The sequence below is a fragment of the Entelurus aequoreus genome, linkage group LG13 (assembly GCF_033978785.1).
Source record: "Entelurus aequoreus isolate RoL-2023_Sb linkage group LG13, RoL_Eaeq_v1.1, whole genome shotgun sequence".
In the NCBI taxonomy this organism is placed as follows: domain Eukaryota; kingdom Metazoa; phylum Chordata; class Actinopteri; order Syngnathiformes; family Syngnathidae; genus Entelurus; species Entelurus aequoreus.
This window is the reverse complement of record NC_084743.1, coordinates 29,944,034-30,088,212: the sequence shown is the minus strand read 5'-3', so window position 1 is coordinate 30,088,212 and position 144,179 is coordinate 29,944,034. Positions and strand designations below refer to the sequence as shown.

Here is a 144,179-nt window from a genome sequence, read left to right as displayed (position 1 = left end):
CAAGTCCATGGTGCTGACAAAGCGGGCAGGTCCGAGGCGGTCAATCAGCTCATCGGCTCTAGGCATGGGATATGCATCGAAGGTGGAGATTTCGTTTAGTTTTCGGAAGTCGTTGCAAAACCTCAAGGAGCCATCTGGTTTAGGGACGATGACAATTGGACTGGACCAAGGGCTGTAGGACTCTTCAATGACGCCTTGGTCAAGCATCTTTTTTACCTCTTCTTTTATCGCTTCCCTCCGCGCTTCTGGGACCCTGTATGGTCGTTGCCTGATCACCTTCCCAGGCGGGGTCTCTATGTCATGTTCTATGACATGGGTGCGCCCGGGCATCTCTGCAAAAATGTCCCGGTAGCGGCCCAAGAGCTCTTGGACATCTTGGACTTGTGTTGGGCCAAGGTCTACGCCTACATTGACGGCGGGTTTCTGGGAAGAGAGGTCCGTTAGAAGGGCAGGGCTAGGCAAAGGTGCAGCAGTGTGCCATCTTTTCAATACATTTACATGATACAGCTGCAAACCTTTCCTCCGGCCGGGTTGCTGCACACGGTAGTTGACGGCCCCCACTCGCTCAGTGATCTCGTACGGGCCGTGCCATTTAGCCAAGAATTTGCACTCTGCCGTCGGGACCAATACTAAGACAAGGTCACCCACCTTAAACTCACGGAGACGGGCGCCCTTGTTGTATGTTCGTGCCTGGGCAGCTTGAGCCTTTTCCATATGGTTCCGGACCAGTGGCCATACCCTTCTGGCTCTCTCCTGTAGGTGTTCCACGTGGTCTATAACGTTCCGGTGGGGGGAGGGCTGACTTTCCCAGGCTTGCTTGGCGAGGTCCAGCAGACCCCGTGGATTCCGCCCGTAGAGCAGCTCAAAAGGGGAAAAACCTGTAGAGGCTTGTGGCACTTCACGAATAGCAAACAGTACATAAGGAATTAATTGGTCCCAGTCTTTCCCGTCAATTTCAACCAGTTTCCTTAACATTGTCTTCAAGGTTGAATTAAAGCGTTCCACTAGTCCGTTAGTTTGTGGGTGATAGACGGAGGTTCTTATCTGTTTTATCTTAAGCCATTTATACAACGCTGTCATTACACGGGCCATAAAACAGGTACCCTGGTCCGTCAAAACCTCGTCTGCTATTCCAACCCGGCTAAAAAGCATGAGTAGTTCATGGGCAACATTCTTGGCTGTAGCAACACGCAAGGGAATGGCCTCGGGGTATCGGGTTGCATAATCGACAATGACAAGTATATAGCGGTGTCCACGAGACGATTTTTGGCAACGGCCCCACAATGTCCATAGCTATCCGTGAAAATGGCGTCTCAATAATAGGAAGGGGTATGAGGGGATTCCGGAGAAAGGGCCGCGGTGCCGCTTTTTGACATTCCGGACATGTGCGACAAAAGTCCTCGACGGCTCGTTTCACCCCAGGCCAATAAAAACGTGCAACCACTCGGTCGTAAGTCTTCTGGGCTCCCAGATGAGCCCCTAATTGGTGGGAGTGAGCGAGGTACAACACCCGGGTGACAAAACTTTTCGGCACTAATAGTTGTTCGACAACTTCCCCCCCCTTAGTTTTTTCACTTCGGTACAACAGACCCGCTTTTACCAAAAAATGAGGATAAGACACCCCACTCACCCCAGCGACCAGTTGACCGTCTATGGTGGCGATGCTTTGGCGGGCCATTTCCAGGTTCGGGTCAGCCCATTGGGCTGTGGCGTACTCGCCTTGAGGTGGATTCCCCTCGACCGGCATGAGCGGGAACTCAGAGAAGGGGTCTTCACTGGCTGGAGGGGTCTCTCCCCCACTGGCGTCTCTCTCAGATGCTCCACTTCCTGGTGAGGTTCCTCTAAGTGCTCGGAAGGTGGGGAATGCGGTCCGCGGGGTCGAGGCTGCGGGGCGCCGGTCCCGGCGTCTTGTTTGTCGGGGAAGATGTGGGCGGCGGCGGCCTGGGTTCCAATACCGCTGGAAGAGGACACAATCCGTGCCTATCAGCAGAGGGACAGGTAGGTTGGGGACCACCCCAGCAGCCACAACGGCGTCTCCACGGGGGGTCTGGACCCGGATATGACTGACCGGATAATGGCGGACATCACCATGGACGCAGGTGACCGGGACGGTGTCTGAGCCGACAGGACCAGCGTAGTCAGCCCTCACCAAGGTGACGACGCTGCCAGAATCAATCAGGGCATGGGCGTCGGTACCTCCCACCCGCACCGGCAGGGAGGCATGGGGTCGGCCGGTGTCCCCGGTGTGCAAGCAAGGTCGGTGGGCACCCGAGCTGGCGGAAGACGGCATTGAGACGTCTCGGTCCCGCTCCGGACAGGCCCAGGAGATGTGGCCTTCTCGCCCGCAGACATAGCACCTTCTGGGCGGCCGGGCCCACCTTTCCGGTGGGTTACTATCCCTTGGGGAATTACGTGGAGGAGTATGGGGCGGAGATCGCCGGCGCTCACGACCCATCCTTTCAGCAGGGGTGGGGCGGCTTGGCTCAGCTCTGGTGGTTCGGAGCATCTCGTTGCTAACTTGGTAGTTCTCCAACAGAGCTACCAGAGAATCCAGGGAGGTGGGGCTCACCTGCGCAGCATACTTTCTGGCATCGGGCGGCAAAGCTCGAATACACCGATCAATCACCAAGCTTTGGATCCAGGGTGTCTCCCCGCCACTCATCAGCCAGCCCTTGGTAAGACGTAGCAGCTCTGCGAGCTGGGCCCTGGGCGGCTGGCTGGCACAGTAGGCCCAGGCGTGGTATCGCTGAGCCCTAGCTGGTAGGCTGTACCCATGGCTTGCTAATATGGCAGCCTTGAGCTTGGGGTAGTCTCGTGCGTCCTCTGCTGGCAGGTCACGGCAGGCGTGCTGGGCCTCCCCAATGAGGAACGGGGCAATTATTCCTGCCCACTCACCGGGTGGCCATCGCTCCCTTGTAGCAGTGCGCTCAAAGAGCTCCAAATAGGCTTCAACGTCGTCCTCGGGGCCTTGTTTGGTGAGGACTCCCCCCGGGGCTCGAACCACTGCTTCGTCTTTGTCGACCATCTTGAGCAGTTCCTTCATCGCATTCTGCAACTCCGCCTGGCTTTGCAAAAGCGCCATTACTGCTTGCTCCATACTGTGGTTGGGGAGGGTCTTCTATACCCGCATTCTCCACCAATTTGTGATGTGCGGTCACAAACCAACCTCCCAGAGACAGTTTTGTTTAAAGTTCAAACGCCGCAGCGTTGTTTTATTCAGTCAGTTTTTCTGAATAAAGGTTAACTTAAAGTTCTTCCCGATTGGGGCTTCCATTGAAACAAACAAATTGTCACTTTTTCCAAGTCTTGATCATGTCTCCTAAATTGCCTGGAACATATAGCAAAGAAACTGATCAGTGCAAAGTTAAATAAATCCCAGCATTCAATGAATCAAACATCTTACACATTTAGCAGACTAATTTACAAACTATATTTCAGTGGAGCAACACACTTACCGCCCGATGGAAGCAGACCTTTCCCAGCAGGGAGCCAGCCACACAATGAGTCAAACACCGAGGTGCTATTTAACTCCAACACAGTGATTGCCAACCTGCCACAGCTGCCTTGGGGCAGGTGGCCACACCTCAGCCTGATTGAGGATAAAATTAGGGATGTACTTGCCTTCAATGACCACACCTAAAGAGTGGCGTAGTTTGACCTCCTGGTGCATGCTTTCACTGTGATGGCTGGCCCTCTGCCCAGTCTCACCTGTTCGGAGGCATTGTGATGCTCCACAATATATATATATATATATATATATATATAGGGATAATGTTTGATAAGGAATTATCGAGTTTGAGCCTATTATCGAATCCTCTTATCGAACCGATTCCTTATCGATTCTCTTATCGAGTCCAGATAGGTTGTTGTATATGGAAAAAAAAACACAATATTTGGTTTAACAAAAGCTCACTTTTATTATATAATAAAAAAATAAAATCTAATAAATAAATAAATATTGACTGTTACCCACCTAAAAAAATAAAATAAAATAAATAAATATTGACTGTTGTTACCCAAAGTATATTAAGTGGGATTTTTCAGAGAAACAAATATATACAGTAACACAAAAACAACCTGTCTCTGTGATCACTATAGGTGTATAAATAATAATATAGTGTTAAATAAAATCAGTCCCTTGGGCACAAAACTGAAAATAATACAGCTCTCTAAAAAGTGCACTTCTGCTGCTATTTGACATAACTGTTTGTTATGTTGCTTTGACATTTTTGCACTTTATTTCTTTATTGAAAGAAAATTCTATGAAGAGAAAAGTTGTTTGCAAATGTGGTTACAATGCTAAAAAATGAAAAGTTAAAGCTAAAAAAAGAAATACACTTTATTGAGTTAACATTATTTCTTTATAGGGGGAAAAATGTTATGAGCGAGAGAATATAACAACTACACTACCCAGCATGCAACGGGAGTTATGAGCATGCGCGGTAGCCCCGAAAAGTGTTGCATGTTGCCACGCTGTGAAAGTAAACGTCAAGAACTCAGCCAACACGCCTCGTCTGCATTATTTATAATTAGACAGACAACACATCTACAGTGTGATTTTGTTTTGTTTACAAGGAAAGAAAAACTAAAGTTAAAAAAGGGAGATATGTTCTATATATATGTATGTGCTGCGGTTGTTTTAAGAACGTTGCGACAGCTGCCGTAAAGGAGGTGCGTTGCTAGCCTGGTTGCTATGTTTCCGGTTGGTCGTAAAAGTGTTCGTCATGTGTTTTACCCTGCTAAAATCTCTCAGTAAAGTTATTCGATGGATGATAGCTTTTTTTTTTAAACTTTATTACACCTTGGAGCGCTTTTTCCCATCCATCGTTTTCCTGCTTTCGCTATCTGCGCCTAATGACTGAGCTACGTGACGTCAATTCTTGTGGATATATATATATATATATATATATATATATATATATATATATATATATATATATATATATATATATATATATATATATATATATATATATAAAAATAAAAATAGAGTTTAAACGATGTCCATCCTAACTGTGCCGTTTCCTCCTCCTGTACACGTAACACAGAATTAGCTTTTGTGCCTGTGGCCATCTTGATTTCCGACATAGTAACTGGAACCCTAACAACTTGGCCGTGACGTCGTTCGCAGCTCCGACTTTCAACTTCTGAGGTAACTGGAACGCAGCATTAAACACGAGGCTGTTGAGCGGACTGGAACTGCGTCACCCTCTTGATCACAGAGTCGATGTTGCAACCTCTGGGATTACTAGCAATGGTTCAAAGTGACAAACTGTTCCACACTTAATAACACCAGTGACATGCAGTGAGCTATTGATATTACTTGAATATTATTATTATAATTGTTTTTTTACTTAAAGGGGACCTATTTTGCAAAACCAATTTTTTTTTTAACCGACTGGTACCTTTTCTGTGCATTTGCACAAATTCCAAAAATTTGAACTCAAACCATGGAAGCATTGCGGATTTATTTATAAAACAATATTGCCTTCCTTCCAACTTCCTCCAAACGAGTCATTTGGAATGTTCCCCAATAGTGACATTTTTCTCAATTGTGATGTCAATGGGAATTCACCCAAAGTGCTATGCACGAGTTCACAATTGGTTGTGGGGAAGGCTGGCTCGTACATCCACGTGCATCCTCCGCTGTTTGCCATTTCTAATACAAAGTAGAGTATAGTTCTTGCTTATATCTGCCAGCAGACTCCATATGGAAGCGCTAAAAACTACAACATGGCTGTTGAAGTAGAGGCACATAAATAAGAAATAAAATCGTCTGTCAAACATAATCTATGCAAAATGTTGACCAAAGAATCTCAATTACATTTATGCAGACCACAAGGAAGTGTTTTAAATGTAGAAAAAAATAATAATGACCCCTTTAAATTCAAATGCTCCAATCACTGTAAATGCAGCCTGCGCTTTAAAATAACAAGAATAGATTTTATTATTTATTTATTCTTATTTTTTAATATATTTTATTAATATTATTATTATTATTATTATTATTATTATTATTTATTTATTTTATTTATTTATTTTCCCCTACCTCAGCGGGGGGACTCGGCGGGGCGGTTGCTGGTTGTTCCATCTCCATCGTTGGGGTCTCTGCGGGTGGGGTGGGTGGTTCCCGTGGCCCCGTGCTGGGTGGTCCTGTGGCGGCCGGCTTGGGTGGGGTGGCCGCGGGCTGGCCTCGCCGCGCTCTCCGGGGGTGGGGGTGGGCTCTTGGGGGCCCGGTTGCCGGTGGGGCGGGGGCGGTCTTCCCGTCCGGTTGCGGGGGGTCTCCGGGCCCCTCAGGCGGGGCGTCCCGCCTTTCTGTCCGTGTGGGGTGTGGTCTCTCGCTGGCTTGGGGTATGGCTGCCCCCTGCTTTTCTCGTGCCTTGTCCTCTGCCGGGTGCGTCTGTCTGCGGCCTGCTGCTGGCCCTTGTGGGCGGCGCGGTGGGCCAGGCTCTGGGGTTCCTGTCGCTGTCCGGCTTGGCTGCGTGGGGGCGGTGGTCCCTGGTTCCCTGGGCACCACACCTACTGTTTGTGGGATGGGCTCTCGGGGAGGCTGGGGCTGTACTCTGGCTCCCGCACACAATGGGAGTCAAATGTATTGTACATGCAAATTCACATATACTCACATACATACATACACACATACATAGGTACCTACGCTCCCACATACATATACAAATACAGTACATATTTACACACTCAAAGTTCGTACATCCACACGCACGCTCATTATACAAACATACTGTATACACATACTGTACATATACATTCACTGTAAAAACATACATATACATATACTGTACATATACCGCCACTGTACAAACACACACATACACATACTGTACATATACATTCACTGTACAAACACACATACATATACTGTACATATACATTCACTGTACAAACACACATATACACATACTGTACATAAACATTCACTGTACAAACACACATACTGTATACACATACTGTACATATACATTCACTGTACAAGCACACATATACACATACTGTACATATACAAGTACATATGCACACATACACTTATGCACATAATCACGTTTCATCAAACATATATTAACGTTGTTGCCCTAGGGTAAACTGGGTATAACACATGGCACACTGACAAAGCTTAACCTATTGTTACTATAACAATCTACAAGGTAAATGTAGGTTGCTTCTCTTTCTTCCCCTCCATTATTCTGCATTCTTTCGTATCTCAAGTTATCATTACGTATATGTATTGTTGCACTTGAACAATTGTATTGTTGATAATAAAGGAAAAGTATTGGTATTGTTTATTATCAATAGCACTATTTCTATTGGTATTCATATTGCTCCATTTTTAGTGTAATAATGCTCATTGTCATTTCTGTATTATTTTTTATTTTCGCTAACTGCTTATTTGCTATTACTTTTACCATCATATTTGTACATGTCGTATTTGCTGATGTTGCTCTGTTGTTGTTGTTGTTGTTGTGTTTGCTGTTGTTGTTTTTGTCTCTCTGTCTAATCCCCCTCTTGTCCCCACAATTTCCCCCTCTGTCTTCCTTTTTTTCTCTTTCTACCCCCTCCTGCTCCGGCCCGGCTGCACCAAATGATAATATAAATACATTTAATAAAGTCAAAATACAAATAAGGCAACAAGAGAAGTATCCTACACTTCTCTTTTGTAAAGTAAATCTGAACAGCCGATATGGGCATCTACATCTACTATATGATTTGCCTGAGAAGCTGGGCAGGACAACAAAAAAATAAAAAAAAATAATAATAATAATAATAAAAAAATTAACAAAAATAAAAAATAAAAACAAAAACAAGAAAGTAGCAATTCCCGTTCATAAAAATGTTATTAATTACTTCTTGGTCTCATTTATTTACTTTCTTAAAATAAATTTAAAAAAATCGTTGCCTTTCTTACCTCACTGCAATTGTTTCTGAAGCAGCACTATCTATCCTCCTGAAAAAGTCCTTTGTATAACCACATCTGTTTTGTCTTAAAGCCCAGTTTAGAGACGTATTTGATCTTAGATGTATAAATCCTCCATATTGGCAGACACATTAATTCATTCTGCGGAGCATTAAAACATAGTTCTTGCAAAAAACAACAACACACAAACATTGGCTTCCTCGCCGGTAGCAACATGTGTCTGCCCGCTCACGATCGTCTCACAGCGTGACGAGTCAGAGTACTGCACTTTAGTGCCTTTGCAGTACGTCTCTTTTCTTTATATCAAGAATAATGATGTCACACTTGCATTAAAAAGGCTGTAGATTCGTCTGTGGCTTTGTGTCAATGTTTACTTGTATCCATTTGACCGATGTATTTGTTGTTGTAACTTCGTTTTGTTTATTTTGATTTAATTGTATTTTATTTGTATTTACCAGAGGTGTGGACTCGAGTCACATGACTTGGACTCGAGTCAGACTCGAGTCATGAATTTGATGACTTTAGACTCGACTTGACAAAATGTAAAGAGACTTGCAACTCGTCTTAGACTTTAACATCAATGACTTGTGACTTCACTTGGACTTGAGCCTTTTGACTTGACATGACTTGCTACTTTCCCCAAAACCCAAAGCTTAAAAAGTTATTTGGGAGCGCTCCGTATCTTTCATTTTCTACGTCTGTGTCTATCAGCGTGTGTGCTGCTTGTCAGCTGGTGTGCTCTCAGTACAACAGCCAATCAAATTAGATCTACGTTGTTTTCATCACACAACATTCATCCAATCAAATTGCAGGAGAACCAATGAAGAAGAGTTGTCAAACAACGCGGCAGTGAGAAACAATTATGCCAAAGTTGGTTTCGTTCGGGTATAAAAACTACGACTTGGTCAACAAAAAACGAATTGCCATATGCAAATCACGCAGTTCGAATATTACAGACGGAGACGCAACAACTTCCAACTTTGTTCGACATTTAAAGTTGCACAAAGAAGGGTAAGTTCTGAATGTAAGATAACGTTTATTGGCTAAGTAACGTGACTTTTATTTGCTGTGTAGTTAAATCAGTGAGGCTGCAAACTCACTGCTAACATTATAACCATAGACATCTTATAAGGGTACACAGCATCGAGCGCTACTGCCTACTAGCGCAGACGAGACGTGGGGCCGCCATCTTGGAGTGGTGATCCGCTCCACTCAGTGCAATTCATTTGGCAGGAGCAATGAACTGTCAGCGCATTTAATTCATTTTACCTTACTGAATACCACTCATTTTCACGCGCTTTTTTGTCATACGTGTAGCTATGATAACGGACACATGTTTTGGCGTGTTTTATTATTCATAGTTTGCTTAACAGTAATATAATATTCTTATACGCTATAAGTGACCAGACGTCCGAGATCAAAACTGGGAATATAATCCCAGACAAGGGGGGAAAAAAATGGTCAGCTATTTTTAAGTTGAAGAAACAATATCAATCAATCAATCAGCTTTATTGTCCATTCTTACATGTACAAGACACATAAGAACTGAAATTACATTTTCGGCACAATCCCGCTAAGAGCAGACATACGTTACAGGGAGACAAGACGGGACCGCCAACGGATCAGCCTCACTTAGGCGCTCCTTAAAAAGGTGGGAAAAAGGTGACATTGGGGAAGGGGGAAGTAAAAAAAAATATCAGTCTGAGGCTGGACCCTCAGGAATGGTCCAGACTGAGTCCGAGGAAAAAAACCTCACATAGCATGGCACACATAAACATGGTACATTTAATCACAACAACTCGCAACAGAGTCATCCAACAGGACTTTGGAGGCCGGCAGCTGCTGTTGAGCGCTGCTCAGCCCCCACAACCCCGGAGGAATAAAGCAGTGGTGAAGGCGTTGATTTGGGGAGGGGTGTGTGCGTGCATGTATGCCCAATTAACTTGGGTGAGATGTTGGATTGTCTTTATGGGCCGAGGCCGGCCCCAAGAGTTCAAGAGTTCAAGAGTCCGACCCAGGTGCTTTTGAAAAAAAGGGAAAGGTCAAAAGCGTCCATCTTTGAGGAGTCCTCAGGGGAGTGTTTTCAAACAGCCTGTTCCTCAAGGCCATTCGAGGGAGTCAAATCGTAGATTAAGATGTTGTTTTTTCTTCGAGCAGTCAAAACAATGACATTCCTGCTCTGTATGCTGGCTCTGACAATTCCAATTTATTCTTTCTGTAACATCATCAAGATGGAATCTACCTTGCGATTCAAATCAGCAATCGCTCCAGTCTGTGATCCCACAGCACGACCCAATCCTTCCATTGCGTTGAACAGCCTGTTGGCCCCTTGAGTGGCTGCCATCGTCTTCCGAATTTGACGATACACCAGAGCAATGCCCAGCCCAATCAGCAAATGCCCTGCGATCACAGCTCCAAATAGGTAGATGTCTTCCACGTCCTCGATGGAAAGGACTGAGAGGCACATGATTCTCCAAGTATTCCAGGAATCTCTCACGTACCCCGCAGCAATGGTTCCATCAGGGCAGCCAGGCTCCCCCGAGCCTCTTTTCCTTGTCGAAAAGACTGTCAATTGCGTCGAGAGTCCAGTTGATCAAATTCATTTTGATGTTTAGATTTGAGGACAGCTCAAGAAAAGAGGCTTCAAAATAGTTCAGACAAGACAAAAACAAAGAGAGCAAGCAGGGAAGGAGGGAGCGGAGAAAAATGCGACCGCCCTCACCAGAGGCAAGACATATTACTATATGATTAGATTATATATACATGTGTATATCCTACATAAACAATGTATGAATAAATTACATATCTATATATCTTAGGGACCTATAGACTGTATCTCTGTTGCTGCAGCAGCAGAGCGTTTATTCTGTCTTGACACTTTGTATTGATATTTTGTATTACATTCTTCCCTTAAATGATCATGTTTACAGTGATTGTTATATATGTATTTTTTATGTATGTCGCTTTGGATAAAAGCGTCTGCCAAATACTTAAACATATATAATCACCTGAAAGTCTTTATATCAGCTAAAACCACCAATCTGTTTCACTGGATTCAGAATAAAACCAAATGCTGTCTTACCCAACAATGTTAGTATTTGAATATTGTTACTTGAAGACTTATTCCTGGTTACAATTATACTGTTAAAGGCCTACTGAAATGAGATTTTCTTATTTAAACGGGGATAGCAGATCCATTCTATGTGTCGTACTTCATCATTTTGCGATATTGCCATATTTTTGCTGAAAGGATTTAGTAGAGAACACCGACGATAAAGTTCGCAACTTTTGGTCGCTGATAAAAAAGCCTTGCCTGTACCGGAAGTAGCGTGACATCACAAGTTGTGGAGCTCCTCACATCTGCACATTGTTTACAATCATGGCCACCAGCAGCGAGAGCGATTCGGACAGAGAAAGCGACGATTTCCCCATTAATTTGAGCGAGGATGAAAGATTTGTGGATGAGGAAAGTGAGAGTGAAGGACTAGAGGGCAGTGGAAGCGATTCAGATAGGGAAGATGCTGTGAGAGGTGGGTGGGACCTGATATTCATCTGGGAATGACTAAAACAGTAAATAAACACAAGACACATATATACTCTATTAGCCACAACACAACCAGGCTTATATTTAATATGCCACAAATTAATCCCGCATAATAAACACCTCCCCCCTCCCGTCCATATAACCCGCCAATACAACTCAAACACCCGCACAACACACTCAATCCCACAGCCCAAAGTACCGTTCACCTCCCCAAAGTTCATACAGCACATATATTTCCCCAAAGTTACGTACGTGACATGCACAAAGCGGCACGCACGTACGGGCAAGCGATCAAATGTTTGGAAGCCGCAGCTGCGTACTCACGGTAGCGCGTATCCAACTCAAAGTCCTCCTGGTAAGAGTCTCTGTTGTCCCATCTCCACAAGCATGAGTATCAAACTCAAAGTCTTCCTGGTAAGAGTCTCTGTTGTCCCAGTTCTCCACAGGCCAATGGTAAAGCTTGACTGTCATCGTTTGGGAATGTAAGCAATGAAACACCGGCTACAACGTAGCCGCTACGTGTTTGTGTTGCTGCAGCCGTCCGCTAATACACCGTTTCCCACCTACAGCTTTCTTCTTTGCTATCTCCATTGTTCATTAAACAAATTGCAAAAGATTCACCAACACAGATGTCCAGAATACTGTGGAATTTTGCGATGAAAACAGACGACTTAATAGCTGGCCACAATGGTGTCCCAAAATGTCCGCTACAATCCGTGACATCACAAACGTCATCATACCGAGACGTTTTCAGCAGGATATTTCACGGGAAATTTAAAATTGCACTTTACTAATCTAACCCGGCCGTATTGGCATGTGTTGCAATGTTAAGATTTCATCATTGATATATAAACTATCAGACTGCATGGTCGGTAGTAGTGGGTTTCAGTAGGCCTTTAAGTAAGTATTGTCTTGTATTTTGCCTAAAATGAGAATGCATCATAATCAGTGGCGGCTGGTGAATTTTTTTTGAGGTGGGGCTGAAAGTTTGTAAACCAAAACCCTGTAGGGGCGTCATCCTCCTCTAGAAGATTTATTTGTGATTTTCACATACATATATTGAAGATCTTTGCTCCTTCTCAACTCTGGGGGAATATTATTTTCATAAAATACAACCAATAGTACGTTAATGTTAAATCTTACTTGTGAAAAGTAATCCCCCGATTCCTATTTTCAACAGTCCGCTCATTTGAGCAGGAAAACGCTGAACACCAGCCCAAAATCTTTGGTTTCTACCTGTCAACTGTCAGTTTAGGCTGCTCGCCGGCTCCTCATCACCACTTCAAGATGGCGGCCAAATTGCTCGCATCACAGCAGCCAATGCTGCGTCTACTTATAAGATGTCTGTTGTTATAAGGTCATTGCAAACACGGCAATATGTTGCGTCCACTGCAGTTCGCTACCTTTTTTATACTTTTTGTCAAGTGATTTTTTTTAAGCAGGGTTGCATGAGGTACCTAAACATAACGTTACGTTAGTCATTGTATCACACACAGTAACATAACGTTAGACGGCGGTCAGCAGCACCGCATATTTTAGCCATCTACAAAAAGACAAACATAGTCAAATAAAGATCAGTTAAAATGTATACTATATTAAGAATATGTGTACATATTGCATAGGGCCCTGATATCTAAAAAGTACAACTCTGTTCATTGTTATGTTCATGTTTTTGTTATGTTTTCATGTGTACGCACACATAAACACACATACAGTATGAGATGAGATCAATGAGATAAGGTAAGAACAGGATAGAAACTGCTGTGGAACTAGTTACAATGCAATATGCCATGGAAATACAATGTTAACACTTTTATACAAATAAGTACAGTTGCACTTGTTTTTTCAAATGTGTTTATTCTGTAAAGGAATGAGTTAAATGTTTAAAATTGTTTAAACTATTAAAATGACTGGTTAATAGTGCTATTATGAAGTGCAATGTCAGCACTATTTTTTTTCCTGCAATTTCAAATTCACTTGTTTTAATAAATAAATACAGCGTTTTAAAAGCATACACAATCTGTGTAAAAAATATTAGTCTGTGGTTAAAAAGACTTGAAAGGACTCGAAACTCAAAATGCAGGACTTGGGATTTGACTTGAGACTTTCCAGTCTTGACTTTGGACTTGACTCTGGACTTGCCTGTCTTGAATCGGGACTTGATTCGAGACTTGAGGGCAAAGACTTGAGACTTACTTGTGACTTGCAAAGCAATGACTTGGTCCCACTTCTGGTATTTACAAATTCTTAGTTATTTATTTCCCCTTTTTTATTTTATGTTAATTGTATTGTTTTATTATTATTATTATTATTATTATTATTATTATTGTTTTTGGTGTATTTTGTGGGTGTTCTGTTTTGGGGGGCAAAAAGGAAAACATTTGATATTTAAACGCATTCTTGTAGAATGTTATTGCCATGGAAATTCAATAAACATGTTTAAAAAAAAAAAAAGGCTTTAGATTTCACAGTGTGCAAACTCAAAATGCATGGCGTAAAAATGTCTCTGCAAACATTATTTCGGAGACATAGTCACAATCAGACGAGCTAGTAAGCCACGTCTTTATCCTTCCTCTGCCTTCCACATACTCAGGCAAGAATGAGATCACACCCAAAAGTCTCTTGTCAGGCTTGTCTGGAAGTTTAGTGTTTTTTACTTAAGAACATGTTAAAAATGATTATAATCATACAGAAAATACATTTATAACTGTTCAATGGACGTACAGTCGCGATCAAAAGTTTACACACACTTGTAAAGAACATAATGTCATGGCTGTCTTGAGTTTCCAATCATTTCTACAACTCTTGTTTTTTTGTGATAGAGTGATTGGAGCACATACTTGTTGGTCACAAACAACATTCATGAAGTTTGGTTCTTTTATGAATTTATTATGGGTCTACTGAAAATGTGACCAAATCTGCTGGGTCAAAAGTATACATACAGCAATGTTACTATTTTGTTATTTGTCCCTTGGCAAGTTTCACTGCAATAAGGCGCTTTTGGTAGCCATCCACAAGCTTCTGGTTGAATTGTTGACACTCCTCTTGACAAAATTGGTGCAGTTCAGCTACATTTGTTGGTTTCTTTCTTTCTTCGGCATTGTCCACACGTTTAAGTCAGGACTTTGGGAAGGCCTTTCTAAAACCTTAATTCTAGCCTGATTTAGCCATTCTTTTACCACTTTTGATGTGTGTTTGGGGTCATTGTCCTGTTGGAACACCCAACTGCGCCCAAGACCCAACCTCCGGGCTGATGATTTTAGGTTTTCCTGAAGAATTTGAAGGTAATCCTCCTTTTTCATTGTCACATTTAAAGCACCAGTTTCATTGGCAGCAAAACAGGCCTAGAGCATAATACTACACCACCATGACGGTGGAAATGGTGTTCCTGGGATTAAATGCCTCACCTTATCTCCTCCAAATATATTGCTGGGTATTGTGGCCAAACAGCTCAATTTTTGTTTCATCTGACATCACATGGACAAAGATAAGACCTTCTGGAGGAAAGTTCTGTGGTCAGATGAAACAAAAATTTAGCTGTTTGTTGTAGAAAGTATTGGAAACTCAAGACAGCCACGACTGTATGTTGATATTTGTTTTATGATCTGCCTCACCTGCCTACCTTGACTAACATTAGCATCCAGATTCTGTTTTCTGAATATATTACAGGCTATAATTTGACACGTAGTATTAAGTCACCATCAAAATGTGACTTAATATGTGTCAAAGTTGTTTAAAGTTGTACGTTTCCAAGCATTAGCAGACAGTGCTAATGCTGCAGTTATTGCTTTGTCTGTCTGTTTGTTTAGCTCTCTTTTCTGTCCTTATACATCCTCAGGTTATCTAACCAGGTTTCATGACCTGATAGCAGCTATTCCTGCATCAGATGCATATTTGGCCACAAAAATGGGCTCTCCAACAAGGTACCACAATTAGATCCCTGCTACTTCTGCACATGGGACTTATCGGGACCGTGCAGAACTACGCAGACAGGTGATGAAATGGACTGTCATCATCTGATGCTATGTTTATCTCCCCCTTCTCTCCCTACCCCCACCCAATCCCAGTGAATGTTCATGTTACCATTTGCTATTCCTTCCAATTGTTTTCTTGTTTTCCTCTTTGTCTGCTACCTATTACTAAACCAGATGCTGTTCGGTCACTTCAAAGTAAAAATAAAACAATTGAATGAGCATATACAAAACCCTAAACCAGTGAAGTTGGCATGTTGAGTAAATCGTAAATAAAAACAAAATACAATGATTTTCAAATCCTTTTAAACTTATATTCAATTGAATAGACTGAAAAAAACAAGTTACTTAACTAGAAAACGTTGTTATTTTTTACAAATATTAGCTCATTTGGAATTTGATGCCTGCAACATTTTATCAAAAAAGCTGGCACGAGTGGCAAAAAAGACTGAGAAAGTTGAGGAATACTCATCAAACACTTATTTGGAACATCCCACAGGTGAACAGGCTAATTGGGAACAAGTGGGTGGATATAAAAGCAGCTTCCATGAAATGCTCAGTCATTCACAAACAAGGATGGGGCGAGGGTCTTTGCGTGAGAAAATTGTCGAACAGTTTAAGAACAACATTTCTCAATGAGCTATTCCAACAAATTTAGGGGATTTCACCATCTGCGGTCCGTAATACCATCAAAAGGTTCAGAGAATCTGGAGAAATCCCTACATGTAAGCGATGATATTACGGACTTTGGAATCCTCAGGCGGTACTGCATCAAAAAGCGCCATCAGTGTGTAAAGGATATCACCACATGGGCTCAGGAACACTTCAGAAAACCACTGTCAGTAACTACAATTGGTCGTTACAGCTGTAAGTGCAAGTTAAAACTCTACTATGCAAAGCCAAAGCCATTTATCAACAACACCCAGAAATGCTGTCGGCTTTGCTGGGCCTAAGCTCATCTAGGATGGACTGATACAAAGTGGAAAAGTGTTCTGTGGTCTGACGAGTCCACATTTCAAATTGTTTTTGTAATCTGTGGACGTCGTATCCTCTGGACCAAAGAGGAAAAGAACCATCCGGATTGTTATAGGCGCAAAGTTGAAAAGCCAGCATCTGTGATGGTATGGGGGTGTATTAGTGCCCAAGACATGGGTAACTTACACATCTGTGAAGGCACCATTAATGCTGAAAGGTACATACACGTTTTGGTTTTAGGTTATGAGTGTTAGCGTTAGTGTTAGGCTCCAGTCGCCCCCGCGACCCTTAGAGGGAAGAGCTGTAGAAAATGGATGGATATATAAGTGTTTATATAGGAATGTATATAATATTTCAGACTCACCTGTCAATACTTCAGTACATCAGAGGTGTGAAAAACAGAGACAGCAAAATATGGGAGTAATCCAATTAATGGGTCTATGTCAGGGGTCGGCAACCCAAAATGTAGAAAGAGCCATATTAGACCAAAAAATAAAAAATAAATCTTAAGTCTGGAGCCACAAAAATTAAAAGCCTTATTTAAGTATTATAATGAAGGCAACACATGATGTAAGTGTCTATATTAGCTATATTAGCCTACTATCAAAGGCTGACGCAAATCTTTGTTGGCAGAAATGTTGTATTTTATTTTTTATTCTACTAATTTTTGCAACATTGGAAATCATTAGTAAAATGTAGGCTTCTCACAGAATGGCCAAAGGTACAGATGTGTGTGTCCAAGTTAAAGGAAACTTTAACCAAGTTTAATTTATTACAATCTTTGCAAGCTGGGCAACGTTTGCTGTAGTCTGGAACAACATGGCACACAAACAACTATCAGAAACGCAGCCGATATTACATACAGATAATGTGTCATGAGACATGCAAATATAAACTAAATACACAGAGGACATACGTAAAGGAGATTAAATTAGCTCAAATATACCTACAAACGAGGCATAATGATGCAATATTTACATACAGCTAGCCTAAATAGCATGTTAACATCGATTAGCTTGCAGTCATGGATTGACCAAATATGCCTGATAAGCACTCCAGCATATCAATGAAATCAACAAAGCTCACCTTTGTGCATTCACGCACAGCATAAAATGTTTGGTGGACAAAATGAGACAAAGAAGGAGTTGCATAAAACACGTCTTTCCGTGGCAGCATCGGAGAAAGTTGTATATGCAAACAAACTACGATAAGTTCAAGGATCGCTGAAATTAGTAGGACAAAACGGTGTTTGCCAAATACTCTCATCAGTGAAGCATGTATAACATAAACAGTGGGATTTTTTTTTATAATTAGGAAGGTTTGTGTCATGTTTGTTCTCCTACAGAAAATATATTAAAACAAAAAAAAAATTGTTTTCCTTTTTCCATTTTCACACATCTCAAAGAGGTCCAGGGAGCCACTAGGGCGGCGGTTGCTGACCCACGGTCTATGTCAAAGTAATGACTCAGCAGACATTTCAAGTGAAGTTCTAAGAAGATTTCACAAACTGAGCCTTTTTCCACTGTCTTTGTCCAAACAAAGTGTTTAACAGGCCGTATAGTATGTCATGACCTGTCTCCCGAACCTTGTTTTGGTTTTGTGTTGTATTTTTGATGTTTTAGTTCCTATTTAGCTCTCTCATTTCCAGTTTTTAATACCTGGTTTGTGTGTTGCCTGGCAGTGACTTTATTCCCTGCCTCGGGCGCTGTTTTCCTCACTTGCTTTTGATTGGCGATTAGTGGATGATCCTGTCCCCGATTGCTAATCAAGAGGGTTTATATGGCTTAACCTGCCTCTCATTGTTTCTTGTCGGTGTGCTTTGTATTTGCTATAGTTTGCTCACAGCTTACCTCTGTTTTGGTGTTTTTGGACGTTAAATACTCTTCTTACCTGTCACAACTACCGCAGCAATGCACAATCGTAACACTGTATAAAACAACGATCAGTGGTGCTGTGTGTGCGTAATATGTATACACTATCTGTGCAGCTAATGTTAAAACACATATTTTTTATTTTAAAAAAGCATTTACAGCAACCTGGAAGTTTTAGTTGAACACTGAACCAAAATGTGTGTGATTAGTTGGTCAGTTGTTGGCTTGTACTTCATATTTACTGTACGGTAGATCTACTTGACCACTGTATAGTCGCAATTTAGAATAATAACGTTTAAAAACCCTGCAAGGTCTGCCCGTGGGTTTTATTTAATTGTGTGTACGCGGGTGTAAGGCTGTGCTATTATCATTACTTAAAGGCCTACTGAAACCCACTACTACCGACCACGCAGTCTGATAGTTTATATATCAATGATGAAATCTTAACATTGCAACACATGCCAATACGGCCGGGTTAACTTATAAAGTGCAATTTTAAATTTCCCGCTAAACTTCCGGTTGAAAACGTCTATGTATGATGACTTTTGCGCGTGGCGTCAATCGTTGAAACAGAAGTATTCGGACACATTGTATCCAATACAAAAAGCTTGGTTTTCATCTCAAAATTCCACAGTATTCTGGACATCTGTGTTGGTGAATCTTTTGCAATTTGTTTAATGAACAATGAAGACTGCAAAGAAGAAAGCTGTAGGTGGGATCGGTGTATTAGCGGCTGGCTGCAGCAACACAACCAGGAGGACTTTGACTTGGATAGCAGAGGCGCTATCCGACGCTAGCCGCCGACCGCATTGATGATCGGGTGAAGTCCTTCATCACTCCGTCGATCGCTGGAACGCAGGTGAGCACGGGTGTTGATGAGCAGATGAGGGCTGGCGGGCGTAGGTGGATAGCTAATGTTTTTAGCATAGCCCTGTGAGGTCCCGTTGCTAAGTTAGCTTCAATGGCGTCGTTAGCAACAGCATTGTTAAGCTTCGCCAGGCTGGAAAGCATTAACCGTGTAGTTACAGGTCCATGGTTTAATAGTATTGTTGATTTTCTGTCTATCCTTCCAGTCAGGGGTTTATTTATTTTGTTTCTATCTGCAGTTAAGCCCGATGCTATCACGTTAGCTCCGTAGCTAAAGTGCTTCGCCGATGTATTGTCGTGGAGATAAAAGTCACTATGAATGTCCATTTCGCGTTCTCGACTCTCATTTTCAAGAGGATATAGTATCAGAGGTGGTTTAAAATACAAATCCGTGATCCACAATAAAAAAAGGAGAGAGTGTGAAATCCAATGAGCCAGCTTGTACCTAAGTTACGGTCAGAGCGAAAAAAGATGCGTCCTGTACTGCACTCTAGTCCTTCACTCTCACGTTCCTCATCCACAAATCTTTCATCCTGGGTCAAATTAATGGGGTAATCGTCACTTTCTCAGTCCGAATCGCTCTCGCTGCTGGTGTAAACAATGGGGAAATGTGAGGAGCCTTTCAACCTGTGACGTCACGCTACTTCCGGTACAGGCAAGGCTTTTTTTATCAGCGACCAAAAGTTGTGAACTTTATCGTCGATGTTCTCTACTAAATCCTTTCAGCAAAAATATGGCAATATCGCAAAATGATCAAGTATGACACATAGAATGGATCTGCTATGCCCGTTTAAATAAAAACAATTCATTTCAGTAGGCCTTTAATATGTACTTCTGTTTTTTTGGGGTACAGCAAAAGAAGAAAATGCTTAACATAAAACAGCTTAGGTTAACATAAAAAACTGATATTCTACCAGCAGGTAAATTCTACAATAAATGAAATGTATCAAATGAAACAAATGAAACAAAATGTATAGTGTTTAGTGGTGCAAGGACAAATTGTGAAGCAAAATTTTAATTAAATCAAGTGGAAATTGATAGAGTATATGAAACTAAATTCTTGGGAATAATAATTGATCATAAATTATGTTGGAAACCTCATATTGAATATATAAAGGGAAAAAAAGCTAAATCCATTTATATTCTTTATAAAGTAAGACACATGTTGAATAAGAAATGTATGCATATGTTATATTATTATTTTATTTTTCCATATTTAACATATTGTGTTGAAGTTTGGTGAAATGTTTATAAAACAAGCATAGACCCAATAGTTAAACTTAAAAAAAGGGTAATTAGAATAATACACAGCGTGCCACGCTGGTTTAAATGTAACTTAGATATTGGGTTTCACTATGTAAAAGTGGTTTGAGTCACGAGAAAAAAGCGCTATATAAATATAATTCACTTCACTTCACTACTATGAACATACTAATCCATTATTTATAAGTTCTAATATGTTAAAATGTTCAGATATTGTGTTTGTAAAAACAATGGAAATTATGTTTCGAGTAAAGAACAACAGCTTTCCAGCTTGTATTCTTAGGTTATTTAATTAAGAGGAGAAAACTATAATTTACGGGGGATATAGGTTGTTGAAGAACGAATATAAAATGCAAATGTATTTCAGTTTTAGGAGTTAAATGGTGGAACAAGCTCAGTGATGAGTTGAAGACATGTAGTTCTTTGTTAAGGTTTAAGAAAGCCTTGAAAGGTGAAATAATAGAAAATTATAAAATATAGTAACAATTACTTTCATCCCATTGATTTTTGTTAACGTTGATGTTCCAGGTACTCTTATTTTCAGTGAATGTATAGGATAGGCAAATATAAGCTTTTATTCAGCCTATTCCTTTTCGGTCATTGTTTTTATTTTATTTTTGTGTGTAAATGTGTATTATTGTTAAATATGTATAATCTGTACTGTTAAACTGATCACACAAAATGGCTGATTATATAACCGAAATAAACTAATTTCATTCAAACCATAAAAAAAGCTTGTTACAAATTTTAATAACACATTTTGTTTTTAAAGGGAAGAGCAGCTATGCAGGAAAGTGAACCAGTAACATGTTTTGAACCTTTTTTTTTTCCCAATAATATTATATCAACTTGTGAGTTTATGAACGTTTTAATTTTTTCATTTTTTTTTTTCATTTTTTTTTCCATCTTTTTTTTATTGACATCCAGCTTCAGACATTCCTATCCATTACATCATATTCACATACTTATGAACGTTTTTTAAGTATTTTTGTAACCTTTACCTCAAAAGTACAAAATGTAGGCAAATATTGAAAATCAAATGCTGCGTTGATGTTTTTTATTTAATGTGTTTATTTATCCGTCCGACCGGTAGGAGGCCACGGGGAAGACCCAGGACACGTTGGGAAGACTATCTCTCCCGGCTGGCCTGGGAACGCCTCGGGATCCCCCGGGAGGAGCTGAGCGAAGTGGCTGGGGAGAGGGAAGCCAGACTTCCCTGCTTAGGCTGCTGCCCCCGCGACCCGACCGCGGCTAAGCGGAAGAAGATGGATGGATGGATGGATGTTTATTTATATTCCAACACATTTACGCCCACTTGTTAAGAGCATGTGTGATCTGTTGAGAGTTATCCATGGCTGTGGTTTTTGTTGGTAAATTTGGGACGCTGAGAGAACATCATCACATGTCAACATCTCTAACATGTATATGTTGCCATTTTTCAAATTAAAATATATTTTTCAATTTATTGTTAAATATATATAAGTTGATTGGCAACACTAAATTGACTCTAGTGTGTGAATGTGAGAGTGAATGTTGTCTGTCTGTCTGTGTTGGCCCTGCGATGAGGTGGCGATTTGTCCAGGGTGTACCATGCCTTCCGCCTGTGTGCAGCTAAGAATTGGCTCCAGCAGCCTCCGCAATGGTAGAAAATGGATGGATGGATATAAATACTTGTAAACTGAAAAAATTAAGATGCTGATGTGTTGGTAAATGTTTATACACTACCATTGATGCGGCTCAAGCTCCTGCCGCCACACAGCCTGCTGTGCGCTCCTCTGAGCGCGCCTCTGGACACGCCCACGGGCGTTCCTCTGCACACAATCAGCAATCAACACACCTGCCGCTGATGAGAGCTCCACGTCCTTCATAAGCCAGCGTGTCCTGCGTTCCAATGCCAGAACGTAGCTCCTTGTCTCCGTACACGTTCCTAGCTCTCCTCGCCTATTTGCTTTCTTGTTCTCAGGGTTTCCCTTCCTCTGTGCTCATTGTGTCCTGTCCTGTGTCGTCACCCTGCAGTTCCTCTACGTTCCCTGGATTCGTGCTGTGTGTCTCATCTCCTTGTCTTCTTGCTGCCTCCCTGGATCTCGACCTCTCGCCTGGACACTGACTCTGACACCTCGCTCTTGCTCCTTACCCTGCTTGCCCACGGACCTCCGAGCTTGCCTTGCCCCTTCTGGACTTCCGCACCTCTCACAACACGCACCTTCAACATTTTACGGTAAAACTCACCAGCTAGACGCACCATATAGTCACACCATACACATTTGGATTTATTACACATTTCATTTTATTATATTAATAAATACGGCTCAGGCTAAAGGACGCCCCTGCCTCAGTGCCATCTTCTTCTCCACCGTACATAACAACCATATGGATAAGGTTATATTTGTGCATCTTTTCTGTGAGAATCTTGCCTGTGACAGAAGCATTACAGAGTGGGACTATTAATGATAGCTGCAGTGTGATCAAACAACCATTAGGTGGCATCTGTAAGCAGATAACACTGTATCATCTTTCTGACTTATCAGGTCGGTAGTGCATTCTTCACCAATGTTTAAAGAGAAGGATGAGGCAAAAATACTACCCTACCTACTGTATATTACCCAGAAGGCTTAGGCGCTGCAGACAGAAACAAGAGTAGGGCTGAGCTACTTGGGATGAGGACAATTGTGTCGTTTGTGTTACGGTTCATACACCTGCCGTCTCTCACTCTGCTGTGCGTTCCTCTCCTGCTACAGCCGCGCCTCCACAATCAATCTACAATCAACACACCTAACGCTGATGAGTCTCCTGCCTTCATAAGCCAGCGCATCTTGCGTTCCAGTGCCAGAATGTAGCTACTTGTACTTGCACAGTAAGCCTCTCACATCTCTCGCTTCTTTGCTCATGTGCTTCCTCGCTCTTTGTGTTTCCCCTCTGTCGTGCTCATTGTGTCTTGTCTTGTGTCATCATCCAGCAACCCTTCGTGATCCCCTGGTTTCGAGATGTGTGTCTCGTCTCCCTGGATCCCCTCTGGACTCTCTGCTGCCTTCCTGGATCTCGACCTCACTCCTGCCTTTGGACCACGATGCCTCGCTCCAGCCCCTGACATCCCTGCCTGTCTCTGGACCTCCGAGCCTGCCTTGCCCTTTCTTGACTTCCGCACCGATCTCAACACGCACCTTCAACACCACCTGGTAACACTCCTCATTAACCTGCTACACATAGTCACACCGTGTACATTTGGTTTAATCACACACTCCATATATATTTGTATATTTCAATAAACACGCTGCAAGCTAACGACGTCCCTGCCTCCGTGTCGTCTCCTTCTCCCACTGTACCGTAACAGTTTGAGCGAGTTGATTTATTATTACACGTTGCTGTTCCTGCTTTGTCTAGTAAGTAAGTAAGTAAGTAAGTAAGTAAGTAAATATTATTTATAAAGCGCTTTTCGCAGATAAAATCACAAAGCGCTGTACAAAATATAGGTAAAGTAAAACAACAATTCAATTTAAAACAACAGATGCAACATCATAAAAAGGATACAAAGTGGATTAAAAATTATAGTTAGAGGGTGCATTAACTAAAAGCTTTACTAAAAAGAGAAGTTTTCAAATGTTTCTTAAAAGTTTCAACACAGTCAAGGTTATGGAGGGACTAGTGCAAATTGTTCCAGAGTCTGGGAGCTATAGCCTGGAATGCCAGGTCTCCACGGGTTTTAAAACGAGTTTTCGGGATCTTTAGAAGACCCTGGCCTGAAGACCGGAGGCTGCGCCCTGAAGTCTACACAAGAAACAAACGTAAGACCGCGCATTTCAGCGCCGATGAGAGACGAAATTGATATGCAAAAATGACACTGCTTGGCCAAAATTTTCAGGGAAGTTGCGGGTTGCAAAGTTCCTGGAGGGACTTAACAATAACAAGCTTGCAGCTCTGTTAGCTTGCCTCTGTTTCTTTTTATGTAGTTCACTAGAAAATACACTTTAAAGACCTAAGAGGTCTTCACCTTGGCACAATCGCTAGCCACGACTCCTGCTAGCAAAATTCTGGGCTGCACAGCCTATTATATAATTTTCCTACATTTCTTCAAAGAAAATGGCCAAGTTTATAACAATACTCTAATAAGACTGGGGGGAAACAATCCTTACAGTTGTTACTAGCGTTGCGTTGAAGAATCATTTTTATTATTCCTCAGTCCCACAGTGATTTACCCCACATCATAAACCAGGTTTAAGTGGTTATAAACACGAGTGTCAGCTATGAGGTACATTTGAAGATATAATGCAGGCCAGAAAAGTGTACAGTCTGATATCCTAATCCCTTCATCTTCCCTGAGCTCATGACCTCATCTCCCCTGAGAGGTGGGGGATGGGGGAGGGTTCTCAGAAAAGGAAGGAGAGAGGAAGGAGGGGAAACTCAGATCGCAGAGTAATTCGTTCACAGCTTGTTACATTCATGGGTTTTGACAGCTCATGCTCAAGAATCTGGCCTATAATCAAACAGCGGCAGGCTCATTTCTTCCAAGGAGCATGTCAATGTGTCTTCCTTCCAAGGTGAAAGTGACATACTTGTAATGATGTAATGTCATAGCAAAAAAGTTTTTGAACAGAAAATAAATTTGATGAAAGTGTGATATTGTAAACGTAATGCATTCTGGGTTTTCTTGAGGGCCTCTGAATAGTGTTATAACGTTATCATGGACGCCCCTGCTTATTTCAGCAAGACAATGCCAAGCCACGTGTTATATCAGCGTGGCTTCATAGTAAATGTGTGGCGCATTATGGAGCATAAAATACGACAACAGAGACCCGGTATCTCCGTGCATTCAAAAGGCCATCAATAAAAGGCACTTGTGATAATTGCCAATAACATATGCCTGCTCGTACCATAACCCCACCCCCACCATGGGCCACTCGATTCACAACGTTGACATCAGCAAACTGCTCTCCCACACGACGCCACACACGCCATTTGCACTGAACAGTGAAAACCGCAATTCATCCGTGAAGAGAACACCTCTCCAACGTGCCAGAAGCCATCGAACGTGAACATTTGCCATCTCAAGTCTGTTACGACGACGAACTGCAGTCAGGTCGCGACCCCGATGAGGACGATGAGCATGACATTTTTTGGTTATGCAAACCAATTGTTGCAGCAGCTGTCCTGGTAGCTGGTCTCAGACAATCATGGAGGTGCACCTTCTGGATGTGGAGGTCCTGGGCTGGTGTGGTTACATTTGGTCTGCGGTTGTGAGGCCGGTTGGATGTACTGCCCAATTCTCTGAAACGCCTTTGGAGACGGCTTATGGTAAAGAAATTAACATTCAATTCGCGGGCAACAGCTCTGGTGGACATCCCTGCAGTCAGCATGCCAACTGCACGCTGACTCAAAACTTCCAACATCTGTGGCATTGTGGTTTGTGATTAGTGTTGTCCCAATAGCAATATTTTGGTACCGGTATCGGTACCAAAATGTATTTTGATACTTTTCGGTACTTTTTGGTACTTTTCGGTACTTTTCGTACCACAAAAAATTGCATTATTGGCTTTATTTTAACAAAACAATTTACGGTACAATAAACATATGTTTCTTATTGCAAGTGTGTCACTAAATAAAATAGTGAACATACAAGACAACTTGTCTTTTAGTAGTAAGTAAGCAAACAAAGGCTCCTAATTTAGCTGCTGCCATATGCAGTAATATTTGGTGTCATTTTCCATTTTTTTATTTTGTCCAAAATTATTAAGGACAAGTGCTAGAAAATGAATCATTAATCTACTTGTTCATTTACTGTTAATATCTGCTTACTTTCTCTTTTAACATGATATAGCTACACTTCTGTTCAAATGTAATACTCACTTATTCTTCTGTTGTTTGGATGCTTTACATTAGTTTTGGATGATACCACAAATTTGGGTATCAATCCGATACCAGGTGCCGTTACAGGATCATACATTGGTCATAATTTAAGTCCTCATGTGTCCAGGGACATATTTCCTGAGTTTATAAACATAACATAAATGTTTAAAAATCAAAAGAAGATTTTGTAATGCAAAAAAAATCGATGTAATCATAGTAGTATCGACGAGATACGCTCCTGTACTTGGTATCATTAAAGTGGATGTTTGGTGTAGATCCACCAATGACGTTTGTTTGTTTACATTGTGATGCCGGTGACCTACGGTGTGTAGTCCTGCAGGGATGATACTTGTAAGAAACATACCTTATTTGTCGCCATGAAGACAAGGATTAGTGATTTAACAAGTACATAGCTACAACACTGCAGACTGCGGATGTACATTAGCCGCTAGCTAGCTATCCATGTCTTAAAGCACCTCTTCCTGAGGGCGTTTCAGTGTTATAACTTCACTTTATCGTTAGTTTTTTAAGCCAAAATGTGTCCGTTCTCCCTTTTCTGTCTACACACTGTGTCTTCTTGTAAGTACTCGTAAACCAGCAATGATACAACGTGACGACGACGGGGGAGGGGGACCGGTATATTTCAGAGGCGGTATAGTACCGAATATGATTCATTAGTATCGCGGTACTATACCAATACCGGTATACCGTACAACCCTATTTGTGATAAAACTGTACATTTCAGAGTGGCCTTTTATTGTGGGCAGCCTGAGGCACACCTGTGCAATAGTCATGCTGTTTAATCAGCATCTTGGTATGCCACACCTGTGAGGTGAGATGGATTATCTTGGCAAGTCGAAATGCTCATTAACACAAATTCAGACAGATTTTTTAACACTATTTGAGAAGGATAGGTCTTTTGTGTATAAAGTAACATTTTTAGATCTTTGAGTTCAACTCATAAAAAATGGGAGCAAAAACAGAAGTGTTGCGATTATATTTTTGTTTAATGTATTTAACAGATAAGGAGCATGTAAGGCTCATTTTTAGTAGCTCACTTGAAGAGATATGTTGCGGAAAGCCATGTGGGGTTTCCAGTGAAAGGTTGTACAAATACTTTCAAGTTAAAATCCTCATGTACCGCTCACATGTCTCAGGAACACAGGCATTTTGCAGATACTAGTACTGGTGACAGGGCAGCACGGTGAGGCAGTGGTTAGCGCTTGTGCCTCACAGTGAGAAGGTCCTGGGTTCGATTCCCGGGCTAAGGGTCTTTCTGTGTGGAGTTTGCATGTTCTCCCCGTGACTGTGTGGGTTCTCTCCGGGTACTAAGGCTTCCTCCAAAGACATGCAGCTGGGGACAATAGACTGACTGGCAACACTACGGTAAATTCCTGGCAGACACAGCAGCCAGTATTTTACTGTATATTCTATATATTTGTTGTAAACAAGTGAACAATATATAATTTTTTTCATAGTAATTTTCCATAAGCAAAAACAGTTATCAACTGCAAAATTAACAGATTCAACATCAACATATCGCAATGTCCTATACATTGTGACTGGATTTTTTTACGATGACTTCCTGGCAACCAAAGTGGCCCAATTCTGATATTTCTTAAATCTGATTTTCTTCAGCTGAATGAATACCGAATACTGAACGCTGCGAGTAAAATGTTGTTGTTTTTTTTATTTTATCAGACTCCAGTATTAACACGGATGTGGCCCCAATGTGACCCCAATGTGGTCCCAACGTCACTCGCATGCGCAGTGCAATGAAGTGAAAACAAAGAAAGTTGACCGGAAGAAATTAGTGTTTTTTACGTGAAAATAAATTACAGGAAACCCCGTTTCTATATGAGTTGGGAAATTGTGTTAGATGTAAATATAAATGGAATACAATGATTTGCAAATCATTTTCAACCCATATTCGGTTGACTATGCTACAAAGACAACATATTTGATGTTCAAACTGATAAACTTTTTTTTTTTTTGCAAATAATCATTAACTTTAGAATTTGATGCCAGCAACACGCGACAAAGAAGTTGGGAAAGTTGGCAATAAATACTGATAAAGTTGAGGAATGCTCATCACACACTTATTTGGAACATCCCACAGGTGAACAGGCAAATTGGGAACAGGTGGGTGCCATGATTGGGTATAAAAGTAGATTCCATGAAATGCTCAGTCATTCACAAACAAGGATGGGGCGAGCGTCACCACTTTGTCAACAAATGCGTGAGCAAATTGTTGAACAGTTTAAGAAAAACCTTTCTCAGCCAGCTATTGCAAGGAATTTAGGGATTTCACCATCTACGGTCTGTAATATCATCAAAGGGTTCAGAGAATCCGGAGAAATCACTGCACGTAAGCAGCTAAGCCCGTGACCTTCGATCCCTCAGGCTGTACTGCATCAACAAGCGACATCAGTGTGTAAAGGATATCACCACATGGGCTCAGGAACACTTCAGAAACCCACTGTCAGTAACTACAGGTGGTCGCTACATCTGTAAATGCAAGTTAAAACTCTCCTATGCAAGGCGAAAACCGTTTATCAACAACATCCAGAAACGCCGTCGGCTTCGCTGGGCCTGAGCTCATCTAAGATGGACTGATACAAAGTGGAAAAGTGTTCTGTGGTCTGACGAGTCCACATTTCAAATTGTTTTTGGAAACTGTGGACGTCGTGTCCTCCGGACCAAAGAGGAAAAGAACCATCCGGATTGTTATAGGCGCAAAGTTGAAAAGCCAGCATCTGTGATGGTATGGAGGTGTATTAGTGCCCAAGACATGGGTAACTTACACATCTGTGAAGGCGCCATTAATGCTGAAAGGTACATACAGGTTTTGGAGCAACATATGTTGCCATCCAAGCAACGTTACCATGGACGCCCCTGCTTATTTCAGCAAGACAATGCCAAGCCACGTGTTACATCAACAAGGCTTCATAGTAAAAGAGTGCGGGTACTAGACTGGCCTGCCTGTAGTCCAGACCTGTCTCCCATTGAAAATGTGTGGCGCATTATGAAGCCTAAAATACCACAACGGAGACCCCCGAACTGTTGAACAACTTAAGCTGTACATCAAGCAAGAATGGGAAAGAATTCCACCTGAGAAGCTTAAAAAATGTGTCTCCTCAGTTCCCAAACGTTTACTGAATGTTGTTAAAAGGAAAGGCCATGTAACACAGTGGTGAACATGCCCTTTCCCAACTACTTTGGCACGTGTTGCAGCCATGAATTTCTAACTTAATTATTATTTGCAAAAAAAAAATAAAGTTTATGAGTTTGAACATAAAATATCTTGTCTTTGTAGTGCATTCAATTGAATATGGGTTGAATAGGATTTGCAAATCATTGTATTCCGTTTATATTTACATCCAACACAATTTCCCAACTCATATGGAAACGGGGTTTGTATATTGTGTTATATATTTGGGAGGGTTCTTGTAACGACGGGGTCACATTTTACTGTGCGGATCGTTCTCCCAAGATGCAACAGGAAGTCCGGAGGCAAGGTGCAGGTGAGACAATGATTTATTGTCCATGAAACATGCAAAAATACAAAAAGACAGAAAAGCGTGCCGATAGCGTGGGAGCTATGGCGAAGCTTAGCGCGGGAACAGGAATCAAAGATCGTAGAAATACTTAACGTAACGTGTTGCATGGAAACAAATAGTAGACGTCGTCACTGTTGTGTAGTGCAAACAAGAAAGCCGGACTGAGCATGGCGAAAAACGGGAATAAGTTGGTCTCTGATTAGTGCCCGGCAGCAGGTAAGCGTCCCGGACACTAATCAGAGGCAGATGAAATTAGTTAGCACCCATGGTAACCAAAACATACAAACTCAAGGGTGCTGAAAACAAAACTGAGGGAGTCAAAACTAAACAAAACATGATCCGGGCAATGGCTCATGACAGGTTCTAATCTTTTAATGGCTGTTAAGTAGTGGAGACACGGACATCACTGTGGATCTAAGTGAGCTTTATTTTTCAACTCACATGTAAGCAAATACGCCACAGCAATTCCAATCATTCCAGTCCTTCAACAATTTCTTCGGAATCAAAATATATATTCATGTATTACATATAACCTATTATTTACGCACTATTGACAAGCGGTGCACCGAAAATTTGGTCGTCTTAAATAGACTTTGCTCACCGAAACCAGATGTTGTGTTGAAGTATCCACTTCAGCTGGCGACTGGGCTTTTCTCGGCGCACACAAATGACGTAATTTCACCCAAAGCTGACGAAAAAGTCACATACGGGTCACATTCAGGTCGCATTGCATTAGACTGAAGTCACATTTAAAAAGATCAGATACCAATCGGATTTGGTCTACCTCCCGATGTGGCCTGAATCCGATGCGAAAATATCAAATTTGAAGCCCTTTGGAGAGTTTAGACTGGCAAAAAAAAATCTGATCTATGTCACTTCAGGGCAAAAAAAATCCAATTTGGTGTGCAGTGTAAACGGGGCCATAAGGGAACACAGACAGCATTTAAAAAGCCATTGTACAATTGGCTTTCTGGAAACCAAACTTGTAATCATAGTCAATAGGCTACTGGTATAAATGAAAGTGTATATTATGAAATATGTATTTCATCAATTGTTTTATATATTTATGAAATGCAAAAGGTACATTTTTGACAGTGGGTGTCTAAATTTTGGAATTTTACATTTTTAAGATTGTAAAACCACACACATTGCTTTAAACTGGGATTTCCAGCGTCTTCATCACTCAGCACTGCAGAGGAGAAGTGGTTTGATGGTGGTAACCATGGGTGAATGTTTGGGTCACTCATCAACAATATCGGTAACGATGACACATCTATGAACTGCTTCTAAGGGGAGCTGCACTTTTTTTGTTTGTCATTCACAATCCTTGTGTGAGACAGGCACACGTTTGATTGTGCTTGCCACACTCTACAACACCCTGCTTTTGATAATCCAGAACCTTATAGGCCTACTGAAATGAAAATGTTTTATTTAAACGGGAATAGCAGATCCATTCTATGTGACAGACTTGATCATATCGCGATATTGCCAGGAACGTATATATCTGTGGCAAATAAAGGGGCCAACGATCTACAAGCCCATATCGACACTACAAAGCACAAAACAGCTGTGCAGGGCGAGAGCTCGTCTGCTGTTTTTTGTTTAAATTGAATTAACTTGTTTTGAGGCATTATTTATGTTTAGATTATATACAAGAGGTTATTTTGAATATTTCTACCTCTGCACTTTTTTCCAAAACTGTGAATGTTACAGAATATAAGTGTGACTTATTTTGTTATAATGTCAAGCAGTGTTGGCCTTAACGCACTTTTTGTGTCTTTTTAACGCATTGAAATCAGAAAGGACGCGGATTTATTTTTATGCGGCCCACAGCTAATGTTTTAAAGGCCCACGGCACATTCTAAAAATAGTATTAAAATGAATAAAAACATAACAAAAGTGAAATAAAAAAGCTTACAGGTGAAATGTAATTTAGAAACAGTTGCAACCTTGGCGTGCTGCCCGCCTTGGCACGCATATATGTGTCCTCTTTTTGGGATTTCAGAATATGGTCAGCCTAATACAAGTGAAAGTCCACTTAACATGAACATTTACCATTTTAAGTTGTGTAGCGTGCCATTTTGTTGCCGCCCTGTAATCCCCATTTTCACCAAGCAGTAGGCAATTGTTTCATTGAGCAGGACTGTTGCAAGTCCTTGGGAAGCTCTCCCTAATTCTATGCTTGGATGGATCTGTGAATGACCAGCTCCCAGCTGGCCTTTTTTGGCTTACTCTTCATGAGGAGGATGTCAATAACGGACAAGGAGCAACCCCTGGACATCCGTCAAGTCAGCAGTCTTCCCCAGAGAGACCTTGCGAAGCTTCAGAAAACCGTAGCTGGTGTTTGGAGTTATTTAGCTGACTAAAGTGTAACACAATGATTTTTCGACATTGAACTTTTCACAATATTGACATTTTATGAGACGCCAAATCTGTGAGCTGGGCTGCACAGTGGCCTTTAGTGGTTAGCATGTAGGCCGCACAGTCAGGGATCTAGGGTTCAAATTTCTGTTTGGGTATCTCTGTGTGTAGTTTGCATGTTCTCCCTGTGTGTGCATGGGTTTTCTCTAGGACCTCCAGTGGCCTCCCATGTTCTAATAATATACATCTTAGGTTAGTTAGAGAAGGTAAATATGTATGAATGTGAGTGCGAACGGTTGTTTGTTTCAATCAGTCCAGAGCAGACCTGGGCAAATTAAGGCCCGGGGCCCACATGCGGCCCGTTAAGCTTTTCAATTTAGCCCGCCGGACATTCCCAAATAATTTTTTTACATCTCTAAAATCGAAACAGTAGCTGCCATTATGATGTGCAGTGATGTTTTAAAATGACTGTAAGTCTTGAACTATACCAAGTATTTCAATGGTTGGAATCTGTGCTTTTGCATGATATACTAGTTATTATGGTAATCTAAGTCACAGCAGCTCAGACGAGGCACCAAGCAATGTGGGTGGGGAGCGTTTCCACAGAGTGTTTCCAGAGCGGCCAGCCTGAAATGCGGGTGTCAGGGACAGACGCGGAAGGAGATTATTACAACAAAGTTCTGAAGCTTAGTGATATATCAAATATATCAGATTGTAGGTGGGGTTTTTTTTCCCCTTTGGGTTCATATTTTGCTGTGTTTGTGGCATTTTTGTTGCTCGAGAGGGGGTGTGACATTCATATGTTGTCAATATTCAATGTTTTATCGTTCATAGTTAATATTGTAAATCCCACATTCTTTATTAGAATTATTGAATGTAAAATTCCATTCTGTTTTTAGGGCAGTCTGCCATAACGTTTTAGTATTCAATCAGACATTATCGTGAGGTTTTGTATTAATGTTCCTAAAAATACGACCCAAGCACACATACTGTACAGCAGATTTTCACAGTTTACATATATATATATATATATATATATATATATATATATATATATATATATATATATATATATATATATGCTCGTGTGTGTGTGTGTACATATGTGTTTATGTATATATATATATATATATATATATATATATATATATATATATATATATATATATATATATATATATATATATATATATATATATATATATATATATATATATATATATATATATATTAGGGCTGTGAATCTTTGGGTGTCCCACGATTCGATTCAATATCGATTCTTGGGGTCAGGATTCGATTCAAAATCGATTTTTTTTTTTCAATTCAACACGATTCTCGATTCAAAAACGATTTTTTTCCCGATTCAAAACTATTCTCTTTTCATTCAATACATGCAAGCAGAGTAGTAGATTTTTGTAAAAAGCTTTTATAATTGTAAAGGACAATGTTTTATCAACTGATTGCAATAATGTCAATTTGTTTTAACTATTAAATGAACCAAAAGTATGACTTATTTTATCTTTGTGAAAATATTGGACACAGTGTGTTGTCAAGCTTATGAGATGCGATGCAAGTGTAAGCCACTGTGACACTATTGTTCTTTTTTTATTTTTTTTATAAATGTCTAATGATAATGTCAATGAGGGATTTTTAATCACTGCTATGTTGAAATTGTAACTAATATTGATACTGTTGTTGATAATATTCATTTTTGTTTCACTACTTTTGGTTTGTTCTGTGTTCAGTGTTGCTGGGTCGGGTTTGGTTTTGGAATTTGATTGCATTGTTATGGTATTGCTGTGTATTGTTTTGTTGGATTGATTAATTTAAAAAAAAAATATATATATATATATATATATTTTTTTTTTTAAATAATAAATTGTTATTCATTTTAAATCGATTTTTTTAAAATGAGAATCGATTCTGAATCGCACAACGTGAGAATCGCGATTCGAATTTGAATCAATTTTTTCCCACACTCCTAATATATATATACTTATACATAGATAGAAAGATTGATATACCGGCCCCCAGACGCATTTTTTTCTCTAAATTTGGCCTCTGTGTCAAAATAATTGCCCAGGCCTGGTCCAGAGTTTGCCCGACTAAAAGACAGATTGCAAAGTTTTGTCTGAGCGTAGTCCATTTTGACTTTTAAATAGATCAATCTTTGCATTTCAGAAAGCATCTCCATGATCTAGTTTGGGATTGATCGCCACAGTCTGTGAGCTCACAGCTTTACCCATACTGTCTATTGCGATGGGCAGATTTTGGTCTCCTTGACAGCTGCCATCGTCTTCCGAATTTGTCGATGCACCAAAGCAATGCTCAGTCCAATCAGCAGATACCCTGTGATCAACGTTCCAAATAGACGTCCTCGATGGGAAGCACTGAGAGGCACAGTAAACGTTCCGTCAAGATGAGCAGGTTCCCACGAACCTCTGCCGAGATAGACCTGACTGGCACAAACTAAAATTCTCCTTGACAAAAATATGGTGACTGAAATATTTGCATATATTTGGAAATAGGACCCAAAGCAGACATGTTGCAAGACAATACAGTTTTGGTCTGAACCGGGGGTCCGCAACCCGCGGCTCTAGATCTTTAGTGCTACCCCAGTGGCTCTATGTAGGAGGACACACATGACACCAACCTTCCTTAAGGTTAGAAATTCCACTGTTTATATTAAACATGCTTTACTGTGTATTTGGTGAGCGCCCTAAACTGGTCCCTAAACTGGTCCCTAAACTCACCGTAGTGTGTTTACATGTACAACTTTCTTCAACACAGCCACAGTAATAGCCACTCTTATGCCACTCTTTCTTTGTCTCAGTTTGTCCACCAAACTTTTTATGCTGTGCGTGAATGCACAAAGGTGAGCTTCGTTGATGTTATTAACTTGCGTGGAGTGCTGATTAAGCATATTTGGTCAGTACATGACTGCAAGCTAATCAATGCTAACATGCTATTTAGGCTAGCTGTATGTACATATTGCATCATTATGCCTCGTTTGTAGGTATATTTGAGCTAATTTAATTTCCTTTACTTATGTCCTCTGTGTATTTAATCTACATTTGCATGTCTCATAACATATTATCTGTATGTCATATTGGCTGTATTTCTGATAGTTGTTTGTGTGCCATGTTGTTCTAGAGCAGGGGTCACCAACGCGGTGCCCGCGGGCACCAGGTAGCCCGTAAGGACCAGATAAGTAGCCCGCTGGCCTGTTCTAAAAATAGCTCAAATAGCAGCACTTACCAGTGAGCTGCCTCTATTTTTTAAATTGTATTTGTTTACTAGCAAGCTGGTTTTGCTTTGCTCGACATTTTTAATTCTAAGAGAGACAAAACTCAAATAGAATTTGAAAATCCAAGAAAATATTTTAAAGACTTGGTCTTCACTAACTGACAAAGAAACAGATAACAGATTTGGTGTCCAGTTCAAAGTGTGACATGATTTATTTAAAAATTTGAGAGTTGACTTTTGTATTTTACATGAGTTATTATTTGTACAAACATGGTGCAAAGTAATTCATGATTTGTTAAAAAAATGTTAGTGGCTAGCTAGTTAAAATGGGATATTGTGATTTCTATCTTAGAAGTGATCATTTGAAAATGTTCAATTTGAAAAATGTGCACTTAGAGAAAATATAAAAATAAAGTGTTGCATATTGTTATTTATCTGTTCCTATATATATTTATTGTGAGAAATCATTAAGATGATCAGTGTTTCCACAAAGATAAATATCATTAATTATTAATAATAAGATTAAAGATTAAAGATTAAGATAATAACATAGAGTTAAAGGTAAATTGAGCAAATTGGCTATTTCTGGCAATTTATTTAAGTGTGTATCAAACTGGTAGCCCTTCGCATTAATCAGTACCCAAGAAGTAGCTCTTGGTTTCAAAAAGGTTGGTGACCCCTGTTCTAGAGAGACCATAGCAAATGTTACCCAGCTGGCCAAAGATTATAATAAATCCATTAGACGAAGGCAGCCTGCCGTTTCCTTTAACCTATACTTTGGCCATTCTAAGCAAGTCATTTCCAGGAGTTATCTCACCCTCTAAGAAAGCCTCCGTTTTACTACTGTTTTCCAATGTTGTAAAATTTTGTAGAATAAATATAACATTTCTACATTTCTGTAAGCGAAGATTTGTGTCAGCCTGCGACACATAGTCATTTTGATAGTAGGCTAATATAGCTAATATAGACACTTACATCATGTATTGCCTTCATTTTAACACTTCTATAAGACTTTACATTTTTTGCTGCTCCAGACGGATTTTTTAATTTTTATTTTTGGTCCAATATGGCTCTTTCAACATTTTGGGTTGCCGACCCCTGGTTTAAACATTAAGAATGTATCAAACGAGAACATTAAAAGTGGCATCGCCAGCCTACAAGCCTACCGTTCCTTTTATGTGGCATTTCTTTTGCAGGTCAGTATAAATAATAATGTTTGATAATGAATAAAGACTTTGAATACAAAGTTCCTCCTCTTTACTTTCCACCGAGTTATGATATGTGAAAAGGTTCTCCTTTCTTGAATTTGTAAGAGTTCCGAAACCCTGTAGAAAAAAAAAAAACCATCAAGCGGCTCATTTTCAATGTTCCCAGTGAGAATGTGTAACTTGGCAACATACATTACATTCTCCCCCTTGTTTCCTGTCTATAACACAAGAATGGAAAGCTGAATTGTTGAAGTGAATTATCTAGCCAGCAACCCCCCCATGGGACACTGGCAACTATGTAGCAAAGGGCCGAGTATTTTATTTCATGACTCTGCATCTCAGTGAGACAGAAGTGGGAAAGGAGTGAACAGAGGACAGAGAAAAATGTTTCAACTAAGAAACTGAGATTTTGCAGCTGTGGCCTCTTTCTTTGCCCCCGAGCCCCCCCCCCCCCCCCCCCCCACCCCTATAATCTTTCTCAGAGTGACCTCTGTATGTGTTGTGTAATACACTCATTTCATAATTTCTCAACATCAGCATGAAATGTAATAACTGGCTCCACCTAAGTTTCTCAACTTATGTCTTCATATTTTCACTCACTATAAGTTTACAGCAAAACCTCAAATACTGACCTTCTTTTAAAATCGATAACATTTCTATTTATGCTGTTTAATTGGGTTGGGTTGACTGCAAAAAAGCTAGTCAAAGATCATATATATGATAGCGCTGTAGTGTTTTTAGGAATCGGCTGCAAAAATGTAAGTTTTGTGAAAAAAAAATGCTATTCTCTCACAAGTTTTTGGAACTGAACTCGTCGGCCACCAGTTGAATAGCCCAAATGATGAAAAAGAGAGGGCCTAAAATGGAACCTTGAGGAATACTACTAATATACCTAAAAAGGTTAAACAATTGAAAAACAAGCTACAGCAATTACATAAATGACAGTTATATAAATCACATTACAAAAAAATGTGTAACTGCGAAAAAGGAGAGGACTTTACGCAATAAAAAAATGCTAGGTTATTTTGATAACCCAATTTAAGAGTTGGGACTCTTGGGTTAAATTTTAGAGTTATTTTTATGAAGAGCAATCCATTTTTTCCATTATAAGGATACTATTTTAACTACATTTCTGGGTTTTCACAACTATGAACCATTTTTGGGTTGTTTTTTATTGAACAATTGACGTTGAAAAACAAGCTACAGCCATTACATAAATGACAGTTATATAAATCACATTACAAAAAAACGTGTAACTGCCAAAAAGGAGAGGACTTTACGCAATAAAAAATGCTGGGTTAGTTTGATAACCCAATTTATGAGTTGGGACTCTTGGGTTAAATTTTAGAGTTATTTTTATGAAGAGCAATCCATTTTTTGGGTTATAAGGGTTTTATTTTAACTACATTTCTGGGTTTTCAAAACTATGAACCATTTTTGGGTTGTTTTTCAATGAGTAGCGCATTTTTTGGTAAAAGGTTTTTTTTAATTAAAAAGGTACTTTTTTCTTGAAGGGAATTTTATTAAGGATTAATCTCATTAACATTATTTACAGTCACATGAAAATATTTGAGCATGCTGTATAGAGCTACTATTGTTATTTTTACTGTTATATTTTTATTCTTATCGTTGCTTTTTTTTTTTTATTCTTATTGTAATATTTTTAATTTTATTTCCATTTATACCCCCATTATTTACTTTTTACTTTTTAAATTCGATCTCAATTCTGTACACTGCTGCTGAAATTTTAATTTTCCTGAGGGAACTCTCCTGAAGGAATCAATAAAGTACTATCTATCCATCCATCTATTGTCATGATCCGCAGCCCGGATCATGTTTGTTTAGTTTTTGACTCCCTCAGTTCCTGTTTTGAGTACCCCTGAGTTTGTGTTTTAGTTGCCATGACTGCAGATTGTTTTCACCTGCCTCTGATTAGTGTCCGGGACGCTCACCTGCTCCTGGGCACTAATCAGAGAGCTACTTATGCCCTGCTTTTTGTCACACTTAGTCTGGCTTTCTTATTTGCTTCCACGCAACAGTTTTGATGGCTACTAATTTGATTCCCGAGCTAAGCATAGCTTTTTTGTTTGCCTGTTTACTTGCTAAGCTTTTCTTGTTAGTTTCCCGTGCTATCGGCACACTTGTGGTCTTTTGTTTGTATCCCGCATGATTTATGGACAATAAATAATTTCCTTACCTGCACATAGCCTCCGGAATCCCGTCTGCATCCTGGGAGTCCATACACGGCAATTCTTGTAAAACTAAATGTCACTCATATCTTGCTTTTGAGTATATTTTAATGGAATAAAAATAATTTTGATCAGTAGTTGGGAAGGAGTAGGACAAACCAGCTGTAAAAAGTTATAATTTTTAACCAATTATTGGGTCAAGGAGCGCTAAATTGCGCCTCCCAATAGTTGGGTTTGGAATAACCCAGCATTGTAGTGAGCATAACTCGGCTTTTGTGTTAAATAAATTAAACCCAATAGTTGGGTTATGAATCAACCAACGTTGAGTTAGCATAACTCAACTTTTGGGTTAAATAATTCAACGCAAAAGTTGGGTTGAAAAAATGAACCCAAAATGTTGAGTTAAAATAACTCCAACAAGGGGTTTGTCCTTTTCTGAACCAGCAGTTTGGTAAAAAATTGGTTATTTTTTAACCCAACATTTTTTAGTGTGTAAGGTTTGCCTTGAGCAACGCCTCAGTTATGTAAATCACGAGTTTGGACCGCAGTTTTCTATGTTTGCTTGCAAGGTTAAAATGTCAATGCAAGGATGCGACAATGTGTGTATAATGGTCCAGGTTCATCTATACAACAGGACCACTCTAATGTTTTGTAGAAATTTGCTGCAAAAATGTTTGTCTCCCAAGTATTGAACAGAACTCGGGTGCTGGTATGGTTTAGAGCGGGGTCAGCAACCCGCGGCTCTCGAGCCGCATGCAGCTCTTTAGTGCCGCCCTAATGGCTCCCTGGAGTATCTTTAAAAAAAGATTGAAAATGGAAAAAGACGGGGGGAAAATATATATATATATATATATATATATAAACTTTTGACCACGACCGTATATATATATACAGTTGTGGTCAAAAGTTTACATACACTCGTAAAGAACATAATGTCATGGCTGTCTTGAGTTTCCAATAATTTATACAACTCTTATTTTTTGTGATAGAGTGATTGGAGCACATACTTCTTTGTCACAAAAAACATTCATGAAGTTTGGTTCTTTTATGAATTTATTATGGGTCTACTGAAAATGTGACCAAATTTGCTGGGTCAAAAGTATACATACAGAAATGTTAATAATTGGTTACATGTCCCTTGGCAAGTTTCACTGCAATAAGGCGCTTTTGGTAGCCATCCATAAGCTTCTGGCAAGCTTCTGGTTGAATGTTTGACCACTCCTCTTAACTAAATTGGTGTAGTTCAGCTAAATTTGTTGGTTTTCTGACATGGACTTGCTTCTTCAGCATCGTCCACATGTTCTCAATGGGATTTAAGTCAGGACTTTGGGAAGGCCATTGTAAAACCTTAATTTTAGCCTGATTTAGCCATTCCTTTACCACTTTTGACGTGTGTTTGGGGTCATTGTCGTGTTGGAACGCCCAACTGCGCCCAAGACCTAACCTCTGGGCTAATGATTTTAGGTTGTCCTGAAGAATTTGGAGGTAATTCTCCTTTTTCATTGTCCCATTTACTCTCTGTAAAGCACCAGTTCCATTGGCAGCAAAACAGGCCCAGAGCATAATACTACCACCACCATGCTTGATGGTAGGGTTGGTGTTCCTGGGATTAAAGGCCTCACCTTTTCTCCTCCAAACATATTGCTGGGTATTGTGACCAAACAGTTCAAGTTTTGTTTCATCTGACTACTGAACTTTCCTCCAGAAGGTCTTATTTTTGTCCATGTGATCAGCAGCAAACTTTAGACGAGCCTTAAGGTGTCGCTTTTGGAGTAAGGGCTTCCTTCTCGCATGGAAGCCTCTCAGTCCATGGTGATGCAAACCACGCTTGACTGTGGACACTGACACCTGCGTTCCAGCAGCTTCCAATTCATTGCAGACCTGCTTTTTGGTGGTTCTCGGTTGACTCTGATCATCCTGACCAATTTTCTCTCAGCAGCAGGTGATAGCATGCATTTACTTCCTAATCATGGCAGTGACAAAACTGTGCCATGCACTTTATACTTACGAACAATTGTCTGCACAGTTGCTCTTGGGACCTTAAGCTGCTTTGAAACGCCTCCAAGTGACTTTCCTGACTTGTTCAAGTCAATGATTTGTTTTTTCAGATTTGTGCTGAGTTCCTTTGACTTTCCCATTGTCGCGTTTGTAACCGAGTCTAATGACCGCATCACATGTGCCCTATTTAAATGGGCTCAGAGAAGTCAACAGGTGTCATCAATCATAATAACTCACATGAAGTTAAGAGGCCATGCCATGAAGCTAATTTGATTTGATTGTAACTTTTCTACATCACCAAAATTGATCATATATGTTGCTGTATGTATACTTTTGACCCAGCCGATTTGGTCACATTTTCATTAGACCCATAATAAATTCATAAAAGAACCAAACTTCATGAATGTTTTTTGTGACCAACAAGTATGTGCTCCAATCACTCTATCACAAAAAAATAAGAGTTGTAGAAATTATTGGAAACTCAAGACAGCCATGACATTATGTCCCTCACAAGTGTATGTAAACTTTTCACCACGACTGTATATATATGGTTTAGAACACATTTGTTTTAAAACTGTATTTTTTTTAAACAATTACTAAGTCCTAAGTAAAATAATTGCAGGGAGCGCATGCAAACAAAAGCAGTCTACGAGAAGCAACAAACAATTTGCAGTCATGTTATATTTTAGAATATGCTGTTAATGATCGCTAACAATATTTCAAATTGCTGTGATTAGCTAATAACACCCAAAGCTAATCAACGTGCATGTGTTACGTACATCGATAGCTACGTCATTACGCCCTAGAAGCCTTATGAGGGCGGGACAAACTGTGTAAAACAATTTTTGAAACAACCCTCCTTTAAGTAAATGGTCTTACAGCCACACAAATACAAAGACAAAGAAAAACACACATGCAAGAAAGTTAATAATTCTAATGCCACTGAGGTGACTCCTTGGGAGGTTCTGCTTTTTATCTGTACCGGGCCACTTTTTGGCACCATAATGGTGAACCATGTTACGGTGGAGTTGCAGTGTTTCAAAATTCTGTACTTTTTCCTCAATTTGCTTCTTCTGTTACCAAAAACAAGAAACAAAACACATTATGTTTTGAGCACAGTGTGATTGTTTGCTCACTGAAATCTAACTTGTGTGGTTTTCGGACTACAAAACATGTTAAAAATAGGCTCAAACTCTGAATGTGTTCAGAAGAGTTCTTCCGAGCCATGAACGTCACGTTTGTTCCAGAAAACGCCATCCTGTGTTAGTCACTTTATAGAACAGGCATATTTCCTCAGTGAAAAGTGTGTGGCTCTCCACAACAAACCACAGCAGATAAAATGAACCACACACATTGCTTTAAACTGGGATTTCCAGCGTCTTCATCACTCAGCACTGCAGAGGAGAAGTGGTTTGATGGTGGTAACCATGGGTGAATGTTTGGGTCACTCATCAACAATATCGGTAACGATGACACATCTATGAACTGCTTCTAAGGGGAACTGCACTTTTTTTGTTTGTCATTCACAATCCTTGTGTGAGACAGGCACACGTTTGATTGTGCTTGCCACACTCTACAACACCCTGCTTTTGATAATCCAGAACCTTATAGGCCTACTGAAATGAAAATGTTTTATTTAAACGGGAATAGCAGATCCATTCTATGTGTCAGACTTGATCATTTCGCGATATTGCCATATTTTTGCTGAAAGGATTTAGTATAGAACAACGACGATAAAGTTCACAACTGTTGGTCGCTGATAAAAAAAAAAGCCTTGCCTATACCGGAAGTAGCGTGACGTCACAGGAGGAAGGATTCCTCACAATTCCCCGTTGTTTACAATGGAGCGAGAGAGATTCGGACCGAGAAAGCGACGATTACCCCATTAATTTGAGCGAGGATGAAAGATTTGTGGATGAGGAACGTTAGAGTGAAGGACTAGAGTGTAGTGCAGGGTGGATCTGACCGTAACTTAGGTACAAGCTGGCTCATTGGATTCCACACTCTCTCCTTTTTCTATTGTGGATCACGGATTTGTATTTTAAACCACCTCGGATACTATATCCTCTTGAAAATGAGAGTCGAGAATGCGAAATGGACATTCACAGTGACTTTTATCTCCACGACAATACATCGGTGAAGCTCTTTAGCTACGGAGCTAACGTGATAGCATCAGGCTCAAATACAGATAGAAACAAATTTAAAAAAAACCCTGACTGGAAGGATAGACAGAAGATCAACAATACTATTAAACCATGAACATGTAAATACACGGTTAATAATTTCCAGCTTGGCGAAGGTTAACAATTGAAGCTAACTTAGCTATGGAGCGGCGGCGGGCATTGTAGCTTTCGACGACACCCCAGCCGCCATCAGAGTCGGCAATAAACATATATTTCCCCAAAGTTACGTACGTGACATGCACATAGCGACACGCACGTACGGGCAAGCGATCAAATGTTTGGAAGCCAAAGCTGTACTCACGGTAGCGCGTCTGCTATCCAGCTCAAACACAACACAACCTCCTGGTTGTGTTGCTGTAGTCCGCCGCTAATACACCGATCACACCTACAACTTTCTTCTTTGCAGTCTCCATTGTCCATTAAACAAATTGCAAAAGATTCACCAACACAGATGTCCAGAATACTGTGGAATTTTTCGATGAATACAGAGCAGTTTGTATGGTGACACATTGGGTCCGAATACTTCCGTTGCCGTCGTGACGTCACGCGCATACGTCATCATACATAGACGTTTTCAAGCGGAAGTTTCCCGGGAAATTTAAAATTGCACTTTATAAGTTAACCCGGCCGTATTGGCATGTGTTGCAATGTTAATATTTCATCATTGATATATAAACAATCAGACTGCGTGGTCGGTAGTAGTGGGTTTCAGTAGGCCTTTATATTTCTGAGCCTGAATATAAGGATGATGAGCTAAACATTTTAGAAGCTGTGTGCTAAACAGATCCAGCTTTAGTGAAACACTACGCATCATGTAGCAGTATTGGTACATGCTAAACAAGATATACAAACTACAAACATAATAAAACAATCACTTACTGTACAATGTCTGCTCTGACCAGGATGCTGACTGATGGGATGTTCATATATTCCTGTTAAGATGTAGAATTAATCATAATCCTCACACAGGTTTTTTTTTAAAAAGGTGCCACAAACTAACGTCTTTTCGTGACTTTCTCGCCATCTCCGGGTTAAAGTTGGATGTCAAAATTAACCAACTTTTCAGCTTATGGCCACATCCTTCTCCTATCCAGGTGAGAGGCATGATTTATAATCTACAGGGAACTTTCACCCCACAGCACACACTATTTAGCTCTCTGTGATCACAGCGCGGCTAAAAATAGTTCGCCTGCGTTAGCGCTTATAATAACAATATCGCTAGTACTTGGTTAATACTCAGGTCACAAGGTATTAATGCAGTATTGATGGCCATTTTTGGATGTTTTTTAGAGGGCATTATGGGCGGAATAGCTGCATTGTTAGCCACCTAATACTTGCCGTGTCTAATTACTTAGAATGCAAAATTTAAAAAAAGGTTTATGTTTTGTTACAGGATTGTGAATGATAGGCAAAATTCCCTAAAAAGTGCAGTTCCCCTTTAACTTTGATGACTATAGGTTTAGTGGCACATCTTGTTTTTGGCTTTGAAATATATTCCTATTTACTAACTATTGGTTCAAATTCAACACAAATGTGTCAAACTCGAGCCACATCTGGCCGGCCAAAACTATGTATGTGGCCCGCAAAAACATAAAAAATATTGTGTTTTTGCGCAAAACCAACTTTTCTTACCTATTGGTACCTGTGTTTGTGTATTTGGAATCTGCGTAAGTACAGAAAATTGTGGTGATATTTATAAAACAATCTTGCCTTCCGTCATACATCCAGAAGTTTGGAATTTGCACATCCTTTGACATTTCACCCAAGTGTGACAGCAGCGGGTATCTCCATATATTGTAGAAATTTACCCAAAGTGCTTTGCACGAGTCTGCCATTCTAGTCAGACGGTAGAGTCAATAAGCTCCTTCTTTTTCTCCATCCTCTTGTTGTGGGGCGGACTGGCTCGTACATGCACATGCATCCTCCGCTGTTGCCATTTCTAATCCAAAGTAGCGTATAGTTGTAACTACAACATGGATGACGGGGAGAAGACGATGTTGAAATTTAGGTACCTAAATAAGACCGACCACAAAACGGCACATTCTGAAGAAACAGTCAGAAAGCTGCTTGAAGATGGTCTGTAAAACATAATCTATGCAACATTTTGACCACAATTAAGTGTTTTAAATGTTGACAAAAAATCATAATATAACCTCTTTACTCAATATCAATATATTGTTATCCAAGCATTTTTTTAAACCCTTTTGAAGTTATTTCTACAATAGCTTGGCTTTAATAAATGCTTGTCATCTTGATTTACGATTGCAAAGTGAATTTTCCATCAGTTTGTTGGCATACAATGCGCTAATAATCAAATGAAATGGGCCATTGTTATAATATAATGTGGTGATTGTACATTTATATCGTTTCGCAGTCACAAGTGGCTGCAATGTGGCCCACAAAGAAAATGTGTTTGACACCCGTGCAGTATGTGATTCACCATTATGGCAGATGTCCTTTTTTAACTCTCCTTCCTTCAGCAAACATGCCCATATAAGGATGAACAGCATCACGATTTAAATGGTAATAAAATGTCATGCAGACAGTAATTAAATTGCTTTGCAGGTGGAAAAATAATCAAAATTCTCTATTAAAGTATATGCCAACAACCATTTAATCAATTCCCATGCATACCAGACTGAGAAATATCAAATACTCTGTAACTGATAGCTCCAATAGGTAAATTTGGTCTTGCTTTTGAACGTTTACTTTCTAATATTAGTTTTAAAGGTATAATAAACGGTGTTTGACTTCACTAGGTTCTTTTTTTATGACGTTCCATGCTACGACATTTCGCAGTTATTAATGTACTCCCACAAATTATTAATGAAATACGAAAAGGTGTTTGTCCGTCCGTTAGTTAGTTAGCAACATACCTCAAAGGGTTATGGGCGTAATTTCATTAAAACTTTCAGGAAAGTTTTTTAAAATACAGTATAAAGGAAAAGCCGGACCTGGAATTAAAGATACAATTATGGGACACCAATAAAGAGGGAAACCATACCATTGACATTTGTCACAGGTTATACCCTCCAACAAATCTGAAGACCCTTCCCAACGTTTGATGACTTCCTACATATCACATACAATAATGGTCAAACCTCAAAGCCAATAATCTGTAAAGCGTCAATGAACTACTTACAGTATACAGGTATGCATCATGTTTGTATAGCACAAAGCAGAGTGCTGTCTTTTGTAGTTCTACAACTGAGTTCGTAACTCAAAACACTTTAAAGCCCATTAAAAATCATTTTAATCAATTTAATCCATGCTTAGACCTCCTAAAACGCTGTAATTTTAACATGTCACATACATTTTAGAAAAAGAAAAATTAACATTTGATTAAAAAAAAAATACTGAATGAAAAACACTAAAATATTAACAGATAATCGATCAGGGGTGTCAAACTCATTTTAGCTCAGGGGCCGCATGGAGGAAACTCTATTCCCAAGTGGGCCGGAATGGTAAAATCATGGCATGATAACTTAAAAATAAAGACAACTCCAGGTTGTTTACTTTGTTTTTCTTTGCCCAAAAATAGTACAAGCACATTATGAAAACATACAAATCACAAATAATCCTCTGGACGAAACATTTCAAGTTTGTTGAAAATTCTGAGGAAATTGGTGCAGTTTCAAAAACACAATGAAGAACACAATGATCTTAGACTTCGTCTCAGTGTATTTACAAAGCCAGAATTACACTTTAAATCACAGTCTTTCTGGGATTGAACAAAAAACACAACATGTAAACTCTTCGAGGTATCAAATATCTCCTTTGTCATGTCCATGTATCAATTCAGTGCTAACTCAACAAACCGTAAGAAACAGAGGTAACAACTATTCAAAAGAATTACGTTTTCTCGTTTTTGACAGAGACATTATGGCGGAGTAAGGGTGCCAAATACCAAGGTGTTTGAAAAAGAAGACATAAAACGGACAGTTTTAAGTTTCATTTGGGTCGAGGGAGAGGAGCCGCAGCCACGCTTTACTTTGTACCTCTTGCTAGTCCTAACAGAATTGCTTTCATTCAAATAAGATGCAGCTCATTTTAATACTTGGCAAACTCATCACGTGGGCCGGATAAAACCTGTTCGTGGGCTTAATCCGGCCCGCGGGCCGTATGTTTGATACCCCTGTAATAGATGGATGATATGTTACGTGTTACGATTCCATTTTTGAAGTTACATCATATAGTTTGATTTCAGTGTAATTAACTGTAAAAGTAAAACTGTAAAAATACCGCATTTTGTTCTACCTTTATTGTATCCATCCATCCATCTTCAATCGCTTATCCGGAATCGGGTCGCGGGAACAACAGCTCCAGCAGAGACCCCCAGACTTCCCTCTCCAGAGCAACATTAGACACTTCCTCCTGGGGAATCCCGAAGCGTTCCCAGGCCAGAGAGGAGATATAATCCCCCCATCTGGTCCTTGGCCTGCCGCGGGGTCTCCTCCCAGTGGGACGTGCAATGAGGACCTCCCTAGGGAGACGCTCGTGAGGCATCCGCACGAGATGCCCGAACCACCTAAACTGGCTCCTTTCCAAGCGAAGGAGCAGCGGCTCTACTCCGAGTCTCTATCGGGTGACTGAACTTCTCACCCTATCTCTAAGGGAGATGCCAGCCACCCTTCTGAGGAAACTCATTTCGGCCGCTTGTATCCGTGATCTTATTCTTTCGGTCATGACCCACACTTCATGACCATAGGTGAGAGTAGGAATGTAGATAGCTCAGTAGATCGAGAGCTTTGCCTTCTGGCTCAGCTCTCCTTTATTGTAATAATAATAATAATAATAATGGATTAGATTTATATAGCACTTTTCTAGACACTCAAAGCGCTTCACAGAGAAGTGAGAACCCATCATTCATTCACACCTGGTGGTGGTAAGCTACTTTCGTAGCCACAGCTGCCCTGGGGTAGACTGACGGAAACGTGGCTCCTACGGCCCCTCCGACCCCCACCTATCATTCATTCATCATTCATTCACCGGTGTGAGCGGCACCGGGGGCAAGGGTGAAGTGTCCTGCCCAAGGACACAACGGCAGCGATTTTGGATGATAAGAGGCGGGGAGCGAACCTGCGAACCTGCAACCCTCAGGTTTCTGACACGGGCGCTCTACCCACTACGCCATGCCGCCACCGTAAAATCACAGCTCTGCAGTTTCAGTTAATTGCTGAGCAGATATTTCACAGTAAATTACTGTAAATGTTAGCGTGAAAGTAATGCAATTATTAGTTAGTAATTTGTTGTGAATTTACAATGATTTTTTTATTTTTTTTCGTCAGCAGCTTCTCCATATTTTATTGGATACATGTCCATTGTTTTTGCAGGCACAAAAGCTGGCTCTTGCTTTAGTATGGTGCCCTGTCTGCTGAGTAGCACTGCGATGCTTAAACTGCCTCGCCAAGTCATCATGATATTATTCATTATTCAATTCAATAAACATAATCTACTTCTTCTCCATTGTACCGGTCGCCCAGGGGGGGGGGGGGGGGGTTTCTCATTGTATCCCATTGGGTTGAGTTTTTTCTTGCCCTGATGTGGGATCTGAGCCGAGGATGTCGTTGTGGCTTGTGCAGCCCTTTGAGACACTTGTGATTAAGGGCTATATAAATACACTTTGATTGACTGACTTTGATAACGATGTGTAACTACACAGTCGTTGCTGAATGAAAACAAAGGAACACATGTTGAAGCTAACGACTATTTTTTTCTCCGGGTCTCAAGCCATGTATGTTGTCATTGACTCGGGCAGTCAAAAGAACACGGTGGACCAGGACTTGATGATTTGGTCGTCATAGTTATAATCAGTTAACTCATCATAAAAATAACAATCACGTTGAAGCTAAGGACCTGTAAGTGGGTCCAGCTGGACAGTATTACAAGTAGCCATAGGTGTGTTAGGTGGACCATTAAAAACATACACTTTTTAAAGTTGGATTGTGATAGCTTTTTTTCTTCTCTTGTCATCATTAGGGCCACAGTTGAGCTGGAGCCTAACCCAACTGAACCTGAACTGCTCGCCAATCAGTCAGAGCTGATATACACAACCAACCAGTCACACCTAAGAACAATTTAAAGTTTCTAATAAGCCAACATACCTTTGATATATGGGAGGAAGATGGCCAAAAGACAGACACACATGAAGTAGATATTGTCTTGGTCAATGGTCAAGACCAGGGATCTTGGATTTAAAAAGTTTGGTGACCCCTGGCCTAGTAGACTGGTAATTGTCAAAGAATACATTTGCATTAAGGTGTTAGTAACAATGTAATGTCACAATTGTGTTTACCCAGTCTTGTTATGATTTGTATATAACCCCCAAAAATGTATGTTGTCGATGTAAGCTATAACATTGCCTTGGGAAGAGAAAATGGAGACTTTTCCAAGTATTAGTAGAAGTGTGTGTGTGTGTGTGTGTGTGTGTGTGTGTGTGTGTGTGTGTGTGTGTGTGTGTGTGTGTGTGTGTGTGTGTGTGTGTGTGTGTGTGTGTGTGTGTGTGTGTGTGTGTGTGTGTGTGTGTGTGTGTGAACCCCCAAGAACAGGGTGGCCCTTTGGCTTTTGTAAAGTTTGTAGGTAAAAAAAGTTCTCCCATTTAAATATGTAAGTTATTAAAAAAAGACGTCATAAATCGCTCGTTCAACCTGAATAGCGGCGAACCTAACTTCAAACACTTCACTCAACACAAATGTCATAACGTCATCAAAGCTCACCTTTTAGCATACACACACAGCACCAACATTTTGGAACAATGATAAGTGTAAAAGAAAGGTACAAATTTAATACATCTGTCTGTGGCAGGATAGGAGAAAGTTATGTACACGTTTTACTTTTGCACCACATTCCACATAACTGTGGTGCATTCAAAGACCCTCGATTAAAGTTTAAATCAGAGGCGTCACTAATTTTTTAAGAACAGGAGGAGACTTAACTCAAGGAGATGCACTAATAATAACATCCATCCATCCATCCATTTTCTACCGCTTAATTTTATGAGTATCAGCTAATCTCTATTTTACACTCTGAAGTGGCGTTGTCCCGATACCAAACATTTTGGTACCGGTACCATTACTAAAATGTTTTTCAATATTTTAAAATATCATTTTTGGCTTTATTTTGACAGAAAATCTTGATACATAATATGATATATAAATGATACATAAAACATAAGTTTTTTTAATGCAATGAAAGAACAATTTTGGCATTGAATACAATTTTGAACATATTAGACTACCTCTCGTTTTGTAGTAGTAAGTAATTAAACAAGGTCCTAATTTATCTGGTGACGTATGCAGTAACATATTGTGTCATTGACGATTTTATCAAAATTGTGAGGCAAAAGCGGCAGAAAATGCATGGATTATTAATCTACTTGTTCATTTACTGTTAATGTTTTAACGTGTTCTAGCTACATTTCTGTTAAATTGTAATAGGTATTTATCATTCTGTTGTTTGGATACTTTACATTAGTTTTGGGCGATACTACAAATTTTGGTATTGATCCAATATCAAGTAATTACAGGATCATCAATTGGTCATAATTAAAGTTCTCCTGTGTCCAGGAACGTATTTCCTTAGTTAATAAACAATTAAAAAAATGACACAAGATTTTGTCATTTCCGTTACTTTTTAAGCCAAAATGCGTCCGTTCTCCCTTTTCTGTCTACACACTGTGTCTACTTGTAAGTACTCAGTGATTGTGCGCTGTCAAACATGCTCCTCTGCTCGTAAAACCAGCAATGTCACGATGTGACGACAACGGGGGCACAGGGGACCGGTACTTTTTAGAGGCGGTATAGTACCGAATATGATTCATTAGTATCGCGGTACTATACTAATACCGGTATACCGTACAACTCTACTGTATATATGTATGTGTGTGTGTGTTTTAAACAGCTGGTTTTAACCAATTCCATGCAATAATTAGTTTTTTGAGTGTGTGTAAACTAGGGTTGTACGGTATACCGGTATTAGTATAGTACCACGATACTAATTAATCATATTCGGGACTATACCGCCTCTGAAAAGTACCGGTCCACCACCCCCCTGTCGTCGTCATGTCGTGTCATTGCTGGTTAACGAGCAGACGAGCATGTTCGGTAGCGCACAATCATGGAGTACTTACAAGTAGACACAGTGTGTAGACAGAAAAGGGAGAACGGACGCATTTTGGCTGAAAAACTAACGATAAAGGTGAAGTTATAACACTGAAACGCCCTCAGGAAGAGGTGCTTTAAGACATGGCTAACTAGCTAGCTGTTAAAGTACAGCCCCAGTTGGCAGTGTTTTAGCTACTTCTAAATCACTAATCCTCGCCTCCATGGCGACAAATAAAGTATGTTTCTTACAAGTATCATCCCTGCAGGACGAGGAATAGCTAAACATGCTTCACTACACACCGTTGCTCACTGGCGTCACAATGTAAACAAACGCCATTGGTGGATCTACACCTAACATCCACTGTAATGATACCAAGTACAGGAGCGTATCTAGTCGATACTACTATGACTACATTTATATTTTTTGGCATCACAACATCTTCTTTCGGTTTTTTTTAAACGTAAATTATGTTTCTAAACTCAGGAAATATGTCCCTGGACACATGAGGACTTTGAATAAGACCAATTTATGATCCTGTAACGACTTGGTATCGGATTTATACCCATATTTGTGGTATCATCCAAAACTAATGTAAAGTATCAAACAACAGAAGAATAAGTGATTATTACATTTTAACAGGAGTGTAGATAGAACATGTTAAAATAAAAAGTAAGCAGATATTAACAGTAAATGAACAAGTAGATCAATAATTAATTTTCTATCACTTGTCTGTAATAATGTTGACAAAATAATAGAATGATTAATGACACAATATGTTACTGCATACGTCAGCAGACTAATTAGGAGCCTTTGTTTGCTTACTTACTACTAAAAGACAAGTTGTCTTGTATGTTCACTATTTTATTTAGAATAGAATAGAATAGAATAGAATAGAATAGAATAGAAAGTACTTTATTGATCCCTGGGGGAAATTCAGCACCACAGTTCGCTCACAATAGACAAGAATAATATTAAATAATAAATAATATAATATATATAACATATTATATATATATAATATATAACAGGTAAATAATATAAATATATTCTACATATACTCTACATTTAAGGACAAACTTGCAATAAAAAACATATGTTTAATGTACCCCAAGATTTTTTGTTAAAATAAAGCCAATAATGCCATTTTTGTGGTCCCCTTTATTTAGAAAGATACCGAAAAATATTGAAATCATTTTGGTACCGGTACCAATATATTGGTATCGGGTAGGGCTGTGAATCTTTGGGTGTCCCACGATTCGATTCAATATCGATTCTTGGGGTCACGATTCTCGATTCAAAAACGATTTTTTTTCCCGATTCAAAACGATTCTCTATTCATTCAATACATAGGATTTCAGCAGGATCTACACCAGTCTGCTGACATGCAAACAGAGTAGTAGATTTTTGTAAAAAGCTTTTATAATTGTAAAGGACAATGTTTTATCAACTGATTGCAATAATGTCAATTTGTTTTAACTATTAAATGAACCAAAAATATGACTTAATTTATCTTTGTGAAAATATTGGACACCGTGTGTTGTCAAGCTTGTAAAATGTGATGCAAGTGTAAGCCACTGTGACACTATTGTTCTTTTTTTGTTTTTTTTATACATGTCTAATGATAATGTCAATGAGGGATTTTTAATCACTGCTATGTTGAAATTGTAACTAATATTGATATTGTTGTTGATAATATTCATTTTTGTTTCACTACTTTTGGTTTGTTTTGTCGTGTTTGTGTCTCCTCTTAACTGCTCTGTTTATTGCAGTTCTGAGTGTTGCTGGGTCGGGTTTGGTTTTGGAATTGGATTGCATTGTTATGGTATTGCTGTGTATTGTTTTGTTGGATTGATTAATTTAAAAAAAATAAAAAATAAAAAAAATTATAAAAATTAAAAAATAATTTATTTCATTTTTCAAATAGATTTTTAAAAAATGAGAATCGATTCTGAATCGCACAACGTGAGAATCGCGATTCGAATTCGAATACTTTTTTTCCCACACCCCTAGTATCGGGACAACACTGGTGTAAACATAAGTGAGTGTGATGTTGGATTTAGGGAGAGTGAATTGATTTATGTGGACCCCGACTTAAACAAGTTGAAAAACGTATTCGGGTGTTACCATTTAGTGGTCAATTGTACGGAATATGTACTGTACTGTGCAATCTACTAATAAAAGTTTCAATCAATCAATCAAAAGACTTGGGGGGCCCTTAATGAGTCTTGTGTCTTGCCTCCAGAATTAGGGGTTACGCCCCTGTTCCGCTCTAATTGTTTAAAACGCTATGGAATAAGTTACCTTATTATGTAAAAGGTAACAGGTTTCCTGCATAAAGTTCAGCCAAAGGGAGTCCGTGTATTACGCAAAAGACGACATGGTCGAAAATCTGCTCGAACACTCTGCGTGTGTTGTCCGTCCCTGGATTGAACGATCCCCGCCCCTCCCGCCCAGGCGCGCAGTTGAATAAATCACGCCCACTCGCTGTTTGACCTGCACACTTGAGCCGGGGAGGAGCAGACCGAGCACCCAATTCCGCCGACTTCTCTCCGTCTTTGGTGACTTTCAGTCGGGCCCAAGGGGAACATTTGACCACGATGTCGCACGGCACCGTAACCGGGTTGCTGTTTGCGCTGTGCGTGGGGGGCGCGGTGCACTGCTTGCCCAAAGGAACCCCCAAGAACCGGCGACAGGCGCAGCAGCATCACGTCCCCTCGGTGACTCAGGGTAAGTTTGATTTCCTCCAACCTGCTCGCTATAAACATGTTATTTAGTCATTTAAAACCACAACTTAGTCATTTAATGCCTCACTTATTTACATTAATTCAACCCGAGTATAATTATAAGCTTAGAAATTAGGTAACATATAAAAGTTTTTTTGGGGGTTAGCATTCTTGCAACTGTCTTGACTTTTTTTTTTTTTTAATCTGAGGACCTGACATTATACTTTTGTAAACCGAGAACAATAATGTTATTTATATCGAGTTGCTAAGGTGTTTGTGGCAGATGAAGATGTGAACAGAGAAGCAGTCTTGTGTGTGTGTGTGAATATTGTTGTCTCCTTATAAATGATTTATTACGGTGTCTGGGGGTCCTTTGAAGTCAGGTTAACACATTTAGGGGTCATTTTCACATGCAGGGGGAGGTTTTGACTGCCAATAAATAATTTCAGCTGAATAACATAAATAATTTGTTTAACCTAATTACTGTTTGTGAACCATTAACATATGTTGTGTATGTAGTGGATACAGGCAGGGTTTGTGTTTCCACTTTTTTTCCCCATTTACTTTTTTTGTTTCTGCTTTTAAAAGGACATGAGCAGTAGGTATGGTAGTGGGAGAGTTTTTTTTTATGTCCATGTTTTCAAGTATTGTGCAGTCAGAGGTGGGTGGAGTAGCCAAAAATTGTGCTTCAGTATAAATATCGTTACTCTAGAGCAGTGTTTTTCAACCTTTTTTGAGCCAAGGCACATTTTTTTCATTGAAAAAATCCAGCGGGACACTATCCCATCCTCGTCACTTATTAGTTCACTTATTAGTTCACTTATTAGCAATCTAAGCTTAATAATACACCAAAAGACAGCTTATTGTCTTTTTCTGCCTTTTATTCCCGCACTTACTTTTTCCACTTCCAGGTGTCCAACACACAATAGATTGATTCATTGAGACTTTTATTAGTAGGTTGCACAGTGAAGTACATATTCCGTACAATTGACCACTAAATGGAAGCGCTCAGGGGCTGGAGAGAAGCAACGAGGTCCGTGTCCAAGCAAGGGTCGAGGATCGAGGGAGGCAGTCCGGAATCCAGAGGGAAGTCGAGGCGCACAGATCGATCACGGGAAACAGGGGAAACACTGCGGGGAACACAGAGGACATAAGACACAGGAACAGGGAAGGCACAGAGAGAGAGCAAGTATGCAGGAGGGAAGCCAGAGACAGGATTGATTGAAACTTTTATTAGTAGGTTGCACAGTGAAGTACATATTCCGTACAATTGACCACTAAATGGTAACACCCGAATAAGTTTTTCAACTTGTTTAAGTCGGGGTCCACTTAAGTTGATTCATCATACAGATATATACTATCAGATATATACTATCATCATAATACAGTCATCACACAAGATAATCACATTGAATTATTTAAGTTATTTACAATCCGGGGTGTGGAGGGGGGGGTTAGGTTTGGTTGTTATCATCAATCATCAACAATTGAGAACAGAGAAATGGATATTGGAACAGTGTAGATCTGACTTGGTAGGATATGTACAGCAAGTAGTGGACATAGAGAGAGAGAGAGAGATCAGAAGGCATAAGAAAAAGTATCTGCATTTGATTATTTACATTTGATTATTAACAATTCGGGGAGGGTGTTAGTTTAGGGTTGTAGCCGCCTGGAGGTGTACTTTTATTGCGGTTTTGAAGGAGGATAGAGATGCCCTTTCTTTTATACCTGTTGGGAGCGCATTCCACATTGATGTGGCATAGAAAGAGAATGAGTTAAGACCTTTGTTAGATCGGAATCTGGGTTTAACGTGGTTAGTGGAGCTCCCCCTGGTGTTGTGGTTATGGCGGTCATATACGTTAAGGAAGTAGTTTGACATGTACTTCGGTATCAGGGAGGTGTAGCGGATTTTATAGACTAGGCTCAGTGCAAGTTGTTTTACTCTGTCCTCCACCCTGAGCCAGCCCACCTTGAAAAAGTGGGTAGGAGTGAGGTGTGATCTGGGGTGGAGGTCTAGAAGTAATCTGACTAGCTTGTTCTGGGATGTTTGGAGTTTAGATTTGAGGGTTTTGGAGGTGCTAGGGTACCAGGAGGTGCATGCGTAATCGCACATGTCATTATATCCTGTGTACCCCGCCCTTAAGTTCGTCTTAAAATGGTTCCTGTATTGCCCTGTGACCCGAGTAACCAATACATGACAGACACCACCAGCAGAAAATGTTAAAAAACAAAACTCAATAGGCTATATTGACAATATAAAATACCTGGCGCAATGGTTCGATATGACTTCAAATCATAACCATCATTAATTCTCTTTTCTCAAAGTAGGCTTACAAAGCAATGAGCTAGGGGTGTCAAACTCATTTCAGATCGGGAGCCACATGGAGAAAAATCTACTCCCAAGTGGGCCGGACTGGTGAAATCACGGCGCGATAACTTAAAACTAAAGACAACTTCAGATTGTTTTCTTTGTTTAAAAATAGAACAAGCACATTCTGAAAATTTACAAATCATAATGTTGTTGGGTTTTTTTTTACACTTACATGTTGCTGTTAATAGTATTCTATCTTTATTTGTCGTTATTTATACTTTATGAATACGTTATGTGATAATATTCATCTGTCAACTCATTGGTGTTAATTTTCAATCTATCAAGATAAAAAAATAATATCAAAATCAAATTACAGGATGTTATTTATGTAGTTAGCTCATTTCCCTCAACTGGTGCACTAACATCATGTGGTTTATTTTTTTTACATATGTAGCATCATCTACAAATATACAAATAATTGCTATTGCGACATCTAGTGGACACATTTAGAACAGTGGTTTCTTTCCTTCTAAAATTTCTATAATCAGCAAACTCTTCCCGCGGGTTGGATAAAACCTGTTCAGGCCCGCGGGCCGTACGTTTGACACCCCTGCTCTAGAGTAAGAGTGTCCAAAGAGTGGCCCAGTGGCCATTCGCGGACTGCAGCTATTTTTTAAAAAAAATTTATTGGCCTGTGAAACATTTTACAATTACTATTACAAAAAAACAACAACCAGAAAACATGTTGCAATATTGACATTAATAACACAAAGCTGTCAAGCACACATTCATATATATATTAATATATGACTTATGTTCAACACTTTTATGAGTCGGGGCCTTTTGGATCGTTGGGACCTTTAGTCTGATTTTTTTAAACTGTCATTGTTCAAAAACATAATAATGAATCAAACGCTATGTTGTTATTAATGATTTACCTATTAAGAGATCACAATTCTTTAAAGTAAATATTCCATTTTGAAAAATGTTTTGGGGAAAATATTGTGTGTTTTTGCCATAAAAATATGATTTTCTTTAGTAAAAAAAGGGCATACAACATAAAAAGATTTCTGGCAATTGATAGCTTTAAGTTGATTTATTACTTTACTTTATTGACTGACCTTTCGGGTCCCTGGGACCTTTAACTTTCCCCAAAAGTGAGGGAATCCCTAAGGGTTGCATTATATATTGTTTTGGTTTAAAAATTTAAAATATCAAAACGGCCCACGCATTCTTTGATTTTTTTAGTTTGGTTTGGTCACCCCTGCTTGGGCGTAATATGACGTATCAAGTAAAAGTAAAACATAGTCTAAGTATTCAGTGTAACTGGTGAGTCACTTCTGATTTAATCAGTAGGTATTTGATAATGGTGTTTGCACCACAGCAAACAGTGTGTGTAGCATTTTCTACAAAATATGCACATTTTACGGTCACGTATGATGTTATAACAAAGCTATTGATAGCATACAAGCAGCTATAACACATTAAAAAAACACACAATTTACTGCAAAACATGTTTTCCCTAGTTGGATGAGGAATTTTTGATGCTGGAGTGTGAACATTTCTACTGACACATATTGCAGCACATGATATATATATATATATTTTTATAGTTTGTTAGTAAACATTGAAGAGTTGTGCTGGCTCGTCTGAGGACCTGTCACTTTTTACAGCGTGTAGTCTGTTTGATTGGTGAAATAAAGTCAAACATCACTAGTGCTTACAGTACGTTGGATTGGTGAAACAGTCATGTGACAGAGCCAGCTGGAATAAGTCTCTTCACTGAGCCAAATGAAAATGCCTTTGCAAGTTATAATCAATAGATTAAATAAAAAATATAATGATGATATAAATAAAAGTAGCAATCGGAATGAACAGAGTATAAATAATGTTTCTTCTTTACAAAAATATTTAGATAAAAGTAAAAACTATGTTGTATTAAAACTACTATGACAAGTTCAATTGAACCAAAAAATTACTTCAGTAAATTTAACGAATTGTGGCCTGTCATGAGTTTCATAAGGAATCTGGCCTGTGGGGTGTTTTCATAATAAATTAAACTATGTTAATATTACAATGACATAACTTTATGACCATTTTGTGGACAGGTCAATGAATGTTCTGATGCAAATTCAACACAACAGTTACCTATATCACCCAATCCAGACAACCTTCCCTAGTCATGGCGCAAAAAAAATGCAACCGACACAAAAAGTCAACACACATGGTCACACTTAACACAACCTGCTCACTGAACTTTGTGGATACTATAAAAAATGTCCAAGCACCATAAAAAAATCCATGAAACCCATTTTTAGCTTTTGCAATGCATGATGGGAAAATCCAAAACACTTTCTCTACACTTATCCATGTTTGGCACATTTTAGCTGGGGCATTTTAGCTGCTTGATATTTCTGATTTATTAAAAAACTTTAAGGAGGTCGTCACGCAAACAAGGTAGAAGTCGAACTTTCACAGACTTATAAACAATTATTATTGAATTAGATTAATGCTATATCCTTCTATTATTATAATATGCACACATATATGCACACAAATATGCACACATATATGTACAGGCTATATATATATATATATATATATATATATATATATATATATATATATATATATATATATATATATATATATATATATATATATATACATACAATCTGTAGAAATGGATGGGTATTTACATACATATATATACAGTATATGTATATATACAGTATATACAGTATATATATATACAGTATATGTATATATACAGTATATACAGTATATATATATATATATATATATATATATATATATATATATATATATATATATATATATATATATATATATATATATATATATATATATATATATATATATGTATATATATATATATGGCAGCGCGGTGGTATATGTATATATATGTATATATACAGTATATACAGTATATATATATATATATATATATATATATATATATATATATATATATATATATATATATATATATATATATATATATATATATATATATATATATATATATGGCAGCGCGGTGGTACAGGGGTTAGTGCATGTGCCTCACAATACGAAGGTCGTGAGTTCAATCCCGGGCTCGGGATCTTTCTGTGTGGAGTTTGCATGTTCTCCCCGTCACTGCGTGGGTTCCGTCCGGGTACTCCGGCTTCCTCCCACCTCCAAAAACATGCACCTGGGGATAGGTTGATTGGCAACACTAAATTGGCCCTAGTGTGTGAATGTGAGTGTGAATGTTGTCTGTCTGTCTGTGTTGGCCCTGCGGTGAGGTGGCAACTTGTCCAGGGTGTACCCCGCCTTCCGCCCGAATGCAGCTGAGATAAGCTCCAGCACCCCCCGCGACCCCAAAAAGGGACAAGCGGTAGAAAATGGATGGATGGATGGATGGATATATATACCGTAATTTCCGGACTATAAGCCGCTACTTTTTCTCCTCGTTCTGGTCCCTGCGGCTTATACAAGGGTGCGGCTTATTTACGGCCTGTTCTTCTCCGACGCCGACGAAGAGGATTTCTGTGGTTTTAGTACGCAGGAGGAAGACGATGACACAATGATTAAAGACTGACTTTTCATATACCGGTAGGCTGGTTATTTTGATAACGTACAGGCGAGCACTTTGTATTACTTTGCACCGTTGTATTATTTGTACTCTGCACGGATGCTGTTTGCCATGTCAAAGATGTGAAAGTTTGATTGAATGATTGAAAGATTTATTGTTAATAAATGGGACGCTTTGCGTTCCCAAACAGTCATCTCTGTCCCGACAATCCCCTCCGTGGTAGCAGGAACCCCTATATACTACGGTAATTACACATCAAAACCCTGCGGCTTATAGTCGGGTGCGGCTTATATATGGAGCAATCTGTATTTTCCCCTAGATTTAGCTGGTGCGGCTTATAGTCAGGTGCGGCTTATAGTCCGGAAATTACGGTATATATATATATATATATATATATATATATATATATATATATATATATATATATATATATATATATATATATCTATCAATCAATGTTTATTTATATAGCCCTAAATCACAAGTGTCTCAAAGGGCTGTACAAGCCACAACGACATCCTCGGTACAGAGCCCACATACGGGCAAGGAAAACTCACCCCAGTGGGACGTCAATGTGAATGACTATATATATACATATATATAGTTACTTTACATGCAGTCGGCTTTTGGCCCTCAACCAAATTTTTTTAGCACAATGCATCTCCCAACTCAAAAAGTTTGATGTGTTTTTATAAATATATATGTATGTATGTATATATATGTATGTATGTATATGAATATATATATATATATATATATGTATTTATTTATTTATTTCCCTGCACTGTTTTACCTGGGGTCTGTTGGTTTTTTGTTAGATGGCTGTATCGAGAATGGTCATTACTACGGTATTAATGACCAGTGGGAACGTCCATACCTGGGCAGCACTCTGGTCTGTACTTGCAATGGTGTTGCCGGCATTAAGTGTAAAAGCAAACCTGAAGGTGAGTTCAACTGTGTGTGCCTACTGTGTTGTTCTAACAGTAAGTGTGACTATATTATCTTTTTCTGAGACAAAACACACCCTTTTTTCTTGTATGTCTTCAACAGAGGAAATATGCTATGATAAAATCAACCAGCAGTCCTACACCGTGGGGGAAACTTATGAGAGACCGAAGGATGGCATGATTTGGGATTGTACCTGTATCGGATCTGGAAGGGGAAAGATCAGCTGTACCATTGCAAGTACGTGGGGACACTCAGGCTTCTGTTTTTAAATACATCCTGATAAGCCAAACTAATGTCTCTGTGCAGCGGTTTGCAGTTAGCTGGGTGGGTAAATATTGGGAAACATGATTCTTTATCTTTCTGGTAGTTGCCCATATGCATCCGCTTCTTTTCTTATCATCATCATTCCTCTGTCTACCTAGATCGCTGTCATGAGGACGGGGCCTCGTATAAGATAGGAGACACCTGGAGGCGACCCCACGAGACAGGGGGCTACATGCTGGAGTGCGTCTGTCTGGGTAATGGCAAGGGAGAATGGACCTGCAAGCCTGTTGGTGAGTCATATGCAGCCAGTGTCTAACTGTAATGCAACCTTGATGTTCCACAATTAAAAAAATTAGATTAGGGATATTTAACTAAATTGTTTTGGGCCCACATCTTCAGGAGTGATCTGCTTTTAAAGGACCATCTGCAAAAAAGTTAGTCAAAGATCATTGAACGTTGAGGAAAAATAGTAGTGTTACTAAAAAGTTGAACAAATGACTACTGACTGCATCTGAAGCATAAACAAGCTACAGCAATGCCTTAGTTACATACATCACATTATGAAAACATTATGTAAAAAAACAAAAAGGAAAAAAAAGAGAGCACCTAAAATGGAACCCTGAGAAAAAACACTAGTATAACTAAAGAAGTTGGAACGAATGACTACTGACTGCATCTGAAGTAAACAAGCTACAGCAACTCCTTAGTTATAAATATGCAGCTTTGCACGCCAAAGTAAATACAATTATGAAGAATACCTTCCATAAAAGAGAGGACTTCAAGGGGTGCCTTGAGGAACGCCTCCGTTATGTAAATCCCAAGAATCTGACCCCAGTGTTCTATGTTCGCTAGCAACAACTAGAAAACAACTAGAACCGACCAATCTAAGTCTATGAGCAAAAACTGATGAAGCCTACTTGGATGAGAGGTCGAAACATCTTCAGAGACAAACCAAACAGTCCAGTTGCGATCGATTCAATGCCCTGAGAATAGCCAAGTTAAAATGTTAATGCAAGGATCTGCCAATGTGTTCACAGTGGTCCAAGTTCCTATATACAACAGAAGTACTCTAAGGGTTTTAAGAATTTTCCGCAAAAATGTTTGTCTCCCAAGTTTTAAGCAGAACTCGGGGGCCGGTATGGTGTCGTTCCTGGGCAGGATTTGGCCCTCGGACTGCCAGTTGGATAGCCCTGGGTTAGAGTGTCGAAATAGGAGTATTTAACACTAAACTATGTGTGTGTGCCCTGCAGCTGAGCGTTGCTATGACAACACGGCCGGGACATCATATGTTGTTGGGGAGACATGGGAGAAACCCTACCAGGGATGGATGGTTGTGGACTGTACCTGTCTGGGAGAAGGAAGTGGCCGCATCACATGCACATCTCGAAGTAAGAGATCTTTGACTTTTGTTATGGAATTGACCTATCACTTTTCTGGAATTGACTAATCAAGTCCTCAATGAGTAATTACTTTACTAGTACAGAACTTTTGTTTTCTCAGTCAATTGCATGCATGCATTTGCATTCTATCACATTTTTTGATTGACTTTTTGCCGTTTGTAGTTTTGTCTATACAAAAGCTCTTTTTATGATATAAAATTTGTTTTCAAAGAAACTGAAGAAATCTATGGTTTTTAAATAAAACATTTGTGAAAATAGCCTCAAACCCTATAATCTTGTGTACTACATTTTGCCATCTAATGACATTATCAGAAATGTAACGATTAACTGTTTTTTATTATTAACCCTGATTAAAAACGTCACCGTTATTTAATCGCCAAGGCTCCACAACACAGTGTGTTCCAATTCTCTTCATTCGCTATAAACCAGTGCTTCTCAATTATTTTTTGTTACGCCTCCCCTTGCAGGAAGACAACATTAGGGCCCCCCTGACTTTCTGCAGCAACTATAAATAGTAGCATTTGTCCAAATAAATATGTTTATAACATAAAAAAACTAAAAATAAATATAGATGAACTTACAACCAAGAATAACTTTATTAACATTGTTTTTTTGAGTGTAACAGAAAAGTGCATCAGTTGGCCTTGTCACGCCAAATTTCTTCCCTCTACAAAAACCTTCCCTCCCCCATTTACATGTTTCCTCTTACGTCATTGACAGCGATCGATAGCATTTCGGCTTTGACTGCCCGTCGCTGGAAGGATACTTCGTCTTTGACAGCTGCTGGAATCTGAAAAAATCGATTATTGTTTTTTTTTGTACAGGCGCGAAACAGGACAGTCGCGTGCAGGTTAAGGACCCCCGGCAACTTTGTGATTTTATTGGACGCAGCCCCAGAAGTAAATGGGGGAGGGAAGGTTTTTGTAGAGGGAAGAAATTTGGCGTGACAGCCTGCAATGGATGCACAAAAATTTAATCTTTTCTTAAACTATAAAAATGTTTTGTCCGACTTGACCCATTTAATGCTGAAAAATAAAACTTATTGAACTCAATAAACAATAATAAATACATTGATCAGCAACCTTAAGTAGGAGCACAGTACATCAAAAAGTCAATATGATCAATAATGAGTATGAGGAAGTCAGGATTAATGCTACAATGAGCATGTTTTTTGCAGTGCAAAGCTTTTCAAAGTGGGGTTTGAAGCATGATACTGATAAAGCATCCCCCATCCCCTGTCCACACACATATCGAGAGACATGCTAGTATACGACATTAGCTTAAAAACAGCATCAAACTTTTCCCACACAAAAAAAAAGCCTAAATCTGGGAACATTTTGGCACTTAAAAAATTACCAGGAAGTCATTGGCCCCCGCATTTGAAAAAATCTGCCAAAAAAAGGGTCTAATATGGTGCAGCTTTGCACGCCAAAGTAAAGGTAAGCCATAATAAAGGAGTTAAATTATATAATGGCAAGTTACTTCATGAAGAATTTAGTTGGTAAAGAGTTAAATATAAATGTGTCACAGTCAGGAGCTTAGTGTTGAGTCATTTCAGTGTAAACAAAAAGCAAAAGGTACTGTACTCCTGTCAAGGTCTTCATTCAGTGACCATTTAATGTTTGAGATGACTTCTACCTGTCTGTTGAATAAACTATAGGCATTGTAAGTTAATATAGCAAGTGTAACACATTAACATAACATTAGGAGCTTGTAGAATAACAGCATTTTACAGTGGGATCTAATTATGTACATTACAGTTAATATTAACACAGCATAAAGTAGATTATTACTAATGACAAATAGGCATAGATGACAGTTAATGACAATATCACTTGCGTTTATTATTTTTAGTTTGAAAATACAACTATTAATTTATATATTTGTTTATGATGAATATTTTTTGTTTATATTAAATTTTTTGTACTGTAATTATAATGTTATTGTTTTTCCGACAGTAATAAATAACACATCAAAATCTCTAAGGAATGTCTGTGATTTTATAGAATTTTTTGTTGTAAAATAATCAATGTACAGTAAGTGTGAAACCGTGATTATTAGGCAAAATCAATAATCGTTTCATCTCTACAGCGTGATATAACATGTCTTATGATTATAACGAACTATTCCCACGTTTAGATCGTTGTAACGACCAGGACACTCTGACCGCTTACCGTATTGGCGACACATGGACCAAGACTGATGCCAGAGGCAACCTGCTCCAGTGTCTTTGCACAGGGAATGGCAGAGGGGAGTGGAAGTGTGAGAGACATGCCTCACTTCACACTACTGGCCTGGGTGAGAACTGATGATATCCTTGTGTGTTTAGCAACCCCTCTGCATAGAGAATAATGTATGCCAGAGACAGATGCGTTGAAGGGGGGAGAAGTCTGAAGAGCCAAGTGTTGATGTGAGAAAGATGTGTCTTGTAGCTCGTGATCATGACCTCATGAGGAAGACAGACATGGAACAGAGGTTGAAAAAAAAAAGGACAGGAGAGCGTTAGCAGGAAAAAATGTGCTTTAAGGGACTTCTGGCTATGCGACGTTGTACTCATAATGACTCGGAGACAGTTCATAAAAAAGAAAGTGGTTATTCTTCTGGAAATTAGTCATAACTTGCATCTGGCTTACAAGCATTTTTTTGTTACTTTTGTCACAGTAACCACAACACTCTCGCCTGTCTTATATAAACAAATAAATCAATTTGGTAATTTAAACATGTGTTTTTAACTCTGATTTCAGGCACAGGTTCCCGTGTGATCACTAACATACAGCCAGCCATCTACCAGCCTTCCTCCGTGCCTGAGCTTCCCCAAGAAGGACCCTGTCGGACAGATTCCGGACCGTCATACTTTGTTGGCCAGCGCTGGTTTAAGAGCCAGGGAACCAAACAGATGATTTGTACCTGTTTGGGCAATGGGGTCAGCTGTGAGCAATGGGGTAAGATGATGTTCTGTTTTTTAAATCATCATGTTAACTTAAGATACAACCAACAATCAATTCTGAAAGAGAACCTTGCATGAACACATGTCATATGGTTGTGTTTTCCTTCAGATGGACCAGCTCCAGTGTACGGAGGCAACTCTGGAGGTCAGCCTTGTGTGTTCCCCTTTGTCTACAAGGGGAAGACTTATCACTCTTGTATCTCGGATGGGCGTAGTGATGGACAGCTGTGGTGTTCCACCTCATCTGACTTTGAGACTGACCAGAAATATTCCTTCTGCACAGAAAAGAATGGTGAGCCAAAATGAAACAAATGCATGAACAGAGAGAAACCTGTAATAGTGATGAATAATTTATGGGCAACTAGATGCTAACATAGCTTTTTCCCTTTTATAGTAATTGTGTCAACAAGGGGCGGTAATTCAAATGGTGCTGTTTGCCAATTCCCCTATCTGTATAATGGCCGAAACTACACCGACTGCACTGCAGATGGACGCAGAGATGGCATGAAATGGTGCGGCACTACAACCGATTTTGATGCAGAACACCGTTTTGGATTCTGCCCTATGGCTGGTAAGTGGGAGTGCAAGCTGCAACAAAGATAATCCAGATGTTCGAGCTTCATTTCGTTCATAGTTGTGGCATGAAAAAGAATGAAAAACATATTTAAATGAGTCAAAGAGACAATGAACACCCACTAAATTTCCAAGCGTTTGCAGTGTGTACCAGCCAAATATGTTTGGTAAAGCTAAACCAGTGGTTCTCAAATTTGTTTCACCAAGTACCACCTCAGAAAACACTTGGCTCTCCTAGTAAGACCATAACGAGCAACTGAAACAGTACCGCAGTAGTCCTAAGTATTCATTAAAAACAAGGCAGAGGTTTAATAAAATGTATTTAATATGTTTGGCCACTGTAACATTACACACAGTTTAAACAGTAACACTGTGTTTGAATATAGGAAAATAAAACACTGTACTTTAATCAAGTGATTTTTGGGGCATACCACTAGATGGTGCCTGTGTACCACCAGCACGTAGCACAGTTTGTGAATCACTGAACTAGACAATGGAGCGTCTGAGATCATACCAATTTAATATACACACAACTCTTCTGTTGTAGAGAGACACTTGGACTGATTGATTGATTGATTGATTGACACTTTTATTAGTAGGTTGCACAGTGAAGTACATATCCCGTACAATTGACCACTAAATGGTAACACCCGAATAAGTTTTTCAACTTGTTTAAGTCGGGGTCCACTTAAATTGATTCATGATACAGATATATACTATCAGATATATACTATCATCATAATACAGTCATCACACAAGATAATCACATTGAATTATTTACATTATTTACAATCAGGGGTGTGGAGGGGGGGTAGGATATGGACAGCAAGTAGTGGACATAGAGAGAGCGAGAGAGAGAGAGAGAGAGAGAGAGAGAGAGAGAGAGAGAGAGAGAGAGAGAGATCAGAAGGCATAAGAAAAAGTATCTGCATTTGATTGTTTACATTTGATTATTAGCAATCCGGGGAGGGTGTTAGTTTAGGGTTGTAGCTGCCTGGAGGTGAACTTTTATTGCGGTTTTGAAGGAGGGTAGAGATGCCCTTTCTTTTATACCTGTTGGGAGCGCATTCAACATTGATGTGGCATAGAAAGAGAATGAGTTAAGACCTTTGTTAGATCGGAATCTGGGTTTAACGTGGTTAGTGGAGCTCCCCCTGGTGTTGTGGTTATGGCGGTCATTTACGTTAAGGAAGTAGTTTGACATGTACTTTGGTATCAGAGAGGTGTAGTGGATTTTATAGACTAGGCTCAGTGCAAGTTGTTTAACTCTGTCCTCCACCTTGAGCCAGCCCACTTTGGAGAAGTGGGTAGGAGTGAGGTGGGATCTGGGGTGGAGGTCTAGAAGTAACCTGACTAGCTTGTTCTGAGATGTTTGGAGTTTAGATTTGAGGGTTTTGGAGGTGCTAGGGTACCAGGAGGTGCATGCGTAATCGAAAAAGGGTTGAACGAGAGTTCCCGCCAGAATCCTCATGGTGCTTTTGTTGACCAGAGAGGAGATTCTGTAGAGAAATCTCTTTCGTTGGTTAACCTTTTTGATTAGTGTAAACTGGTAACATTTTAACCTCATAAAGGCCAGCGTCCACAGGAATAAACTCTTGTATTTTGAAAAACAGGGTTATTTTTTTTAATCTGACAAAATAATTAGACCAAAAACAAATGTCTACTACAGAGAAAAGTGAAGGGAGAAGTCCGACACACCAACTCTTGGCGTTTTTTAAATGGGGCCACTCGAACAATTTAGTTGAATAGCCATATCATAGACCTACCAAATGAACGCCAACTAGCCAAATGGGGATCTTCTCAGCAGCTGAGTTTGATGGCCTGAACTATTGTAATTAGCACCACCAGACTTAATTAAAACGTTTCTCCTCCCTGTCTGACAAATGTGATGGGTTACTCAATTAGTATGTAAGCTCTTATCTGGTTGGAGTTAAAAGGGGCTTGAAACAAAATCTCATTTAGAGTTCTGACACCTTTATTTATAGCTTAGGCAAATTGAAATCACAGGTCTGTTTTTTGTTGAATCGGTGCCAATTAGATCTCCATGGGTAACAAAAGGCGCTGAGGGCAGGGAAACACTGGGGGGTTATTGACGCCAAGGTCTGTGAAGGACTAATGCAGGGATATTTCACTAAATTGTATTGTGGGCCACATTTCCAGAAAGCTAAGGACCAGAGGGAGTGGACTTCGCCTTTCTCTATTAATCTTATTTGGTATATTCCTGAGAACCAGTGTCTTTTACAATACACATTTGATTTTGGTCTATTTATTTTGGCAGGAGTTACAGGAGCACTCTGTTGTTTGTTGTTTTTAAGGATCTTCCGCAAAAATGTGCGAGTCTCTCACAAGTGTTTTGTACAGAACTCGCGAGCCACCAGTTGAATAGCCCAAATGATGAAAATGAGAGGACCTAAATTGCAACCTTGAGAGGAACACCACTAGTATACCTAAAAAAGTTGAATACATGACTGAAGTAAACAAGTTACTGCTACCCCTTAATTACATAAATTAAATTACAAAGAAAATGTGTAACTGCCAAAAAGAAGGGGACCTAATGGGGTGCCTTAATGAATATCTCAGTTATGTAAATCGCAAGTTTAGACCACAGTGTTTTATTTTTGCTAGCAAGGTTAAAATGTCAATGCAAGGATGTGTCAATGTGTTAAAAGCGGTCCAAGTTTGTCTATACAACAGGAGCACTCTCATGTTTTTAGGAATGTTTGTTTCCCAAGTTATGAACTGACCTTGGGGGCCGGTATGGTGTCATTCCTGGGCAGAATTTGGTTGAATAGCCCTGGACTAATTAATTTGTAATGATGAAGCAATGCCAACAGGATGTAAGAAAAGGTTAAAAACAAGGTCAGAAAATCTCAAATGTGCGTTATTAACTGTCGAACATATCATTTGAAAAAAAGCTCATCTAAATTTTTAGTGATCACAAGAATCATGTGGCACTATGTTAAAACTGATATCTGCACATGCATGTGAATGTAGAACAAATTCCTTGAATGTCGACGCTGAGGATGCATAAAACAGCTGTTTTCGTGTTTTCGTGTTTCACTCATGGAGGCATGCCCTAAATCCCCAACAAAACTTTCTAGGACTATCCTACATCAAAAGCTTCTTTGACTTCAAAGAAGGCAGATGGGAGATTAAAAAGTCCTGCAGCAGACTTTAAAATGTGCATGGTAGACACTGCAACCATCTGTCCATTGAGGTAATTAGAATTGGACAATCCGTTTAATTTCACAGAAGCTTAATTCTGTGTTGTTTTGTTGTTGTGATGCAACAGAAACCATGTCCTTGTGTCAAATGGATAATATAATTATTTATTTTTGCTTTGTTATGTTCCTCTGTCTTTTTTTACATGGGGCTCACCTTTGGCTAACACCCTGTTGTTAAGACAACAGGCTGCCAAGACTTAAAGAGGGGGGAGAAACAGCACTCATACCTTTGTCAGAGTTGGTTGGTTACCAGGAAGTCTTTGATTTTACTTTAATGACTTTTGCCTGTCAAAATAAACATCGTGGTTGAGATGTTAATGATGATGCTGAAAGAAGTCTCGGCCCCTGACCCCCTTCGCTGTTTAAAAGGTAAACATGGTGTCCGCCATGGGTCTTGTTGTCAGTTTGTAGCCACACTGAAAACAAGACCATGAGCAATGGTCTGCATATCTGAAGCCCTTTTTCAAATCCCGAAAGAATGGTGTCATGTCAGTGGTCTCTTAGAGGAAGCCAGGTGGTCCAGACATAGTTGAGCTCTATCTCAGGACTGCATTCCAGCACGACCAGATATCCTATCTTGTCTTTTGATGCTGCATAAATGTTGGTTGTTTAGACTAAACCAGACAGTCCTGGCGTAATAACTTCCACCGTGTGATTTTTAGATACCATACCAGCATCCTGTACTTAAATAATGCCACACAACAAATAACTTGTATTTGTTCCCACTCTTCACAAAGGTTACATCGGCAATGTGATCAAAAAAATTCTTAAAAAGCATTAAAAGTCATTAAATGGATTTTGCCAAAATGAATGGCATTACAAAGCATTAAAATGTTCAGAGGCGTTAAACAAAATAAAACAAATCATACAACTGCAATTAGCAACAAAAAAAGACAACAAAACCAACCCCCTGACCCAGTTTTTCTAATTAGGGAAACTGCACTTCAAGATTTTCAATATTTATTGAAGTGCAATTTTTGCTAACAAGTATTAAGAGTACATTTTATTTAGGATAAATAAGTTTTAACCTTCCAATTGGTTAATGAAAAATATGTTTAATGCGTTAGAAAGGGTTACTTGAATTTATCTATTTTTAATATATTTTATGATTACATTAATTCGGCCACAGTTAATGTAAACATTTCAACTATTCAGCATTATTGTTGTCGAATGCTAAAATTGTTTCTATACAGACAATGTTATACTTTTGACTATATATAATAACTATCTGCAGTAGGAAATCATGGGCATTAAATTTGTCTAAGGTTGCATTAAAAAGCATTACAATAGATTCACTGATGCCTGCACAAACTCTGTAATAGCCCTGTTACATTACCAGTAACTACTGTAACCCATGGCAAAATATATCACAGTAATACATAGAATTTTGTCAAGCATGTCTGCTCCATGGTCATTACATTAGAGCATTGCAGAAAGACTCCCCATTCTTTTGGGGCTTGTGCATATGCATGGAGCTGCACAGGCCCTATGATGATTGTCCATACATGAATATTATTCAGAGTTTGAGATTTTGTTTTGTTTTGTTTAATTTCCTACTAAATCCTCATCACTATTGCACAAATGCTGTGATCTTAACAATCTCTTTATTGGAGAACACATGTTAAACACAGACAAACGGGAACACAGGACATCTGTTTCAGGCTAGTGTGCTTCAGAATTGTTTGTCATTAGGACGCAGATGTTCATTGTTTAAATGCATGACGTCTTGGACGATTAGCACTCATGTAGTCATCTGAAGTTAGGAGTGAGTGTTTACACACGTTTTTTCGTACAGAAATCAATATTTTTATGGAAAAAGAAGCCTTGGCAAAGTAAATCACAATTCTGATGCTATGCCCTCCAGACCATGAAGAAGTGTGCACGACCAGTGAAGGGGTGATGTATCGTGTGGGAGACCAGTGGGACAAACGCCATGATGTTTTGGGTCACATGATGCGGTGTACCTGTGTTGGCAATGGTCGAGGAGAATGGAGCTGTGTTGCCTACTCCCAGCTTAAAGGTATTTGATGTGTTTGTGTGTGTGCGTGCATGTGGTGTGTCTCCTTGTATTTGTGATGTGTGTGTTTAATACAGGGGAGCAATACTGATATACAGTGCATCAACAAAGTATTCACAGCGCTTAATTGTTTCCACATTTTGAAATGTTACGGCCTTATTCCAAAATTTGTCATTTTGTCCTCAAAATTCTACAGGCAATACCTCATAATAGGGTTGTACGGTATACCGGTATTAGTAAAGCACCGTGATACTAATGAATCATTTTCGGTACTATACCGTCTCTGAAACGTACCGGTCCAGCACCCCTCCGCGCCCGCGTCAAAGTCATGTCGTGACATTGCTGGTTTACGAGCAGAGGAGCATGTTCGGTAGCACACAATCACAGAGTACTTACAAGCAGACACAGTGTGTAGACAGAAAAGGGAGAATGGACACATTTTGGCTTAAAAAATAACGATAAAGGTGAAGTTATAACACTGAAACACCCTCAGGAAGCGGTGCTTTAAGACATGGCTAGCTAGCTAGCGGCTAACGTCCATCCGCCGTCGGCAGTGTTTTAGCGACTTTTAAATCACTAATCCTGATCTCCATGGTGACAAATAAAGTATGTTTCTTACAAGTATCATCCCTGCAAGACCAGGTATAGCTAAACATGCTTCACTAGACACCGTAGCTCACTGGCATCAAATTGTAAACAAACGCCATAGGTGGATCTACACCTAACATCCACTGTATTGATATCAAGTACAGGCACGTATCTAGTCGATACTACTATGATTATGTCGATATTTTTTGGCATCACAACATTTTCTCTCGTTTTTTTTTAATGTATATTATGTTTATAAACTCAGGAAATATGTCCCTGGACACATGAGGACTTTGAATATGACCAATGTATGATCCTGTAACTACTTGGTATCGGATTGATACCCAAATTTGTGGTATCATCCAAAACTAATGTAAAGTATCAAACAACAGAAGAATAAGTGATTATTACATTTTAACAGACGTGTAGATAGAACATGTTAAAAGACAAAGTAAGCAGATATTAACTGTAAATAAACCATCCATCCATCCATTTTCTACCGCTTATTTCCTTCGGGGTCGCGGGGGGCGCCGGAGCCTATCTCAGGTACATTCGGGCGGAAGGCAGGGTACACCCAGGACAAGTTGCCACCTCATCGCAGGGCCAACACAGATAGACAGACAACATTCACACTCACATTCACACACTAGGGCCAATTTAGTGTTGCCAATCAACCTATCCCCAGGTGCATGTCTTTGGAGGTGGGAGGAAGCCGGAGTACCCGGAGGGAACCCACGCAGTGCGGGGAAAACATGCAAACTCCACACAGAAAGATCCCGAGGCTGGGATTGAACTCACGACTACTCAGGACCTTCGTATTGTGAGGCAGATGCACTAACCCCTCTGCCATCGTGCTGCCCTTAAATAAATAAACCAGTAGATTAATAATTCATTTTCTACCACTTGTCCTTAATAATGTTGACAAAATAATAGAATGATAAGTGGCACGATATGTTACTGCATATGTCAGCAGACTATCTAGGAGCCTTTGTTTGTTTACTCACTACTAAAAGACAAGTTGTCTAGTATGTTCATTGTTTTATTTAAGGACTTAACTGCAATAAGAAACATATGTTTAGTGTACCCTCAGATTTTTTTGTTAAAATAAAGCCAATAATGCAATTTTTTGTGGTCCTCTTTATTTAGAAAAGTACCAAAAAGTATTTAAATCATTTTAGTACCGGTACCGGTACCAACATACTGGTATCGTTACAACACTACCTCATAATGACATTTGAAAAATGTTTTGTTGTAATTTTGCAAAGGTATTGAAAATAAAAAACAAAAAAATCACACAGAGGAATGCTGTAGCTCTGACAGAGTGACCATCGGGTTTTTGGTCACCTACTTGACTAGACTAAATGAATGCAGCAATGTACAGATACATCCATCAACAACACCTACTCAGTCGCCTAGTGGTTAGAGTGTCCGCCCGGAGATCGGTAGGTTATGAGTTCAAATCTTGGTACCCGAGTCGTACCAAAGACTATAAAAATGGGACCCATTACCTCCCTGCTTGGCACTCAGCATTAAGGGTTGGAATTAAATCACCAAAAATGATTCCCGGGTGCGGCCACTGCTGCTGCTCACTGCTCCCCTCACCTCCCAGGGGGTGAACAGGGGGATGGGTCAAATGCAGATGACAAATTTCACCACCTACCTAGTGTGTGTGTGACAATCAATGTGTACTTTAACTTTTAACAAAGTATTGGACAAAAGCTGTGAATACTTATGGACATGTGATTTTTTCATTTTCAATTCAAAAATACATTTAAAAAAATAAATATAGTGATTATGGGGTATTGCCTGTAGAATTTGGGGGACAAAACTGAATGTATTCTTTTTGGAATAGGGCTGTAACATAACAAAATGTGGAAAAAGTGAAGCGCTTTGAATACTTTCCAGATGCCCTGTATATCAGTATTGCTCCCCTGTGTTAAACACACACATCAAAAATTCACAGAGTGACAAGTTGAAAGTTCATAGGCCATGTATAATGACCTCACTGTGCTTTACATGTTTTCAGTTGCACCTGCACCACACACACACTCATGAAAACACACTGGTAGTGTTCAGCAGAGCAGATGTTCACAAGCCGTGAAAGAGCCTCATTTGGCCTTCGCTCATCATGTCTTTGTTTTGTGTCTTTCAGACCAGTGTATCGTCGATGGTCTGACTTACGAGGTGAGTCAGACCTTCACCAAACAACACGAGGAAGGCTATTCGATGAACTGCACCTGCTTTGGACAGGGGCGCGGCCGCTGGAAGTGTGACGCTATTGGTAGGATGAAATTGTTCAATAAATATATTACGAACAAGACAAAGTATGTCAGTAGGGCTGCACGATTTTGGGAAAAAACGTAATTGCGATTTTTCTCTTCAAAATTGTGATTGTGATTCGGTTTGTGAAGTTTATATTTATATATACATAACATTGCTAAAATAACGAGTGAGGAAAGACATGTTACTTTTAGACTGGTCAATCAACATATTATTTTCTCAAGGTGCCACACATTAAAACAATCTGCAATCATTTATTTGTTTTAATATTTGGCTTTACGCAGACAGAACTCAGAGCTTTTGTCTACATCATGCTCTTAAACTGAAGAATTTACCGATAAAAAGTATACAGTGAGGTTATTTTCCAAATTTTACTGGACGGTTTCCCACAATTAATTGCCCTATGAACAATATTATTGTAAGCAATATTTTGTGACCAAATTGAGCTCTAATGTAATCATAATATATAATAATAACATTTAACCCTAACCCTAACCCATTTAAGAAGATATAAAGTATTATTTCTCATTACTGTAGAATTTTTTTCACCATTGTACTGTAATTGGAAGGAAAATAACTTTTAGTTATCTGAAATAAACAAACAAACAGAAAAATTAAATGGACTCTCATTTCTCTAAGCAAAAATCTAACTTAAATAAATATTGAACATCTTAAAGTGCATTATTTTCCCAGTTGGATTTTGTCTTTTTTTTTTATTGTTGCCATCACGGCATTTTCGCTTGTTTGTTCGTGTTGATGGGCTCATATTGATCATCCGATTTGAAGCTGACATATTTCCACAACGGGACTTTGTGATCATATTATTTTCTCTTAATTGTTGTTACTTTGCCGAGTGTCTCACTAGCGAGTTGTGAGTATGGAGGAATCCTGTGTGTGTGAGCCAGCGGTCCCGCTCTCCGCCCACCGAGACAAAAATTGTGAATGACAGTTAATTCTACTGTTAAATAAAAATGCTCAGGTGCTGAGAGCGATACACAGAGTGAGACGTCTTTAGCCCTGTTTGACGCGAGAGACGAAAAAACAAAAATACACAGACATGGCAATTTATCGATGCTGGCAAAGTATTTCTACTTAATTTTAATTTATTGTTCGATTGATAGACTTATTGACTATCGGCCCAGGCCTGGGTACCATCAAAACTTTTTCTACGGTGCAAGTGGTGTTATTAGCATACTGGCTGCCTACACAACCAGCGCACACAAACTAGCTGTTTCCTGTAAACACTCGTGATTGGCAAGGAGACAAAGGACGCACGGCTCAACAATTCTGATTGGCGAACATGTCTGTCACTCAAATGCGGTGATAGCGGAAAAAACAAAATGTATAATTATTAGGTATTGCGCTAATTAAAACCTCAATGTTGATTCTATTTTGATTAATCGTGCAGCCGTAAAAAAATGTTTTTAATTAAAGGGGACCAATGACGAATTTCCTCTTTTCTGACTTATAATGTTACAAAGTTGGATACTTGTGTTAATCAATGCCTAAGCGTAAAATTATTAGGGTGTGACCATGAATGCAGTTTGGTATGCCTCTAAACGCTGTGTTTTGGAGTCATTGTTTGACAATGGGCAATTTAAGTCATCACACAGTCACAAACATATTTTTTGTCAACAAGGGCCAGTAAAAAGTTGGATTAGCCGCTAAATTCTGACCAAAAATATTGCAACATTACTACTATTACACAAGAGAAGGTAGGATAAAGTATTATTTTAATTTAATCGTGGCATGCGCACAATAACACCGACGTGTGACATACAGTCAGATAAATGCTGGTAAATGCAGCTTTTTTTGATATGCCTTGAGAGTGTGCAGGTGTACCTAATGTTGTGACCGCTGATTCTATATGATGTATATGAAGTGTATTTTATCAACTGTGTCTGAAAAAAAAATAGTGGTGATGTTTGTCTTCAAGATATTTATACAGTGTACATTTTCCAATGACAAATTATGATTCTGTGAAGTGTGGAGGGATGACTTTATTCTTCTAAAAAGAGGGTCTCAAACTTGTATGTTCTAAATATTTACATGTGCATCTTCTCCTCCCAGTTTTGCGGGCATTCTTTGACTTGTCCAGTGTTTTCAAATAGAGAAAAGGAAAGACCCTTTTTGACTACAACATGGAACTACAATGACGGACTCGCGCAAAGCTATCATGGTAAAACTTTACCATTTATGGAGATATCCGGTGATGTCACCAATTGCAAAACGTCACAAATGGAACATTTGTGACGTTTTAATACACGCAAACCGGTAGCAGATCAGGCCCTTAATGTCCAAATATGTACATCCACCTCATTGTGACATCACAACGTGGCCAGACTGCAAAACCCTTCTAACAGAGGCATTCCAAACTGCGTAGAAAGCTCACGCCAAAATGCATTAACCTTATGATTTGACGATTTAGCTTCCCAACATTGTAACATTTATGAGTAGGAAAATACACAATTCATTGTAGGTCCCCTTTAACTACAATAACGGTGCACAACAACAAACACGCGTTGCGCAACACAAAAAAGAAACTTCCTGTAAGCAAGCTGAAGTGCCTTTACGGATTAACCGTTTGCAGACATACTCAGAAAGCAAAATACAGGTGTGACTGTGGAGCAAAATTTACACCAACACACAGCCAAAACATTTAGACCATGAGGAAGTCTTGTTAAATGTAGAGTACAATAATCATTTTAATGAGAATAACTAACTATACACTACTATATTATAACGTTTGCAAGTCATTGTTATAACCCTGTTTTGATGACTCTGCACTCAGACCAGTGTCAGGAGCCAGAAACACGAGCCTTCTACAAGATTGGAGAGTCTTGGGATAAAGTCATCAGTGGAATCATGTACAAGTGCTATTGCTATGGTAACGGCATTGGAGAACTCAGCTGTGAGCCCCAGCAGTCCTATCCTGGTAAGACACAAGTGTTGTTATTCATCTGATAACAACTGAACTTCTGAAGCATTTTCTTTTTTCGAGGTTTGTGCCAAAAAGCATATCAACAACGCTCGGTATTGATTGACAATATCAGAATATTGTACATTTTACAACATACTAAATATTGTGGTTGTAGGTTGCAGTGGTAAAGAACTTTACTGGATTATACTAAACTCAATTGCTACTGCTAATAATAAACACATTGTTAAATCAATGCTTCTGAATGTGTCAGTCAAAACCGAGCATTATTATTTTTGTAAAGGCTGAGATATGCTTAACTGAATACTAACATTGGGAGAAAAAACAGTTTGCTTCATAAATCACCTCTAAAATGAGGCCCCTGACTTTGATGTGTGCCAGAATGACGTGGGTGGGGTGTGATTTCCTCCACTGCAAATACACACCCCCATTTAGAGCCTTTGTTCCCCACAGCCACAGCTGTACAAAAGGAGATATGTGTGTGCATGCACTCGCTTCCACACACAGCAGTCAAGTCTTTCAAGCTTCTCAAAGGAAAGCTTTCACTTTTATAGATTTTCTGGATTACTTTATGTTTAACTCAACTTATTAAGATGTTTTAAAGCCAGTTATGCAGTGTTTAAGTATGCTTTTTTGCACGACAAAACAAACAATTGCATCTATTTGGTTGAAATTCACATTTTAAAATGCTACAACTAACATTTGATTAAGACTATTTGATTGGAAACCAAAAGCCTCATGTATAAAGGTTGTTGCGCACAAAAAAGTTAAGTCTGCAGGGCTCAAATGCATAAGTAACTTTCACAGAAAACATTGGCATTTACAGAAAAATTATATGCGAAAAAGGCACGCACTCTTTCGACCACGCTTACTCAGTTTTTCAGACACAGTAATCAGCAAAATAAAGCTCATACTTACATAAAGAAACACTATAAAATACATTGCAACTCTCATATTTCATAATGTATAAGCATTCCTCTTAATTCTGAATATATTGCATACATATTGGTACCGGTACCAAAATATATTTCGATACTTTTCAGTACTTTTCGATACTTTTCTAAATAAAGGGGAACCACAAAAAAATGTCATTATTGGCTTTATTGTAACAAAAAAATCTTACGGTACATTAAACATGTTTCTTATTGCAAGTTTGTCCTTAAATAAAATAGTCAACATACAAGACAACTTGTCTTTTAGTAATAAGTAAACAAACAAAAGCTTGTAATTTAGTCTGCTGACATATGCAGTAACATATTGTGTCATTTTCCATTCTATTATTTAGTCAAAATTATTAGGACAAGCAGTAGAAAATGGATTATAATCTACTTGTTCATTTTCTGTTAATAACTTTCTCTTTTGACATGTTCTATCTACACTTCTGTTAAAATGTAATAATCACTTATTCTTCTCTTTGGATGCTTTACATTAGTTTTGAATAATACCACAAATTTGGGTATTAATCCGATACCAAGTCGTTACAGGATCATACATTGGTCATATTTAAAGTCCTCATGTGTCCTGGGACTAATTCCCTGAGTTTATAAACATAATATAAATTTAAAAAAAACGAAAGAAGATGTTGTGATGCCAACAAATATCAATGTAATCATAGTAGTATCGACTACATACGCTCCTATATAGTCCGAAAAATACCTACCTTACATAGGAGCTGTAGGAAGCTGTGTATATTGTAGCGTCCCGGAAGAGTTAGTGCTGCAAGGGGTTCTGGGTATTTGTTCTGTTGTGTTTATGTTGTGTTACGGTGTGGATGTTCTCCCGAAATGTGTTTGTCATCCTTGTTTGGTGTGGGTTCACAGTGTGGCGCATATTTGTAACAGTGTTAAAGTTATTTATACGGTCACCCTCAGTGTGACCTGTATGGCTGTTGACCAAGTATGTATGCATTCATTTGTGTGTGTGTGAAAAGCCGTAGATATGTGACTGGGCCGGTACGCAAAGGAAGTGCCTTTAAGGTTAATTGGCGCTCTGTACTTCTTCCTACGTCCGTGTACACAGCGGCGTTTTAAAAAGTCATACATTTTACTTTTTGAAACTGAAACCGATAATTTCCGATATTACATTTTAAAGCATTTATTGTCCGATATTATCGGACATCCCTAAACATTACTATAATATTTATAAATAAATAAATAAATGGGACGGCGTGGCGAAGTTGGTAGAGTGGCCGGGCCAGCAATCGGAGGGTTGCTGGTTACTGGGGTTCAATCCCCACCTTCTACCATCCTAGTCACGTCCGTTGTGTCCTTGGGCAAGACACTTCACCATTGCTCCTGATGGCTGCTGGTTAGCGCCTTGCATGGCAGCTCCCGCCATCAGTGTGTGAATGTGTGTGTGAATGGGTGAATGTGGAAATACTGTCAAAAGCGCTTTGAGTACCTTGAAGGTAGAAAAGCGCTATACAAGTATAACCCATTTATCATTTATTTATTTATTTATAAATGTTAGCATTAGCCAAAATCATGCAAACTTAAACATAACTTGTGCTTTAAGTTTGTTGCTGCCTATTCGTGTTTAGCAGGTTGATGAGCGATGCAAAATGTCAGGCACCTTTTAGCTGGAGCTGGCCATAATCGCAACCAGCTGTGAACTGTTGGTGTGTCATGCAGCATGCTTGGGTTTTAAAAGTGAGAGTGAAGTCCAGGCCCCAAGTAAGGCAGCTTTCAAGGTACAACCATAAAAGGTAGAAATAAAAACCCAAGGGGAAAGCTTACGAGTGAACCCTTTATTGTTAATACTCCTTTTAAAGCGTTATTTGTTTTAATTGCTCTTTGACTGCTCTGGGACTTGCTTTTGTAGTGTTTGTCTTTAAAGGCATACCACTTATTTTGCAACCGTACGGTAATATTACCAAGTACAGTAATGTGTTGGTGTACATGTAAACATCCTTTTTTTTTAGATGTGCGTCGCACGTGCGATTTTATGTTATCTGCCCTACTCTCGTCAGTCGTGTGTGGCTCTGTAATGGTCTGTAATTGGTCTCAGATTGTTTTTGAGGTTTGCGTATCTGCTAAGACTTCTGGTTAACTAAGACACTTTGATTATAGGTCTGCTATTTGGAAAGGCGGTTAGAAACCTCAAGTTTCTTTATAGAGCTACTAGTTTCTATCAACACAGCTTGTGTCAGGGGTCTGCTCGCCACATGACTTATGTTCACTTCTAAGATGACTTGATACCTTCTTTTCCTTTAATTTCCCAAAGAGGAAATATGTTAGGTTTCCTATAATTTGGACTTACTTTAGTCACTACTTCTACTTAGGGCTGCAGCTATTGATTATTTTAGTAATCGAGTAATCTATCGATTAGTTTGTTTGTTTAATCGAGTACCGGTAATTTGATGAAACACACTTTATCCTAAATACATACTTTAGAGAAAATTATAGAAATAAACAAAGTTTTTTTGTAGTTGTAATAACCCTAAAGGGGAACTGCACATTTTTGGAATTTTGCCTATCGTTCACAATCCTTATGAGAGACAAGAATACAAACGTTTTTTGGGGTTTTTTTGCATTCAAATTTGTATTAATCGGCTTGTTCTAAGTAGATAGCAATGCAGCTAATGGGCGCCATCCATTCTGTCTCTAAATCTCTTTAAAAATGCATCCAAAAACCACAACAAATACTTAATTTACGTTCCGTAAACTGTATAATAACCAAGCTGTAGCAACATTGTTATTGTAAGAGCGAACACTGAGACACTCTTTTTCTAGCATAGTAACACATCGTCTTGCGACGGCATGCTACAGCAAGAAGTAGCTAGCAACTGCGTCAACAGCCGAATGACTTTTGAGTTTGTAACGAACAACACAATGCAATAGGACACCAATCTGTACTGAATGAAAAACATGAACAATCATATTACAGTATGTGTAAAGTATTAGTCCATATTTCATTTCATTGTTTTGTTTGTACACAGCGAGCTTGACAGTGTATGTAGTTTGAATAACAAGCATGACGTTCTGCATGCATCATTATCAATATTGTAATGACTCACTTGATGGACGGTTGCCCGTTTGGTCCAGCTGCCCAAGGAAGTTTTTTCCAGTTGTTTTTGGGTAAGCACAGTATTTATGTCGGCATAGCTTGGCTCCAAGTTACACATTTGCAGATACTAGTCACGCTGATCTCACTCTCTCGATTTCTGTCTGCTCTGACATTTCACTTTCTGTTTGTGCTCGCTTATATAAGCAACAGTTCATCCTCCATATATTCAGCTTCAAAAAGATGCAGTTGTGAATCCCCATTTGTCCAAAAATAGTCATCTTCATTCTCTGTTACCAAGTCTGCCATGATTAGAACACACATTTGTTGCCGGAAGTCGGAAGTGCGCTGCTGTTGAAACGGAAATAGAAGTTCCGGCAATGCTTACAATGTTTAAAATGACCAAAATATTATCCAAAATATATTACATATTCTTATGAACTTGTCTGTTAATACAATATATATATACAGTATATATATTTATATACATATACATATATATATATATATATATATATATATATATATATATATATATATATATATATATATATATATATATATATATATATATATATATATATATATATATATATATATATATATAGAGAGAGATATCTATATATATATATATATATATATATATATATATATATATATATATATATATATATATATCTATATATATATATATAGATATATGTATATATATATATAGATATATATATCTATATATAGATATATATATATATAGATATATATATATATCTATATATATATATATATATATATATATATATATATATATATATATATATATATATATAGATATATATATATATATATATATATAGATATATATATATATATATATATATATATATATATATATATATCTATATATATATAGATATATATATATATATATATAGATATATATATATCTATATATATATATATATATATCTATATATATATATATATATATATATATATATATATATATATATATATATATATATATATATATATATATATATATATATATATATATATATATATATATATATATATATATGTACTTGCAGCGTGTACATGACAGGTTGATGGAGGGTTATGAAGTTGTTTTAGAGGGCTTTGAAGGGTAGCCGCATTTTGCAAGCGTTTTTTTGTTTATCATCTTTAGCATCCTCTCATAAGGATTGTGAACGATAGGCAAAATTCCAAAAAAAAGTGTTTTTTTCTACTAAATGCACATCATGTATCGTATTTTACGGGCTATAGAGCGCACCGATATTTAAGTTACACCAACTAAATTTTAGAAGAAACAAATATTTTAAAGTGTATTAGACAGACTATGAGCTGCAGATATATACGTTGTGAAATGAGATATTTGTACATTTTTATTTACATGCCTTAATTGTTTGCAAACAGTGCCTGTAACACGGTAGTAAAATGGATAAACAAAACAGAAGTCTTTGTCTTGGACCCACTAGCTGTGGAAGCTAGTTTTCCAATCAGCTAAACAGACTAAATAACTCCACAGGGATGTTTTAGTTAATTTACGAAACTAAAACAATACAAAAAGAATACCATTGTAGGTTAATAATACTAACACAGACACTTGTAAATGTGTTAGCATATTTGCTAATGCACGACATTAGCTTGATTACATTGCGATAGTAAGTACAAATATGTATGAAAACACTCCTACAGACATCACACATGGGACAGTTTAGTAAGTATGAATTGTTTTAGGTATGTTGTAAAATGTATTAACGTTACTTGCTATGATGAATAAAGAATCCTTTCGAGCAGAAACGCTATGGACATTTATATATCCGGTTGAAGGCATGAAACAAGAAGTGCATTTACAACCTACAACACCTGCAGTGAGCAAACTCGTCAAAAAGATGGCGCTATCGCGCAAACAATAACACACCTTTTCAGTGTCTTTGTCGGTGAAATATAAAAACTATTTGTTGAATACAAAACATCATGGTCGTGAGCAAAGAAAACTCCATAAATTAGCCGCACTGTTTTATAAGCCGCAGAGTGCAAAGTGTTGGGAAAAAAATAGCAGCTTATAGTCCAGAAAATACAGTACATTGAAATTGTGTTTTCAACATGTGTGCATTAATGAAAATGAATACATACAAATATCTGCTGTTTGCCACCACATAGATCACGGTTCTGACACATCACCGCTCTCATGTGCGCTCTATTGCAGCACCTGCGCGGAAACTATGTCTCCATTTTTAAAGTTCCAGGCACTCCATGTGGTCCGGATTTGATTCATTTTTATTATTCACTCTTATTAAACAATTATTTGAAGCAACAAAATATATACATAGAGCTTTTTTTTAATGGATTTAATCAATTAATCATTGCAACCCCACTTTTACTACCCTCAATCACTGATGCGCACTGATACCTTCATTAGTGATGAAATGATATACAAAGCTAAATTTGTTGGAACTCCTATAGCAGTGATTCTCAAACCGTGGTGGTGGTCTATCAAGTGGCATGCCAAATAATCGCTTAATGAAATATTCAAACACAGTGTTACTGTTCAAACTGTGTGCAATGTCACAGTGGCCAGAAATGTTAAATATACTTGTCAAATAAAACCTCTGCCTTGTTTTTAATGAATATTTTGACCTACAATGCTACTGTATTTTAATGTTGGCTGTTATGGTGGTACTTAAGGAGCCTAGTGTTTTCTAAGGTGGTACTTGGTGAAAAAGGTTTGAAAACTGGATAACTAGTAAAAACACAGTAAATTGAGGTATTTGAGGCAATCAAAAAATAAGTTCTGCTTGATGGCAGCCAACAATCTTGGTTAATCTTTACAGAAATGTGTGTCAGTCCCCTAAATAGGCATACCAAATTCCGTGCTGATTCAGCTGGACACCCTAAAAACACTTTGCAGAGAGCATTGAACTGTGTGAGAAATTTCAGGTCAATCCTGCCATGTCAAAAATAATGGCAAAAGCAACAATGAAGAGGTTTATTCTGCAAAATGTTTACCCTTTTTACATACCTTCCGTTTCGCCCGGGAACGCACGTTTTTTGTCAGTCTCATATTTTTTTCGTATTTTAACTTTGATAAAAATAAAAATAAAAGTTATCTCCATCTTCTGTATTGCTGTAAACAGCGCTGCTTCCTTTCAGCAACGCATCCCGTAAAGTCATGCCTTCAAAAGTAAAAGCACACCAATAAAAAACACAGTGGTCCAAGTTCAGGAGCACTCTTGTGTATTTAGGAATTTGCTGCAAAAATGTTTGACTCCCGAGATTTGGCCCTCCGGGCCACCAGTTGAATAGCCTTGTGGTAGTGCACGGGTCCCATGTTATAAAACCTGATCAATAAAATTATCAAATATCAACAATATCAGCAAGGGATCACATAATTATGTTCCCCACTCTACATTACAAACAAGTGAAAAGCATCCCAAACAAATAGAGAAAAAGTTTTCTTGTATCTGGCTGCTAAAGTCCAGGCTGGAATTTAACAGTGACATGCTATTTTTTTACTTTTTTTCCTGGAAGAAAATGTTACTGCAAACCTTTTGCAAGGTATCTGTGTGTTCTTGTGTTGACAGTCACTGCTACTTTATCAGAAAATATTGACAACATATGATCCTGCCTGGGAAATGCACGTTGCTTTGTCAAATTTTGAACATTAGTTTCTGTTAGGGATGTTCGAAAAAGGGATTTATGCTGACAATTCCGATTATCCATGAGTGAGATCTGCAGATACCAATACAGATCACATGTATTAACTGTAAATTTTTCAATGTATTCATGGTGAGTGCTATTGACAGGTCAACAATGTCAACACTATATCTAAATTAGTTCCTTATTCTCTTTTATTACATATAATGGTTTAAACAAAACAAAATCAATAGCACACAATAACTAAACAAAAACTACTATTTAAATAATGTTTGCCCTTGAAGTCCCCCTGTGTCAAAAGAATTATTTCCTGAATTTGTAAATATTAACAAAAACAACAAACAACATTATTCTAAGAAAATAAAAATATCGATCTAATCTCTCTAGATTGATTAGATACTGATACTTTCCTTGGTGTCGACACCACCGATTTATGGATCGATCTGCCCTCCTCTTAAAAGTAGCGTACTGACTGTGTGATACACCGTGTTGTTATAGTATCCTTTATGCAAAACAAGGGTGTCAAACTAATTTTAGGTCAGGAGCCGCGTGGAGGAAAATCTATTCCCACGCTTGCCGGACTAGTAAAATCATGGCATAATAACTTCAAAATAAAGACAACTTGTTTCCTTTGTTTTACTTTGGCCAAAAATAGAACGACCACATTCTGAAAATGTATACATTGCAAATAATCGTCTTGTCAAAACACTTCAAGTTAGCTGAAAATTCTTTGGGAAAAATTGGTGCAGTTTCCAAAACACCATGAAGAACACAATGAAGTAAAACTTTGTCTCAGTAACTTTTGTCTCAGTATATTTACAAAGCCAGAAACACATTTTTACAATGGAGTTCAGGGTGCACATGTGCCGTCAATTAATTGCGAGCGCTGCAGGAAACTAATTACAAATATGATGGTCATGTTGACTAAAGTCTGTGCATCTTACCGTTTTGTTATTTCATTCTTCGAGTGGATAATTTACAACGAAATAAAGTATTGTGCATCGCTCCAGTATTAGTCTGCCGCCATCTGCTGCCAGCCAAAACACGGGCAGCTGATTGCCTGCACCTGCGCTGATTGAAGTCACGGCAGCCAATCCAGAGGACGCTCAAAGTCAGCTGACTCGTCATGTTCAAATAGTGTCAAGTGTGATGTGGGTCACACTTGAATTGCTATTGTGACATCCAGTGAACACATTTAGAACAGCATTTTCTTTCATTTAAAAAATTGTAGCTCATATTTGTCTTAACAAACTTATCTTGCGGGCCGCTGGTCAGATTTAACCTGTTCACAGACCGTACATTTGACACCCTGATCTTGACTCATATGAATCTACTTGTTAATTTCCTGTTTTCTGCTGCGACATGGTTCTACCTAGACTTCTTAAACTACTAAGCAATTAATTGGTGTTGTTTCAACCTAGCTTAGCGGCTAGCTTAGCTTTTAGCATGCCGGCTCCTGGACTTGCTCTGGTGTGTAACATGTTTAGTTTTGTCTTAACACTTGATAATGATACTTAAGATATTAACAAATGCAGTCTAACTTAGGGGGAGTGTCTTGTCAGCCGGGGGACTAAAAATAAATAAGCCAGAGGGGATCAGTGTTTGTGATCGGTATTGTAAGGCATTAATCGGCAATGGCGATTGCTTACTTTTTCAAGAAAATCGTACGATACTAATTGGGGGCTGATCAATCGGCACATCCCTACATTCTGTACAAGGTGTAAAGTCTGTTTTTCATGTCTCACAGGTGGTCACCGCCCTGTTCAAGTGATCATAACAGAATCTGGAAACCAACCCAACTCCCACCCTATTCAATGGAATGCTCCACCTTCTGCTCACATCACCCAATACATCCTCAAATGGAGAGTGGTAAGTTTGAGCGTTGAAATATAGGACCTCTGTTCTCTTAATTTATATGTATTGTTTTGGCAGAAAAATACCCACACCGGATGGAGGGAGGTGGTGATCCCTGGCCATCTCAACTCCCACACCATCTCCGGGCTGAAGCCAGGCATCACCTATGAGGGGCAGCTGATCAGCGTGTTGCGCTTTGGACGGCAAGAGGTCACACGCTTTGACTTCACAACTCATTATGGATCATGTGAGTTGAGAGAGTAGAATTCTTCTGTTCTGTCTGCTTAAATGCCATTATATTGTTTAGCTGATAGTATTAGCTCTGACTTGAAAGTGAGGAAATGGACATGAATACAATTACTGTTCTTATAATCTTTGTCTATTCAAGGCTGAAATGATCCAAATTATTAATATCAATGGACATGTCAAATGATATACCGTATTTCCTTGAATAGCCGCAGGGGCGCTAATTAATTTAAAACCTCTTCTCACTCCTGCGGTTACCAAAACCATGCGGAATGAGCAAGCATGCTCTAATTATTTTAAAACCTCTTCTCACTCCGGCGCATACCTTATCATGAAAAACACATTTAATAAAAAAAACGTTATTATGATCTTACCTTTACTTGTAGATGGGTCCATGTGCAGCTGCTTCTGATCAAAGGCAGTCTTTCTCATCTTTCTTCAATTTTAAAAGTCTCTGGAGATATTCCTTTAATTATTACCTCCTGCTTCGATTGAAAGTCCAGTTTAGAAAACGGTTTTATTTTAGATATGTAATCCTCCATGTTAAAAGTGCAAGCAAACAATTGCTGCATGCTTGCTGCTTGTTGTCTTCTTCTGCAGTACCTGTCTCCTGCAGTACTGGTAGTCGCAAGAAGGATCACTAGCGCCCTCTACCACCTGGAGGCGGGAGTCATTTAATGACTCATATTTGACCCGGCGGAAGTGCCAAGCATGCGCTAATTATTTTGCGAAACGAGTTTGACCCGGCTGTAATTCTAGGCAGGCGAATACTATATTCCCGGCGCCAATTCAAGGAAATACGGTATGTGCGATAAAACACATATATAACGCAAGGTAAAAATAATTCATTTACATACTGTACCTAAATATTGTCCGACTACAAGAAAAAAAAGAACACATATATTGTCTAACACTTGTTTAAAAATATTCTCTTTTTAGAAATACTATCTGCCAGAAATAGCTGGTTTTCTAGTGGTTAGAGTGTCCGCCCTGAGTGTCCGTAGGTTGTGAGTTCAAACCCCGGCCGAGTCATACCAAAGACTATAAAAATGGGACCCATTGCCTCCCTGCTTGGCACTCAGCATCAGGGTTGGAATTGGGGGTTAAATCACCAAAAATGATTCCCGGGCGCGGCACCGCTGCTGCCCACTGCTCCCCTCACCTCCCAGGAGGTGAACAAGGGGATGGGTCAAATGCAGAGGACAAATTTCACCACACCTAGTGTGTGTGTGTGACAATCATTGGTACTTTAACTTTAACTTTAACTTAGTAGCAAACTTTATTTATAATCATAAATAGGGATGTATATAGGATATAATTGATACCGATACGATAATCCTCTTTCATCGGTACTCTTATCGGTACTACATGTAATTGGTGTGAATAAAGATATGAAAAATGTTTTTTTTATTACCATTTTTAATTATTTTTGCTTCCTTAGTTGTGATTATTCCAAACTAATTAGCAGATCTTAGGGCTGGACAATTATGGCAAAAAATAAATTTAAAAAATCAGCCAATCTCGATTAATATCACAGTTTTTTACATTGTTTTTAACCTCCCAGTTTAAAAGCATCTGTTGTAAAAACCAAATAAACGAGGGATTGGTTTATACATTTTATTAAATTAAAAGTAAACTAAGTAAGAAAAAACACAAGAACATAACAATGTACCAATTAATTTGAGTTTATTTTAATACTGGTGCTCCAACTATAGCATTAGAAGCTTTCAAGTTACCATGAACTTCCAATGAAGATCGGTGGTCGCATCCACAACTTCCTAGCATTAGCAGTAGTAGCACAGTGTTTTTCACACAGATTTTGGACGACAAGTAGTCATCAGATTTGCAAAAGAATCATCACCTGACACGTAGAAGTCATTTGGGAACTGCTCGGCTCTGTATTTTGGAGTTAGTTTTGTAGTTTGAGGTTGCTGCGTGTCAAGAAGGCAGGCACAGAGATGGACCGAGAAGGATGCTGGGCTGCCGGTTAGAGTGCTGGCCCCTAGCTGGCCAGGCTCCATGGAGGAGGGTATTTGTCAAGCACCCTGTAAATATGATTTCCCATTCTCCTCTCAAAGACAGCATCTCAGTCACATTACGCCATATTCCGCGCCTTTCTGCATTTAGACTCTGTTTTTAGCAACCTTGATTCCATGCGCGGTTCCAATGACGTGTAAATCTATGATTCGGTTTACTTTCACGTCCCTAGTCACCGAAAATGGGGTGGTAAAGGGTTGACTCCGATTGTTTTTTCCTCTTTGTCTTTTTTTATGCTTTGCAGTGGAACCTTAATGAATGTGACAGCGTTCACGTCACATAATTACGACGGTCAGATGGATTTAAAAAAATACTGATAGCAGTATCATTAGTCCAGTATTTAATTGGACCGACCCAATTAGGAACCGGTACTCGGTATACATCTCTAATCATAAAACAATAGTTGAAGGGTTATTTATTTTAAACCAACTTTTCTAACCTGTGGCACCTGTTTTTGTGTATTTGGGATCCCCTTACTTCCTGAAAATTTGAATCCAGATCATGAACACCATCAGCTCTTTCCAAACGAGCCATTTGGAATTTGAAAAGATTGTGACATATTTTGCCTTTACGTCAGCGGATGTCTCCAGATATGGTAGAGGTGCACCCAAAGAATTTTGCGGTAGTTTGCCATTTGTATTCAGCTGTAGTCCAAAGTTGTCATCAGTAAGTGCCTGATCTGCTAAAAGTTGTGTGTAATAAAACGCGCTAAACTTGATTGGGCACGCAAAGCTGACCTACTAAGCTTGTGCGTCTCTTAAGTAAGGAAAGTAAGGAGCACAATCCATTTAGCGTGTCTGTCTTCATAAACATGCAGAATATATACTGATCATCAGAACGCCCACAATACTGGGACAACAAAACGCAAATCAATTATTGACGCACGCAGTTTGATTTATCTAAACTTATTGTATTTTTCGGAGTATAAGTCGCACTGGCCGAAAATGCATAATAAAGAAGGAAAAAACATGTATAAGTCGCACTGGAGTATAAGTCGCATTTTTTGGGGAAATGTATTTGATAAAACCCAACACCAAGAATAGACATTTGAAAGGCAATTTAAAATAAATAAAGAATAGTGAACAACAGGCTGAATAAGTGTACGTTATATGACGCATAAATAACCAACTGAGAACGTGCCTGGTATGTTAACGTAACATATTATGGTAAGAGTCATTCAAATAACTATAACATATAGAACATGCTATACGTTTACCAAACAATCTGTCACTCCTAATCGCTAAATCCCATGAAAACTTATACGTCTAGTCTCTTACGTGAATGAGCTAAATAATATTATTTGATATTTTACGGTAATGTGTTAATAATTTCACACATAAGTCGCTCCTGAGTATAAGTCGCACCTCCGGCCAAACTATGAAAAAAACTGCGACTTATAGTCCGAAAAATACGGTAAGTACATCTAGAAACTGTCATGATCCGTGGTCCGGATCATGTTTTGTTTAGTTATGTTCTGTTAGTTTTGGACTTCCTTGGTTGTTTTGTGCACTTCAGGAGTTTCTTTTGGTTGTCAAGGTCACTCTTTGTGTGCTCACCCGCTCACCTGCTTCCCGAGCGCTAATCAGAGACATTATTTAAGTTGCCTTTGCCAGGCAGTCGGCCTGGCTTCACTGATTATGTCACACGGTTTGGTCACGCCTGTACCAAGTAAGTTTCTTGTTCCATGCCCTAGCTTCTGTTTAGTCTTAGCTTCACGTGTTTTAGGCACGCCTTTCTTTTTGTTGTGTTATTTGTGTTTTTGGTAGTTGAGTGATTTATGTTAATAAATCCATTCCTACCTTTACGCCTTCGTCCGGAGCCGTCTTTTTGCATTGAAAGAACAAACCGCAGCAAGCTGCAGCCCCCACGTGACAGAAAGGACGTGAAAACTGGCAGTCTCGCAGAAAAAGTGGTGAGAAAAGAGTCGATCGCACAGCAGCTCGGTCCTACATAGGCTTGTCAACATATATGCTCTGCCAAAAATAAAAATATTTGACATATTGTCTTTTCAGCAACATAATTTTATAATTTTATAGCTACTGGATGACTTAAGAGGCTGGTTAAAATTCATTAAAGTGATAGATTTTGGTGTCGGCTGGAGTTTTTTTTTAATGACGTTCGTTTTTTCTTGTGTATGAAAAACACTTTTTGCATAATGCATTTTCTTGCATCTGGAACATTCCAACGGACGGTTCTTTTGTAGATGCATTGCAGGATTGCTTCTAAAATTCCAATGAAAAGGGGTACATGTTTGCTGCATGTTTCAAAACATAGCAAAATGACGCAGATAGGAGCATGATAACATGAATGTGCAGTAATGGAGTGGTTCCCTGGTGAAAACTGCATCGTACACATAAAAACCTTTGTTTTAAAGGGCGGTCTGCACCAGTTATCAATTGTAAACGCAGTTTTAGTAGATCACACGCAAGACGTCTAAACATATAGTTCTAACTTATATCTGTCAGTAGACTTGAAATGGATACGCTAAAAACTACAACATGGCGGACGGATGCAGTCATAGGAGGGCTTCGGCACAAAAATAAGACCACCCATAAAACTGTGCATTCTGAAGAGACAGTAAGGAAACGGCTTAAAGATGGTCTAGAAATCAAAATCCACGCAAAACTTTGATCAAGGAACCACCATTACATGTTACGTTGACCACAAGGAAGGAACAAAATCATAATATGACCTTTTTAAATATTATGTTACGGAAACCTGCTCTAATAAACAACTTATTTCATGCCACATTCACAGCAGATGTAAAGAAGAGAACCAATTGAATACATTTTAGTTGTCTACAACCATATAACCATTGTGTGTTTGGCCATTGAACTCAGATCTGATTGATGACTCCATATTTTCACTTGTGTCTGTCTCTCTTTTAGTGGCAACATCACAGGGCGAGACGACCCAGCCTCCCCCTGTAGTGGACACTTCCGAGTCGGTGACAGAAATTACATCTAGCAGCTTCGTCATCTCTTGGGTCTCTGCCTCCGACACAATCTCTGGTTTTCGAGTTGAGTATGAACTCAATGAGAATGGTCAGAGCGCTGGACAGCCCATAGTTTTAGGTAAGTACAAATGCACATATCAATAAACATAATTGTCAGTTTATCTGCTTTCTTTGAGCATCTTGTATTTGTTTTTTCTGGCCAGACCTGCCCCGTACAACTACATCAGTGAACATTAATGAGCTTTTACCTGGGAGGAAGTACACAATTAATGTTTATGAGGTGACAGATGGCGAAGAGGACAACCTCATTCTTACTACTTCACAAACCACCGGTGAGTAGATTCATCTAAATTGTTTTGGGGGCCACATTTCCAGAAAACTAAGAACAAAGGGGCCGGACTTCTCCCTTCACTATTGGTCTTATTTTGTATATTCCGTAGAACCAGCATCCTCTACAGTAGGCATTTGATTTTGGTCTATTTATTTTGTCAAAGTTACAGGAGCACTCTGCTGTTTTTAAGGACTTTCTGCAAAATTAGTAATCTCAAAAGTTTTTTAACTAAACTGGTCGGGCTCAACTGATGAGAAAGAGAGCACCAAAATGGAACCTTGAGGAACACTACTAGTATAACTAAAGAAGTTGAACAAATGTCTACGACTGCATCTGAAGTAAACAAGCATAGTTACACAAATCACATTACGAAAAACTGCATAAAAAGAGAGGACTTAAAAAGGTGCCTTGAGGAACGCCTCAGTTATGTAAATCATAGGTTTGGACCTCAGTACGCTATGTTTGCTAGCAAGGTTAACATGTCAGGGTCACGCCAATGTGTTTACAGTCACCGAAGCTCCACTATACAACAGGAGCACTGTAGTGTTTTTATGAATTTGCTGCAAAAATGTTTATCTTGTAAGTTTTGAACTGGTGTCAATCTCGGGCTGTATTTGGCCCCCGGGCCGCCATTTGATTAGCTATAGTCACCTGTCCCTGGTCTCTTGTTAAAGTCTGCTCACACTACTTTTTCTTCCATGGTCCAGCACCGGATGCTCCCGTTGATCATGAAGTGGAAGATATTGGAGAAACTTCTATTATGATCAGCTGGGAAAAACCATTGGCTCCGATTACTGGTATGTGAATCCAAATAAAATTTGCTCTTTTCAACACAAATTGTACATTCTGCTGTTGTCCCTTTCCGCAGGCTATCGTGTCGTCTATACCCCATCCATAGAAGGGGAAAGCATGGAGCTGACTCTCCCTGATACAGCAACATCTGTGACTCTGAGTGACCTCCGACCTGGGAAATTGTACAACATCAGCATATATGCAGTGGAGGACAGCTTGGAGAGCGAGCCCGTCTTTGTACAAGTCAACACTGTAGGAGATCCACTGCCGGGTAATTAGTTGCATGTGTGCAACAAGTGGGCAATTAATATTATTGGTCTGGTTTGGCCATCAAAAGCCACACTCCAGAATATGGGTTCTTGGTCATGTTGCAGCCTTACAGCATAATGATAAAAATAAGTAATGTTCAGAATTGTGATAAAAAATTGTGTTGTGTGGAAAAGTGTGAAAATGTAGGCCCTCGTGGTAACATCATGCAATGGATGTCTGGGCTAGTCCACCACTACAATAGGCCATCGGGGTTTGCCTGTTACTAAAAAGCCATAAGCCTCTTTAATTCAAAATATTGTACCACCAAAAGTATTTTGAAACTTGCAACAACGCATTAGTTAATGGTGCATTATGTAATAATGAAATAAATATTTACCTCATTATGTAATGAGGTAAACTGCATATTATTTGAATATTCTACCGCATTTTTCAATGACGCATGTGTAATTACTTGTTACATATTGCAAAAGCTATTACAAAACACAGATGCTGCGATTTTTTGTGAATAGATTGTAACAATTTGGTGCATTATGTCATAAACCATTGAAATTGATGCTTAAATTAGAAAAACTATCAGAGCAACACAAAACATTTTGTCTTTATAAGAATACATTTTTAGAATCTAGTAGGTTTTAGTCAAAAATAAATCAAATAACATTATTAATTATAATGAAGAAGAATGTGATTGCAAGCCAGGGACAAAAGTTACTCTCATGAAATATTATGAAAATACATGGAAATGACCAGTGCACTCAAATTTTGAAAGCTATGTACACTCATGCAATATGGATTGTGTTATTCTAATACTATACTATACTATAGATGAAAAATACAACGTAAAGAATAATCAATTCCATAAATGACTAATTGCATGTTGTTATTTTTCAAAAATGTTGTGATGGAAATTAATTCTAATGAAATGTTTTGTGTTGCTGTAACAGTTGTTCTGATTAAGGCATATTGCATGGTAGAGGTGCACCCAAAGAACTTTGCGGTAGTTTGCCATTTGTATTCAATTGTAGTCCAAAGTTGTCATCAGTAAGTGCCTGATCTGCTAAAAGTTGTGTTTAATAAAACGCGCTAAACTTGATTGGGCACGCAAAGCTGATCTACTAAGCTTATGCGTCTCTTAAGTAAGGAAAATAAGGAGCACAATCCATTTAGCGTGTCTGTCTTCATAAACATGCAGAATATATACTGATCATCAGAACGCCCACAATACTGAGACAACAAAACGCAAATCAATTATTGACGCACGCAGTTTGATTTACCTAAACTTACCGTATTTTTCGGAGTATAAGTCGCACCGGAGTATAAGTCGTACTGGCCGAAAATGCATAATAAAGAAGGAAAAAAACATATATAAGTCGCACTGGAGTATAAGTCGCATTTTTTGGGGAAATGTATTTGATAAAACCCAACACAAGAATAGACATTTGAAAGGCAATTTAAAATAAATAAAGAATAGTGAACAACAGGCTGAATAAGTGTACGTTATATGACGCATAAATAACCAACTGAGAACATGCCTGGTATGTTAACGTAACATATTATGGTAAGAGTCATTCAAATAACTATAAAATATAGAACATGCTATACGTTTACCAAACAATCTGTCACTCCTAATCGCTAAATGCCATGAAATCTTATACGTCTAGTCTCTTACGTGAATGAGCTAAATAATATTATTTGATATTTTACGGTAATGTGTTAATAATTTCACACATAAGTCGCTCCTGAATATAAGTCGCACCTCCGGCCAAATTATGAAAAAAACTGCGACTTACAGTCCGAAAAATACGGTAAGTACATCTAGAAAGGACGTGAAAACTGGCAGTCTCGCAGAAATAGTGGCGAGAAAAGAGTCGATCGCGCAGCAGCTCGGTCCTACATAGGCTTGTCAACATATATGCTCTGCCAAAAATAAAAATATTTGACATATTGTCTTTTCAGCAACATCATTTTATAATTTTATAGCTACTGGATGACTTAAGAGGCTGGTTAAAACTCAAAGTGATATATTTTGGTGTCGGCTGGAGTTTTTTTTTAATGACGTTCGTTTTTTCTTGTGTATGAAAAACACTTTTTGCATAATGCATTTTCTTGCATCTGGAACATTCCAACGGACGGTTCTTTTGTAGATGCATTGCAGGATTGCTTCTGAAATTCCAATGAAAAGGGGTACATGTCTGCTGCGTGTTTCAAAACATAGCAAAATAACGCAGGTAGGAGCATGATAACATGAATGTGCAGTAATGGAGTGGTTCCCTGTTGAAAACTGCATAGTACACATAAAAACATTAGTTTTTAAGGGCGGTCTGCACCAGTTATCAATTGTAAACGCAGTTTTAGTAGATCACACGCAAGACGTCCAAACGTATAGTTCTAACTTATATCTGTCAGTAGACTCAAAATGGATACGCTAAAAATTACAACATGGCGGACAGATGCAGTCAAAGGGGGCTTGGCCTATAGGAGGGCTTCGGCACAAAAATAAGACCACCCTTAAAACTGTGCATTCTGAAGAGACAGTAAGGAAGCGCCTTAAAGATGGTCTAGAAATCAAAATCCACGCAAAACTTTGATCAAGGAACCACCATTACATGTTACGTTGACCACAAGGAAGGAACAAAATCATAATATGACCTTTTTAAATATTATGTTAACGGAAACCTGCTCTGTTAAACAACTCATTTCATGCCACATTCACAGCAGATGTAAAGAAGAGAACCAATTGAATACATTTTAGTTGTCTACAACCATATAACCATTGTGTGTTTGGCCATTGAACTCAGATCTGATCTGATGACTCCGAAGTACATGTCAAACTACTTCCTTAACGTAAATGACCGCCATAACCACAACACCAGGGGGAGCTCCACTAACCATGTTAAACCCAGATTCCAAACTAACAAAGGTCTTAACTCATTCTCTTTCTATGCCACATCAATATGGAATGCACTCCCAACAGATGTAAAAGAAAGAGCATCTCTATCCTCCTTCAAAACCGCACTAAAAGAACATCTCCAGGCAACTACAACCCTAAACTAACACCCTCCCTTCCACATAATACCTCTTCGGATTATAAATAATCAAATGTAAACAATCAATCAAATGTAGACACTTTTTCTTACACTTTTTCTTATACTTTCTGATCTCTCTCTCTATGTCCACTACTTGCTATACATATCCTAAAAAGTCAGTCCTACACTGTTGCAATATCCATTTCTCTGATGATGCAATTGTTGATGCTGATTGTTGATGACTGAAGTGTTGATACCAACCAAACCTAACCCCCCCCCCTCCATATCCCACACCCCGGATTGTACATAATGTAAATAATGTAAATAATTCAATGTATATACTCTGATGATTATCTTGTGTGATGACTGTATTATGATGTTAGTATATATTTGATAGTATATATCTGTATCATGAATCAATTTAAGTGGACCCCGACTTAAACAAGTTGAAAATTGTATTCAGGTGTTACCATTTAGTGGTCAATTGTACGGAATATGTACTTCACTGTGCAATCTACTAATAAAAGTTTCAATCAATCAATATTTTCATTTGTGTCTGTCTCTCTTTTAGTGGCAACATCACAGGGCGAGACGACCCAGCCTCCCCCTGTAGTGGACACTTCCGAGTCGGTGACAGAAATTACATCTAGCAGCTTTGTCATCTCTTGGGTCTCTGCCTCTGACACAATCTCTGGTTTTCGAGTTGAGTATGAACTCAATGAGAATGGTCAGAGCGCTGGACAGCCCATAGTTTTAGGTAAGTACAAATGCAAATATCAATAAACATAATTGTCAGTTTATCTGCTTTCTTTGAGCATCTTGTATTTGTTTTTTCTGGCCAGACCTGCCCCGTACAACTACATCAGTGAACATTAATGAACTTTTACCTGGGAGGAAGTACACAATTAATGTTTATGAGGTGACAGATGGCGAAGAGGACAACCTCATTCTTACTACTTCACAAACCACCGGTGAGTAGATTCATCTAAATTGTTTTGGGGGCCACATTTCCAGAAAACTAAGAACAAAGGGGCCGGACTTCTCCCTTCACTATTGGTCTTATTTTGTATATTCCGTAGAAGCCGCATCCTCCACAGTAGACAAATTTATTTTGGTCTATTTATTTTGTCAAAGTTACAGTAGCACTCTGCTGTTTTTAAGGACTTTCTGCAAAAATAGTAATCTCAAAAGTTTTTTAACTAAACTGGTCGGGCTCAACTGATGAGAAAGAGAGCACCAAAATGTAACCTTGAGGAACACTACTAGTATAACCAAAGAAGTTGAACAAATTACATTACGAAAAACTGCATAAAAAGAGAGGACTTAAAAAGGTGCCTTGAGGAACGCCTCAGTTATGTAAATCATAGGTTTGGACCTCAGTACGCAATGTTTGCTAGCAAGGTTAAAATGTCAGGGTCACGCCAATGTGTTTACAGTCACCGAAGCTCCACTATACAACAGGAGCACTGTAGTGTTTTTATGAATTTGCTGCAAAAATGTTTATCTTGTAAGTTTTGAACTGGTGTCAATCTCGGGCTGTATTTGGCCCCCGGGCCGCCATTTGATTAGCTATAGTCACCTGTCCCTGGTCTCTTGTTAAAGTCTGCTCAAACTACTTTTTCTTCCATGGTCCAGCACCGGATGCTCCCGTTGATCATGAAGTGGAGGATATTGGAGAAACTTCTATTATGATCAGCTGGGAAAAACCATTGGCTCCGATTACTGGTATGTGAATCCAAATAAAATTTGCTCTTTTCAACACAAATTGTACATTCTGCTGTTGTCCCTTTCCGCAGGCTATCGTGTCGTCTATACCCCATCCATAGAAGGGGAAAGCACAGAGCTGACTCTCCCTGATACAGCAACATCTGTGACTCTGAGTGACCTCCGACCTGGGAAATTGTACAACATCAGCATATATGCAGTGGAGGACAGCTTGGAGAGCGAGCCCGTCTTTGTACAAGTCAACACTGCAGGAGATCCACTGCCGGGTAATTAGTTGCATGTGTGTAACAAGTGGGCAATTAATATTATTGGTCTGGTTTGGCCATCAAAAGCCACACTCCAGAATATGGGTTCTTGGTCATGTTGCAGCCTTACAGCATAATGATAAAAATAAGTAATGTTCAGAATTGTGATAAAAAATTGTGTTGTGTGGAAAAGTGTGAAAATGTAGGCCCTCGTGGTAACATCATGCAATGGATGTCTGGGCTAGTCCACCACTACAATAGACCATCGGGGTTTGCCTGGTACTAAAAAGCCATCCGCCTCTTTAATTCAAAATATTGTACCACCAAAAGTATTTTGAAACTTGCAACAACGCATTAGTTAATGGTGCATTATGTAATAATGAAATACATATTTACCTCATTATGTAATGAGGTAAACAGCATATTATTGGAATATTCTACCGCATTTTCAGTGACGCATGTGTAATTACTTGTTACATATTGCAAAAGCTATTACAAAACGCAGATGCTGCGTTTTTTGTGAATAGATTGTAACAATTTGGTGCATTATGTCATAAACCATTGAAATTGATGCCTAATTTAGAAAAACTATCAGAGCAACGCACAACATTTTGTCTTTATTAGAATACATTTTTAGAATCTAGTAGGTTTTAGTCAAAAATAAATCAAATAACATTATTAATTATAATGAAGAAGAATGTGATTGCAAGCCAGGGACAAAAGTTACTCTCATGAAATATTATGAAAATACATGGAAATTACCAGTGCACTCAAATTTTGAAAGCTATGTACACTCATGCAATATGGATTGTGTTATTCTAATACTATACTATACTATAGATGAAAAATACAATGTAAAAAATAATCAATTCCATAAATGACTTATTGCATGTTGTTATTTTTCAAAAATGTTGTAATGGAAATTAATTCTAATGAAATGTTTTGTGTTGCTGTAACAGTTGTTCTGATTAAGGCATATTGCACCAAATTGTTACATTATATTCCAAAAAAGTGCAGAACCCGCATTTTGCAATTTGTCACAAATTATTACAAAATGCGTTAATATTTATTACAAAAATTTTAGTCACCAACATTGAAGGTCAATTGTTGTATTTGTGTAAATAGCGGGCAGATATTATAAGTTGTTATCTTCTTTCTGCTCCTTTTCATTCATAGTTTACTTTAATGTTATGTTGATTGATTTATTTGTATTTTATTCTATAGATTTTTTATGAATGAAATAAATAAATTAACTAGAAAAAAAAACTAAAAAATGCGTTCAAGAATTTTATTACGGCCCGATTATTACAAAACGTGGTGTAACGAGGTGAGAAGTTATTATATTACTACATAATGCACCATTATTACATAGTGAGTTTTTACAAAGCTGTTATTATAATGTAACATTTTGGTAATGCTAGTTTTGAATATAACTCCATTGACGCGTATTTCCTATTTAACTAATTTATTTCTCAAATGGCCACACTATCGTTGTACAGTCCACTCAAGGGTTGATGTTGAAGCAACTTATACTTTAAACCATAAATCAAAAGATATTTCCAATGGAAAGTGATTTCACTGAGTACGCAGCTGGTGTCCAGAACAATGTATAACTTTCCAGTCTGCCAGGTTCAACATGTGGTTGGCGCATTAGAGCAGATGCTAGAAGTGTGTATGTGTGATCGTGTTTGTCACACCGTTTTGATGGAATAAAGATGTGGGACCGAGTTGAGAGAGCACTTCTGTATTTGGACAGAGTGCTTGATTTTAATGTGTTGTTGGTGACAAATGGATTGATTGATAGATTGTTTAAAACAGTGCTAAGATATAACAATGTACATCTTCTGATTGTTACATGAATGTTTTAATCATCTGTGTAGCATTTTTTGGTTTACTACTGTTTAAATAACATATTGTTGAGAATTAGAAGGACATTAAGTACATTTTCACCCTACATTTTTTATTAATGTTATTTACAAACACATGAGCTTTGGTTATGACCGAAAGGGCACGGTCACGGGTACAAGCGGCCGAAATGAGTTTCCTCTGCCGGGTGGCAGGGCTCTCCCTTAGAGATAGGGTGAGAAGCTCTGCCATCCGGGGGGAGCTCAAAGTAAAGCCGCTGTTCCTCGACATCGAGAGGAGCCAGATGAGGTGGTTCGGGCATCTGGTCAGGATGCCACCTGAACGCTTCCCTAGTGAGGTGTTTAGGGCACATCCGATTCTGGATTGAGTTAGCTCAGTACCTATTAAGGTTCTCATTCATCCAGGTTGTTGTCATCTCAGGGCGTTCAATTGTTCGCAACTGGACTGCTTGGTTTGTCTTGGAAGACGATTCGCCGCTCATCAGAGTAAGCTTCATCAGTTTGTGGTCATTGACTTAGATTGGTCCTACTGGATCATCAGATCATCAGTTCGTGGTTCGTGGCGAAATGTCTTCCAAGACAAACCAAGCAGTCCAGTTGCGAACGATTGAACGCCCTGATATGAGTTAGAGCAGTGTTTCTTAAACAAAGGGGGGTGCCCAAAAATATCTGTTTCTCAGCTTTGTCTGTATGGGCTGCAGCGGTACTCAATTGTAATACACTTTTCCACCACTTGTGGCAGTAATGACAATATCAAACCAGAGCCGCGCATGCTACCAATGATGTGTACGGCTGTGTCTGGAGGCATGCAATTGCAGTCGTTTTGACGTTAGTTTTCCTGATGAAAGCCACCAAAATAATAAATGTAGATATATTTATAAACATGCTCCAGCTCATAAACTTAGAATACAATGCTTTTATTTCGTTTAAGTATAATTTTGCGGCCACATTTGATGCACTCTGCTGCTACATTCCTGTAGTGTTCAGTGACCAGCAGGTTCTCTAACACGCACCCGACGGCGAAAGAAACGTAAACAAATTAAAAAATACACAGAACGACCAAAAAGATCATTTTGCCAAAATCTACATTAGCTTCGGACCAACAATCACAGAAAATGATGACTTTTGTGTGAAATATGTGAACTGTGGTGGCTGCCTCCAATGTATGTGTGTAATCACTGTGCTATGTCTGGCTTTTAGATTTAGACAAACTTTATTGATCGACTGTCATCTATTATTACACACAACATTTGGTTTATTTTACTCTTTTAATGTAAACTCAGTCTATTTGTATTTGACTTTCTCTTCTGCTGCTACTAAATTGCATTATTTTAGTTTTACTGAGATTCAAGGATATTCCGTTTTTGTCAAACCATCTCTTTAATTCGTTAATTTATTTTGTTATTATTTGTATTAGTTTCTGTGTGTTCTGTCCTGAACAAAATGCAGACGTTGTGTCGTGTGTTCACCTCGCACAAGACACTGTAGTTGGTGGCTCTGCAGTGTTGACGGCGAACCTTCACTTCCCATACTTGTCTCCGTTCCGTGTTGTTGGGCAAGCAATGTAAAAGCTTTCCGCATTTCTCGCGGGTTAAGCTGCCCCATGCTGCACAACAGTGCGTTTTTTCACGTCGAAAAACTAACGAGGAACCGCTGCAGACACATAGCATCAGCCAAAGTTGGTAGCAGTCATGGCGCCCTGTAGTCACATGAGTGCCTTTTGACCAATCATTGAGATCGTCTGACACGGTTTACCATACTCTCTTTATACGCGACTCTGTATCAAATAAACAGAAGAAGTCTGGAGCTAAAGTCGTAGAGAAGTTTCTTAAGCGCAAAAATTATAATTAAATGGTGAAGCTGTATTTTCATTTGTACTTTAATTTTTTATTATTAATTTAGTTAGAATTTATTTATTTTAGCAATGTGTATTTGTGTGTACATTTATGTGTCATCAGTGTAAATAAGTCCCTTCTTTTGAAGTATATTTAATTAGTATTTATTTTTGTAATCGGCTAAAAAAAACATTTGTGATTAACACATGCTTTCATATCATTTGACAAAGTTTATTCTATATATATTAGATACAATCATTGAATACGATTAAAATCAAGAGTAAGATTACTAATTCAATGTTAATATTTGAGTTGGCACCGGGGCCCTGTGTAGTGGAAAAGTTGGGGCTCGGGGTCAAAAGGTTAAGAACCCCTGAGTTAGAGTAATATCCACACCACAACAAACAACGAAAACACATATTTTAAATTCATAACATATTTATTGAATAACTTTGAATATATTTAGCTTTTTCTTCTTGTTAAAAATAAATGAATCAATTAAAAATAAATAATAATAATATCAAATGTTTTTTCCCTATCCACAGAAGAAATAACCTCCCCAACAGATCTGCAGTTTTACGAGGTGTCAGATAAGAAAATAGTCCTGACTTGGTCCGGGCCAGCCAGCGACGTGTCGGGATACCGAGTCACTGTGGTCCCAGTGGATGAGTCTGGTTCTGCTCAGAGAGAGATGACACTGCCCATCAGCCAAAACTCATACGTTGAAGTGACCCACCTCCTGCCTGGAACGCTGTACCGCTTCAACGTTTACACGATTCACAACGGAGAGGAAAGTTTGCCGCTTATTGGGGAGCACACCACAAGTGAGTAAGACACATTTAGAACCAAGATTGTACTCGTTTAAATTTGGAATGTCAGTCTTTGTTTATTTCACTAAATGCAGGGGTGTTCAGACTTTTTCTACCAAGTACTGTATACTGTAATACATTACCACTTTGATATTTTATATACAGTATATATGTGTTCCTTCTGTAAAACAGATACAACTAATTATATACTGTCTATTAAGACATTGGGCCTGATCTACTAAAGATTTGCGTGTATTAAAGCCTGTGCAAACTTGATAGCACACGCAAAGCTCATTTACTAAACTTGTGCACAAAGGATTGTGTCACTTAAGTGAGCCAAATCATCAGCGTAATCCATCTTTATGAATGTGCAGATTATATTATGGTTATCAAAATGCCCACAATACTGGGAGGAAGAAAGGCAAAGATAACATTTAGCACTCACAACATGACATATAAGTACTAAAACTGTTCTGCTTTGTGCATATATTTAGCAAGTTTGAAATGTGCGCGCAAACTGGCAGTTGCGCTGGAATGGCCGTGAGAAAAGAGGTGATCGTGCTGCAAAGACACACGATGGAGAGAGAATCCTTCATCCTACATATGTGTCAACATATTTGGATTGTTATAAATAATAAATAATAGACTTATTGTATGGTCAGCAATATCATTTTATATGACTTAAGGGGCTGCTTAAAACAAATTCAATTGATGCCTTTTGGTGTCTTTAATTCATACAAACATAAGAAAACAACACAGTTAGGCGCAGCATGAGGACAATAATGTGCTGTATATGAGTGTTTCCATGGGCACGGCCGGCAGTACTTGCAAAATTCTCATTTAAATAAAACGGTCTGCACCACTTTTGCACTTGTTATAAATTATTCACGAAGTCTTTATAGATCACGCTCAACACACCCACTAAAAATTGTAGTTTGCACGAGCTATTTAGCCTGTGTAATTTAGATCTTAGTAGGTCAGACCTAAAGTGTTTAGTTTAGTGTCATCATTTCAGTTGTCATTGAGATTGACGTTGACAATGTGCATTTTTGCTCTATTTTTCCCATCTTTGCAGGGGTTTTTTTTTGTAAAATTTTATCCATACAGTACAATGTGCCTTCGGCCAAAAAAAAAAGAAAAGGAGGCTGCTATTGGCCCCTGAGCAGCACTTTTGACACCCCTGACCTGTATTCAGAGGTGTATTCATAAACTTTTGTCTCACTCAAATTTGAGCTCATGCGTTCAGTAACAATTCTCATATCTTGAATAGTTTTACTAAGATTCTTATTTGTTTTTGTTAATACAACAAATGTAATGGACATCTTTTCTTTCAGAGCCTGATGCTCCAACAGACATCCATTTCAACAACGTGACGGAGGACAGCGCTGTGATTCTGTGGTTTGCCCCGCGAGCCAAAGTCACTGGCTACCGGCTCTTCCTCACCTTCGAGGGCTCAAACACAAAGCAGCTGCGCCTGCCAGCCCGACTCTCCCAGTACACCCTTCTAAACCTGAAGCCGGACACGATGTACACTGCGACACTGCACTCGGAGCAGGACAACACGCTGAGTGAAGGAGAGACAGCAGTGTTTACCACCAGTAAGTACCATGGTCACTTTTAGTGAGCGAAAGTTATCAATAACAAAAAAAATATATACATTTTTTATTGTCCTTTTTAGGCCCGCCAATGGGTAACGCGCCCCATTTCAGCACTGATGTAACTGACTCTTCTATTATAATCTCTTGGACTCCAGTGCCACGCATCGGATACAAGGTACAATTAGAGACTTAGGGCCTGTTTTACTAAGATCCAGATACCAGCGGGTGCAAACATTGTGTGTAATATTAGTGGGTGTGTTGCGTGTGACCTACCAACACTGCCATCTACAATTGAAAAGTGGTGCAGACAGCCTTATTTAAATTATTTTTTGTGTACTATTGGGGGGTTTTCACCATGGGGTCATTTACTGTACACTCATGTTCCCATGCTTCTCCTACCTGTGGTGTTTTATGTTTTCAAACATGCAGGAGAATACTACTTTTTATGGTCATTTCAGAAGCAGTCGGACTCGTGCAGTGCATCTACATTGAAACATTTACATTTCCTTTTTTTAGCGCTGCGAAGGTGCGCTCATGGGAGAGAAGCTGCACTTATGCGCTCAAGACGCAAAATATGCATACTTCAAGAAGTGTTTTTATATAGGAGAATATGTTAATATTTATTTGACATGAAAAAATTAATGCCTTTAAAAGTAGACACCAAAAAACGCATCAATTGAATTAGTTTTAATCTACCCCATAAGTCACCAAGCATGCATTATAAAATTATAAAAGGATGTTGCTGAATAGACGATATGTCTAATGTTTTTCATTTATGTTAGTCCAAATATGTTGACACACACACACGCAGGACGGAGGATTCTCGCCTGTCCATCGTCTGTCTTTGCAGTGCGAGCAATGATCCTGCAGCCGTGTGTGTAACTGTGTCAGTGTGCACAATTATTTTCAGACGTGCTAAATAAAGACACTAATTTAGGTGCCGCAATCCCTTTCTAGTTCAGTAAATCAGGCTGCGTGTGCTAAATAATTATATTTGCATTTTCTACTCCATGTATTCTGGGCGCTCTGATGATTAGCACATATTCTGCAGAGATGCAAAAAAGGATCGCATGCCTTATTCTGCTCACTTAACAGACACAATTCGCTTTGCACACATTTAGTAGATCAGGTTTGTGTGTGCTGTTAGGTTTTTCACGTGTTTTAGTACATGCAAACATTTAGTAAATCAGTCCCTTATTGTACCAAAATCTGGGCCTCCATCCTTACGGGCCCTGTATCTCACTCTTAATCCAATGACCCTGTCCCATACATACACACACACACACACACACACTTGGTATGTTTACATGCCAAAAACTAATAATTTTATTGATTTGGTTGAAAGCATCTTTTCATGTAAAAACCTCAATTCGTTTTTTCACTTTTTAAAGATGGGATTAACATATCTTGAACATATCTAGATAAACCCCCAAATGTTTTGTTAAAAAAAAAAACGTGGAGGTTTTTTTTGTACATAAAAGTGTTCAGTAATTCAGAATAAAGTGGCCAGGATATGTATTTAAATAATCATATAACCTGCCATTATTCAATGTAATATGGTTATAAATATGTCAAGTTTTTTTTAGATTAGTTGATACACATAGGAATACAATCAGTAGATCATATAAATCATAATGATAGATAATTATTATTATCATTGTATCATCAATAGTGTATCTCCTAGGGGTTAAATCTCCCCGCCTTTAAAAACTGGTGACTTCTCTGTTTCTAACTTTTATTGGGGGTCTTTGAAGGCACCACAGCTACAGGCAATGAGATGCAAAAGTAAAAGTTGTACATAACTTTCTGCTATACTGCCAATGATATATCTATTATATTTTTACTGTTCTTCTATCACCTTATCCTTCTTCCAAAATATTAGTGCAGTGTATGAATGTTTAAGGTGAGCTTTGATTACGTCTATGTTGAGTGAAGTTTTCAAAGTTAGGTTTGCTGTTACCCAGGTGCAACTTTTGGAGAACTTACATTTATATGTGTCAGGGGGAAAAAAATCATCAAACTTTACAAAAGCCAAGAGGCCATCATGTGCTTGGGGCACAGGCAAAAGATCCCCATCTTTGGTGCCCCTACTTAGGGCGTGATCTACTAAAGGTTTGCGTGCAATAAAACATGTGCAAACTTGTTAGCACACACAAACCTGATCTACTAAGCTTTTACACTGAAAATGGTGTCTCTTAATTGAGCAAAACAGCGAGTGTAATCCATTTAGCATGTCTATCTTTGTGTACTGTATATGCAGAATATATGTGGATACTCAGGACACCCACATTACTGGAAGGAAAAGATGCAAATATAATCATTTAGTGGCCACAATGTTATGTATCAAGCCTGAAACTATTTATTTAATATATATATATATATATGTATATATAATGATAATAATAAATATAATATTTATGTTTAGCACGTTATGAATATATGTGCTAACTGGGCACAAACGGTTGCACCACGGTCATTGTGAGAAGGTGGTCACTGCAATTATAGATGATGGATGGAGAATGTTATTCAACAATGCCATTTTATAATTTTGTAACTGCTGGAAGATTTAAGGCACTGATTAAAATACTACAGATTAGTGCATATGATGACACAGCCAAACACGCAAAATCCTCATTTTAATAGGGCGGGTTGGACCACTTTTGCGCTTGTTATCAATTGCATGCACAGTTTTAGTAAATTACCCGCAACATGCCTAGTAATAGTACAGGCAATGTTTTAAATTGTATTTAGGATCTTATTGGATCAGGCCTTAAGATGTGTGTGTAAAGGAGCAAAGAGGACCAGAAAACGAGTTAATTCATCACAAACATTTAACAATCTACAGATGACATGCAAATATGCCTCCTGTAGGATGTGAGCAGTACAATGGATGTATTTGAAGAATCTGATTTGACTTTAACGTATTGATTTTTATCCGTCCATTATTTTTTCTAGTGGTATAATAGTACACACCGCTGTCTTGCCCCACCCAGCACTTTGAGATGTCCAGTGCTATGCCCAAGCTCGGATAAATGGGAGGGAGTCGGTCAAGGCATTTACATAAAAACTAAGCCTAACAAATCATGTGACTGATTCCCTTTTGCAGCCCAAAGACAAGCACTGTTGTCAATGATTTCTATTTCAAAGCAATCTTTTTGTCTTCTGATTAAGTTTGGGACCACAAAGGGAAATTCCTGCTTTCGCAGACAGTTAAAATGTCTCTTGGTATCATGCAAATCTGGGAATGATCTGATTGGTTCAAATATGTCACATTAGTGATGAGAATGCTGTGCACTATGCCCTTCGTCTTGGGAAAACACTGACCTGTGACCTTTGGCTCCTGTATACTAATGCATGTCTTTGGCTCTTCTGTGCCTCACTGACCATGTGTTTATTTATCTCAGTTGACAGTACGCCCCAGTCAGGGCGGAGAAGCCCCTCGAGACGTGACCTCTGACTCAGGAAGTATTTACATTTCTGGTCTAACTCCAGGAGTGGAGTATACCTACAGTGTGCAACCAGTTATTAACGGCCAAGAGCAAGGAATCCCAATCACGCGACGTGTCATCACATGTAAGTTAAAACCAGTAGAAAAAGTTTTCTCTGTTCTTCTTTTTGTATCATTAATCTTTGATATTCCCTTATTTTTGTCAGCTCTGTCTCCTCCCACGGATCTTAACTTGGACTCTGATTTAGGGACTGGAGAAATTACTGTGCAGTGGAATGGAGCCAGTACACCAGGTACACACCAACTTGCAGACCCACTTGTCCGTGACGTACAAATGATTAAGTTACACTGATAAACGTCAATAATTTTTATTCACCTCCTCTTTCAACTATCTGTACCCTAAGACATCACTGGCTATAGAGTTGCATGCACCCCCACCAAAGGGCAGCAAGGAAACCGTGTGGAGGAGTTTGTGCAGGCTGGCCAGAACTCTTGCACCCTTGAGAACCTCAGTCCAGGGGTGGAGTACAACATCAGTGTTTTTACAGTTAAGGAAGACATGGAGAGTGCTCCAATATCAACAATCGTCACTCCAAGTGGGTATTACTCTTTTTTTAATGGGTTAGTAATATCTTGGTGTGTTTATATGAATGGGTGTTGCAACCATTTTAGCTGCAAATTAAAACGTTTGCAACACTTTTAAAGTAACACATCAAGTTAAAAGTTAATATAATTTCTAAATATATTAACTTTCAACTATCAAACTGAACAAAACAAAACTAACTGGAGTGACTGTAATGTCAATACAGTATCACAACTGTTTTGTTACACTACAGTAAAAATTGGGACACTGTGGAGATATAAATGGGATTCCGTGCTCTAATTTTTTTCCTGAATTACTGCATGTTATTGTACTGTACAGCAGTGGCGTCCAAACTTTTTCCACAGACGGCCGCATATAGAAAAAATTTAATACGCGTGTAGCCACTTTATTTGATATTGTTCACTTTTATTAACTTAATTACAGTATATGCTTAATCTATTCAATGCAGGTGACAATAGGTAAATGTATTTAGATGAGACAAAGCAAATAAAGTGTTCCCTTAATTACCGCAGGAGTTATGTTCCAGCACTCGGGACACTAGTTATTTTAAGATTTTATATAAATAAAAGAAGAAGGCGGCTGGTAATATCAAACATTGTATTAAATACATGAAAATACCTTTTTAAAATATAAAAAAATATGAAATGCTTGTAGCAAGGGAACACTCTAGTTTGTAATTGTTCTGATTTGAGGCTGCATTTGTGCTTAAAATATGCCAATGGCCATCAGAAAATGAGCCGGTAGTGGTCCCTGGGCTGAACTTTGGACATGCCTATTGTACAGTATATAAATATTTTCCAATGCAAAAGCTTCCCTAAATGAATGTTACATGATGTAATTAATATATCTTCCATTGGTGTGATATGTATATATCTCACTACAATGGAAGTCGACTGTTTTGGGCTCTCACCTTGACCATTGCTTCTTTTTGTCTTTCTGCCTCTTTGGCTATTTACCCCTCCATTTTCTGTCCCTCATCAACCACTTCCTTTTTACTCAACTCTATTTTTGTTTGTTTGGTGTTCTTGGTGTGGTGTGTTGTTATCTCCCCCCTTTTCCCCGACCATCCCATCACAGAGGTCCCACAGTTGACTGACCTCAGCTTCGATGATGTTAGTGACACCACCATCAGTCTACGCTGGTCACCGCTCAACACCACAGCCATCACTGGTTACAGGATCACAGTAATGGCAGCTGGGGAAAGCGTACCCATATTTGAAGACACGGTGATACCAACAACAGGACATTATACAGTGTATGGTCTGGAACCAGGTATCGACTACGACATCAGTGTGATCACTGTGACAGAAAATGGAGAGAGTGAACCCACTACATTCACGCAACAGACTTGTAAGCAAAAGCACATCATTAACGAAGAAACATGTATTTTCAAATATAGTAAAGTTTAGTTTTGGTAGTCACAGATTTTAGCAATTTTGCAGTAGCAAAATTACATAGTCAAATTATATATAACTCTTAGTAAAATACAGTTGTACACAACCATATAATCTAAATTGGACTGTCTTAGACTAAAAATCTTCATAGTCGATTCTGATTCTTTACATTTTGCTGGTAGGACCGCCGTGTTCAATTTCTGGTGAGTTCCACCGGTGCCTACGGAGGGAGCGCAGTTGTATGGAGAGATTTGTGTCTGACTGCGGAGTGTTCTGACGAGCCCAGTACCCCATAGAGAAATATCCTCCCAACAGTATTAGTATTAACAGTGTTAGTATTACCAAAAGATGCATTCCCCCTGGGCCTTACCGTCAGCTGGGCAAAGACAAAAATTCAATCAATGTCAGACTTCCTACTCCTCCCACAAGAGGTCATTACCATCCACGACCAGCAGGTCAAAACAGTCTAATACTTTGTTTATTGTAGATGCAAAATTGACAGATCATTCTTGTTGAATCCTGAACTTGATCGCCATCTGCAGTACACTCGCGCCTCCAAAGAGTGGAGTATGAAGATAAAAACGTCCACAAAGATGCATACCTTCAATTCCTGTGTGGTGCCAGTGCTCCTGTATGCATCTGAAACTTGGACTCTTATCACAGAGGCTACTCGCCGCCTTGATGCATTTCAAAGGAACTGCTTCCGGAACATCCTTCATATCCCGTGGTTCCACAATGTCACAAATGATGCAGTTTACTAAAAAGCATGTTGTCGTACTGCTATTTCGTACTGCGATTCCTTGGCAATTCTGCGAGATTAAATGACGGAGTTCCAGCCAAACAGACTCTCATAGCGTGCGCGGGCCCACCACCCAGAGGCTGGCGCCGTCCATGTGGCCATCCCTGGCTGACCTGGATGTCCCAGATGACATAAACCAGGCCCCTGTCGGGCCTTATCACCTTCGCCCAGGAATGCCCTTACTTCAGACGTCTGACCGCCACAAGGCTTTAGCTTCAGTATTAGTAAAATACTCTTGTGTGCAGACAAATACATTAAGACATGTGGGAGGCCAGAACTGATGGCCAGCTGTTTTAAAGACATGATGTCACACCAGGAAGTAGCAACTGGAAGCCATAACCAGGAGCAGCGGTCGCCCTCTAGCGACAGCCAAAAGTGTAAGCAAATACCGTAAGAATCATCTCTGACTCTCTAAAAACTATTTGTCTGCACACATGACTCTTTTACTGATAATGAACACAATCAATCCACCCTCCCAACACACCTGCTGTACACGGGGGCAACAAGATGTACTCAGCTCCGCCTCCCTCCCACAAAGAGATGAGGGTAGTTAAATGTCTTGACGATTTGACCACGAGGTTGATTGTCGAATCAGACTCCTCCGAATCGAATGGCCAAATCTTTGACTATTTGGAGACAGCCCTAAATGGAACCAATCAAAAATATGTTTTTAATTGTTTATTAAGAATACCATTTAGTTGTTCTAATTTAGTTTTTTATCTGGCAATATATGTTTTAATCCACCCTTGGAATGTTAATTGAATCAAGCTATTATGTTTTCCATAGCTGTGCCAGCACCTACAGATCTGGCCTTTGTCCAGGTAGGACCAAGCCACATGGAAGTTAGTTGGCTCTCACCACCTGTCCCCAACATAGCTGACATCAACAGTTTCCTCATTAGGTTTGGATATATATAATGCTCTCAAAGCTCAACATCACTTATTTTGCTGAAGTGTGTTATAAGTAAACGTATCAAATGTCTTTGTTGGACATCTTTTTTCTTTAGGTACCGTCCCATTGATGATGATGAATATACCGAAACCGTTTTAGATGGCACACTGAACAATGTTGTACTGAGAAGTAAGCAATAATTGTATATCAACATACAACCACACAATGGAATATATTTATCTTAAAATCATTTACCCTCTGGACAGATTTGCTGCCAAACACAGAGTATCTGGTGAGCGTGGTGTGTGTTTATGAGGAGAGAGAGAGCTCACCCCTCGTTGGTACTCAGAAAACAGGTAAGTCTTACCTGATGAAGCCATTGTTGGTGTTCCTAGACAGGGTGCCGTAGCTCAGATGGTAGAGCAGTTCTCCAGAAACCCTCAAATCCAGCTTCAGCTATCTATCAATCCAGCTATCGAGTCACTGTCATTGTGTCCTTGGGCAAGACGCTTCACCTATCTTGCTCCCAGTGCCATTCAGTGCCACAATGTTTGAATGCAACAATTATTTGCCAGAAAGGCCATTGCCGCAAGTTGGCAGCTGTGGCTACAAATGTAGCTTACTACCACCTACGTATATGTGACTGTGGAGTGAATGGATAATGGCTAATGGTTCTCACTGTAAAGAGCTACATGATTGTACATATTATTATTTAATTTGGCATTTCTCAGCATCATTCAAATTGCAATTTCGTTGGACAATTAAAGATTTTAAATTGATCCTTCTTTGTCTCCTTAGCTCTGGATTCACCAGTTGGTCTTCGTTTCTCTGAGATCTTCACCACTTCCTTCACCATCCACTGGCTGGCTCCCCAGAGCAAAATCACAGGCTATCGTATCCGTTACCAGATGGCCAGCGGCGGAAGAACAAAGGACGAGAGGCTACCACCTTCCAGGAACCACTTCACCCTAACAGGACTCGCTCCAGACACTGATTACTTGGTGAACATCTACGCAGTTAGCGGGGCTCAAGAGAGTTTGCCACTCAGTGGAAATCAGAAAACAAGTATGTTTGCATATTGTTTTATGATTTTTGTACCGGTTATTTATCTGGTTTTGCTCCTTCGCTCCAGTCTCTGACGCCCCAACAGACCTAGAGGTGCTAGACTCCACCCCCACCAGCATCACCATTCGCTGGGATGCCCCTCCTGTGACTGTGCGCTACTACAGGATCACTCATGGCGAGACAGGTAGCTCAAATTTTTGTGCATCTTATGTGTTTCTTACCTAAAGATCATATAATTTATCTTACACTCAAACTATACTCTAATTTACATGTTAATTCTACTATGTCATAATAAATGTACATCATCTCAATGGAGGGCTGCAGGATTATTTTGGCGATTTTTTTGTTTAATTGTTAAATTTATGTTCCCCTCTTGCAACTTCAAGCTATGCTCCTCCTTCCTGCTAGAGCGGGCTCCATATGGTGCCACAAATTAACTCATAAATGTGAATTTGGCACTTCAGGGTTTGCCCTCGCTCATACAAATTATACTGGAAGTGTGGCGAAAGATAGACAAATAGATACACTTTATTAATCCTCCAAAACAAGGACTCTAAAACTGTGGTGTGTGTACCACTAGTGGTACACGCTACTACAGGATCACTCATGGAGAGACAGGTAGCTTAAATTTTTGTGCATCGTATGTGTTCCTTACCTAAAGATTGTATAATTTATCTCACACTCAAACGATACTCTAATTTACATGGTAATTCTACTATGTCATAATAAATGTCCATTATCTCAATGTAGGGCTGCAGGATTATCCATCCATTTTAATCTATTTTAAACTGTAAGCCAATTAATTAGAATTTTTGTTTAATTGATACATTTATATTTCCCTCTTGCACCTCCAAGCTAGGCTCCTCCTTCCTGCGACAGCGGGCTCCATAGGGTGCCACAAATTAACTCAGAAATGCGAATTTGGCACTTCAGGGTTTTCCCTCGCTCATAAACAAATTATTGTTATGGGTACAGGAGGGAAGGAGACGGTACAGACAGGAGGGACGTCGTTTTAGCTCTATTATTTATTAATATATAGATTTACAAAAGTAAGGAGTGTGACGAAGCCAAAAGGGTGTGTATGTGTGCGACTATGTGTGTGAGTTAACTGTTGAGTGTTACCGAAGTTTTTAAACGAGAGGCGGAAGTCCCGGAGGGGAAAAAGCAGGCTCGAAGGTCCGGGAGACATGCAGGTAGTCGGGGGCGATAGCGAGGCGTCAGAGTCCGTTTCCAGGCGGGAGGTCGAGATCCAAGAGGCAGCCAGGGAAGCAGAGGCAACGCGGGAAGACGAGACAAACAGCTCGTAACGTGGAAACAAAGGCAGGCTGCAGGGAGAACAACAAGAAGGACACGAGACAATGAACACGACGGGGGGAGAAAACACAGAGAGCAAAAGAGTGCGCATAGAGCTTTGACGATTAGGCTTACTGTACTGAACAGGTAGCTACGTTCTGGCCCGGAACGCAGGTCTGCACTGACTTAAGAAGCCCAGGAAGCTCATCAACGACAAGTGTGATGAGTGCTGATTGATTGCAGCTGCGCACCGGCTTGCTTCTGCAGGAGTGGCGCGCGCAGGTGCGCTCTTGGAGGTGCGCTTTTGAGGAGGTGCAATCAGCAGAGCGCACAGACGAGTGCGCATTAGAATGCGCATGGGCCGAGACAATTTTGAATTGTTCCATTGGCAGTTTTTTTTGCTCATTACAAGCAAAAATAACTTTTATAATTGTTTTTACTCTTTTTAAGAGGCACATTTTTTCCTGTGCAGTCTATATTTCCGGTCCTGCTTTGCCGCAAAGACTGCTGGGTAACGTAGTTACTCTACAAGTACCAACACACCTGCAGAAGCAAGCCGACCTTTATAAATTCCATAAGCGCTAAAAACTTGAAGACACAGCTTTGAGACACTCCTCCATCTTTACCCCCCTTGTGAAATAAGTAAACCAGCGGTATTTAACGTGTGGCCTGGGGGGTCATTTGTGGAACCCAGCTTTTTGTCTTATGTAGTTTTTACCAAAAAATCTAAATTGTAATGGAAAATCGAGTAGTCAGAGTAACACATCTGGATTTTATTGTTGGCCAATATTGTGCAGCTCTATGTCAATGAGAGTCCAAATGTCTTGTTTCTTTCCAGTAAATGTTACTGTGTCAATGCCTTGTTATTCAGGAGGCCACAGTAATCCGAAGGAGTTCACTGTACCTGGTTCTCAGTCCACTGCAACAATTACAAACTTGCAGCCTGGTACCGACTACACCGTCACTGTCTATGCTGTAACTGGCAGAGGAGATAGCCCCGCATCAAGCACTCCAATCTATGTCACACATAAGACAGGTACACGAGCGTAGATCTCTTACTTTTCACAATGTCCACATTAACGCCATCCTACTTTCATCCATGGTTTCAGGCATAGACTCTCCCTCTGACATGGAAGTGATGGATGTTAATGACAACAGTGTCACAGTAAGGTGGAGCCCAGCTCAGGGCCCTATCAAGGGATACAGGGTGACTGGGGTCCCCAGAAATGGACAGGGTTCATCTTTCACTGAGGTGGTGGCGCCAGGTAACTTTTTGGTTTTGGTGAGCTTGATTAGCTCTGAATAATTCTTCATATTCCTTTCATCTCAGTTGACTAAAATGGGTTATGAATCCTTTTTCCCACTTTTGTATTTCTAGACCAAACAGAGATGACTTTCTCAGGCCTGATGCCAACAGCTGAATACACTTTTAGTGTGTATGCTGTGGGACAAGATGGAGAGAGTTCCCCACTGGTGCTGAATGCTGTAACAAGTAAGGGTTTCTTCTTATTTGGTTACAAAATCTTTATCTGTGTTGGCGCTGCGATGAGGTAGCGACTTGTCCGGAGTGTCCCCTGCCTTTCGGCCAAGTCCAGTCCCCCCCCCCCCCGCAATGGACAAGCCGTAAAAAATGTATGGATGGATGGATATTAAACCAGGGACATTCGCATTTGCAAACAGCTAAAATTATGTACAAAGCAAACTAACCTGCTACCCAAGAATGTACAACAATTCTTCTCAACAAAAGAGGAGAAATATAACCTTAGAGGAACATCTAATTTAAAATATGTGTATGCTCGTACAACACTTAAAACCTTTAGTATATCCGTATGCGAAATTAAATTATGGAATGGATTAACCAAATAAATCAAACAAAGCACCAATAAGATTCAGTTTAAGAGAGTGAGAGAAGTGTTCACAAAGTACACAGAACAATAATTATGATGAACATCTGGAACCCTTTTTTTTTCTTTTTTTTTTGAGATAAAGATTATTTATGTATTTGATATTTGTTTACTTACTATGGTATATTATTTATTTATTATGTATTCACTGTTCTGTTACAGAGAACAAGGAAATGGGATACAATTGCTATGGTATGAAAAGGGGTAGGATTAAATAAGCTCAGCTTCTTCCTACTCCTTTTCGGACGTGCTGTAGTGAAAGAACTTGAAATTTGTGATGCATTATATTGTATCGTATGCATGTTCGAAATAAACTGAAACTGAACTGAACTGAACATTCAACTAAACTGTTTTAGGGGCCATATTTATAGAAAGCTAGGACTTCTCCTTTCACTTTTAGTACTGTTTTGTATATATTCCGGAGAACTAGCTTTGTCTACAGTAGACATTTGATTTTGATGTATTGAATTTGTCATTGTTACAGAAGCCTTCTGCTGTTTTTTAGGGACTTTCTGCAAAAATGTGAGCCTCACAAGTTTTTTAAAGTGAACTGGCAGGCCACCAGCTAAATAGCCCAAATGATGAAAATGTGAGGACCTAAAATGGAACCTTGAGGAACACCACTAGTATAACTAAATAAGTTAAACAAATGACTACTCACTGCATCTGAAGTAAACAAGCAACACCTTAGTTCCAAACGTTTAACTGCCAAAAATAAGAGGACTTAAAGAGGTGCTTTGAGGAACGTCTGAGTTGTCTAAATCGCAAGTTTGGACGCCAGAAGGTTAAAATGTCAATGCAAAGATCTGCCAATGTGTTTACAGTGGTCCAAGTTCCCAACAGGAGCACTCAAATGTTTTTAGGAATTTGCTGCAAAAAAACATTTTCCACCAAGTTTTGAACTGAACTCGGGGGCTGGTATGATGTCATTTCCGGGCCGGATTTGGAACCTGAGCCGCCGATTGAAAAGCCCTTTATTAAACAAACACAAACAAACACATTTTCCTGTCATTTTATTATTTAATGATTTGGGGGAATGTATATTTTGTATTTGAACATTGTCCTTATTCATAGATGTCGACCGTCCCAAAGATTTGACCTTCTCGGACATCGACTCCACCTCGCTAAGGATCGCCTGGGACAGTCCTGATGGAACTGTTACTTCTTACCGAGTCCTGTATTCCAGCTCTGAGGAGGGTGAAAGAGAACTGCGACCTGCTCCTCGAGGAGCTGCTGAGTCCGCCGTTATCTATGGCCTGCAGCCTGGCACTGAATACACCGTGAAAGTCATTGCCCTGCATGACGACACAGTCAGCACACCACTGGTTGGCACGCAAGCTACAGGTTTGTGTCTTTTGATATTTATTTGGAAAGTCAGAATCCACAAAATGTCTGTTTTTAGATTAAATATATGTTAAGATACTTTTACTATTATGTGAAAAGGTCAAACCCTGCTCTTTTTTGGGTTATTTTATTTTTTATCATCATACTGTTTAAAATCCGTCAAGGGGAAATTCACTTTACACTTTGCTATATGTATCGCATTCCACACCACACAGAACCAGACCACACACGTAGAGACATGTAAGGACAGATGTAGCTACCGTAAAGCTGAGCTTGAAGAGGTTCTTTACCTTTCTCGAGGGCACTTTAAGCAAATAAGCATCTCTCCAACAATTAATTATCCAATGATAATTGACAAATTAACACAACTTAAAATTATTTTTTAAACGAAACCCACAGCACACTCGCTTACCCGTGACAGCATTTGCGTGCAAAATAAATAGGTGTGCTCTTTTCATGAAAACTAATGACGTCAAATAAGTGTGAGAATAATCCTTATATTTAGGTTAAGTGCAGTAACACAACATAATAGAACCATCCATCCATTTTATATTGTCACGCCTTGGCATGATGGTGGTGTGTTTGTGATCCCAATATGCGGAAGTAGGAGGCAAAGTGAAGGTAAAATTTGTTTTAATCCTTATACAAGGCAAAATACAAAGACGCATACTGCTGAGAATGGCACATGAAGCCTAAGGAAAAAACTTAGTATAGCATAACACACAAAGACAGTAGCATACAGCTAACATGAAACATAAACAGTAGCTTTTGGCTAGTAATGGCCCTGCACCAACTGAACAGCGGGACTGGCATAACGAAGGTGCTTTAGTGGAATTGGCCACAGGTCTGTGTCCCAATCAACACACAGAGGCAGGTGTGTACACTCAGTGCTCCTCGCAACAAGAAGATAAACAAGGGAGGACAATAACTCTGGAAACAGAATTACACACTAAACACAGGAGAACTATAACTAAACTAAAACAAGACATGATCTTGTCAACAGGTCATGACATCTATACCGCTCGCTTATCCTCATTAGCGTCATGGGTAAGCTGCAGCCTATCCCAGCTGTTTTTGAGCGAGAGGCAACCGAATAGAACGTATCATTTAATTGATGTGATCTGTCCTCTTGCAATTAATAAAAGTTGGCAGCAACTTTTTGCAAACAAAATAATCACAACAACTCCAAATAAGTCTGCAAATGATTCACAAAGTCAATAATGAAAGTATCTGTTATAGCTTTATATTTTAAACCCATTTCAAAGCTTTCTTTTATTTAAAAAAAATGTAGGGAAAGCTTTGCATTTACAATTTCACTCTTATTTTGACTTGCAAGCTATCATGTAGCGGTGACCCATCAGCGTTCCTGTTCTGTCTTGAACAGGTCTGTGCTGAACATGTAATTGTGCTGCACTTTTTAAGTGCAATGACAATAACGTGCTATCCTATCCTTCTATTATACCTTATCCTATCACTAAAGATGGTTTTAAAGCCTTTCATACAATAACATCTGCACTTTCAAGTAGAGATGTCCGATAATGGCTTTTTTGCTGATATCCGATATTCCGATATTGTCCAACTCTTAATTACGTATGCCGATATCAACCGATACCGATATATACAGTCGTGGAATTAACATATTATTATGCCTAATTTTGTTGTGATGCTTTGATTGATTGAGACTTTTATTAGTAGGTTGCACAGTGAAGTACATATTCCGTACAATTGACCACTAAATGGTAACACCCAAATAAGTTTTTAAATTTTTTAAGTCGGGGTCCACTTAAATTGATTCATGATACAGATATATACTATCATATATATACTATCATCATAATACAGTCATCACACAAGATAATCACATTGAATTCTTTACATTATTTACAATCCAGGGTGTGGAAGGGGGGGGGGGTAGGTTTGGTTGTTATCATCAGTCATCAACAATTGAGAACAGAGAAATGGATATTGGAACAGTGTAGGCCCCGCTGGATGCATTAAACAATGTAACTTTACCATGAATTGATTAACGTGGACGCCGACTTAAACAAGTTAAAAAACTTATTCGGGTGCTACCATTTAGTGGTCAATTGTACAGAATATTTACTGTACTGTGCAATCTACTAATAAAAGTTTCAATCAATCAATCAAAAACAAGGTTTTCCAAAATAAGAGAACAACTTCAACTCCAGTTATGGAAAAAAGTGCCAACATGGCACTGCCATATTTATTATTAAAGTCACAAAGTGCATTATTTTTTTCAACATGCCTCAAAACAGCTTGGAATTTGGGACATGCTCTCCCTGAGATAATCCTGATACCCATTACAACTATGGGAAATACTATATTTTGACTTTCACAAAGTGCATTATTTTTATTTATTTTTTAAACATGCCTCAAAACAACAGCTACAAAAACAATGAAGGCACACAGCTTCAGTCCAGATTATACTAGAGCATACTTGCCAACCTTGAGACCTCCGAATACGGGAGATGGGGTGGGGGAAGGTTGAGGTGGGCGGGGTTGGTGGTAGCGGGGGGTGTATGTTGTAGCGTCCCGGAAGAGTTAATGCTGCAAGGGGTTCTGGGTATTTGTTCTGTTGTGTTTATGTTGTGTTACGGTGCGGATTTTCTCCCAAAATGTGTTTGTCATTCTTGTTTGGTGTGGGTTCACAGTGTGGCGCATATTTGTAACAGTGTTAAAGTTGTTTATATGGTCACCCTCAGTGTGACCTGTATGGCTATTGATCAAGTATGCTTGCATTCACTTGTGTGTGTGTAAAAGCCGCATATAGTATGTGATTGGGCCGGCACGCAAAGACAGTGCCTTTAAGTTTTTTGGCGCTCTGTACTTCTCCCTATGTCCGTGTACATAGCGGCGTTTGAAAAAGTCATAAATTTTACCTTTTGAAACCGATACCGATCATTTAGAATCCGATAATTTCCGATATTACATTTTAAAGCATTTATCGGCTGATAATATCGGCCTGACGATATTATCGGACATGTCTACTTTCAAGGGTTTTTAATGATCTTTTGAGATCAACTGAATCTGACATTTTAATTTCTTTACATCGAACTGCTGCATTCGACACAGTAGATCACGCAACTCTTGTCAGTCGCTTTGAGCAATGTGTGGGTTAAAATACGGGAAATTTACAGTAACCTGAAGGTAAAAAGAGTAAACACAGACAGGTATAAAGGAAGGGGGAATGGTGGTCAAATCCAGTATGGTACGAATGTCGCGTGTGTGTATGTTCAGATTATTGTTGACCCATGTTTTTGATGGAACTTTCCCACCCTGCCACCATTTTCATGTGAAAATTAAGGACCAAGGGCTTGATTTACTAAGGTTTGAAGGTTTAAAGGTTTTTAAAACACATGCACACTTGATAGCACACGCAAAGCTGATCTACGAAAACATGTGCAGTAGATTGTGTTGTGAGCATAATAAGACGTGCAATCCATTTTGCGTCTCTGTCTTCATTAATATGCAAAACATATTGATCGTCAGAACGGCTACAGTACTTGCAGGAAAAAAATGCAAGTATAATTATTTAGCACACAAAGCCTGATTTACTAAATTAGCAAGTGATTGCGACTCCTAAATGAACTTCTTTATTTAGCACGTCTGAAAAGTATGTGCAAACTGACAGTTACGCAAACAACTTCAGGATCATTGCTGCCACTGCAAAGACAGACGATAAATAGACAGGAATCCTCTGTCATACATATTTGAACTGTCCGAAATAATAAAAATAAGAAATAAAGAATATTAGACATGTTGTCTAATCAGCAACATCCTTTTATATTTTTTTACTGCATGCCGACTGACTTAGGGGGCTGTTTTAAAACTAATTAATTTGATGTGTTTTGGTGTCCTTCAGTGTTTTTAATGGCGTTTTTTTCACATCGAATATTTAATCTTAACATATTTCCTATATGAAAAAAAAACTTACTCGGGTAAAAATTGTTTGCATTTTGAGCACAGTAAAATGCAATCAATTCCTCTCTCCCATCAAGCGCACCTTCAGCACTGAAAAAAAAAGAAAAAAAAAGTGGGTTCCATTGTAGATCTAAAATGCCCATAAAACGTGGTAGATGTCTCTTGTGCAAGTTTAAAAACATAGCACACGCCACAGGTAGGATGAAAACATGAATGTACAGTAAATGATCGAGTGTCTCCGTGGTGATGCCCTGTACAGTACACGCAAAACCCTCATTAAATAAGGCGGTCTGCTCCATTTCTAATTTGTACGCGCAATGCTAGTTGATCACACTCAACACACCCACTAAAAGTACATGCAATTTTATTGTTTACACACGCCGTTAGCGTGTGGTATTGGAATTTTAGTAAATCAAGCGCCAACTGTCTTATCACTCTCCATTATGTCCATGACACCTTTTTTTAACACTTTTTCAACACAGGTATCTCACCGCCCACCAACCTACAGTTCTCCCAGGTTAGCCCCACCTCCTTCAACATGCACTGGACTGTGCTGGGTCAAGAAAACCGACTACCTGGTCAAACAGGCCTCACAGGCTACCGCGTTGTGGTGAACCCGAAAAGCAAGAGCGGACCCACCAAAGAGATTAATCTGGCCCCAGATGCAACACAAGCTCATATTACTGGCCTCATGGTGAATGTCTATCTGTTAAATAGGACTCAATAGATAGGTTTAATGTTTGAATGGAGAATCATTGCAAGATAAACGTCTTTCTTGACGCAATGTTATTTGAATTACTCACGTTTTAGGTTTTGTAATAGAAAAGTAGACTTGATTTTACAGTTAAATAATGGTAATTCTTTACGTGGAATATATGGCAGTATTGTACTGTGACTATTCATGACTGTCATGCTTGACCCTATTGTTTCTTTGTATTTCTAGGTTGCAACTACTTATGATGTACATGTTTATGCACTGAAAAACTCTCTGACCAGCAGGCCTGTCCAAGCGGAGGTTACTACCCTAGAGAGTAAGTTTTTTTTTTTTTTAATTTTTGTTATCTGAGTCGCTTTGCATAAAAGTCATGTTCTTTCCAAAATATGTTCCAAATGGACTCCGCGGCGTTGGAGGCAAACTTGCAGACGTGCAAAATTGTAAATATCTCAAACTTTAGAATTTCGATTTTGCACAGTCCCATACTCTCTGAACTTCAAACACAGTAAAAAAAAAAAAAGATTTTTAATGGAGCATGACGACACTGAAACTTAAGAATCTGCTTGCTCTACAGTGTATGATTTGTTGGAGAAGTGGGCCTCCATGCAAAATGTATTTTCCTTTCTTGACCAAGACATGTTAGGGAAGACTATTGTTTCAGTATTGCATGTAGGGGTATCTCGATTTTCACCTTTTCACCTACGATGTGATACCGATATTGGAGCCTTGAGTGTTGGTTGATACCAATATTAACCCGATACAATATAAGCAGGAATCATAGTACATACAGTGTGGAATATTAGAAAAGGTTTGATCAAGTGAATTCAGTCAAACAGACAATAGCAGGCATGAAAAAGACTCAATTTAAGACATAAAAGTACATACTTGTATTATTTTGTAGTGTGTAATGTTAGAAAACGTTTGATCAAGTGATATTACTCAGAACAATGGTAGGTATGAAAACACTAACTTTATGAAGGATGGATGAAGTGGAGTGTTAATTTGTGTTTTGTACTCACAATAATTCATTAAATTAAGGTCATGCCACAGGAAGTTGAATGATCGAGAGATGTGTGTTACTGAATACTTTTAAATAGCTTTTGACTTTGAGACTAAGTAATATGCAACTATAATTATTTGATAAAGTAGAAGTGGCGTAGATAAAATTTAAAAAATAATAACTTTATTAGCATTTTTTTAGTTCTTAACAAAATATATTTAATGTACTTAAATTTGCCTGAAATTAATAACATTTAATAAACTCAATAAATAATAATACATTCAAATTGATCAAACACTATAACCTACAAAAGGAAGAAGTCAAAATTATTTACTGCAATGAGTACATTTTGTTGTGCTTTTCATTTGACGCATGATACTGATTAAGCATGTTCCCGCCTGGAGATTATATCAGATATTTTTAGATGCAAGCCAATATAATACCACACTTATTTCTTTGCTGGTGTGAGACCGATATACAATATCAATATCGGATCGGGACATTCCTAATTTCATGCACAAAGCTGACTTGTATACGCTGGAAAAGATTTCCTTTTTTGGGGGTTACCGTGTATATAAACAAAATACTTGTGTTCATTCGTGCCACAACAGGCTCTCTCCCTCATCATTTTTTCTGACCTCTTTTTTTTCCATTGTATCCAAGATATCAGCCCCCCTCGCCGCGTCCGCATCTCAGATGTCAACGATTCCTCCATTACTTTGACGTGGCGCTCCAAAACAGGGGAGATTTTCTCAGGCTTCCTTGTTGAAGCCACACCCACTTCCTCTACAAGCTACACACCGATCCAAAGGATAATTGGCTCCGACTTGCGCTCATATACTATCTCAGGTATGCAAATAGTAGGCACAAAAAATATACATTTTAAATGAATACCTTTTTCAAGATGTTTTTCAAAATTGCTTATTACTATCTTTGCAAAGGTAAATTTTTTTGGTAGTGCTCCTATTTACCCTCACTGGAACTTAATAGATTGTGCAATGAAGAAATTGTGTGTCCTTTGAGTGTAGCGCAAACCTCACCTCTGCTGCAAAGCACTATCATACAGATTAACCAATAGGTTCCTCACATGCCTTTGCCTTTACAGGGCTGGAGCCTGGTACCAATTATAAGATTAACATCTATACACTGAAAGGAAATGGCCGCAGCGTACCTCTTACCCTCTCAGCCTCCACAGGTAAGCATTGGTTGTTGTTTTATAACTCCATACAAGAATAGTGTTTTTACTTGAACCAAAATTTGATTTACGTGAATGATATTAAGTGACCGATCATTTCATGTGAATGTGGTTTCTGAGTTTTTAATGTACTTGCCTGTCTTTTTCAGCAAAACCAGTGGTCAGCCCACCCACCAATATCCGGTTTACTTCCTTGAAGCCCACCAGCATTACTTTTACATGGGAGCGTTCCCGTAGTCCGGGGGTAACTGGCTATTATGTGACCTATGAGGAGGCTGGTGGTTTGCCTCGAGAAGTTATCCCTAGGCCTCATGCAGGACAGAGCTACGCCATGATCAATAGTATGTGGCGGGAAGGGATTTACTTCACTCTGACAAATGTACAGTAATAGATGGAAAGATAATAAAATGCAGAACTAATGTTGTATTTAATGTCTTCTCACAGGTCTGAAACCAGGAAAAGAATATGTCATTAAGATTGTTGCCCTGCAAAATACTTTGAGAAGTATACCTCTCATGGGCAAAGCCAGGACCCGTAAGTACTACTAAAGTCATCTGTGTCTACATTATTCTTTCACATCTCATGTTAAAATATGCTCCGGAACAAAATAATTAATCTGACTAAATGAGGCCTCTGAGCGCTGAGGCTTTTGGAGATTTGCTTCCCCCTGCTGGTCATGTCTTGAGCACTGAAATCATTTGTATTGTGTCCAATCAGAACCAGCTATGACTCAGCCTCTATTGGTGCCCGAGCTGCCAAAGCTTCCTGTTCCTCACCGCCCCACCACTGACATTTTGGATGTTCCAGAGTCCTTCAATGACAAGATGTAAGAATCTGATGAACCAAATAATTAATATGAGAAATTTACTCATACAAACCTCAAGTGAATTGGCAGATATTCAACTTTTTGTGGGGCCACATTTACAGAAATCTAAGGACCGTGGGACCGGATTTCTTCCCTCATTAATAGTCGTATTTTGTATTGTCCGGAGAAACAGGCATTTGATTTTGGTCTACTTATTTTTGTGAGAGTTTCAGCCCAGCTCTGCTGTTTTTAGGGACGTTCTGCAAAAACGCTAGTCAAAGATTATCTCTATGAAAGCACTCATAGAAATTGTGAGTCTCTCTCAAGTTTTTTGGCCTGAACCTGCGGGCCACCAGTTGAATATCCCAAAGGATGAAAAAGAGAGGACCTACAATGGAACCTTGTAGAACACTACTAGTATAACTAAAAAAGTTGAATAATTTGCTAGTAACTGCATCTGAAATAAACAAGCGACAGCCACGCCATAGTTACATGAATCACATTATGAAAATTGTGTAACTGTCAAAAAGGAGAGGACTTAAAGGGGTGCCTTGATGTAAATCACAAGTTTGGCCTCCAGTGTCCTATGTTTTCTAACAACGTTAACATGTCAATGCATGGTTCTACCAATGTATGTACAGTAGTCCAACAGGAGAACTTTTTTAGGAATTTGCTTCAAAAATGTTTGTCTCCCAAGTGGTCAGCCAGTTGATTAGCCTTGATCTGTGGAGTCTTAGCAATGAAGTAAGACATATTTAGATATCAGCCTCTTCATCTTCTCTCCTCTACATTTAGCTTTGACACCAACCAGGTCCATTTGGCTGGCACGAGTGGCCAGAGCCGGCTGGGGCAGCAGGGGCAGCACATCTACACTGAATACCAGAACCTTGGTCCTAATAACGGACTTCATGGACCCCATGGTGGACCCAAAGAAGGTCAGAGACCCATACTCAGAGAACCTCTGGTCTATATTCCTGTGGCTGGTCCTGATGGAAACAGGGTGCCTTTGGTCAAGGTGGGTGTTATTTTGAGTCTGGTATTGCTGCAGCCTCTCGTGTCATGCCTGGGTAAGCTCAGAGAGTCAAAAAGACAAATTAGCAAATCATTTTTACGTTGGAGTCATTGATAGGATTGTGAGTATGATTGTTGCAATCAATTGACACTTATTTTAATTGTTAAATAAACCGTTTTAGTCGTGCATATGTAAAGAGCAGCGTGGGTCAGATTGTAAAATGGCGGTCCAGAAACGTGAGGGTTGCTGTTACGAATTCAGCTTCCGACACTCGAGTCGTTGCATCTTTGGTAGGTTTGTCAAAGTTAACGCAATAATAATGTGTCAACTATAAGTTCCTTTAACGGAAATCATTTTTGTTTCTTGGTCCATTTCGTAGTGTGCGGAAATGTAATGCCGTTCAGTTACTGTTGAGCCACACAAATGGCGAGCAGAAATGCACAAATAAAGGGGGAAATAATGGAAACCTCAGATCCAAAGCCATGACAATTTGTTCTCCCGACAAGACAAGACCATTTTATCTTTGATCGCCGTGAGACGACATCATTGGAACAAACGCCTCCTGGTGTGCTGTGCCGCTTGTAGAGAGGAGGAGCTTCGAGTCCGTGTGTACATTATGTTGAGTGCATTAATTGATTGATAGTCCGCAATCACACAATGTTTAGCAGACAGAATATTACATTTTACTAATAAATAGAGAAGGTTAAAACATTGTCGTGCAGCAATAAGAATACCAGTAACTTGTACAACATGTAATGTACAGAATATCAGAAGCATTTGTTCAGGTAGTAATATCATAGATTACATTATGAAACATCTTTGAAAATCAAACCATGATTGTAAAAATCCACATTTTGTGTTATTAATGTGTGAAACGGGCATCTAAACATGGACGTGTAGCTCCTCTCCTTTGAATGCAAGTGCTTCTACAGCCGTAATACAAATTCTGTAGACGTACAAAATAAAAAATCAGGCAAGACAACAACGCACTGCCAGTATTATTATTTTTTATTCTCATTGTTTATGTCCTTTTGGTGTTGAGCTGTTTTAAAAAAAAAAGTGGTTTTTAAAACACATTTCATTCAAGCAAACTAATTGTCCAGTCATGGTTATAAAAACTTGAAAATTATCTGTCTAGGGTACACTTATTGATGACAAAAAGTTCTATTCATCTGGGATTATCGTGATTAATTTCAAGTTAACTCTGAACACTGCGATGAATCGCCATACATATTTTAATCGTTTGACAGCCCTAGTCTTTGGGCAAGACACTTTACCCACCTTGCTGCCGGTGCCACCCACACTGATGTATGAATTTGAATGACGGTTTAGTGGTTTTCGGATAGACCATTCGCGCACGCTGGCAACCATGTTTCCGTCAGTCTACACTAGAGCAGCTGTGGCTACAAATGTAGCTCACCACCATGCATGATTGTGGATTGAATGTCTAATGGGTTGTCAGTGTCAGTCACTAGAAAAAAGTGCTGTATAAATCTAAACTGTTATTATTAATAAGGGGGTAGAATGTAGCTACAGAGTTAAATTATGACAGTGGTTAAACAGTGTATGTTGCTGGTGTTAGGTGGTATCTACAGCATGCTGTAAGAAACGCACAGAGCTGTGCCACGTAATTTGATAATGGCTTAGTATTTTTTTATACGTTGCATTCTACCGTGTAATGTATTAGCATTCACTAATTGTTGTGAGCTCAAACTATACTTCAAGCGACAAGTTGATAGACAAACGGGCACTTTTTCTGTATTCATAATTTTCTCATTCGTAATGTTTTATGTATTAATTAGACTATACCAAGACTCTAACCCTATTTTCAAGTATTTTACTCATTTGTATGATAGTTTGCATTTATTTTTATACACATATATTTTTAAAAGTATTGTATTTGTTTGTAGAACTGCCATTACCGCCTAGTAAAAAAAAACACAAGAGTAGGAAGGAGACCAGAAAAGCAAGCTTTTACCTTGAAAAGTAGAAACTTGCATAAGCCCCAGACGAAAGGCATTACACGGGAGGTCTCCAGGCTGGTTATTTACCATAAACAATTCTCATTCCCATCCCTTTACTTTTTATGCTGTTATTCAGTTCATTTTGTTGAACCCCAAACAGCGTGTTCAATGCGTCTTTTATTGCACAGGTGAGTGAGACATCACTGCCAGGACTTGCATTTGGTTTCCCTGACAACGAGACAGAGTTGCCCCAAGAAGCGCAAACAATCACAACCCTTTTTTGGCAACCCATCCCCCACACTTCAGAGTATGAGGTGTCCTGTAATCCTCTTACACACCTAGAGGAAAAAGGTTTTCAGGTATAAACACAACACTAATCAATCACTGATAGGATAGTCACACGAGTCATCAATTATCACCGCTTCTCCTTGATAGATGCGTCTTCCTGGCACCTCTAACAGCGCCACTCTCATTGGACTGACGTCCGGAGCCTCCTATAATGTGGTAGTGGAGGCCATGAGGGGCGGGGCGAAAGAGAAGGTTCTGGAAGAAGTTGTAACCGTCGGCAATGCTGGTACCATCAATACATCCAATACAAAAATAGCTTAATTAATTAGTTACATAGAACATTGTTTCATGTATGCATGTATGTATAAACACTATACATTGGTGAAATAATATTGCAGATCACATCCCTTGTTTCTTTTTCTCAGTTCCAGGCGACATCCCCGTTTCTACCAACAGGGATGTGTGTTACGACACATTCACGCATTCGTACCATGAGGTGGGCTCAGAGTGGGAGCGCATGTCTGAGACAGGATTCAAGCTGTGGTGCCGCTGCCTGGGTCTAGGCAGTGGCCATTTTAGGTGTGATTCATCCAGTGAGTGGCTTATTAACCCCATCCCAGCATGCTTTGCTAACAGGCAACAGCACTCCATGGAATATAACAGTTCAAACAATTCTATGTGATTTAACCAAGAGGGGATTTATAAAGGAGAATTGACAAGGCCAGTGGTTCTCAACCACCTCAGAAAAAACGTGGCTCTCCAAGTGCCAGCATAATGACCAACATCAAAATACAGTAGCGCAGTAGGCCTAAATATTCATTAAAAACAAGGCAGAAGTTTTATTTAATGAGGAAATTTAATATTTTTGGCCACTGTAACATAAACACCGTTTGAATAGTGATACTTTGTTTGAATATTTAATTGAGCGATTTCACTAGATGGAACCCGTACCACAGTTTGAGAATCACTGGAATAGATAATATAATATTTTATGTGTTACATTCTGATGGTTTTGATGCAGCAGTTTCAAGAGTAATTTGTTCTTCACCCATATTATAAATTCCCAAAATGCTATGATGAAATAAAGCCATAAAATTGTTCAATTTTATGTGAAGCTCTCATGAGATCTCAGCATGGGCAGCATTGACAATGATTCCATGATAAGCCATACATTTTAATCCAAAATAAACTTATTGGGCAGTACGCTGTTTATACAATTTCAAATATTTTCCACACAGTTTTCTCTGCCTGCCTATGTTGATGCATCTGCATGGTGTGTAAAACAATCCCATTTTAATGAAGAGAGCAGAATGCAAAGCTAGGCTAACACGGCCACACTTCAGTGCTTTGTATTGTCCATGCAATATAAAAAAACTGAAACTCATTCATTCATCTGCAAATTAGCCCAAACTCAAGAAACGTGTCTATGTATTTCCCACCATGCAAGTTGACGTCTGTTTTTCCATCCCCTTACAAGGAGAATTGCTCTTGTTTTTAAATATTGAATACTTTAAATATTCCCCCCTGCCCCAATCTTTCCCACAACCTCTCTCCTTCAGAGTGGTGCCACGACAATGGTAACAACTACCGTATTGGCGAGAAGTGGGATCGCCACGCTGAGAACGGTCACATGATGAGCTGCACCTGCCTGGGCAATGGCAAAGGAGAATTTAAATGTGAACCCCGTAAGTAATGAGACAAGCACACATTTTGTATTGTGATCCTGGAAAAGACAATTCATACACATGCATTCATTTGGACTACCGTGTCAAATGTGTACATATTGTGCCCATCATTTTATGAAGATATAAATGTTCCTCCTTATTGTCACTAAAATCAATGCAGATATTATTGATATACCGTATAAAATGATCAAAATGTGACCTACCGATACTCCTAAAGGTTACTCATTAAGTGACCAATTAAAACATGTTCAATCTGATTTTAAGATCTTATCGTTCCCTTTACACAAACAGATGAGTCAACATGTTATGATGATGGGAAAATGTACCAAGTCGGAAACCAGTGGCAGAAAGAATACCTGGGAGCCATTTGCACTTGCACCTGCTACGGCGGACAACAAGTGGGTCTCTCTGTGCTTATTGCTGTTATGGTTATGGTTTAATTTATTTTGAACATGTAAACAGATACAATGTGATGCTTCATACAATAATTACATATGTTAATTTCTCTTTACAACATGTTCGAAAAGGAGTAGGAAGAAGCAACGCTTATTTAATCCTACCCTTTTTCCAAGTCATAGCAATTACTAACATATTTGTTCATATTTGTTAAATGTGCATTTTAGAACTTGCAGTGAGAGCTGCGTTTTTATTCAACTGTTAACATGAAACGTCTTCACCTCAGGGCTGGCGTTGTGAAAACTGCAGAAGACCAGGAGGGCCAAGTGATGTGGAAGTTGATCTGCTTCACCCCGTTCACTCTGATGTATTCGACCGCTACAGAGAAAATGCTCTACGCAAACTGGTCAGTGTTTTATTTATCATTCAACTTCAAAGTAATATTGACAGCATGGCACTCCATAAAATCTAAATGTAATTGTCAGTAAAATTATTTTTCCCCCATATTTCTAAATAAAACTAATGCTATTTAGTCATGTGCAGACCTTCACCAAGGAGTTTTTTTCCCAATACCGCAAACCCCAAAAGCTCAGCCTGGGCGATAAATCGATTTTATCGATAAATTCTTGTTTTTTGTTGCAGACAATTTAAATTTAATTTAATTATTGTTTTTTTTCTTCTGCTCCAGCATACTCTTTGCTCCCAGGAGCTTCCGTAGCTTCCGCCCTCCTCCTTATTTCCTTTGTGGAGATTAACGCAAACGAGAATCAGACGTTTGTTCCAAAGAAAAGAAAAGTGCTGTCAGTGGTTTAGATTTGTGGCAACAGGCGTGGAACAAATGACTGCACGCTGCATAGTATGTTTAAAAAAGACAGGAGCACAACAAACGTATTCCAGCATTTGAAACCGAAGCATTCAGGGAGGGAAATGCAACTCTTTACTGGGCAAACATAAAAAGCTACCAAACTCCCGCTAAAAAACAGCTTACTGTAGTAGAATAATTTACACAAGACACCATGTATGATGATAAAAGAGCACAGTGGAAAACGATCACTAAAGCAGTCGCTCTGCACGTCGCTAAAGATGTAGTGCCCATACAGTAGAAAAGCCTGTTTTTATCCACCCATTTTATCCAAGACAGAAGATTTAAGTTTGTACTTTATCGCTCTCAAATATTGGAGTTTATTTATTTGCATGCAATGATATGCTACATTTTTGTTTACAGAAGAATTTAATTCAATGTAGAAGTTTTGCCTCTCATAGTAAGCAGAACTGTATATTAAATAACTTTATTTGATTTGGACAATGCATATTGATCAACATATAAGCAGACGCTTCGCAGTAATGTACAAGAATTATCTACCATAACTACATTTTATCTGTTTAGTTTTTTAAAAATTATTTTCTACAAAGTCCAATTTATAGCTGTCCTAAAAAGAACCCACGTTTGAAAAAATATAATTTTGCTTAGAGTAAGATGCAGTGTATGCAGTGCCATTTGAAACTACTAGTTTTTAATCAAATAAAAGAAAAACGTGTTTTGAATTATCTCTGTAATTTTTATTCATTGGTTTCTTTAAAAAGTAGGGGTAAGAAATCGGAAATCGAATTTTGGGTGACAAATATTTTATTTTCAGGCCATATTATATCAACTTACCAAAAACTGACGTCATCAGTCGTTAACTGGTCATGGTCCCCAAGATGTCCAGGGCCCTCGTTTCTAAAACATTGCATAGAACTTAACTTAAAGGGGAACTACACTTTTTTTTAAATGTTGCCTATTGTTTACAATCATTATGAAAGACAAGAAGACAAAAGTTAATTTTTTTTTGCATTCTAACATGTAAAAATCGGCTCGTTCTAGGTACCTAGCAATGCAGCTAATTGGAGCAATCAATTCTACCTCAAAATCCTCAAAAAATGTATTCAAAAACCGTCAACAATACATAATTTACGTTCCGTAACCTGTATAATTACCAAAATAAAGAGACATTGTTACTGTAAGAGCGAACACTGAGAAACTCTCTTTCTAGCATACACATCGGCGTGCTATGGTATTAGCCATAAAAAGCTAACTACGACAAGAGATAAGCTAGCTTCTACATCAGCACGAAACGCTTTGGAGTTTGTAATGCTCAACACTGCCATAAGACGCCAATCTGTATCGACTAAAAAACATGAACAATCATATTACAGTATCTGTAAAGTATTAGCACTCTTTTCATGTTTTGTTTGTACACAACTAGCCAGACAGCGTATGTACTGTAGTTGTAATAATAAGCATGACATGCTGCGTGTATTATGGTCAATATAAAGTGTGACTCACCCGATGGACAGTTATCTCTTTGGTCCAGCTGGCCAGGGACATTTTCCCAGTTTATTTGGGTAAGCACGCCATTTATGTTGAAATAGCTTGTCTCCAAATTTCAAATTTGAAGCTTCGAGTCGCTTTCACCTCACTCTATCGGCTTCCGTCTGCTCCAAAGTTTCACCCTCTCCATTGTGCTCGCTTCTAGAAGCAGCAGTTCAACCTCCGTGAATTCCGATTAAAAAAGATAAGGTTGTGAATCCTCATTTGTCCAAAAATAGTTGTCTTCGATGTTTGTAACCAAGTTAGAACACACCCAAGCCTTTTTTATCCGAAAGTAAAAACACACTGGAAATCGGACGGAACCGGAAATGATTAAAATGATCAAATTACTGTAAATATTGAGGATATTACAGGCACGTATGTATAATAAAACAACATTATGATGTTTACATTTTCAGAATGTGCTTGGTCTATTTTTAAACAAAGAAAACAAATATGAAGTTGTCTTTATTTTTAAGTTATTATGTCATTATGTCACTAACCACGTTAAACCCAGATTCCGAACTAACAAAGGTCTTAACTCATTCTCTTTCTATGCCACATCAATGTGGAATGCGCTCCCAACAGGTATAAAAGAAAGGGCATCTCTATCCTCCTTCAAAACCGCTATAAAAGTTCACCTCCAGGCAGCTACAACCCTAAACTAACACCCTCCCCGGATTGCTAATAATCAAATGTAAACAATCAAATGCAGATTCTTTTTCTTATGCCTTCTGATCTCTCTCTCTCTCTATGTCCACTACTTGATGTCCATATCCCCACCCCACCCCCCCTCCACACTCCTGATTGTAAATAATGTAAATAATTCAATGTGATTATCTTGTGTGATGACTGTATTATGATGATAGTATATATGATAGTATATATCTGTATCATGAATCAATTTAAGTGGACCCCGACTTAAACAAGTTGAAAAACTTATTCGGGTGTTACCATTTAGTGGTCAATTGTACGGAATATGTACTTCACTGTGCAACCTACTAATAAAAGTCTCAATCAATCAATCAATCAATGATTTTACTAGTCCGGCCCATTTGAGAATAGATTTTTTTCTCCATTTAGGCCTTTAGCTAAAATAAGATTGACAGCCCTGCTTTAGACGGACAGATTTTTGCATTTGCATTTTGGGGCAAAAAGGAAGTGACTCACACAGCAAAGAGAAAATAAACTCCCCTATCTGCATTTGTATGAATATTCAATAAGATATTTGTTGGCATATGTATTCCAGAGAGGTATAATGAAAATCAGTTGAGTCGATTTTACATACTCAAAATTAACAAATACATTTACACTATTTTTCGGACCATGAAGAAAACAATGTTTTTCCATATGATAGCTGCACCGGATTTAAAGCCGCAGATATACGTTGCGAAATTAGTTATTTACACAGAAAGATTTCGTAAATGTTAATCGTTTCCAAATGGTGCCTGTTACGCGGCAGTAAAACGGCTGATCAAACAAAACAGATCTCTAAGACTATGTTTACACTGCAGGCCAAAGTGGCCCAAATCGGACTTTTTCGAAATCTGATTTTCTCTAGCCGTCTGTTTACACTGCAAGTAAAATGTTATTGTCATCAGATTCCAGTGTAAACGCATATAAGCCTCAATGTGGCCCAAATGTGGCCTCAACGTCACTTTTGCATGCTGTGGAAGTCTTGCTCTTTCGGGTTCTTTGGACCACCAATCATGGACATGACAGCTGCGTTCATGGTTCTGAACAATGATTTATTGTTCAATAAATGTCCCTTTTTGTGCTTTTCAGCCATCGGTTCTTGTCAGTTCTCGCTCTCGCTCGTGCTCCAACCGCCCTCTCCTTCCCGGCTGCTGCCTTTAACAGAGCGACAGGTGATTAGATAAGCAGGCCCAGGTGGGCCATCTACGCACCTGTCGCTGATCTCGAAGCCGGTCCTGGCACACCCCGCTTCGCTGCAGGACCGCAGCTCCCCCCCCACATGACCAGTTCGATAAAGTAAAAAAAAAGGAAGTTGACCGGATTACGTAAATGAACAATGAAGTCGCTACTACTACTACAAAATAAAATAAAAGCCGCCACCCTGTAAACATTTTTGTTTTTTTAGGTGAAAATAAATTAAAGTAATATAATGTATGAATGTTTATATTATATAGTGTAATATATTTTGGAGGGTTCTAATCTTATTATGGCTGTTAAGTAGAGGCAACACGACTTGACAGACATCAGCGTGGATCTACGGTAGCTTTATTTTTCAATTCATTTATGTAAACAACTTACGCAATGTACGTAGCATGTAAGTAAATACGCCACAGCGTCAATTCCTGTCCTTCTACAATTGGTATTTCTTCTGAATCAAAATATATATTTATATACTACATATAGCCTATTATTTGTGTACTATTGAGAGGTGATGCCCCCAAAAATTCGGTCGTCGAAAGAAGACTTTGCTCACCGAAAACCGGATGTTGTGATGAAGTATCCACTTCTGCTGGTGGGCTACGTATTTCCCCGCACACCTGAATGACGTAGCTCGCCCAAAGCTCACACGGGTCGCATTCAGGGCGCATTGCCGTTTAGCATGATGTCGCAAATTATCAGATTCTAATCGGATTCAGGCTTCCTGAATCTGATGCAAAAAGTTTGGACTTTTGGAGCGCTTAGACTGGCAAAAAAACTCAGATCTGTGTCACTTGAGGGCAAAAAAAATCAGATTTGGTGTGCTGTGTAAACAGGGCCATCGTCATGGACCCTCTAGCTGCAGAAGCGAGCTCTCCTATCAGCTAAACAGACTCAATAACTCCACGGTGATGTTTTGGTGAATTTAATGAGGAGTTTGTGAAACAATACAAAATAGAATGCCATTGTAAATTCATAATACTAACACAGACACTTGTAAACGTGTTAGCATATTACCTAACGCTAACAACGCTGGCTTAATTACATTACAATCAGGCCTGGCCCTAACCAATCTGGCGCGCTAGGCAATATTTTAGGTGGCGCCCCCCCACATCGGCAGTGAAGTGTATATACTCACAAGAAACCGAATAGCTTTGTCTTTGACCTTTTTTTTACTTAAAGAAAGCAAATTAACATATTATATGAGAATGTTATGTTATGATTATCTTTAACCGAATCACAGCAGTGCTCAAATAAAAAAAACAGCATTCCCTCTCATGTGATATTGCTTAATTAACATTAATGATGTGCACTTTAACAACTAGGCTTACAACTATACCTAATATATAAAGGGGTGGAAAAGTGACTATTACCTGCAGGGCAAACATTAGCTAACCAGAAGGCAATAACAATGTAAACAAAAAACACCTGCTTAAAAGATCTAATACAAATGTCCCTGAGGAATGTAAGGTGGGAGTACTGTATTTACCTAACGTTACATTATTATTTTCCATAACAATTTAGCCCCCTCCACAATATAAACCCGACGTTAAAACAGAACTAGCTATTTATTGATTAGCAATTGCCGAATCATGTAACATTAGCTTAATGCTAAAAAGCCAGGTTACTATCACATTCTGTAACAGACAAATAATTTCATGTAGGCTAACGTTACCTACCTGCTACCTCTGTCTTTTTCTCGTTTCTCCTCCTCTTCTTTTCTTTTCCCTGGGCACCTGACAGTTTTGGCCGTTTTGACATCTTGTCTTGATTTTTTGATGTGGTGACGTCCAAAAAGAGTCATGAATGATACGGGAAGGGAGGGGGCGCACCGTGCGGGTTGAGGGGGGGTGTATTGCTGTAACAAATAATATTTCTATTAAATAGGCTTTACTTTGCATTTGAATTAACGTGGGATTATTTTTTGTATTTAGAAATAATAGTACCAACTTTTTTTAATTTATTTTTTTTTTCTCCAACATTTGTGGCACTGGCGTGGCGCCCCCTGATTGACAGCGCCCTTAGCATTTGCCTATGCGGCCTATGCCACGGGCCGGCCCTGATTACAATAGCATGTACAAATATACATGAAAACATTACTATCAAACGAGACAGTTTAGTAAGTTTGAATTGTTTTAGTTATATTGTAAAACTTCTAAATGTTGCTTGGAGTGATGAATGAAGAAACCATACAAGTAGAATTGCTATGGACAGCTAGTAGACGAAACGGCACTTATAGACTGTAGACTTTCAACCCGCAGCACCTGCGGTAAGAAAACTTGTCCAAAAGATAGCGCCGTAGTACAAACAATAACACACCTTTTCAGTGTCTCGGTCGGTGTTTTATGAAAACTAATTGTTGAATACAAAAAATTATAGCCGTTATACAAGACAAATCAATAAATTAGCCACACCGTTTTATAAGCCGTGGGATTTAAACAGTAGGAAAAAAGTAGCAATACACAATGTGTTTTAGGTTTGAATACAAATACAAATGTTTCCCTCTTCTTTTTGTCCATCCCTGTGCTGCAGAACATCCAGTGTCCAATTGAATGTTTGAGACCAGATTTGCTTGCCGATGCTCAAAGCCCCTCAAAGTAACAACAAAAGGAGGATGAAGAGGTGAGACGCCTTACAGCATTGCTACCACTTCAAGAAGGAAGCCTCCCCTTGCAGTCATTAAAAGAACACATTTCTATCACATCCGTGCCTTAAAGGTGTACCCCTTACCACATTAGTGCTCTGTACACGCCAAACTCCTGTGCCCTTTCATAGATCCAGACAAGACCTACTTTCCTTTTTTATTACAAAGCTCCCTGCGCACAGCTGGTGTTTTAATGCATCCAAAGATACCGTACATAGACACACACACACACACATACACACACGCCTGATGCAGTCCTGTTGCACCAAGTATTTTATACACATATCAGTATATATTAACATCTTAAACTCACAAAAAGCTCCATGACAGGTATATTCCTCAGGGTAATGATAATGAAGCACAATTTCCATTGCATTTAGTTTGTGTATTCAAAGGCATTATAGTACCATACGTAAATGCATTCATTATTTCTGCAATGAAAGGAACAGGATCCCTTAAAAATGGTGTCTTCCTGCAATGAATGTTCAAGCACAACATTTCTAAAAATATTCTTTAAAAGATAAGCTCTGCTTATTTTGAGATGCAATGAAAACCCACTGCCGTGCTGCCATGAGACACCACAGTCTCCCCTCCCCATGTAAAATGTATTCTTTTAGCTTTGTGAAAAAAAGCCAAAGTTGACTGACCAAAAGGTAAATGTTCCCCTGTTGTCTGAAAATGTTTTTGAGAGTCACCGTCATTTTGAGGTGAAATGTATTTTAATTACTGAAATGTTGCCGTTTTTTGTTTTATTTATCCCATTTTGTTCAATGCTATTTCAGGGTTGTACACTTTTTTTTTAATGGTTGGTGCCAAACTGAACTACTGTGGATCTTTTTAATAAACAGATAAATCCAAGTCTCCCCTATCTCATCTTATTATTATAATAAAATATATTTACAAATGCAACATTTTTCACAAGCTGAAATCAAATATCCAAAGCTACGTTCACATTGTCCAATTCTGATTTTTTTTATCAAATCCGGTCTTTCCATGTTGTCATTCACAATACAAAAAAAATCAGATGTCTAATGTGAATGCAATCTGACCCGCATGCAGACATGATCAATCAATCAATCAATCAATGTTTATTTATATAGCCCTAAATCACAAGTGTCTCAAAGGGCTGCACAAGCCACGACGACATCCTCGGTTCAGAGCCCAAAAGGGCAAGGAAAAACTCACAACCCAGTGGGATGTCAATGTGAATGACTATGAGAAACCTTGGAGAGGACCGCAGATGTGGGTGACCCCCCCCCCCCTCTAGGGGAGACCGGATGCAATGGACGTCGAGTGGGTCTAGCATAATTATTGTGAAAGTCCAGTCCATAGTCGATCTAACATAATAGTGAGAGTCCAGTCCATAGTGGGGCTAGCAGGAGACCATCCCGAGCGGAGACGGGTCAGTAGCGCAGAGATGTCCCCAACTGATGCACAGGCGAGGGGTCCACCCCGGGTCCCGACTCTGGACAGCCAGCACTTCATCCATGGCTACCGGACCTGTGCCCCCCCCTCCACAAAGAGAGGGGGTCAGAGGAGAAAAGAAAAGAAATGGCAGATCAACTGGTCTAAAAGGGGGGTCTATTTAAAGGCTAGAGTGTACAAATGAGTTTTAAGATGGGACTTAAATGCTTCTACTGAGGTAGTATCTCTAACTGTTACCGGGAGGGCATTCCATAGTACTGGAGTCCGAATAGAAAACACTCTATAGCCCGCAGACTTTTTTTGGGCTCTGGGAATCACTTATAAGCCGGAGTTCTTTGAACGCAGATTTCTTGCCAGGACATATGGTACAATACAATCGGCAAGATAGGATGGAGCTAGACCGTGTAGTATTTTATACGTAAGTAGTAAAACCTTAAAGTCACATCTTTAAGTGCACAGGAAGCCAGTGCAGGTGAGCCAGTATAGGCGTAATATGATCAAACTTTCTTGTTCTTGTCAAAAGTCTAGCAGCCGCATTTTGTACCATCTGTAATCTTTTAATGCTAGACATAGGGAGACCCGAAAATAATACGTTACAGTAATCGAGACGAGACCTAACGAACGCATAAATAATGATCTCAGCGTCGCTAGTGGACAAAATGGAACGAATTATAGCGATATTACGGAGATGAAAGAAGGCCGTTTTAGTAACACTAAAACGGGACAGGACGCACTGCATCCTGTTAGTAAGATACGAGTTAAACCAAGACAAGGGAGGCTAAGTCTGACATACCAATACATGATGTCACACGTGCTGCAGTGTTTACAGAAGTAAATTCTAGTAGGTCTCAGTCCTGTGGCAATTTAATTTTTTTTATCAAATTGACGTGAGTTCCTCAAAAATATAATTTGTGCCTATTTTCCACTCATTCGTCAACTATTTATTTTATAACCGTCTACTTTGGCAAAGATTTATGACGCTTATCGCTTTTGGATGACGTTCTGGTCGGATGAATGCAACCCGATCGTTCAGTATGCAGTCACATGGGCTACATATCCGATTTATATCCACATGCAAAAGAGTCCTGGGTCGGGTCTGAAAAATGTGAAATATAACTGTTCACATTAACATGAAAAATCTGATACAGGTTACATATGGGCAAAGAAATCGGAGTTCACCAGTGCAGTGTGAACATTCCGATTTCTTTCACATCCGACCCAGGCCTATTTTGGATATATATGCGATATAGACACGCTCTTCAAGCAGAAATCAAAGCAACATATCACGTAAAACTGCCAAAGCCAAAATACTTGTCCTCTTCCTTTTTATTTTGCTATACGCAATATTTGGGTTCAGAAAATGTTGAGTTTGATTGCACAAAATCCTTGAAATTGCCACAATTTCACCAGTACTGAGACCAACAAGAGTGCGTATGACGTCATGTCCGCATGTGGGTCAGATTGCATTCACATTAGAAATCACTTTTGTTTTGGTAATGTGAACGGCCTCTAAAAAGATTGGATTTGACAAAAAAAAAAATCTAAATTGGACATCTGACTGCAGTGTGAATGTAGCCTAAGTACACAGAAGGAATATGTCTTTTGAATATTGTTCACAAATCTGTGTCCGTGAGAACTTCTTCTTTGCCATAATCCATCCATATCTGAGGTGTGGCATATCAAGATGCCAATAAGACAGCATGATTATTACACAGGTGTGCCTAAAAGACCAATCCAGCATGTGCAGTTTTATCAGACGGTGCAACGTCACAAATGTTGCAAGTTAAAGTTAAAGTACCAATGATTGTCACAGACACACTAGGTGTGGCAAAATTATTCTCTGCATTTGACCCATCACCCTTGATCACCCCCTGGGAGGTGAGGGGAGCAGTGAGCAGCAGCGGTGGCCACGCCCGGGAATCATTTTTGGTGATTCAACCCCCAATTCCAACCCTTGGTGCTGAGTGTTGAAGAAGAGTGCAACAGTCCTGCAGACCGCAGGAATGTCCATCACAGCTGGTGACCGTTGTCACGTAGGGGTCGCATTTTAATGCATAGATCGTTTTTCTAGGATGCAGACGGAACTCCGGAGGCAGTGTGCAGGTAGGAGAATGATTTATTCATCATAAATCAGGCAAAATGCAGAAACGAGTGCCGATTGCACGGGAAGCTAAGGAAATAGCTAATGGGAAATCTTAGCATAGAATCAGGAATCAAAGACTATACCTATGTAACTAGTTTCTTAGCGCAAACAAGACAGCCGGACTGAGTGTGGCGAAAAGCAGGAATAAATAGCTCTCTGATTAGTGCCTGGCAGTAGGTGAGCGTCCCAAACACTACTCAGAGGCAGGTGAAAATAATCAGCAACTAAGAACCACAAACCCAGGGGTGCTGAAAACAGAACTAAGGGAGTCAAACTCTGCGATGAGGTGGCAACTTGTCCAGGGTGTACCCCGCCTTCCACCCGAATGCAGCTGAGATAGGCTCCAGCGACCCCGAAAGGGATAAGCGGTAGAAAATGGATGGATGGATGGGAGTCAAACTAAAATAAAACATGATCCGGGCAGTGAAACTTGCCAAGGGACATATAACCAAATATTAACATTGCTGTATGTATACATTTGACCCAGTAGATTTGGTCACATTTTAGTAGACCCATAATAAATTCATAAATGAACCAAACTTCATGAATGTTTTTTGTGGCCAACAAGTATGTGCTCCAATCACTCTGTCACAAAAAAATAAGAGTTGTAGAAATTACTGGAAACTCAAGACAGCCATGACATTATGTTCTTTACAACAGTGGTCCCCAACCACCAGGCCGTGGCCCGGTACCGGTCCGTGGACCGATTGGTACCGGGCCGCGGCCGCACAAGAAATAAAAATATATATATATTTTTTTTTTAATTAAATCAACATAAAAAACACAATATATACATTATATATCAATATAAATCAATACAGTCTGCAGGGATACAGTCCGTAAGCACACATGATTGTATTTCTTTATGACAAAAAATCAATGATCAATGACAATAAAAAACTATTCCATTCAGTGTATTCTATTCTAGAAGAGCGGTACTGACTTCCAACAAAGTACACGGAAAGAATGATAACACAAAAGTTAATTTAGCACTCAGAGAAGGAAAGCAAGATTATAAATTACTAAAATAGATTTAGAAGAGGGAGGAACACAATGGATCCAAAACATTATTATTCAGTTTAAACATAATTTATGTTTTCTCAGAACTGCAAGCACACATCGGCAGGTCGCTGTTTCCAGGTGATGGAGCGCTGTGAAAAAGGGGCAGAAACATTGAGCCTGTGATGGGGAAACTTCATAGGGCCATTAACCAAGTGACTGAATGGGGAGATGACTTGGGTTGCAAGTTTTCCACAGAGAAAATTAAAACAGTGTTCTTTACATCAGATGAGATGTCTAGATGGGGAAAAGCTGGAAAGGGTTCCAGAATGTACAGTAGTGAAGGGATTCATATGGTCTTATTCCTGAGTGGCTCGTCTGTAAGAGGACGGGATGGTCATCATTTTGCAATGCAGTCCGCAGTTTATTTTGAAAAATGAGCTGTAGGTCGAAAATGGCTTCCGGGCCGTATTTTGGATACCCTTGCACTCGGCCAATGTGCCGCCCATTTATTAATTTTTCCGTAAAATAAATGTTCTGATTAGATATACTTTCTATTTTTGAGTCTGTTCTTAGGTTTAGAAAGTTAGGTAACCTGTTTTATTCCTAATTTGCGATAAATATTCTTAATATGTTGTGGGAGAATAATCAAAATTTGTTTTTGAGCTTGTTATTGGGAAAAAATAAGTAATTTCTGGCACAAATATATACAAAATATTTAAATATCATCATAATAATTGGCAAGATAAACTTTCCTAATATTAATATATAATAAAAGCAATGTATTTCTATTGTGTAAAAACTGCTGAATGAGATATTATTTATTTTTAGTTAGAAAATAAGAAAATGCGACTTAAAATGGGACTTTTTTACTTTCTGTGAAATTAGGTCTTTGCAGTGTAGCAATGTTGTTGGCATTAAAATAGGCTGAAATTAAAGGTGTCCATTTTTTTTTTTCTCGATTGAATAAAGATTCTTATTTATAACGATTCTTAAACAATTGAAAACAAATCAACAATATTATATATATATATATATATATATATATATATATATATATATATATATATATATATATATATATATATATATACATATATATATATATATATATATATATATATATATATATATATATATATATATATATATATATATATATATATACATTAAAATAGGCCGAAATTAAAGGTTTACATTTTTACAATTAAAAAAAAATAAACAATGTATTATATATATATATATATCAATGAAATATATATGTATATATATATACATATACATATATATATATATATATATATATATATATATATATATATATATATATATATATATATATATATATATATATATATATATATATATATATATATATATATATATATATATATATATATATTTCATTGATATACATACAGTATATATATATATATATATATATATATATATATATATATATATATATATACACATATATGTGTATATATACATTGATATATATTTATATATATATATATATATATATATATATATATATATTTATATATATATAATATATATATATATATATATATATATATATATATATATATATATATATATATATATATATATATATATATATATATATATATATATATATATATATATAACATCCGTTGTGTCCTTGAGCAAGACACTTCACCCTTGCTCCTGATGGCTGCTGGTTAGCGCCTTGCATGGCAGCTCCCGCCATCAGTGTGTGAATGTGTGTGTGAATGGGTGAATGTGGAAATACTGTCAAAGCGCTTTGAGTACCTTGAAGGTAGAAAAGCGCTATACAAGTATAACCCATTTATCATTTATCATTTATATATATATATATATTTATATATATATATATATATATATATATATATATATATATATATATATATATATATATATATATATATATATATATATATATATATATACATTTCATTGATATATATACAGGTATGTGGGATTGTATTAAGCCTCAGGGAGTTGAACGCCCCTGCCTTACATAGTTCCGGGTCACCCTTGGGCAAGGTGTAGCACCCGAATGCCCCCCCCCATCAGGGTTACGATACCCCCCATGAACTACACTAAAAGAGGATGCGTTACCCGGCCCGGAGGAAGCCCGGGGCCCTCCTCCGGAGCTAGGCCCGGAGGTAGGGCTCGTCAGCGAGCGCCTGGTGGCCGGGCTTGCCACGGAGCCCGGCCGGGCACAGCCCGAAGAAGCTACGTGGACACACCATCTTCTCTGCCACGTGGGCCCACCACCCGCGGTCGGAACCAGTGGGGTCGGGTGCGCTGCCAAGTGGATGGCAGTGAAAGTGGAGGCTCCGGACGGACCAATTCGGGGCAGCAGAGGCTGACTTTCGGGACGTGGAACGTCTCTACGCTGGTGGGGAAGGAGCCTGAGCTGGTGCGAGAGGTGGAGCGCTACCGGTTGGATCTGGTGGGGCTTACCTCTACGCATAGCAAGGGCTCTGAAACCACACTCCTGGACAAGGGATGGACCTTGTTCACTTCTGGAGTTGCTCAGGGTGTGAGGGCACAGGCGGGTGTGGGGATACTCACGAGTCCCCGGCTGAGTTCCTGTACGTTGGAGTTCACCCCAGTGGACAAGAGGGTCGCCTCCCTTCGCCTTAGGGTTGGAGGGGGGAAAACTCTGACTGTTGTTTGTGCATACGCACCAAACAGGAGTTCAGAGTATTCAGCCTTCTTGGATACCTTGCATGGGGTCCTGTATGGGGCGCCGGCAGGGGATTCTATAGTCTTGCTGGGG

At 38.9% G+C, this 144,179-nt stretch overlaps 1 protein-coding gene across 1 annotated transcript; it reads left to right on the top strand.

Moving 5' to 3' along the window:
* Positions 1 to 53,605: 53,605 nt before the first annotated feature.
* On the top strand, positions 53,606 to 137,673 carry LOC133663286 (fibronectin-like). Its single transcript, XM_062067649.1, has 53 exons — positions 53,606 to 53,834; positions 60,558 to 60,683; positions 60,790 to 60,924; positions 61,110 to 61,241; positions 62,202 to 62,339; positions 64,491 to 64,649; positions 65,096 to 65,293; positions 65,408 to 65,590; positions 65,693 to 65,869; positions 70,960 to 71,115; positions 73,853 to 73,981; positions 76,772 to 76,915; positions 86,346 to 86,467; positions 86,531 to 86,699; positions 91,624 to 91,809; positions 91,895 to 92,023; positions 92,730 to 92,819; positions 92,891 to 93,085; positions 96,679 to 96,864; positions 96,950 to 97,078; positions 97,743 to 97,832; positions 97,904 to 98,098; positions 102,323 to 102,601; positions 103,921 to 104,184; positions 104,265 to 104,359; positions 107,589 to 107,757; positions 107,839 to 107,925; positions 108,037 to 108,228; positions 109,314 to 109,586; positions 111,216 to 111,330; positions 111,436 to 111,509; positions 111,587 to 111,676; positions 112,119 to 112,385; positions 112,453 to 112,569; positions 114,550 to 114,714; positions 114,788 to 114,943; positions 115,057 to 115,170; positions 116,657 to 116,926; positions 121,351 to 121,562; positions 121,812 to 121,899; positions 123,247 to 123,432; positions 123,689 to 123,778; positions 123,928 to 124,119; positions 124,223 to 124,312; positions 124,496 to 124,604; positions 125,379 to 125,598; positions 127,748 to 127,918; positions 127,995 to 128,133; positions 128,273 to 128,440; positions 129,407 to 129,532; positions 129,824 to 129,930; positions 130,215 to 130,334; positions 136,704 to 137,673. The coding sequence occupies exons 1-53, from the start codon at positions 53,705 to 53,707 to the stop codon at positions 136,770 to 136,772; spliced, it is 8,112 nt and encodes a 2,703-aa protein (XP_061923633.1). The 5' UTR covers positions 53,606 to 53,704; the 3' UTR covers positions 136,773 to 137,673.
* The last annotated feature ends 6,506 nt before the right edge of the window (positions 137,674 to 144,179 follow it).

What these genes read in the sequence shown, in the direction of transcription:
- LOC133663286 (XM_062067649.1), top strand. Translation starts at nt 53,705, where the DNA reads ATGTCGCACGGCACCGTAACCGGGTTGCTGTTTGCGCTGTGCGTGGGG. An exon ending in ACATCCTCAAATGGAGAGTG is followed by an intron (nt 86,468 to 86,530) that starts GTAAGTTTGAGC and finishes TTGTTTTGGCAG; the next exon opens with AAAAATACCCACACCGGATG. An exon ending in CTCATATTACTGGCCTCATG is followed by an intron (nt 121,563 to 121,811) that starts GTGAATGTCTAT and finishes TTGTATTTCTAG; the next exon opens with GTTGCAACTACTTATGATGT.